Below are 144179 nucleotides of genomic sequence, written 5' to 3'. Positions count from 1 at the left end.
AACTAGAAGTTTTGCATAAATTAATATACTCTTCGTAAGCATGACGTGTCACAAATATTTGGTATTTTTTGCAAACCCAAAGTTTCGCAAGCAGACCCAAAGTTTAGCAAAACTTGTTGACCTGAAGTCCAAGTGAACCTCAAGTTTTTTGACCTGGAGTCATTTACACTGAGTACCCCTTGCAAACCTGAAGTTTTGTAAAATATAGAAATATAAATTATACATTATTTAAAGAACTATGTACGTAGGTTTGATTTTAGTAGTTTGATATTATATACTACTACGTACAATGTTTGAAGCTCAATCTGTTTTGCCCTCTGCGTAATAATTGTTCCCAGCTATGGGATGAAATCTTGTGCAGCAACATTTAGATGAGCTCAGTTGCTAGGATCTGGTGTGATGTACCCACATGAGCCCACTTTGATATGATTAGGTGTGGGTAAGCCTATCAAAATTTGGTGAGCTCACATGGACCTGGGTTACTACAGATTAAATTGGGCTAACCCGTTTCACTGGCACAAGCTTTTAAGGGTGAAAAACATATCTTTTAATGATTTGAATTATGAAATGAAGTCCAAATTGAATAGATTACATATAATTGCAAAGCTTGTTATATCAATTTTTATATATTTGACTATTAATATATGATTTTGGATAAAAAACATTTAAGTTATTATTTTCACATTAAGTTGTTGATCACTTTATTATGACTGTGATAATAATTTTATATTGTTTATTATACATCCATAACTTCGAGAATGAATATATTTATATTGTTTATTATACATTAATAACTTCTAGAATAAATATATGTTTATTTTATGACTCTAGATATTTTTATCATTTATATTTATTATAAACATTTTGAACCACACAAGGATTGAATTTGTTACCACTGATATTATGGACAAAATTGTGTGAGATATATATTTTGTAATTGGCTAATTTCGTTGTCAAAACAAGTCTGATCGAGTTGTAATTTTTCGGTTCACAATTGCAAAGATTGAAGATCGAATGCGGATTTGAAGAAGTTCAAGTGTTCATGATATACTACATTCCGAGATGATGAGAACAATGCTTTAGGAAGATTGAGAGGTAGCGAGAACACATTGGGAGAGTTTTGAAAGTTTTTGAGGAAGATTTTACATTCTGTATATTTCTTTAGGTTCCCAAAAGTACTGAATCAAGATCAGCAGAGTTGAAAAATTCAAGACTGGCCATCTTGAACCGGTTCCCAAAAGTACTGAACAGGTTCAAGAGTCGAAAAGAGCCTTCGAAATTGTTTCTGGCCTTCTTGAACCGGTTTAAGACTCCTGAAAGGTTATGGAAACTTACATTTCTTACTCTGTTTGATTCCTTTTTGGACTAGACTTCTTTCCAAGTATTATGCATGAAATTTTCTATATTTTCAGAGGGATTAGGACTTTATAAACTCTATATAAACCATGTCATACACATAGGTTTATTCATGGCTTTAGGGAAAATCAATTTTATATTTTGAGAAAGCCTTTTAGAGAGAGAAAATTCAGAAAATCAAATCTGATTGTTCTAAATTTATTTATGAGAGCATACACATATATTCATGAGTAATTTAGTAGTGTTGTTCTCTATCTCATCAGAATTGGAGCTATATTAAAGATTTAGATATTCTGTATAAAGAGCAGGAGTTAATTCTTCTACATCGAGTTCAGATCTTGAAGAACAGAACTAAAAGCGATCACACTTTGAAAGGGTTGGAGCATTCGAGAAGTGTTGTCTCATCTACCTGTTACTCTTCTACAAATATCAAGCATAAGCCTGAGGTCAAGTTGCTGTTGCACGGGGAGTCGCAAAGCTAGAGGATTATCAGCAATTGGTGTTTGGTAGAACGATAGAGTGTGAGCCAGAGTCAACGTTTGGTGTACTTTGTTTCAAACACAGTGGATCGGTTTACTTTGGATTGAATAGTCCACAAGATTTTTCCCATGCAAATAGTTGACGTATTTTATCAACTGAGGTTTCCTCGCTAAAAATCTTGGTGCAATCTCTCTAAACTTTTAGTTGCTTTACTTTACTGTATTTAAATTTGTAATTGTGGATGTTTAAATTAATCATATTGCTTAAGTAATTTAATCAATCACAAATTAGGCAAGTTGACCTAATAATCAGATTTAGGTCATTAAAGGAACTAATTATAATTAAAATCAACTAACTATTTCAGCACCCAACATAACTCTATTTTCACAATTTGGTATCAGAGCGGGTAATTTGATATACTGAGTTGATCATATTTGTTAATTAATTGTTGATTATTGCATCATGTCTGAAAATTCATCTGTTGATGTGTTATCTTTATCTCCTATTTTTTATTCTGTTACAAGCATGCAAATTGAGTAATCCAAGTTTAAAAAGGATTTTAAAAATTTGTTAGAGAAATTAAATCTTGCGGAACTTGATAGAGATATTTATAAGTTAGAAGTTTCTGTCTCTAATAAAAATTTGAGTTTTCTTCATAAGATTGATTTTTTGGAAAAAGGAACTTAAGTAGGTAAATTTGTTTAATAAATCACTGGAACTTAAAATTGATAATTTGAGTACTAAGTTTGTTAAATCAAAACAGTCTTTTCAGAAAGTTGATATTGACACTTGCAAAATTAATAAGTTGAAAGGAGTAGTTGAGAATGTTATGAGTAACAAAGATTTGGCATCAATTTCAAAAGATTTGTTTTTTCAAAAATCAAAAGATGTTTTTGTGAAAGTTGAACTCAAACCTTATGTTATTTCTAATTCTCCTAAACTTATTTCAACGTGTCATTTTTGTGGTAAAAAGGGGTATATCAAGTATAAGTGTCAGAAAAGAAAAATTGAACTAGGAAAGAATTTTAAAAATCTAGAGAGTTCAAATTTGAAGAAGAAGATGATTAGGACTATTGAGCCTTATGACACTTTGCCTAGAACAATAGGGAAATCATTCCATAATGAATCTAAACTTGTTTGGGTAAAGAAAGAGAATTTTAAATGCCCTGCTATGCACACAACACTTAGAGCACTTGGTCTATGTGGTTGGTACTTTGATAGTGGTTGCCCTAGGCACATGACAGGGGATAGAACATTGTTTACCACTTTTAAGGAATGTTCAGTTGGTACTATTACTTTTGGTGATGGTAATGCTTCTACTGTAAGTGGTAAAGGTAAGATTAAATTTCTAGGTATTGAGGAGTTAAAAAAATATTCTATATGTTAAAGGTTTAACTGCTAATCTATTGAGTATTAATCAAATATGTGATGAGGAGTTTCAAGTCAATTTTACTCAACAAGGGTGTTTTGTAACTAATGAAAAAGGTGAATGCATCTTAAAAGGAACTAGAATTTCTGATAATTGTTATGTTATGTTTTCAGATCCTTCACTAATGTGGTTTTCTGCAGTTACTGATGAGGCAGTTTTATGGCATAAAAGACTTGGACATGTGAATTTTAATGATTTAGAGAATTTGTCTAATAATGATCTTGTTCGAGGTTTACCTAAATTAAAGATGCCTTAGAATGAAATATGTGGTTCATGTCAATTAGGAAAACAAACTAGGGTCTCACATAAGAGACTTATTCATAAAGTCACTTCTCGACCTTTAGAATTGATTCATATGGATTTGATGGGTCGTATAACACCTGATAGCATTGGAGGAAAAAGATATATGCTTGTTATGGTTGATGATTTTTCTAGATTTACTTTTGCTGCATATTTGAGAAAAAATACTTTTGTGAATTTCAGGTCTATTTACCAACTTAATCAAAATGAGAAGGGATATCGAATTAATCGTATTAGAAGCGACAATGAAGGTGAATTCGAATCTAAGGAGTTTATTGAATATTGTGATAAGAATGGCATTAAACATAAATTTTCAGCACCTAAAATACCACGATAGAATGGTGTAATAGAAAGGAAAAATAGGGCAATTGTAGGTATGGGACGTACTATGCTTCATGAGAATAAATTTGCAAGTCACATTTCGGCTGAATCAGTACTTACCGCTTGTCATATCCTAAATAGAGTTTATCTTAGGCCTGGAACTACAAAAGACTTCATATGAATTGTGGTATGATAGAAAGCCCACTGTTAAATACTTTAGAGTCTTTAGAAGTAAATGTTATATCCTTAGAGATAGGGAACACTTGGGAAAATTTGACTCTAGAAGTGATGAAGGTGTGTTTTGGGCTTATTCACAAATAAGTCGGGCTTATAGGGTTTTTAATCTTAGAACCAAAGTGGTCATGGAGTCTATAAATGTTGTATTTGATGATACAAAATCTAAGATAACCTCTTCTCAACTTGATGAAAAAGAAACTAATTTTAAAATTGCAGGAGAAATGAAAAAACCTACAATTCATGAGGAAGAAAGAGTTGAGAATTTAGGTGGAGAAGGTGAAGAGGTTAAAGAAGATGAGGATGAAGAATTAGAGGTTAAAGAAGATGAGAATGAATTGATGTGTCTATTTTTCTCTCGCAATCGTACGATATCGTGTAGGATATAACTCTATGCAAAGAGGATGTCGAACCCACAGGGAGAAGAGATTTGTATTCCAGTTTTTAACTTCGTTTATGGTTTACAGGTAACTTGGTTGGAAAGTTTGTTGGTTGTCACGGTTTAACAAACTAGAATTAAAACAAAATATTAAATTATTAATCTAAATTAAATAATCAGATAGAGAGAGTCTTAGGGATTTGATTTCACCACAACCATCATATTATGGTTAATTATACCAACTCTGGGAACTTCACTATGATATTTTCAAAAAGAATTGAACTCAATAACATTCGTTTAATTCGGAATTAAAGAAAAATGTTTTACAAGATTAGCTAACTATAACCTATATGCGGTTAGCGTGGACTATTCGCGTACCTACTTTAACTACTTTGCGAATGAACCACCTTTCCTAAGTATAGATTAAGAAAACGTTCTTTTGTAAAATATGTTGGAATACCATTATATGACCTCTATTCTTGTGTCTGGCAAGGCTCCGCCAGATACTATACAACAAGGTAGGTTAAGAATAGAAAACAGACTATTACATTTAAGACAAGGTAGTAACAGCTTATAATCTATTAAAGCATAAAAAATCCACTTGAGTTGTCTCAAGCGCTCATAGTCATATAATCAAGAAAACATCATATATTAAAGTAAAACCCAGAGTTGAAACAATCAAACCATAATACAAAGTTGGGTTACATCAGTGCCCTAAGAAAGGATTTAGCTACTCATGACAAGGTTGGATGACATCTATGTTGAGTTCATCTCCATTTTCACGGATAGCACCTTTCTTCTCAGGATCTTCACTTCTAAGGTTGTAGAAACCTTAAAAGCCACCACACCTTCAGCCTTCTGAATAATCACCATAAAAGAGATTAAAATTTCAAACCTCTTCTATCAAGACTTACGCCTTCTTTTATAGAACAAAATATGTATTTGGTAAGCTTTTAGGTCTTCTGGCCCAACTGGGATGAGATACGACTGGTAAAGAGAGTAATTCCGCAGCTTTTAGTCTGACATGTCATGCAATGCTTGAGCTTCAGGAATGGACACTCGAGCTTTAAGGCTTATGCTCGAGCTTCAGGAACAAATGCTCGAGCTTCTCTGGATAGATACTCGAGCATCAATGAATGATGCTCGATCATCACATTGACACTTAGCCAATTTTCTTCAACTATTTTTCGAAGCGTCTTTTTCTTCAACACTTAGAATATTTTTGGGGTTAAACTCCTTTAACATTGCTTGATCCAAGCTTCATGGGCTCGAAAACTAGGTACCACACTTGAGCATCAGGGGCTCATTGCTCGAGCATCAATGAATGATGCTCGATCCTTTGTGGATAGTGCTCGATCATGGGGGTAATGCACGAGCCTGGAGCATAAACTTTTCATTTAAAATCAACTCATTAATTTTCGAAGCCTCATGCTCGAATTTCGGGGTTAAAGCTCGAGCACCTTTAGTTAAGGCTCGAACACCCTCAGTTAAGGCTCGAGCACCCTTGCAGTAAGGCTCGAGCATCAAGGTACTGATGCTCGAGCATTTGGCCTTGTTAACTTTTCTTCTTTTCTTTGTTGTAATGCTTGAACCTCAACACTTGGGCTCAAGCTCTAAGGCTTCATTTGCTTCAAACTTCACTAATTTAGCTTTCGGCTTGCTCTGAATGATCGGCAATGACTCTGTAAGCTTTGATATCATCATAAAGTCCTGGTTTTAACCATTTTTCTGAGAAAGTACCTACAAACATATATTAAACATAAATTAGTCTAACTATGGATAGAAGTATCACTTTAGGCGTTAACTTATATGTAATTAGGGGCTCGAATATGCATATATTCAGCGCTCATCACACCCCCAAACTTACATATTGCTAGTCCCTTAGCAATACAAAACTAAAAAATCGCTTTCGTGGGAATCACGGTTGCATTTAGCTTATGCAATAAGCCTTTAAACCCCTAGGTTACCCCTAGTGGACGAGTTGTAGTCTCGTAAGGGTTTCCAGTGAAGATACCCATAAACTTCAAATTAGTGCCTTAATTGCACAGCAAGCTCATTCAAGCCTGTTTTCAAGTCATATTATCCCCTGCAGTTCATTAATCAGTCAAATACAGCAAGCATACCAATCGTGTAATCGAAAAAACTGTAATTAAGCAACCATAGTCCACATATCATTTCAATCATCTATTCAACAATTTTAATCTCTAAAGATGCTTTTTGAAAGTGATCCTGTAATTCATCGCGTGGCTTACTATCCATACTTGCATTTATTCCTTGTCATTCTTTAATTCTCAAGCAGACTCTTCAAATTCCAACTCCCAAGGCATTTTAATTATTTTTTTTTTCAGGTATTCATTTTTTTAAAAAGGATACTTGTGCAATGTCCAGGTTTGTTAAGCTTTCTAAATTACCCTTGTAGCAAACTTTCAGCTAATGACTTCCAAACCAGATGGTCTTAAGGCATTAAATGTTAAAACACCCTTAAGGATTTAATTGTTCAAGTAATCTAAGCAACCTAAACCCCTTATATAATAAGCTTTCAGCCAATGACTCCCAGACCAGACGATCTTAGGACATTAAGTGTCAGAACACACCCCTAAGGACTTAATCACTTAAGCAATCTAAGTACAAACCTGAACTTGATCCTTTTCTACTTTTCTTTCTTTTTTTTCATCATATATTTTTTTTTATTTTTCATTCACATTGGTGAAGAATTTTTCTTTGTTGCATACATACCAATTTTTTTATATTTCTTTTTTTTTTTTATCTCTTTTATGCCTCGGTCATCAAAACTGTCAAATCTAACTGATCATCTTAGTCTAACTCAAAACAAAATAAGACTTCTAATTTCTACCCCACAGACTTCATGCAAGTGTGAATATTGTGCAAAGTGTAGCATCTCAGAGATCAGCATCATTAAACAACAATTATCCTAAAAGAGTGAACCACAGGCCACCAACTGATTTCAAAAAATTTTAAGGACTCATTTTCACAGTAATTTAGCATACAAACCATTTCTAACCAACTTCAGACTGCAAACAGAATATATAACCATCGACAGACTCAAACACATGTTTATATCAGCAAATCATATCCTTATGTTAGCAAAAATTTCCAGAATTTCAAAAATTTCAAAAATTCAAATTCAATTAGCCTTACCCCCAAATTTAGAATACACATTGTCCTCAACGTGTGAGAATAAAAGAGAGTTAGAAAGATATTACCAAATAAGCAGACCAGCAAAAATAGGACAAAATAAAGCATATGTGAGTAAAAATGAATTTCCAGCATCTCCTCCTTCAACATAGTGGTTCTTCAAAACCAGCCAAGGTTGCTGTTAGTCAAATCACCCCCAAACTTAATCTGTAGTATCTGGCAAAATCAATAAACTCCAACACACATCAAAGTATCAAGCATATGGAGTAAGCATAGAGCAATATCATAATGCACGAAAATATCAACACAAGGATACTATAATCAAAATGCATGCATATATATCTAAAATCAGTACAATGCTTTTAAATAAAAATACTTAGGGCAGCTATACATCATATAAAAAATAAATACAGCCAAAAAGAACTGCCCTAGTCAACAAAAATACAAAAAAGTCCTAAGAACTAATCCGTAGGTGGTGGTGGTGGTGGATCTGAAGAAGTAGCTGGAACGGACAGAGCGCGGTAAAATAGCTCCTCTAATATGCTCTGCTGCGCAGCCAGCATCTGCCGCAGCACCGTTTGACCATCCTGCAGCTTGGCCACCCTGGCCTGCAAAGCTCTAATCTCAGCCTGAGAAGAACTCTCAGGCTGGGCTGCAGGAGCGGGTCTCCTCCTCAGTGAAGTATGGCTATTAGAGAGTTCCAACTCCTCCAATGTAGCCTCATCATCATCATCGTCTTTCCTAACAATAACTGTAATGTAACCCTCGTCACCAAACTCCACAGTATCGCGGTGATGTGCCGGCATATGTCTCCATACCTTATACCATTCCTTCATTCCAAACTGTGGTGACTTATTACACGACTCATCTCAGTGACATATCACATAACCCTGTAGCTTTAACATCCTGGTAATCATATATGGAAAAGGCAGCGCATGTGTAGAAATATCCTTATATGGTCCAATCTCAGACCAAAACGCTAGTAGCTAACAAATAATCATCAAAAGGAATGAATACCAGTGTTCAAACTGAATAGCATAAAGTGCTTGGAGAAAATCAGTATTCCTAATAGTCTTATGTCCAAGAGGATAGACATTAGTAGAGATGATAGAATCTAGAATCCATAACCTCTTAGGAATTTTGGCTTTGGTAGTACTACTACGCTTTCTCCTAGGGAATCGACCATCACACCATTTTTGAATTAGACTTTTAGCAATTAGTACTCTAGGGAAAGGTGTGAAAACTAGGCAAATACGTCTTTCATCTATAACCTCGGGAAGCATATTATAACATTCTAGAGTTGCAGCAATAGCATCAGGATTAATAATCAATTCATGGCCATCAACCGTAGTCCTAAGCTCCCAAGGGTCATCCTCACTATAAATCATATTAAGATAAAACAAACAGACAAGATGAGGATAAACTACTTGAGTAATAGGGACCATAAGATGAAGAAGGTGCCTGTAGCTGAAAGATTTCATAGCCCATCTAGTGCGAGGATCCTTGATAAATGCCTGATAATCAAAGGTTGTTTCATAAGAAATTGGAATCTCTTTCCAAGCACCTGGCAAATCATCCTTACTCATCCTAGCACGCTTAGAAGGCATAGGACGAACCATCCCTATCTTCAATGAGTAATATCTTACACTAAAATCCCTACAATCACCGAAAATTCCCAAAATCGTGCAATCTGGAAACTAATGCTCGAGCATATGATACCGATGCTCGAGCCTCAACCAATGCTCGAGCCTTGAGCTGCGGATGCTCGAGCTTCACCTGGACTTCATCAAATAGAGTTTCAGAATTCAGTTCATAAATCAAGCACAAGTTGATCAAGAATAATGAATCGAAGATAAATGTGTAAAGAATCATGCATCCAAGTAGCAACTCATTCTTTCCTTTCTCGATCTAGAACTTAATGAATCCTTGGAAGAAATAATGGAAGGAAGAAGGACAAGAATTGTTACCTCTATGTATGTCTCCTGCAGATCCATGATGAGAGTATGAAATTTCACTAAACACAAATATGGAGAGAATGTGGAAGGATTTTATAAGGGACGTCCGTCCCTCTTCTGTTAGGAATCGGAGTCCTCAGTTTCCTGATTTTAACATTTTAGATCCTGATGCTCGAGCTTCAAGGGTATGAGCTCGAGCATACCGACATGTATCCTTACACATCACAATGATGGAAGGCTCGAGCTTTAGAAACTGATGCTCGAGCCTGTAGCTGTTGATGCTCGAGCAGTAACTTGTATGCTCGAGCATTGTGACAAATTTTTAGATTTTTGGATTTTTCAATTTTTATTTTCTTTTTTCATTTTATTCAAACCGAAACTATCCTAATACCAAAATAAAGACTAAAATAAACCTAAAACTTAGAAAAGAAAATAACTAAATCAAAATTTTAAAATAACAAAATTAAAATTAAAATTAACTACGGTACAACATACAAATACTAAGTTTAACGTCGATAGCTCGACAGCATGCTAAGTTTAACGTCAATAGCTCGACGAAAACTTGACTTCTCTAGTCCAAGTAAATAGGATCATGAAGTTCCACTGCCTCAATTGTGCCTCTCTGCACACTACCCTCTATGTAGGGTTTAAGTCTCTGTCCATTGACTTGGGACAACTGTCCAGTCTTACAATCTTGTATTTCTATTACACCATAAGGTGTAATAGAAATAACCATGTATGGACCTTCCCAACGTGACTTTAACTTTTCAGGAAAAAGTTTCAATCGTGTATTAAACAACCAAACTTTCTGCCCAGTCTCAAAAGTCTTACGCAAGATATGTTTGTCATGAAATGCCTTGGTCCTTGATTTATAAACTTTAGCACTCTCATAAGCATCATTACGTAATTCCTCAAGCTCAGTTAATTGTAGCTTCCTGTCAGAACCAGCAGATATAATATCAAAATTAAGCTTTAAGCTTTTTTATTGCCCAGAAAGCCCTGTGTTCTAACTCAACAGGAAGATGACACCCTTTACCATAGACTAAACGGTAAGGTGACATACCAATCAGAGTCTTATAAGCAGTACGGTAAGCCCACAAAGCATCAGTCAGTCTATAAGACCAATCTTTGCGATCTGGCTTAACCGTTTTCTCAAGAATTCTCTTAATTTCATGATTGGATACCTCTACTTGGCCACTTGTTTGGGGATGATAAGCAGAAGCGATTTTATGGGTGACGGAGTATCTTTTGACTAAGGTACGGAAATACCTATTACAAAAATGTGCACCACCATCACTAATGATAGCTCGTGGCATACCAAACCGACTAAAAATGTTCGTTTGAATGAACTTAACCACGACTCTGTGATCGGCGGTTTTAGTAGATACTGCTTCAACCCATTTAGATACATAGTCAACAGCCACAAGAATGTATTCATTTTTATTGGACAGAACAAAAGGACCTATGAAATCAATACCCCAAACATCAAAGACTTCAATGACAAAGATTGGAGTTAAGGGCATCATATTTCTTCTAAAAATTGATCCTAGCTGCTGATATCTAAGGCATGATTTACAAAATAAATATGCATCCTGAAAAAGTGAAAGCCGAAAGAAACCGCACTGAAGAATTTTACCTGCAGTTTTCTTTGCACTGAAATGACCTCTGCATGCCAAACTGTGACAAAAGGTCAGAATACTATGAAACTCACTCTCAGGAACACATATACGAATGATTTAATCAGCACAGTATTTAAATAGCTGAGGATCTTCCCAGTAATACATCCTTATTTGGGAAAAGAATCTATCTTTCTCATACTTTGACCAAGATAAGGGAATTTTGCCTATTGCGAGGTAATTCACAATATCAGCAAACCAAGACAAGTTCTTTTGAGAAACCTCAAACAGTTGCTCATCCGGAAAATAATCACAAACTAGAAGTGAAGTTGAAGTATCCTCAATCAGAATTCTAGAAAGATGGTCAACTACTACATTTTCTGACCCTTTCTTATCCCGGATTTCAGAATCAAACTCTTGAAGCAAGAGAATCCATCGAATCAAATGGGGCTTGGTTTCCTTTTGGAAGGGAGATGTTTTAAAGCAAAATGATTAGAATAAACTACAACTTTGGAACCTAATAGATATGATTTGAATTTATCTAAAGCAAAGACAACTGCAAGTAACTCTTTTTCAGTAGTAGTGTAGTTCAATTGTGCATCTGAAAGAGTTTTACTTGCATAGTAGATAACATGAGGAAGCTTATCCACTCGTTGTCCCAAGACAGCACCCATAGCATAATCAGATGCGTCACACATAATTTTAAATGGAAGAGCCCAATTAGGAGGATTCATGATAGGAGCTAAAGACAGAAGAGAGCGGAGCATTTGAAAAGCTTCTAAGCATGATTCATCAAAGATAAAAGGAGTGTCTTTTACAAGAAGATTACATAAAGGACGAGAAATCTTGCTGAAATCTTTAATGAAGCGTCGATAGAACCCAGCGTGCCCAGAAATAATCGCACTCCCCTTACGGAGGTAAGAGGATGCAATTTAGAAATCAAGTCTACTTTAGCTCTATTAACTTCAATTCCTCTCTTTGAAATGGCTCTAAAACAATACCCTCTTGAACCATAAAATGGCTCTTCTCCCAACTAAGAATAAAATTGGTTTCCCTACAACGCTGAAGCACTAAGGAAAGATTTTGAAAACAGTTTTCAAATGTGGATCTGAAAACAGAGAAGTCATCTATAAAGACTTCGAGAAACATTTCCACTATGTCCGAAAAGATAGACATCATACACCTCTGGAATGTTGTTGGCGCATTACATAATCCGAAAGGTATCCGTCTATATGCAAACGTATCGAATGGACAAGTGAAAGTAGTTTTCTCTTGATCCTTAGGATCAATGGCCGCCTGATTATAGCCAGAATATCCGTCTAAAAAGCAATAATAGCTCTGGCCAGCCAATCGCTCTAGAATTTGATCAATGAATGGAAGTGGAAAATGATCTTTTCCAGTATCGGAGTTGAGTTTCCGGTAATCAATACACACACGCCATCTAGTGGTGGTGCGCTATGAAACTAATTCTCCTTCAGAATTCTTAACTACTGTGATACCTGTCTTTTTAGGTACTACTTGAGTAAGACTCACCCACTTGCTATCTGAGATGGGGTAGATTATTCCCGCATCTAGCAACTTCACAACTTCCTTTAACACTACCTCCTTCATATTAGGATTCAATCTTCGTTGGAGTTCCCGAGATGTTCGGGCATCCTCTTCCAAATGAGTCTGATGCATGCAAATTGTGGGGTTAATTCCTTTTAGATCAGCCACACTCCACCCAGTAGCCTTTTTATTTTGATCAAGAACTTTTAAGAGACTACTTTCTTGGGAACTTGTAAGATTGGAAGCAATGATCACCAGGAGGGTGTCATTTAAACCCAAGAAAGCATACTTAAGCTTTTCTGGTAGTGGCTTAAGCTCAAGCTTAGGTGGAAACTCTAAAGAAGGAATAGGCGGAGTACCAGAGAGTGGTAGAAGAGCCTCTAACCTAGATTTCCATGGAGGAAAATCTATGACAGAAGTGGAGTCAAGTAAAGAACTCACTTCAGCTATTAAAGATTCAATATCAAAGTCTTCATAATTGAAGTGATTTAAACAAGCTTCTAAAGGATCCTTGGATAAAATAGTTGGGAGTGATTCCTCAACCAACTCATCAATAACATCAAGGAAGAAGCATTCACTATCATTGTGGGGATAATGAATAGCATTGAAGATATTTAATTTTACTTTCATATTTTCAAAAGATAAATCTTGGCTCATGTCCTACAGTTAATGCAAGCATTTGATGTGGCTAGAAAAGGTCACCTAAGAATGACTGGAATATACTTTTTCAAATTGTGGACCGGTTCTGTATCAAGAACTAGAAAATCAACCAAAAAATAGAACTTGTCCACTTTTATGAGTACATCTTCAACAATACCTCGTTGTTCTGACAGAATGGTCAACAAGCTGTAGGATAACCGACGTAGGTTTTAACTCTCCCAAACCTAACTTCTCATACACCGAGTAAGGAATAAGGTAAACACTTGCTCCAAGGTCAAGAAGTGCTCGCTCTATCACATTGTTTCCAATAATGCAAAAAATTGTAGGGGCACCAGGATCTTTAACCTTTAGAGGAGTGTTATACTTAAAAATAGCACTGACATGCTCAGTGAGACAAACTTTCTTAGGAACTTGGCTTTTGGATTTTCTTTTAAGAGTGCACAAGTCTTTTAGAAATTTGAAATAGGCTGGAATTTACTTTATAGCATCGAGCAGATGAAGATTGATTTTAACCTATTTAAAGACCTCTATCATATCTTGAATTTTTTCCCCTTGTTTACCAAAGTGGGAGAGTTCCTTGAGACATTCAGGATAAGGTGCTTTTGGCTTATAAGTTGTCTCAGAGGTAGGAGTAGATGAAGAAGTGACTCTACCTTCAACTCCTCTGATGGATTGTAGAATAGAACTTAAAGGAACATCATTGGGATGTGAATTATGAATGATAGGAATTATGGGAGTCCTAAACCTTTCTTTTTCCTCCTGTCCTTTCTCGACTTGGTTATCAACCACTCTACCACTCCTCAACGTAGTGATAGCCTGAACTTGCTCATGATGAATACTTGAGGAATTGGTTCCATCAATCATGTAAGTCTGCCCATTTGGGTTGGCTATTAGCTGACTAGACAGCTTTTCATCCTCTCTTCGAGATAGAGTACTTGTTAATTGCCCAACTTGTGCTTCTAGCTTTGCTATGGCTTGAGAATGAGAATTTAGAAGTTAGGTGTTAGCTTTAATTTCACCAAGAGCATTGAGTACTTGTTCCTCAAATGCTGAATTTCTAGGAGGAGGTAGAAGATTAAGAGCTTGAGTGGATTGATTCCTAAACTGAGGTGGACGGTAAATACCAGATTGATTAAAAGAATTATTTTGTGGCATAAGATTGGATGAATTTTGATACTGCCCCTGAGATTGGGAAACAGTGTTTCCTTGATTTGGATTACGCCGTGATAAATTTGGATGATCTCTCCAGCCAGGATTATATGTAGAAGAATATGGATTATAAGCTGGCATAGAGAATGCAGCATTCACTTACTCCTATGGGATCTCAGATGTTTGTCTCAATATAGGGCAAGCCTCAGCAAAATGATTTGAATTAACATAAATGAAACAAATTTCCTTTGGCAAAATAGTTTGTGGATTAGCAACAGGAGCAAAGCCAGATGATAGGATTTGATCAAACCTATGGTTCAAAGCTTCTATTTGAGCGACTAACTCATTAGATTTACCTCATAAAGTTTTTCAACCTTATGCATTCCAGGATTTGAGAGAATGCCATGATTTCTTTCCTCATTTGTGTGGTTTTACCTACAGTGTAATATTTCTTCAAGAACTCCTGTTGCAAAATATCCCATGTAGATATGGAATTTGTTGGAAGGGATTGTAACCAGGTTCTTGCTTTATCTTTAAGAGAGAATTGGAAAAGACACATTCTAAATGAATCGTTGGATAAAGTATTCAACTTGGTAGTTAAACACATCCAAGTGCTTATAGGAATCCTCTGTTGCATACCCATGGAAGGAAGGAAGCATTTGGATCATAGCAGGCTTGATCTCAAAATGGGTTGTATCAGCATTCGGAAAAACAAAGCATGAAGGAGAAGTATATGTGGTAGGAATGAAATGGTCCCTCAATTGTTGTTGTGGAAGAACAAGTGGAGCCCACTCTCCATTACCATTACCATTATTACCCGGTGCATTATGTCGTTCAGCCATAATTTCAGAGGAACTATCTATATTATTCAAGTGTTTTTTAAGCTTTCTCAACTGACTCAAAGTTCTCTCTATTTTAGGATCATGCACTAAAGGCATGATTGGTGTGGTGGAATGAATTGGAATGGAATGAGAATGGAGGTAGGAATGAAATGAGAATGGAATGGAATGAGAATACCGTTTGGTTGTAAACATGGAATGTGTAAAAATGGAATCTCATTCTCATTCCTATGTTTGGTAAGAAAGTTAGAATAGAATGAATTTATATTGTTTCTTTAAATTACATTTTATTATTAGTATAAAAAATTAACTAAAAAAATTAATTTGCAAAAATAAAAGGGAAAGAGATAATAGAGAGAGAAAAATAAACGAGATAGAGAAAGGGGGAACAAACAGCATATAGATACATATTATATATATATATATATTATATTTTATATAGTGTGTGTATGCGTGAATTATCTCTTTAAATTATTTTATTACTTTATTAATTCTTAGTGGGAATGGAATGGTCATTCCACCTCTCAAGAAGTGGAATGGGCATTCCACCTTTTTGATGAAATGCGCATTCCCTAGGAATGGCCATTTCACTTTAATGTGACACACCAAACAAAAGAATGGAAACAAATGCATTCCATTCCACCTTCATTTGATTCCATTCACTCACACCAAACATAGCCTAAAGGTATTAACCTAGTTTGATGAGTTAACAGGCACTGGTTCCACTAATCCCAACAGTAGCAAAAAGAAAATATTACAAGTAACAGAAAAATAATAAGAACTCACAAAAGGTTTAATAAACCGAAGCTTTTCTTCCTTAAGCGTCTATATCCTCACTGTTATTTTGTACCTGAAAAGAAAAAGAAGTAAGATGAGATATCAGAAAGTCTGAAGACTGGTAACCAAAACAACTAATTAAAAACTAAAACAAAAACTAATCTCCCTGGCAACGGCGCCAAAAATTGATGTGTCTATTTTTCTCTCGCAATCGTACGATATCGTGTAGGATATAACTCTATGCAAAGAGGATGTCGAACCCACAGGGAGAAGAGATTTGTATTCCAATTTTTAACTTCGTTTATGGTTTACACGTGACTTGGTTGGAAAGTTTGTTGGTTGTCATGGTTTAACAAACTAGAATTAAAACAAAATATTAAATTATTAATCTAAATTAAATAATCACAGAGAGAGAGTCTTAGGGCTTTGATTTTTTTTTTTCTTTTTTTTTCCTAAATGAAGGATGTTTTATAAATATCAACAATATAGTACAAAGGGTAAAAGTAAAGGCATGCTCTTACTTACAAAACAAACCTCAACCTACCATGGGATGCAACCCAAACTAAGAAACAAAAACAAAGCAAACAAAAACAGAGAGTTACAAAATATCTTGAAGTGTAATCCCCATTACATCAAGAACGTCCTACAAAATACACTTAGCAAGCTCCTTTGGCTCCCTACAGTTGTCATTATGTAATCTCTCATTCCTTTCCAACTAAATGAAATATAACACAGCAGTGAATAATATCCTTGCCATTTTGTTGCCCTTCTCTTGAAATTTTTGACTAAAAACCATCATAAGATTCTGAACCTCAGTAACTCTTTGTAAGTTCCAATCACAAATATCAGAGATATTAGCCCAAACATGCCAAGTAAAATTACAACCACTAAACAAATAATTTAACGATTCTATATTCTTATAACACAAATTGCATCTCGAAACAAGTGAGAAACCTCTCTTTTGCATAAACGAATGTGTGAGAATAGCATTCTATAGCACTAAAACTGAATGGGTAGACCATCTAGGTCTCCCCCCACTCCAACACAGCCCAGCCCAGCCCAGCCCAGCAAACTGGTTGATTAATTTCTCTACAAACCTCCCATGCTGACTTGAAGCTGAAATTATTTTTCCATCTAATTTGATCCTCACCCCCATAAATCTTTTGAGCATGAAAAACTTGTAATACCTCCTGTGAAGTATTCATCAAAATATCATCATTCCATTGTCCATCAAGAATGAACTCATTCAAATGACTCTTCTTATTCTTGCTTAATTGTCTCAGCAACCTATAATTAAATAATTCTCCCAAATATTTTCCTTCAACCCAGGGATCTAAAAACAAATGAATACTCTGACCATTACCAATTCTATACCGGCTATTGTCTTTAAGAATATCTCTAACAGCCGCAATGCTCTTCCAAATAGAGGAATAAGAATCCTTTATAATCACATTCCAAAAAGAAGCCTTACTCAAATAAATCTGCTTAAACCATGCAACCCAAATTCTGTCTTTGGAGAGTAAAAAATCCCATGCTAGGCTACATTTAGATGCCTTATCAATGTCCATAAGCCTTCTCAATCCCAGACCTCCTTCCTCTTTAGGAACAACCAGTTTCTTCCACCTCAACCTATGTAATTTCTTTGTATTTTCAACATGGCCCCAAATATAGTTTGACATTCTTCTCTCTATCAAATTAATGACCACAGTAGGCAATGTATAAATCGAAGCCCAATATTGAACGATAGGTAAAATTACAGCCCTACATAATTCCACTCTTCCAGACATAAAAATGTGCATACCATTCCAATGAGTAGTAATAACAATAACTTTTTCCACCAATGAAGTACAATCTCTACTTCTCAGCATTTTATCAGAAATGGGGAGGCCAAGATATGTAAATGGAAGTTTACCAACCTTACAACCAAGAGTTCTCACAATAGAGGATCTTCTTTTGACTGATCTAGTAAAAAACAATTCTGATTTCTCCTTACTAACAGCCAGACCTGTAGTTCTTTCAAACTTTACCAAAATCCTTTTCAAAGATAGAATTGTACCTATATTAGCTCTGACTACCACAAGTAAATCATCAGCAAAGAATTGATGAGTGATAGGAATACCAGCTTTCACTGTAGCCACTGAAGGAAACATTGAACCTCTCTGCACCTCAGCCTCTAACATACTAGAAAAATATTCTGTAACAAAAGTAAAAAGAAGAGGAGATAAGGGACAACCTTGTCTCAGACCTCTCTTTGATTGAAAATAACCATTAGGAGATCCATTCAGAATAACAGAAAACCACACAGCTGACAAGCAGTTCTGTATCCAATTAATCCATTTGCAACCAAAACCAAATAACTGCTTCAGATTTAATAAAAAAGACCACTGAACAGTATCATAGGCCTTCCTGAGATCAATTTTCCAAGCTAAAGTAGGCTTAGCATTCTTGGAACCAAACCCTCTTAGCAATTCATAAGCTATAATTAGATTATCTTGTATCCTCCTTTCTTTTATAAAAGCTGTTTGTTCTTTCCCCATAATCCTCCATAACACCTTAGCCAACCTGTTAGCAAGGATCTTTACTATCACCTTGTAAAATGTATTACATAAAGAAATAAGCCTGTAATCTTGAACTCTAAATGCATCTTTCTTTTTCTGAATTAATGTGATAAAAGTACTATTAATACCTCTCCCCATTTGTGGAAATTCAAAAAAATGAATAATAGCATCTGTAAACTCCTCCCCTACGATACCCCAAAACTGTTGGAAAAATCTTGCTGAGAAACCATATGGACCTGGAGCTCTATCTAGACCCATTGAGAACACAGTTAATCTAACTTCCTCCCTCATGACAGCTTCCTCCAGCATACAAACTTCCTCTGGTTCAAGAACCTTTTTGGTGAATCTAGCTTCTGGAGAATCAACAACAGGATGAACATTATCATAAGCTTGCTGAAAATACTCCACAAATTTATTTTTGATCACAGAAGGATCAGTAATTGACTCCCCATCCTCTTGAATATGTGTAATATTATTTTCATCCCTGTGTTACTTAATTTTCTACAAAAAAAACTTAGAACATTTATCTTGTTCTTTCACCCATCAAATTCTAGATTTCTATGCAAGAATAACAGATTCATTTGTAGTAGCAGCCTCCAATTTTGCCCTATCTTCATCCTCTTGCTTTATATAATCTTCGTTCATTGGATCATCAATCAACAATCTTTGAGTATCTGCTAGACTCTTCCTACAAGTAATAACCTCTTCGTACACTGATCCAAACTTTAGCTTATTCCACTGCTTCACTGCCTGTTTAGACAATTTTAACTTGTAAAGCACCCTCTTGATTGGATCTCCACTGGTCCTGGTTTTCCAAACATCTGCTATTATCTCTTTCACAGTAGGTTATAAATTCCAGACTGATAAAAATTTGAATGGCTTTGGACCATCTGCAAGTTTCAAAAGGAATTTAATACATAACCCCCAATGATCCGAGGTCATAGGAGGAGTTAAATCAATTTGAGAAGTTGGAAAACTTAGCTCCCAGGCCTCATTCATCAAACCCCTATCAATTCTAGCATAAATTCTTTTATGAGTAAATCTCTTATTGCACCAAGTATATAAACCATTAGTCACTGGAACATCAACAAGACACAATGTATCAATAGTTTGATCAAAATCAGCAAAAACCCTTGATGGATGAATTCTACCTCCCATCTTCTCAGAATTGGATCTTATAATGGTCCAATCCCCCAATAATAACCATGGGCCATTGATCAAATGACCAGAATCCACCAACTCCTTCCACAATTATTTTCTTTCAGTTTCTGTATTCTTAGCATACACAAAGGACACAAAAAACTTGGTGGAAGAACCTCTAACATCCACTTGCAACAGCATCATCTGAGCTTTAACCTCTAATATATACACTGCCAGCTTTAATGGATCCCATCCACACCAAATTCTACCCCCTGCATCAGCTGTATAATTGTTTACCCAACTCCAATTATTTCTAATCTTATCTTTTAATCTCTAAAATTTAGAACAAGTAACTCTAGTCTCAACCAATCCACATAAAGATAACAAGGAACCACTCAACCAGGCCTTAACTTCTTTCTGCATAACTTTCATGTCGAGTCCTCTAACATTCCACATCCTAATCATGGAGGATTTGCATTTGGTGGAAGAACACCACCTGCTAACATTCCTCTTGTAACTCTAACAGTGCTTGAAGTACTATCGACTTCTTTCTTCTTACTTTTCTTCTTCTATTTCTTTGATGAAACACTACCTTCTGAGGATATAGACACCATATCATCTCGATCATCCTCCACTATTCTTGCATTAACATCACATTGTTTATGACCCCTACCTTCATTAATAATTTCCACATACTATTCTTTATATAAACTTTTCATAATCTCTTGATCTTTAACAATATCTCTAGCTTCCTCTCTCTCACCCATATCCTTAAGCACCTGAAATGCATTTGGAGTATTGACATGAATTTGCACCTCTGGAGACGTGGATCTATTTCTTCCTTTTACTTTTCTCTGCACTATAAAACCCTCCAAATCCACTTGAGCCTCACCAGTAGATTTAGATGTCTCTGCACTAGAATTATTACTTACCTCTTTCCCCTTGTCTGTTTTTTTCACCACCCATTGCTCCTTTGGTTTACTGACCTTGGACTTATTCAAAGGGCACATATTCTCAGAGTGTTCCATTTTCTTACATAAGCCACATACTTGAGGCTTCCATTCATAATCCACCGTTGCTCTGCATTACAGACCATGTAGCCTAGTTTTGATAACTTCAGGAAACATTCCATCAACCTCCATCTCTGCTAGCACTCGAACATATAAACCTCTTTCACGGCACAATGTAATAGCATCTATATACAATGGTTTGGCAATATTTGAGACAATTTTGGATACCGATATCCCACTTCTAGCATGCACTGGGAGATCATAAACCTTCATCTATATTGGGACCGTGGCTAATATATCTCTTTCTAACTGAATGCTTTTATGCCATTTTTTCACAATAATGGCTCGGCCTTGAAAGGTATGAAATCTAGATAACACGTGTAAAAGATCATCCTTTGATGGTAATCGAACCTGGAAAAAGCCATCATTCATGGAAACAACCACTGCATCCTTATGCCAGTGTTTCTGCACATAAGCCTTGAAGTATGGGAAATAAGGCTTGCTACCCAATACATAACACACTACGGAATTTTCCCAGTACTTAAGTTCTTCAATGATATCTTTATCTTCGATCATAACACACTCTTGATTATAACACTCACTATAATAAGTCAATGGTGTAAAACTCTCAGAAGTAGAGTTCAGGAGAAAAGAGCTCCAAGAGGGGCGAGGGGGCAGGGAGACATTAACGGGTATGACACTACCCACGATAGAGGAGGGTTGTCCCTCCTCCATGGGAGTTATCGTCTTCCCCGGCAAAACCTAGGTAACCCTAGTTTCACTTCTAAGGTTGTAGAAATCCTAATAGCCACCACACCTTCAGCCTTCTGAATAATCACCGTAAAAGAGATTGAAATTTCAAACCTCTTCTATCAAGACTAACGCCTTCTTTTATAGAACAAAATATGTATTTGGTAGGCTTTTAGGTCTTCTGGCCCAACTGGGATGAGATACTACTGGTAAAGAGAGTAATCCTGCAGCTTTTAGTCTGACATGTCATGCAATGCTCGAGCTTCAGGAACGAACGCTCGAGCTTTAAGGCTTATGCTCGAGCTTCAGGAATAAATGCTCGAGCTTCTCTGGATAGATGCTCAAGCATCAGTGAATGGTGCTCGATCATCACATTGACACTTAGCCAATTTTCTTCAACTATTTTCCTAAGCATCTTTTTCTTTAACACTTAGAATATTTTTAGGGTTGAACTCTTTTAACATTGCTCAATCCAAGCTTCATGGGCTTGAGCACTGGGTACCATGCTGGAGCATCAGGGGCTCATTGCTCGAGCATCAATGGATGATGCTCGATCCTCTGTGGATAGTGCTCGATCATGGGGGTAATGCACGAGACCTGGAGTATAGCCTTTTCATTTAAAATCAACTCATTAATTTCTGACGCCTCGTGCTCGAGCTTCAGGATCAAGGCTCGAGCACCTTTAGTTAAGGCTCGAGCACCTTTAGTTAAAGCTTGAGCACCCTTACAGTAAGGCTCGAGCATCAAGGTACTGATGCTCGAACATTTGGCCTTGTTGACTTTTCTTCTTTTCTTTGTTGTAATGCTCGAACCTCAACACTTGGGCTCGAGCTCTAAGGCTTCAATTGCTTCAAGCTTCACTAATTTAGCTTTCGACTTGCTCTAAATGACCGGCAACGCCTCTGTAAGCTTTGATATCATCATAACGTCCTGATTTTAACCATCTTTCTGGGAAAGTACCTACAAACGTATATTAAACATAAATTAGTCTAACTATGGATAAAAGTATCACTTTAGGCCTTAACTTATACGTAATTAGGGGCTCGAATATGCATATATTCAGTGCTCATCATGAACCTATTGGAATTCTTGAACCATCATTAGATATTCCCACATCTAGCAGTTCTAGAGTTAAATCAAGTCATCTAGTTGACAATGTGATATGTCCATGGGATCAACATGGTACTAGGAGTACAGTTCGTGATGGTGTAGGACACTCATGCATTGTAGATGACATAGGACACTCATGTCACATGACTTAGTTTGAACCTAAAAATGTTGATGAAGCTCTTTAAAGTTCTGATTGGCATATGGCTATGTAAGAAGAATTGCTTCAATTTGTGAAGAATGATGTTTGCGAATTAGTGCCGTGACCTAATGTTAATATCATAGGTACCAAATAGATCTTTAAAAACAAACTTGATGAACATGATCTTGTGATAAGAAATAAAGCTAGATTGGTTGCAAAAGGATACACTCAAGTTGAAGGAATTGATTTTGATGATACTTTTGCACCTGTTGCTAAACTTGAGTCTATTCGACTTTGTTTTGCTCTTGCATGTCACTTTAAATTCAAATTGTTTCAAATGGATGTGAAAAGTGCTTTTCTAAATGGTATTTTACAGGAAGAAGTTTATGTGGCACAACCAAAAGGTTTCATTGATCCACATAATCCTGATTTTATGTTTCATCTTAAAAAGGTCCTTTATGGTTTAAAACAAGCACCTAAAGCATGGTATGAAAAGTTAACTTCTTATTTAATGCACAAGGGCTTCAGAAGAGGATGAGCGGTAAAGCATTGTTTATTTTCAGGAAAGGAAATCATTTTCTTGTTGCTCAATGTGATACCCCTCGATTCTAGAGCCACGGGTGATCAAGTCCGAGAACAGATCCAAGGGATACCAAACAATTAAAGTATATATACAAACACAAAATACAAAATAAGAAATAAGAATAAAATAATAATAATACGCTGAAAGAATTACTACCTCCGTCCTAAAAATAGTGTCATGTTTAGGGAACCGTGTCAGTTCAATTGTGAGAGTCACAGTTCTCTAAAAGTGACACTTTTTTATGGGACGAAGGGAGTATAAATTAAAAATCCTCAAAAATTAAATAATAAATTCCCAACTTCCCAATATTTGTAAAACTCGGGAATCCATCTAGTGGACCCCTATTCAATCCCAAACTGAAAAGTAAAACAACTAAAATAAAAATACAAAGCTAAACATGGAAAGCAATCCTACTTAGTCGGAGGAGTGAGTGTCTGTATTTGCTCGGCACGATCAAGCTCTAAGCCTGCAACTTGCAAACACCTGAAAAAAATAAGGCAGTGGGTCAGGCCCACATACAAGTCCTATCCCACTACAATCCATACAGAAACCCGATACACAGATACATCCTAGATAGCTCAACAATAATTATGTAGTCCGTACATATATACATCCACACTACGGGACTCTCACAGGACTATGAAGAGGGTCTCAACCTGAATAGAAGGCAACACGCAAAATGCACCTGAGTGGGCATGAGTACCTAAGCCTAATAGGGTATACCTCAACCAACATAGCCGGCTACGCATCCTACGGCATATACGCTCCCTAACCGTCGACTTTGACTCAAGCTCATATCGCGGTACCATAAAAATATATTTAAAATCTTATCATGTCCATCCATAAGAAATCCAGTTAGCCATTCAGCTTGTGCAGCTTCTTTGACTTAACATAGAAAACAAGTAATCCAGCTAGTCATTCAGCTTGTGCAGCTTCTTTGACTTAAATTTAAGTAGGATTTTATCTTTATAATCCGTTTCCTTATTCCAGAATAGGTAAGTTTTAGTATTTTGAAACTAAACCGTCCCTGGTATGCCACCATTCCATACAGATGCATACAATCCATATAAGTAGGATTTAACTTTTATAGTTAATCCAACTTATTCCAAAATAGGTAGGACTTAGTGTTTTGTAATACCCCTAGTTTTCAAAAGGATAAGATTGAAATTTAAATTTTGTTCTATGTGCAACTTTAATTTGATTTTATGGCTATGTGCTTATGTGTCAAATTGTTTAATTTGAGTAGTGGTTTATTTTAAATTACTTGTTTTAATTAAATGAATTGTTTTCTTTAATTAGGGTTATGTGAATTAAGTAATTGGTTAATTTTATTTTTATTTCCGTTAATTGAATTAATTTTCATTAATTGAATTAACTTAGTTTTTAATTGTTTAAGTGCTTTGTTAGTTTAGTTAAATAAGTTAATTGGGTTTAACTTATTAGTATTTTAATTGTAATATTAAAATAGGATTCTAGTCTTATATCTCAAGTCGACTAGAATTAGGTTTTATCGTGGAATAAGAATTGGTTTAGGGTTTCTTAGTGTATATATATATATACTGTTGTACTCTCAAAAGGGTTTAGAACCCTACACACGTATAGTTGATAGAGAGAAAACAGAAAGGAACAGAGCGAGATTGGGAGAAACAAACAGAGCCACTTTGGTGAGGGTTTGGCTGTGGCTTGAAGGACAGACGTAGGAGAAGGGAAGATGGAGCAAAAGGAGATTTAACAGTGTGTTGGATCGCCGAAAAAACTTAGAACGACGGCAACAGAGTTTTGAATCCAAAACTGTAAAGGCAAGTTATATTCTCTCTCTATCCCTTTGTCTTATGTTTTGTGCATACCTAGATGTCTCTAGGATTTTAATTGAATATTAATCGAATTTGGCATGCGTATTATATGTCCAATGGATTATCTATAGGTGTTTATGGTTGTCTGAAACAATTCTGGTTTGACTAGTGTTGGTCGTCTGTTTTAAGCTTACAGATTTGTACTGTTTTGATGGGTGATTTAATAAACAAGGGTTTAGGATGTTATTGAATATATATAAGATGGTTAAGATCAGTTTTGATTATCTATATATGTTTTAGTATTGTCTGTAATTATACCTACAAATTTGAAATCCAATTTTGTATTATCGTGTAATGAATCAGTAGGGGTTTTAAGTCACTGTAATAAATTCCAACTGTCAAACCAAACCATTGGAATGTTGCTGGATATTTATCAGACTTCTAAGTTCAGTTTTAAGGAAGAACAGAGGGGTAGGAAGAGGCTGAAAGTGAAGTAGAACGAAGTACGAAGCAAAGGAGAAGGCTCAAAGGAAGAAAGAGAAGGCTCTAGAATGTGGGAGCCTGCTCTCCCTTCATAGAGCCGGCTCCAAGGGGTTAGGGAGCCAGCTCTAAGGTTAAAAGAGCCTGCTCTGTGTTTTTAGAGCAGGCTCCTTTGGTTAGGTTACGTTTGGTTGCAATCTGGAGCTGTCCGGGCACTGTTTGGGCTATGTTTGAAGTTCTAAATTGTTTCAGGCACTGGACTAACAATTTTAAAAGTAATTTCAAGAGATCTTAGGCTCTCTAACTGCATAAGTTAGCCTATTATAGGAAGAGAATGATCAGTGTGAAATTTAGACAATTCACATACTGTTAACGGTTGGAAGGGAGGTAGTTGCTCAATTTTTAAATGGGCGATTTAAGGAATTATAACATGATTTTAATCCTGTTTTAAATGCACGTTAGGGTCATTTACTTAATAAATTTGATCTGTGCACACTCGGGAATATAATTGCTGAATTAATAAACCCTTTCTACAATTACATAGATTAAGGATAGGGAATTACTTGCTTGTTCTAATACGGCAATTTAATGAATTATAATATGTTTCTAATTATTGTTTTAGATGCATAGTAGAGTCCTTTATTTAACAGATTGAACCTATGCATGCTCTGGATTTTTATATTGCTGAAACATTAATTTTTCCTGCAATTACATGAGTAAAAGATTTGCTTTAAATTGCTGAATTATTAGATACACTATTCTACAATTAATTGGATGATGGTTTTCAACTGGATGATGGTTTTGGACTTAAATTGCTGAACTAAAATATAGGTTTTGTAATTTACATGGGAGTTAACCTGGACTTATTGAAGAATTAATTGCATATTTCTGTCAATTATAGGAATGGATTCTGGACTTTAAGTTGACGAACGATTAAGTTTTGTCTCATCAATTTCATGGATATTGTTATGGATATTTAGTTGATGAACTGTTCCAATTCTGTTTTATTAGCTACATGGATTTATGTGGATTGTGTTTGGTGTACTGATTGAGTTTATGCATCATTTACGATTCATATGCATGGTATGTACTGATATGGGACGGTGACATACCGAGGGACAGATTAGATCAAAACGCTAATTCCAACCCATTCATACATACGGAATGGATTAACTAAAACAGTTAAATCCTACATGGTTTCATGTCCTGTCAACTAAAACAATTAAACGACATATTGGATGGTTGTTTATATTTTCTGTTAATAGGAAGGATAGGGATTTAATTAAAACAATTAAATCTTAATTTTATGTCATGTCATGGCAACGAACAGTTGAGCGGCACTACATTGGTTTGGATGGAAATTTATATATATAAATTATGGTACCGCGATCTGAGCTTGAGTCTCATAGTCGACGGTTTGGGAACGTATATGCAGTAGGATGCGTAGCTAGCTATGTTGGTTGAGGTATACCCTGTTAGGCTTAGGTAGTCATGCCCACTTAGGTGCGTTTTGCATGTTGCCTTCTATTCAGGTTGAGACCCTCAACATAGTCTAGTGAGAGTCCTATAGTGTGGATATATATTTATCTATTACGGACTATATAGATATGGTTGAGACATCTAGGATGTATCTGCGTTCGGGTCTCTGTTTGAATTGTAGTTAGGATAGAATTTGTTCGTAGGCTTGACCCACTCTTATTTTTTAGGTAATGGACAGTTCCAGGTCTTAGAGCTTGTTCGTGCTGAGCAGAGACAGCTTCTCATTCTTCCGATTACGTAGGAGTTTCTTCAGGATTTGGCGTTAGAGTTCTTCAGTTGTTGCTTTTAGTGTTGGAGTTTATTAGGGGTCCACCAGATGGATTCCTAAGTTGTATTAGAAATGAAGAGTTGGATGTATCAGAATATTTCTTTATTTATAAAAAAAATTTCTGAGAGGTTTTAATATTTAGATTATCATTCTAATTTATTTTCAGGAGTTTTATTTATTCCTATTTTCTTAATTGTATTCTGTATTCGTTTATTACTAATTGGTTTGATATCCTCGAGTAGTCGGGCGTGGGCCTGGCCAACCCGCATCCGAAAATCCGGGGGTATTACAGTTGGTATCAGAGCACTCCAGGTTTTAGTGTCCGTATGAGTGTTTTCGTCATAAGACTTCCACGTTGCATCTCTTAAAAACTTAGAGCCATATTATGATTCATTGTACTCTATTTACAGTTCGTTAGGAGGAGTTGATGTCAATTGAATTCTGTAGAAATAGAATGGTTGACACTATGAGGAGGATGGGGTTCACGGCGAAAGCGATACAGACCCAAAGGCATAAAAGAGTACGTTGTCGAGTTCTTTGCCAGAAGCAGAACTTGGGATCGAAGGTAGTTTCGAGGTTGGCATTACTTAGGAAGTATACGCCAATAATAAATTAAGGTGTAGCTGTTAGGTCACCGTATAATGGAGCCAACACAACTTCGGTTGTTTTCAAAAAAGGAGACAAGCGAAAAGTAGGATTCTGAAGAAGATCCTAAGGGAGGAGATATCAGTATCTCCAAGAAAGGGGATATTGAAGCTTGAAGATGAAGGATCGCACGAGGGTGCTCTCATTCACCAGCAGTATAGTGAATGATACTGGTAGCATTGGTGTGAACCAATTTACATATGGATGAATTTTCGTATTGTGTCTTAAAGAGTTAATTGAAGAGTACTCTTTAGGAGTTTAGGAATCGGATGGAGTTCTTATCAGAACAAGGACGTGATTTTAGATCACATTCAGGAGAGTATGGGGATTAGGCTGTGACATTATAAGTTGCTTTGTAAAGCCGCGATAGACGGTTTGCATTCCGCGTATAAGGAGGATAAGGGTTAAGTCTTTGGGTATTTGCTTAGGCAAGCGATTGTACAATTAAGCTGTGGTTAAGGATATGTTTCAACGTTGGACGCTTACTAACGAAACTATAAAATGAACTTAAGTAAAAAATTTGGCAACTTGAGTTCAAATGAGGTTTTCTTCTCTAGAATGGAGGATGTCTTAATTAGAATCATATTTTAATTGTTTTGTTGTATTGTGTGTATCTACGTGTTTCATTTTTTTATGTAATTTTGGGTTGTAGTTTGTTATTATGTGTTTCATTTTTGTAATTGGTCCAGGAGTTGGAATATGGTTTAGTTGGGGGCACAAGCATGTGATCAGCCAACTATTGTTTTAATAACATGGAGTAATAACGCTATATGCGCTAGGATTTGTGGATATATAGCCATAGGATTTGGTAGAGATACGAACTTCTCACTAATCTATTGGACCTGGATATGCATCAATAGGGTATGCTACTTAGGAAGGGATAATTAACTACCAATACGAGTCAAATAATCTACAATGATTAGTTTGATATGCTTTATGCTAGGTAGGGATTCATTTTTACGACGCTATAAGAATGGTGGTTGTGAATGTTTTGGGGGATTCGTGAGGTTGTGGTAGGTAAAGATCACTGTAATGCCACTATGGTTCGGACGGAGGATTTTGGGCTGGTAGGTACTTATTGGAATGACGCCACGTAAGGATAATGGGATGACTAAATCTTCATCAGTCTATTCGTAATCACTACATGATTTTTTGAGGGTGTCATTTGAAACAGTTGCTAGGGTTGCACTTGGAGGAGGAACCAAAGTTTCTACACTATATAAAATGTGGGAAATTTTTTAAGGGTAGCTTTTGCAATAATTAGCTGTTACTCCGATACTAATGACTCTATGGAGGATGGGAAAGGTTTCATATTCAATTGAAATGAGACAGGGAGTTAACTGGACACTTACCTATATTAGAGAAGTAGGGTGTGTTAAGGACAGGAAGGTGAGACCAAACAACTATATAAGGAAGCGGTGCATGGTGTGTGTAAAAAGTCATAATGAGTTGACTTTCGATGCATGGAATTACCGGTTGATTTTATTATCTGTATGCTTATCATTATTATGATCGAGCTGGACCATTCGAGATTACTGGATCCTTGTAGACTTTTTCTATATTAAAATGGAAATGGTAGAGCATTTTCACGGGTTTGGTGGAGGGATTGCTGCGTTGTCACAAGGGTTAGGATTTTGGTGGGGATGTTGGTTAAGCTTATTTAATAAATCAGCTCAATTCTGGTCTATTTTGGATTGGTAGGATATCAGTTCATATGCGTAGAGGGGATTACAAGACGACTTAGATGCATCAAAATGGTGATTCACACTTTGCATTAAGTTCAGTCCGGTGGAAGGGAATAGGGAAGTGGACGTTCTCAACAACAGCTATGATATTGCAGAATTTGCGATTCTTTGTTGGGTTCGCAGTTGAAGTTTTAGCCTGTATAATAATGACACTGGCTATTATCACGAAAATTAAGGAAGACAACTATAAATATTGGGGTTGATATTCGTGGAGGTGTTACTTTAATCAACTCGAGCTTAAGGTACTGACGAAGGAGTAGTCATTTTGTTAGGGTTGTCAGAAAGAATGCAATTTCAAATCGGCACTTCTTCTCAATGCACTTGGACGATTATAAAGGTGCATCAGGACATCGACTGTCTGGTCACGTGAACCGGATGATGTAAGACAGGTTTAATTTGTCTATCTGGATTGGTTGTTTATTTAAAATTAATGTTATGCGTTTGATATGCATGCTCGGACTATGGGTGATTTAGTTCTTTGTTCAGTTTCAAATCGGTATATGATTAAATTAAGGCATGGTTGATTTACCAAAGTCTAACTAAATAGACTTAAGGTGGCATAGTTTATTTGCTAAAGACATGGTTGAATTGTCGGCATGGTTGATTTATCAAGTATAACTAAATATACTTAAGGCGGCATCGGTGATTTGCCACAAACATGGTTGAATTGTCAGCATGGTTGATTTGCAAAGGTTTAATACAATATACACAAAAAAAAAAAAAAAAGGGCATGGTTTATTTGCCAAAGTATAAATAACTATACTTAGGGAGGCATGGGTTAGTTGCCAAGTTATGACTCAATATATTCGTACTGATAGAGCTGAGTCCATACGAGAATGGAAATGAATTTTAAAAGAAATAATTCAGAGTTTCATAAATATCGAGGACGGAATTCCTTTTGTTAGAGGGGAAGAATGTAATACCCCTAGTTTTCAAAAGGATAAGATTGGAATTTAAATTTTGTTCTATGTGCAATTTTAATTTGATTTTATGACTATGTGCTTATGTGTCAAATTGTTTAATTTGAGTAGTAGTTTATTTTAAATTACTTGTTTTAATTAAATGAATTGTTTCTTTAATTAGGGTTATGTGAATTAAGTAATTGGTTAATTTGATTTTTATTTCCGTTAATTGAATTAACTTAGTTTTTAATTGTTTAAGTGCTTTGTTAGTTTAGTTAAATAAGTTAATTAGGTTTAACTTATTAGTGTTTTAATTGTAATATTAAACTAGGATTCTAGTCTTATATCTCACGCCGACTAGAATTAGGTTTTATCGTGGAATAGGATTTGGTTTAGGGTTTTTTGGTGTATATATATATATATACTGTTATACTCTCAAAAGGGTTTAGAACCCTATACACATATAATTGATAGAGAGAAAACAGAAAGGAACAGAGAGAGATTGGGATAAACAAACAGAGCCACTTTGGTAAGGGTTTGACTATGGCTTGAAGCATGGACGTAGGAGAAGGGAAGATGGAGCAATAGGAGATTTAACAGTGAGTTGGATCACCGGAAAAACTTAGAATGACGGCAATAGAGTTTTGAATCCAAAACTGTAAAGGCAAGTTCTATTATCTCTCTATCCCTTTGTCCTGTGTTCTGCGCATACCTAGATGTCTCTAGGATTTTAATTGAATATTAATCAAATTTGGCATGTGTATTATATATCCAATGGATTATCTGTAGGTGTTTATGGTTGTCTGAAACAATTCTGGTTTGACTGGTGTTGGTCGTCTGTTTTAAGCTTACAGATTTGTACTGTTTTGATGGGTGATTTAATTCATACAGTTATAAACAAGGGTTTAGGATGTTATTGAATATATATAAGATGGTTAAGATCAATTTTGATTATCTGTATATGTTTTAGTATTGTCTGTAATTATGCCTGCAAATTTGAGTTCCAATTTTGTGTTATCGTGTAATGAATCGGTAGGGGTTTTAAGTCACTATAATAAATTCCAACTGTCAAACCAAACCATTGGGATGCTGCTGGATTTTTATCAGACTACTAAGTTCAGTTTTGAGGAAAAACAGAGGGGTATAAAGAGGCTGAAAGTGAAGCAGATGAAGTAGAACAAAGAATGAAAAGGTTCAAAGGAATAAAGAGAAGGCTCCAGAATGTGGGAGCCTGCTCTCCCTTCATAGAGCCGGCTCCAAGGGGTTAGGGAGCCAACTCTAAGGTAAAAAAAGCCTGCTCTGTGTTTTTAGAGCAAGCTCCTTTGGTTAGGTTACGTTTGGTTGCAATCTGGAGCTGTCCGGGCACTGTTTGGGCTATGTTTGGAGTTCTAAATTATTTCAGGGACTGGACTAACAATTTTAAAAGTAAATTCAAGAGATCTTAGGCTCTATAACTGCATAAGTTAACCTATTATAGGAAGGGAATGATCAGTGTGAAATTTAGACAATTCACATACTGTTAACAGTTGGAAGGGAGGTAGTTGCTCAATTTTTAAATGGGCGATTTAAGGAATTATAACATGATTTTAATCTTGTTTTAAATGCACGTTAGGGTCATTTACTTAATAAATTTGATCTGTGCACACTCGGGAATATAATTGCTGAATTAATAAACCCTTTCTGCAATTACATAGATTAAGGATAGAAAATTACTTGCTTGTTCTAATACAGCAATTTAATGAATTATAACGTGTTTCTAATTATTGTTTTAGATGCACAGTAAAGTCCTTTATTTAACAGATTGGACCTGTGCATGCTCTGGATTTTTATATTGCTGAAACATTAATTTTTCCTGCAATTACATGGGTAAAAGATTTGTTTTAAATTGCTGAATTATTAGATACACTATTCTGCAATTAATTGGATGATGGTTTTCAACTAGATGATGGTTTTGGACTTAAATTGTTGAACTAAAATATAGGTTTTGTAATTTACATTGAGTTAACCTGGACTTAATTGAAGAATTAATTGCATATTTTCTGTCAATTATAGGAATGGATTCTGGACTTTAAGTTGACGAACGATTAAGTTTTGTCTCGTCAATTTCATGGATATTGTTATGGATATTTAGTTGATGAACTGTTCCAATTCTGTTTTATCAGCTACATGGATTTATGTGGATTGTGTTTGGTGTATTAATTGAGTTAATGCATCATTTACGGATCATATACATGGTATGTACCGGTATGGGACGGTGACATACGAAGGGACGGATTAGATCAAAACGCTAATTCCAACACATTCATACATATAGAATAGATTAACTAAAACAGTTAAATCCTACATGGTTTCATGTCCTGCCAACTAAAATAGTTGAATGACATATTGGATGGTTGTTGATATTTTCTGTTAATAGGAAGGATAGGGATTTAATTAAAACATTTAAATCTTAATTTTATGTCATGTCATGGCAACGAACAGTTGAGCGGCACTACATTGGTTTGGATGGGAATTTATATATATAAATTATGGTACCGCAATCTGAGCTTGAGTCTCATAGTTGACGGTTAGGGAGCGTATATGCAGTAGGATGCGTAGCTAGCTATGTTGGTTGAGGTATACTCTGTTAGGCTTAGGTAGTCATGCCCACTCAGGTGTATTTTGCATGTTGCCTTCTATTCAGGTTGAGACCCTCAGCATAGTCTAGTGAGTGTCATGTAGTGTGGATATATATGTATCTATTACGGACTGTGATGACGGCCGTTCCAATACGCCAAAATGAATGTAGTGAATGTGTGGTTCAAGAAAAGCCTTTTATGTCAAATTTAAATTTATAAAAACCACTACCAACACCACTACTAACGTAGCAAGAGTGAGTAGGGATAGTCCCAAGGGATTATACGTGTTGGAATTTCAATTTCGACTCTAGTGTACCAAATGAATGCAAAAGAGAGTTGGGTTGGTTGATTACTTCTAGAAAAGAATTAATTAAAATGCAATAAAAATAAAACTAAGTAGAGATAGGGATTTAAGATATGAGAAGAGAGGACTTAGGGTGTTGGAATCACCACTAAGCTCATGTAATTAACCACTTGCTTTCCATTATGGGGAATACATTGTTGTGAACAAAATTGGTTAGACTAGCAAAGGTAACTCAACAAGTGTATAATGTCTAAACAACATGTGAAGGCTATAATATATCTATTGGAAGAGGAATATATTGTCTAGACAACATGTGAAGAGAACAAAATATCAAATCAAGTCATTAAACCTTTCATTAAGCCCATAGTCCAAATAATTCACAAGGATGACTTAGTTAAACATGTATTGTCTAAACATCATGTGAGAGGCCACAATATATCTATTGGGAGAGGAATATATTGTCTAAACACATGTGAAAGATACAATATATCATAACAAGTCATTAATCCTTCATTAAGTTAAAAATTCCATTACACCACAATATTAGAGCACATGTTTCTTGCATTCAAAAACATGGAACATCAAAGAACAAGCATGAATTGTCTCCCCTATCTAACACTACACTACAACTACACTACTAACATAAAAATAAACTAAGGGAGAGGTACAATCCATCAAGGAATAAGTATGAACCATCAAAAGACATAACAAGAGCATTCCATTAAGCACTAATGTCTAGCCATCACTAGATTTTCAATCAATCACACATAGACATGCAATTAATATAGAAAAACTAGTGTAGAGATCAATTTCCCAAATAATCACACATAAAACAACATGTAATTAAAATAGAGAATCAATGGAAGAATTAACCCATATGAATCATGTGAGACATAATTCCTAATTTAATCACACATAGACATGTAAATAAACTAGAGAATTAATAGGAAGAATTAGACCATGAAAATCATAGAAATATACCAAGATTCATGAAATTCACAAGGCTAGAACACTAATCACAACAATATATATAAAAATCCCCAAAAATAGAAATACAAGAGTTTAGATTACACAAGACTTAGGGCTCATCCAAGCCCTAAGTGTAGATCTAGTCAATTATGGAGGAGGTGGATGTAGTCATGGAATCAAGCTCCAAACATGGCTCCATCTTCTTCTTCATCTTCTTCTTCTTCTTCTTTGAAGCTCTAGAGATGGAGAGATAGTGGATTTAGAGATGTGTTCTTGAGATGTGCCTCCACTTCTCTCTTTTCTTCTAACCCTAATCTCTAACTTTTCTAGAGAAATAAAAATTACAATGTAGAAAATAATATGATAAAAAGCCTAAAGAATCCCCTTTTACAAATGGGTTGCTTCCCTTTATATAGAAGGTCCTTTTCTTAGTCACTAAGTCTAGAATATATGCCCAAAAATATATAATCCCGCAACTTTTTGGTAGGTGAACTTTTGGGCGCGCACGGAAAAAGTGATAGCTTGCTGCCAGCATGTCCAGTTCGATCGATCCAACTTATTTTCGATCGATCCAACTTATTTTTCGGTCGATCCAACTTTTCAGCTTTTCTGTATCAGCTTCTTTTTGCTCCAAATCAGCCTCTTTTTGCTCCGGATCATCGCTAAGACTTAGTTTGACTCCAAAAAGGCCTTAAGAACTCATTTTTAGCCCATTTTAATATTATTGACCTGAAATAGACAAAAACACAAATAAGTACTAATACGGGTAAATAAGATAGATAAAGGTCCTAGAATACTCAAGCTTAAGGGGTTTAAATGTGTACTTTTCAGCGCTCATCACACCCCCAAACTTAAATATTACTAGTCCCTCGCAATGAACTACGAAGTAAGGAATGAAATGAACAACTAAACAACTATGAACTAGAAAGCAATAAAATGATAGCGCCACTTTCGTAGGGAACACGATTGCATTTAGCATATGCAACAAGCCTTTTAAACCCCTAGGTTACCCCTAGTGGACAAGTGAAGTCTCGTGAGGGTTTCCAGAAATGATACCCACAAACATTAAGCTCATTCTTTCAAAAGAGACACCAATATTACAAACAAGCATTGGGAGAAAACTACCTGAAGTATGCAATTTTTCAACCATTTCCGAGCAATCTCCCAAAATCTCAACATCAAACAAGCAAGCATGGTCTTCCACACATCAAGAAAATGATCATGAAAATCGAAACAAGTCTAGAATCCATGTGAGAGGTCCGGCATCAAATGTGTTGCTATCTTAGCCAATTAGAGAAGTAATCACATCCTTACCCTCAAACTAGCACACAAATCTAGTACCGATCATCAAGATAAGAGAGTGGACCTTTTATTAAAGCTTTATTCTTCTAGGTGCGCTTATTCTTTTCATTCTATTTTTTTATTATTATTTTTTTTTATTGAGGATCAAAGATGGAAATATTGTGCAATGTGTTGATCTCTTAAGCTTTCTAGAAGATTCATGTAGCGAGCGTTAGGTCAATGACTCCCAAACCAGATGGCTTTAGGGTATTAGGTGTTAAGACACCCCTACGGACTTACAAACTCAAATCAACTAGGTTACAAATCAAGACAACAACCATCTAATCATTTCCCACTTCTCGCCTTTTGGGAGAAGTCCTCACTTTTATTGCTTTTTGCAACTTCTTCTTCTTCTTCTTCTTCTTTTTTTTTTTTTTTTCAATTATTAACCTAGAGTTTGGGCCCTCCACCTTTAGGCGCGAGAAGTTCACTACTTAATGAGGCAAGAATCTCGGCTACTCAATGAAAAAGGGTTGTTATCCACCTTTATCAAGAATGAAAGCTTTCAATGCACTACTAGCCCAATTGAGATATAACCAATTCAATAATCAACAAAGCATGTACCCCAACAATGAATGCTAGTGTGCACCGATGCTAGTGTAGAATCCTAGAATGAATCTCAAAACAATCACAGAATCAAGATGATGTGGACCACAAATGCAAGCAAGATATCAATCAGTGGCTCTTTATGAAAGCCAGAGTGGTAGTTGTGCCATATTTGGGAGGAGTTTTTATTTGGGACAGGAGTTGTCCATGTTTTATTCCATCAGTGGCTCTTTATGGGCACCAAAAGAAGGAAGATCGTAAATATGGTTGCATCGAAATAATCTCTGCATTGCAAGTGAAAACAGGTTTGAAGATGGGAGACTCTACCTTTTTTGCAGCTATGATAGAGATCAAACCGGACCAGTTTGTTGAAGTTCCGGATTCTGTTGCTGAAATTCTAGAGGAATTTGCAGAAGTGATGCCACCAGAACTACCCAAGCAATTGCCCCCTCGACGTGCTGTTGATCATAAGATAGAGTTGGAGCCGGGTGCAAGGGCTCCTGCTCAGGCCCCATACCGGATGGCGCCTTCAGAACTGGCTGAACTGCGTAGACAGTTGGATGAGTTGCTGGAGTCTGGCTATATTCAACCATCCAAGGCACCGTATGGCGTGCCAGTGTTGTTCCAGAAGAAGCAGGATGGCTCAATGCGGATGTGTGTTGTCAAGGGCATCCTATTTTACTAAGCTGGATTTACGTGCAGGCTACTGGCAGGTGCGTATAGCAGAAGGAGATGAACCCAAAACTGCATGTGTAACTCGTTATGGGTCTTATGAATTTCTTGTAATGCCGTTTGGGCTAACTAATGCCCCGGCAACCTTCTGCAACTTAATGAATAATGTGTTTTATGACTACATCGATCGCTTTGTTGTTGTTTATTTGGATGACATTGTAGTCTATAGTGAGTCATTGAAAGATCACTTAAAACACTTGAGATTGGTTTTCTCAAAACCGAAGGAGTTTCAGTTATTTGTCAAAAAGGAGAAGTGTGAGTTTTGTCGCCAAGAAGTGATGTTTTTGGGGCATTGGATCAGTAAGGGCCATGTCAGAATGGATGAGAGAAAGGTGAAAGCCATCCTTGATTGGTCTGCACCTACCAAAGTGACAGAGTTGAGATCTTTTCTAGGGTTGGCAAATTACTACAGAAAGTTTATAAAGGGGTATTCCAAGAAGGTTAGTCCTTTAACGGACTTACTGAAGAAGGACAAACAGTGGGTTTGGTCTGAGGAGTGCCAGAATGCTTTTGAGATGCTTAAGCAGGCAGTGTCTACAGAACCGGTCTTGAGACTGCCTGACTTTGGTTTGCCATTTGAAGTGCATACTGATGCCTCTGATAGAGCAATTGGTGGGGTTCTAGTCCAAGAAGGACACCCATGTGCCTTTGAAAGCAGGAAGCTTAAGGATGCTGAACAGAGGTATACAACTCACGAGAAGGAGATGACTGCAGTGATACATTGTCTTGACGCATGGAAGCACTATCTGTTGGGTACTAAGTTTACAGTGGTGACTGATAATGTGGCCAATACCTACTTCAAGACACAGAAAAAGCTTACTCCAAAGCAAGCTCGTTGGCAAGAGTTTCTTGGGGAGTTCAATTTTGTGTGGGTTCACAGACCTGGAAAGCAGAATCAGGTTGCTGATGCCTTGAGTAGGAAAGAAGTGCAGGAGTATGTGGCGTCGTTGACAACGGTGTATACTGATTTCCTTGACAGAATCAAAGAGCAATCTCAGTCCGACAATGCCTATCAGAAACTAAAGCAACAGGTTACTGATGGTGAAGTCAGAAAGTACTGGATTGAAGATAATCTACTCTATGCCAGATGAGGTAGATTATATGTTCCTGTTGGAGGTTTGAGACGGGAACTAATGCGGGAAATGCATGATCCTCAGTGGGATGGACATCCAGGGGTGGATAGAATGCTGGCGTTGATATCCAGATCATATTACTGGCCCAAGATGGAGGATGACATAGAGTTATATGTCAAGACTTGCTTGGTCTGTCAGAAAGACAAGCATGAAAGGAAGAAGGAGGCAGGGCTACTGCAACCTTTGCCTATACCAGAGCGTCCATGGCAGTCAGTTTCAATGGACTTCATTTCTGGTTTTCCCAAGGTGGAAGGTATGAGATCTATTTTTGTGGTTGTAGATAGATTCTCTAAGTATGCAATTTTTATTGCTGCACCACATGCATGCCCAGCGGAAGTTGCTGCTGGTTTATTTCATAAGTTTGTGGTGAAATATTTTGACTTGCCCGAAGATATTGTTAGTGATCGTGACACCAGATTTACGGGAAGGTTCTGGACAGTGCTATTTGGCTTGATGGGTTCTGAACTGAAGTTCTCCACAGCAAACCATCCTCAGACTGACGGACAGACTGAGAGGATGAACCAATTATTGGAAGAATATCTGAGGCACTATGTCACTGCAAGTCAGAAAAATTGGCTGGAGTTGCTAGACACTGCACAATTCTCTTATAATTTGCACAGGTCTTCAGCAACTGGAATGAGTCCCTTTGAGTTGGCAACAGGGCAACAACCTCGCACACCACAGGAGGTGGCAGTGCAGAGGAAAGGTGGAAGATGCCCTACAGCATACCGATATGCCCGTTCCATGCAAGAGATGGTGGAGAAGGCACAGGACAGCCTTGCCAAGGCTGCGAGAAGGATGAAAAAGTATGCAGATAAAGGGAGAAGGCCATTAGACTTCCAAGTGGGAGACAAGGTTCTGTTGAAGTTGACTCCACAGATTTGGAAGAAGATAAGCAGCAAGACTGTTCACAGAGGGCTGATTCAGAAGTATGATGGTCCATTTGAAGTTGTGAAGAAAGTTGGGAATGTTGCTTACAGATTACAGTTACCTGAGAGACTGAAGGTCCATCCTACTTTTCATGTGAGTTTCCTCAAGCCTTTTCATGAGGACACTGCAGATACATCAAGACAGCAGGCTAAGAGAGCCCCACCTGTTATTCGGTTGCAGTTTAACAAGGAGGTGGAGAAGATTTTGTCTCACCGGACCCAGGGTCAGAGTAAGAAAAATCGCAGAACTGATTACTTGGTGCAATGGAAAGGATACAGCGAAGCAGAGGCTAGTTGGGAAAGAGATGTGACATTATGGCAGTTTGAGAAACAGGTAAAGGAGTACTTGGACAAGTCGACAAGGGCGTCGACTTCTTCTGGTGGGGGTGGTTTGTTAGCCCCTTGACGGTTGTCCAAGGGAAGACATGGGCATTTCAAGGCCATGCCATGTCTTAGGAATACTTTAGCTTTGATTAGACAGCCATGAGGGTGCTCAGTGGGTTGTCAGCGTGCACAAGATGCTCAGAGTGCACACAAGATGCTTAAAAGGATGCTCGGCGTGCACTGGGGGTGCCCAGTGGCACTTTCGTAAATATGGCGAAAAGTGAAACTTGGAGTTTTGACTCGGGATCTTTATGGGAGATACCTTGAGTCCATAGAAGCTGGTTGGCGTAGACGGCACTCAATTTGGATGTCGGGAAAGGTCTGAAAGGCCATTATGACTCCTCAAGCATGGGTGATGTTTACTCCTGTCAGAGTGCTGGATTTCCTTAAGACTATATTAGGGGGGGTCTGTTGAGCGCATCGGTTGGGCTATGGCATGGCTTGCTTAGAGGGCTTAGCCAACGTGCATGGGCACGTATTGCACCACTCCAAGATGGTTGCACAAGTGGGGAGCATCCAAGATATTGAAGGGCAAACAAGTGTGCACCGACACGCGCGCTGGGGTGCAGCGGCGAGCGTGCAGGTGGGCGCGCGGGTAGGCGTCCAACCTAGTGTGCGCGAGCGTCTAGCTCGGCGTGCACATGGGCGTCCAGGTGGGCGTATAGCCACGGGCGCATGAGGGTACAAACATGGCGCGTGAAGAAGGGCACTAGTGTGTGCGTTGGCGTGCATCCGAGCGTGCGCACGGGCGTGCATGGCTTGGCACGCCGTGCACTCAGAGACATATGTATATGGGTGCAGATTGGTGGACTTGGGCTAGGTTCACAAGGTTGACTCAGATGTGGCTAGAGCATGGATAACACAAAGTCATGGCTTGCGGTTACAAGAGGTGGTGGCTTAGTGGGCTGGATTGGTTGGGGGAAGTTACTAGCACTTCCCACTCATCATGGGAAGTGGGGGAGTGCTGAGTAACCTCCCAAACATGTGGCACAATTCTGAGAGGACCAACACACAGGCGGTTAAGGGTGGTTTCCTCCACCATGAAGAATCTAACTTCTTGTGGTTATGTGGCATGAGCAGAACATGCCAACAAGTCTAGCAGTTGGGCTTGTCAACTGCATCATAGTGCTGACTCATTTAGAGGGTGCCAGCACGACCCTAGGTGGATGGGGGTGTCATCCATCATCTTAGTGGGCAGTTATGGGCGGTTTTGAGAGTGGCCTATATAATGCTAAGGTGGGCTTTGTAGAGGGACAAAGAAGAGGGTGTGAGCCTTGGTTGTTCCTTGTACGAACTCATGTTCCTTTGTAATATGTTTAATATGAGCAAAGGTTGGGGCTTGTCCCTGTAAACTGTGTGTGCCTTCTTTATATTTCTATATTGTGTGTATTATGTTGTTGTGTTGGCTGAGACTTGGTGGCCCCAAGTGCCATCGCAGAGGCAAAAATTCGTGGTGTAATTTAGCCCTGTGACATCATCCATATTGATAATTGGTGCGGCATTGTCTTTCAAAGACTCATTTGGATTAATAAGAAACACTCTCTCTTCATCCCTCTTCTCCTCCTCATAAATTACCATTTCCTCACCTTCTAAGTAAGCTAAGGAGTCCATTAGAGAGTTTATTTCATTTTTAGAGCTTTTAAAGTCAAAACCACAATTTTTATACATTTCCAAAAGACACTCCTCAAGAGGGTCATTAGAGATAATAGAAGGAAGGCCCTCTTCAACAAGTTCCTCCTCCTTCTCTCCTACCTCAAGTGTGGTCAACATCTCCTCACTCTTTAGAGTAGCCATCTCCGAGATAAAATCATAATCAAAACAAGGAAAGTCCTCATTAATCATGTTATGTTCTATTGGATTAGCCACTAACTCACTTGCCACTTCCTCCTCTATACAAGATAAAGTGCTAGGCATTAGCTCACTTGTTTCATTCTCCTCACTCTCATCATCCTCTTCTATATACATTGAAGTTCTTGCCATTTTTTAATTTGCCTCTTCCTCCTCCTCTTGATGAGAAAGAGTACTTGCAATTTGCTCAACTTGTACTTCTAAGTTGGCTAAAGCTTGAGAATGAGAATTAATAAGTGAAGTGTGTGAAATATGCACATCAAGTAAAGCTAACACTTTTTCTTCAAATCCGGGTGAGTACTTAGAAGGTGGTGGGATTGATTCATCATAAAATAGTGGGGGAGGGCAATAGTCATAAGAAGGATTAAATGAGTGATCAAGTCCATAATAAGATGATGCATGAAATGAATTGGACTCAATCTCATAAGGATTAAAACATGATGGAGGAGCATAAGGTGAAGGGATGTAATTCCCCCCCAAACTTGGATCAAACAATTCCTCCATTCACAATTAAAACCCAAATGCAAGAAAAAATTGGCCTCAACAAGGGCCTATGCTTGGACAAAAATTTAGCAATAAAATGAGCCTCAACAAGGGCTATCACAAGCATGCAAAGAAGTGAAACAATTAAAATACAAGAGTGCCAAGAATTGCTCACAATGGTCTTTTAGCACTTCAACTCCAAATTTAGTTTTTAAGCTCCAACGATTGCTTTAAGTTCCAAAGTTCGCCTTCCTTGTAGTCAAGTACCTAATTAAACAAATAATAATGAGAATCAAGAGAAAAGAATATACAATGGAAAATAAAATAAAAATAGAAGCAATCTAATGAACACTATTGTCTAGTTTAATTCCAACAAAACTGTTAATCCCCGGCAACGGCGCCAAAATCTAACGACGGCCGTTCCAATACGCCAAAATGAATGTAGTGAATGTGTGGTTCAAGAAAAGCCTTTTATGTCAAATTTAAATTTATAAAAACCACTACCAACACCACTACTAACGTAGCAAGAGTGAGTAGGGATCGTCCCAAGGGATTATACGTGTTGGAATTTCAACTTTGACTCTAGTGTACCAAATGATTGCAAAAGAGAGTTGGGTTGGTTGATTACTTCTAGAAAAGAATTAATTAAAATGTAATAAAAATAAAACTAAGTAGAGATAGGGATTTAAGAGATGAGAAGAGAGGACTTAGGGTGTTGGAATCGCCACTAAGCTCATGTAATTAACCACTTGCTTTCCATTAATGGGGAATACATTGTTGTGAACAAAATTGGTTCGACTAGCAAAGGTGACTCAACAAGTGTATAATGTCTAAACAACATGTGAAGGCTACAATATATCTATTGGAAGAGGAATATATTGTCTAGACAACATGTGAAGAGAACTAAATATCAAATCAAGTCATTAAACCTTTCATTAAGCTCAGCTTTATTTTGCTCCAAATCAGCCTCTTTTTGCTCCGGATCATCGCTAAGACTTAGTTTGACTCCAAAAAGGCCTTAAGAACTCATTTTTAACCCATTTTAACATTATTGACCTGAAATAGACAAAAACACAAATAAGTACTAACACGGGTAAATAAGATAGATAAAGGTCCTAGAATACTCAAGCTTAAGGGGTTTAAATGTGTACTTTTTAGCGCTCATCAGACTGTATAGATATGATTAAGACATCTAGGATGTATCTGCGTTCGGGTCTCTATTTGAATTGTAGTTAGGATAGAACTTGTTCGTAGGCTTGACCCACTCTTATTTTTCAGGTAACGGACGGTTCCAGGTCTTAGAGCTTGTTCGTGTTGAGCAGAGATAGCTTCTCATTCTTCCAATTACGTAGGAGTTCCTTCGGGATTTGGCATTGCTTTCAGTGTTGGAGTTTATTAGGGATCCACCAGATGGATTCTCAAGTTGTATTAGAAATGGAAAGTTGGATGTATCAGAATATTTCTTTATTTATAAAATTTTATTCTGAGGTTTTAATATTTGGATTATCATTCTAATTTATTTTCAGCAGTTTTATTTATTCTTATTTTCTTAATTGTATTCTGTGTTCGTTTATTGCTAATTGGTCTGATATCCTCGGGTAATCGGGCGTGGGCCTAGCCAACCCGCATCCGGAAATCCGGGGGTATCACATGTTTTGAACTAATCCGTCTTTAAAACAGGTAAGTCTTAGTGTTTTGAACTAAGTCATCCCTAATATGCCACCGTCCCATACCGGTGCATATACATACATATAATTAGGACTTAACTTTTATAGTTAATCCAACTTATTCCAGAATAGGTAAGACTTAGTGTTTGAACTAATCCATATCTAGTATGCCACCGTCCCATACCGGTACACACAATCCTCCAAATAACATAATTGATAACACAGTAATAGGTATTCATCAACCATTCTCCAAGATATGTATAAATAAAGTTAAATACATATATGATGATATTAGGCATTCATTATAGGACCTAAAAATCATGTTCCAATCCTATAAATTGCTAAGGTACAACTAAGCAATTAAATCCTCCAAATAGTCCATGAATTGATACAATTTTACAACAAATTAACTATCAATTTAATCCAAACTAAGTATAGTTAATTTCAAGTAATTCCCTATACTTATAACTCTGTTTAGATATAATTTAACAATAAAAATGATCTATATAAGAATCTCCAAGTTCCAGTAGGTAAGATGATTAACAACCAAAGTGTAACATATAGGATTTTTCCTTAAATTCACACTATCCATTCCTTAATCCATTTATGAATTATTGTTTCCCTACATTTTTACAGGTCTATAACAATTATATCAATCATTCACAATAGTTTAAATGAAGTACAAGCACCCTGTACAGTCCAAACAGCGCCCTAAAACATTAAATACCTAATTCTGGGCGAGAGCAGGCTCTCACAAATTGAGAGCCTGCTCCATTAACTTGGGAGCCTGCTCTAAGAAGTTAGGAGCCTTCTCCATACACTTGGGAGCCTTCTCCATACACTTGAGAGTTGTATTCTTCAAAACTGCTCATCTTCTTCGCCTCCGGCGAAGTTCAGAGCCTCCTTATTGTTTTATTTAACTATCTAAGGTTCAATTTATGTCCCAGAATTAATTATATGCAAGTGTCATACATCATCGACATGAATTAAAACCAGTTTAAAAATCAACTAAAACATGATTAAAACAAGAACATGTATAAACTATTAAACCTTTTAATTCAATGCATTTCAATTCATATAAGATCAGTTTTAACGTTAATTAAATCCTAGAGACTACTTACGCATGCACAGAACACAAGTTTAACGGAAAGAGTTAGAATAGAGATTTGTCTTTAGGTTTCCATTCAAAACCTTAAACCTCCGTCTCTGAATTTTCTGACCACTTCCTAGAATGTCGTTCCACTCCTCCATTGCTCTTGATTTAACCCAGAAGCACTCCATCCCGTCCTCCTTGAACCTCTCTGTTTATCTCACAAGTTTTACTCTTAAGGCTCTCTGTATCTCGTCGCCTCCACTGTTATGTGTTTAGGGTTCTAAAACCCTTAGCAACCTCATACTCATATATATAGGCTTTGTCTTATGAAAATCTAATTCTAATATCAAACTACTAATTATGTCGGCTGACCTAAATCCCGTGCATTCAAAACTAAAACAAAACCCTAAATTACAATCGACGAGTTTAACTAATTAAAACAATTACGTCCATGAAAGAATAATAATAATATATTTAATGTAACTACAGAAAATCAAAATATAATTAAACAATTATTTAACTCAAATAAACACAATTACAGAAAACAATTCATTAATTAATTCAAATAAACATGCAAATACACAATTAAACAACTAAATCAATTAAACATAAAAACACATAGACACGTAAACAACTAAAAATGCCCAAGAAATCAAATTTAAATTCCAATTTTATCCTTTTGAAAACTAGGGGTATTACATTCTTCCCCCCTAACAAAAGGAATTCCGTCCTCGAAATTCATGAAACTCTAAATTAGTTGTACTTTAAAATTCATTTCCGTTTTCGTGTAGCACAGCCTCTTTATATGAGCTCCACCAAATTCCAACGCATCCAACAATACACAAGGTTCCTATATTTAAGAAGCACCATAAATGTACAACTCCTAGGTCGTATCTAACAACGATCCAATCTTACCCAATATTCAGTTAAGGGGAACGATCCCTATTCCTCCAAGTTCCATAAAATATACGCATAAAATTCCTATGCATCAAGCGCTAACTAGTCGGTAACGCTAAGCTGTAGGCTATTGCCTCAACTAATACACACAATCCGTGAAAAGTCAATCTAATACGTAAAAACTGACCTTCCCCCATACACACCTTGCTTCCTATATGGAAGACATCCCAAACAACCATTTCCGGATAGAAAACTTTAATGTACAAGTTCAACTATTTACAAAAATTCGACTGCTGCCTCCAAACCAAGGGCAATCCGCTCTAAAAGAGAGTATTTCTCTCCGATGTATCCTTAAATAAGGCAAGGTCTTATTATATAACCCTTGCTTCCATGTCAGACCAACAAGTGAGAGATCTACACTGCGTAATATCCAAAACCTCAAACGTTGTCACACTAACCTCCCTGTGCCAACAATAGCACAGATAATAACTGAAAAGCGAAGAAATACCTTCAATTACCCATGCAAACTGAGGATATATGTCCTAAGCATATCCTCCATGATCAAATATAATGTCTCGATCAACTCTCCCGTCTAGAGATGCGAAGCAAAGTTGTGGCTCCAACATCTGCAGAAAATTCCTTTGACATGACAACTTTTATCTACGATAATGAATAACCACATGTTATAACTCCATTATTAGTGCAATGTAGAACTGATATAAAACTCCAAAGTACACACTACTAGAATGAATGTCCACAAATGAACTTACTTTATCCACCATTTTTAATCCATATGGAATTAAAAGTCCAACCAATGTCAGTAATTTCTGCCAACCATCCACTCCCATTTTGATATAGGAAGTGACTAAAACCACCAATGATATCTGATTATCAATCGTCCACCTTCCTTACAGGAATTTTGCTGAGAGACAGTTATGTATTCGTCTCTACCCATTCCTGTTCCTCAAAACTAACATTAGATGTCGTGATGCAACTCATAACCATTTGACTGCACCATAAAATTTATGAATTCTACAGCTTAGTCACTCCGACCTTCTTAGCATCATTAAGACAAACTACTAATCCTCCTTCAGTACCCTAGGTTCGTCTGAGTAAGGTACTACCTCTTCGAGGGTCAGCTCCAATATTCTAAGTTGACCTCTTCAATTACCTTGGTAAGAACAAGTGTTATTTTACATATGCTAAAACTCAACTGATTGTGCAATAACCACCAAAGGTTCAATTACCGTAGCGGTTGATAAGATCATCCTCCTCCTTATTACTTTCACTAGACGAAACTTAATGCAAAGTGTGATTCACCACATCTATCCATCTAAGCCGTCTCGTGATCCATGTTATTCGTATGAACTGATATCTTACCAGTTCCAAAATAGATAAAATGAAGCTGATTTAATTTTATCAGTCAAGCAATATCCCAACCCTGACCCTTGTGTAGAATCAGTATTCCCTCAACTAAATCTATGAAAAAATGCTCTGTCATTTCCACTTCAGTATAGGAAATGACTGCAAGGATCTAGCGATCTCTGATGGTCCATCTGGATTATCTAATAGATATTAGACTTTGAGACAAAATCAATGTGTCCCCCCCCCCCCCTGCCTGTCCTCCAAACATCTGCTTCATTCCGTGAAGCATCATGTTCCCACCAGAATAAATAAAAAACTAAGAGTTGTGAACCTCAGTCCTTACATCCTCCTTCCAAATTGTCTACATAAAATACCATTAGTCTGATACCACCAGCTTTCATCTGCACCTATTATTTAATTTGGAGCATCGTCAAAAGTTAACTCTGCAACTAAATCCATACATTCTGATCCGTGATAAACTTACCAATTTAGAAAGTCAATCGGTAATTCTATTTATTAAAAGTCCACAAACTACAACTTTTCCACATACATCGCGCACCTCTTCTTTATTTAGATGTTCCGTCTCACCTCTATATCTTTGACATCCTACTTCTCTAACATAAGTAAATGTCTATTAGACTTCCTGTCTAACTTTAAAAATATATGAAATCTTTCCATCCTCAAAAAAGTCAGCAATTTCCTAGCAGCAACTATTTGTTGTGAACTGTGACCTAAAAAAAAAATTCCATATTATTTGTGCAAATGAAGAGACTTTGCTTCCTCCTCGATATGCAACCCCTGCAACTCCTTCCAATGACACGCCCTCATGAATAAAATTCTTGACTAAGAATAGACTGATGAATAGTTAGTCTGTTTACTATCCTCAGTCGATGTCATTCCAATAAGTACTTAAACCAGTACATAATCCTTTTGCTGACTTAGGAACAACTTTTGAAATTTCTAAGAAGATGTTCAGCAAAGTCAGTACCTCTAATAAATCATCGTGGCGTTATAGTATATCAAACCAATCGTACTAGATTATTTGACTTGTACTACTGGTTTAATTATCCCATCCTGAAAACATACCATAATTATGCATGTTTAGGTTCAATAGATTGGCTAAAATTATGTATATCTACTAAATCCTATGACCACATGCTCGCAATCCTAGCTGATGCGACCCGAGCGTGTGCACAAAATAATGTACAACACTTCAAGTTTGGAAATTAGTGTCAAGTGGGCATCATACTTTAAATTTATAAACCGCTTAACACCTATACTATGTAGTATGAGTGAGAAGGGATTGTCCCAAGGAATTATACTTGTTGGAATTTAACTTCAATTGATGAAAATACAATTAAACTAAACTAAGTAGAGATAGGGATTTAAGAGATATGAAGAGAGGACTTAGGGTGTTGGAATCACCACTAAACTCATGTAATTAACCACTTGCTTTCCATTAATGGGGAATACATTGTTGTGAACAAAATGCGACTACCAATTGCAATATTAAGCATGGACCATCTAATTTAAGCATGAATTGTCTTACCTAAACTAATTGTAGCACAACCCATCTAGTTTAAGCATGAGTAGCAACAATTGTAGCATACATCAATTTAGAGAATCATAGAATTTGCAATAATAAGTCATGGAATATCTAAGCAATCATAGATTGTCTACCTACCTACAAGCATGAATTAAATTGTAGAACAACCCATCAAGCATAAGTATAGACCATCTAATTAATTGACAAACCCATTCAATGAAAACCCATACTTAGCCATCACTAAATCCTTAATTAATCACACATAGACATGCAACCAACATAGAGAATCTAGTGTAGAGATCAATTCCCAAATAATCACACATAAGACAACATGTAATCAAATAGAGAATCAATAGAAAGAATTAATCCATATGAATCATGTAAGAAATAATTCCTAATTTAATCACGCATAGACATGTAAACAAACTAGAGAATTAATAGGAAGAATTAAGCCATAGAAATCATAGAAATATACCAAGATTCATGAAATTCACAAGGTTAGAACACTAATCACAACAATATATATAAATCCCCAAAAATAGAAATACAAGGGTTTAGATTACATAAGACTTAGGGCTCATCCAAGCCCTAAGTGTAGATCTAGCCAATCATGGAAGAGGTGGATGTGGTCATAGAATCAAACTCCAAATATGGCTCCATCTTCTTCTTCCTCTTCTTCTTTGAAGCTCTAGAGATGGAGAGATAGAGTGGTCTAGAGATGGATCTTGAGATGTGCCTCCACTTCTCTCTTTTCTTCTAACCCTAATCTTTAACTTTGCTAGAGAGAGAAATAAAAAATACAATGTAAAAAATAAAATGATAAAAAGCTTCTTTACAAATGGGTCTCTTCCCTTTATATAGAAGGTCCTTTTCTTAGTCATTAAGTCAAGAATATAGGCCCAAAAATATCTAATCCCGTACTGTGATAGGTGGACTTTTGGGCACGCACGGAATAAGACAGCTCGCTGCCAGCAATGTTCAATCGATCAGAGAAAAAGTTGGATCGATCATAGAAGTTAGATTGATCAGAGAAAAAGTTGGATCGATCCAACTTGGCAGTTTTTCAGTATTGGCCTCCTTTTGCTCCAAATCAGTCTCTTTTTGCTTCGGATCATCTCTAAAACTTAGTTTGACTCCAAAAAGGCCTTAAGAATCCATTTTTAGCCCATTTTAACATTATTGACCTGAAATAGACAAAAACACAAATAAGTATTAAAAATGGTAAATAAGATAGATAAAGGTCCTAGAACACTAAAGCTTAAGGGGTTTAAAAGTGTACTTTTCAGCGCTCATCACATGTAATACCCCTAATTTTAAAAAGGATATTTAATTTTAAAAAGGATATTCCTGGTATTTAATGGTATTTAATTTATTATTTAAGTGCATTTTATTTGATTATGTGTCATTATTTTTTTTATTAGGTGCTTAATTATTTCTTTTGTGGTAATTTAATTTATTTAAATGATATTTATTTTTAGTTATTTGATTAGAATTACTTGTTAGTGTTTTAATTATTTAATTGGCATTAATGGTTTAAGTGTAATTGGTTTAATTATTCTATGTGTGTCTTATTTTATGTGTCTCTTATTTGGTTTAATTGGGTTTACTAATTATTATTTTGTTCAATTAGATTATTTGTTAAGTATTTAATGGTGAATAGGGCAATTAGGTAAATACATCTAACTAGGGTTTTAATTACCGTATAAATTAGGGTTTTATATTATAGCCGTCGTAGGTTTCTACGTTAATTGGATGGGCCGGTTAGGATTGTGAGTTGGACTTAAATGAACCTAGGGTTTAGAAAAACTCTATAAGTATAAGGTAGACGTCTGTGTAGGGTTTTTTTTTAAAACAAAGCACACGTTTTGTGGAAGTGGAGAAGGAAAAACGCAGTTTTTTCCATTCTGCCCAGATTTCATCAAACATCCGATCCGCTTCGTCCGTGGTCCGATCGAGCTGAATTTTGGATGAGAGGTTCATGACTCAGTGATGCACAATCTGAATGGTGGAGATCAAAGTTTGACCTCGGGAACAGTGATTCGTACTCGTGAACAGTAACTGCGTCGCACAGGTTTTTTCCATTTTGCCCAGATTTCATCAAACATCCGATCCCGCTTTGTCCGTGGTCCGATCGAGCTGAATTTTGGAGGAGAGGTTCATGACTCAGTGACGCACAATCTGAATGGTGGAGATCAGAGTTTGACCTCGGGAATAGTGATACATACTCATGAACAGTAACTGGGTCGCACAGGTTTTTCCATTCTGCCTAGATTTGATCAAACATCCGATCCCGCTTCGTCGGTGGTCCGATCGAGCTGAATTTTGGAGGAAAGGTTCACGACTCAGTGATGCACAATCTGAATGGTGAAGATCAGAGTTTGACCTCGGGAACAGTGTTTCGTACCCTTAAACAGTAACCGGGTTTTGGAACTCGCCGGGATTTTTTAAGAAGACGACGTTGAAACTTTGAACAAAAGTTTCTGAGGCAAGATTCTATCCTTACTCTTTCCCTTAGGCTTCATACTCTTTGCACTCTTAAATGATTCTAGGATTAATGAAGATTAAACCAAACTAAAATGATATCTGTTTTGCTATGAAACTGGTAGTTACAATAGTGTTGTATGCTTGTTCAACATAGACTAAGCATGTTTGTGGATGCATTGTGGTTCTGTGGTTCACGTTTTTCCTTACCACTGCTAGTATAAATTATTGGAAGGATGGGTCTAGATGATAGCTATCTTAACTTCTGTAATAGCAACTGTTGGAACTTAAATACTAGGAGGATTTGAGTTTAACACTAGATCGGTTTTGTGGAACACTATAATTTGAACATGTCTACATACATACTGTGAATATTGTTTTGATGCTTACATTATCACAGTTAGTATCAACTGTGGAGGTTAGGATTTTGTGATACATACCCTACATATCTGTATGTCATTTGTAAGGTGTTAAATGAAAGTTTTAATTAATTCTGTTTTTATATCAGACTAAAGGGAACAACTTAAATTGGGTATGTATATGTTGTTGTTGTGACCCTGTTTATCAATACTTATTTTATCACTGCTAACATTGAATGTTGGATGTTGGAATTTAGTTGATATATACTTGATTTATTGGTATTATTGACTACTGGAGGATTGGAAAGTAGGCACCGGTATGGGACGGTGGCATACTAAGGATGGGCTTGGTTTTTAAAACAATACCATTACCCACCTACTTGGAATAAGGATGGGATTAACTAAAAGTTAAGTCCCGTGGATTTGTATTGTCATGGCAACTACTTATTGAGCTGTAATACCAGGGATTTTGGATGGATTTTATATATGTACTGTTATGGTGCCTCGGTATGAGTTTGAGCCTCAGGACTGATGGCTAGGGAGCGTATATGCATCGGGATGTGTAGCTGGCTACGATGGTTGGAGGTCTACCCTGTTTAGGTATAGGTACATATGCCCCCTTCGTGTGCGTTTTAGCATGTTACCTCTATTCAGGTTGAGACCGGCCTGTAGTCCAGTGAGAGTCCTTTAGTGTGACTATATATATATTTACGGACTATTAGCTATTGTTGAATTGTTTAGGCTGTACATGCGTATCGAGCCTCTGTTTGGATTGTAGTAGTATAGAACTTGCGCGTGGGCCTAACCCACTTCTATTTTTCAGGTACACGACAGTTCCAGGCTTAGACGTGTTCGTGCTGAGCAGAGGTCTCTATTCACTCTTCCGACAATGTAGGGCTCTCTCTATAGTTTTATTTCTGGACGTTTATTACAGTTGTTCTATCTTCCGTTTGGATGTTTAATAGGGGTCCACTAGAGATGGATTCCCAAGTTGTAAACTGATGGAGTTTTGGAGTTTGGGTTTGATGGATTTTAATAATTATAATATTTTGCGGATTCTATTTTTAGTTCCTTCCAGCTTTAATTTCATTTCTTAATTTATTTTGTATTCCGTGTTCATTATAAAATATTAATTGTTTGATATTCCCTCGGGTTTGGGCCTGGGCTTGATCAACCCGTGTCTCGGATCCGAGGGGTATCACATCACACCCCAAAACTTAAATATTGTTAATCCCTAGCAATGAACTACAAAGTAACGAAATGAAATAAATAACTAAACAACTATAACTAGAAAGCAATGAAATGATAGCCCCACTTTCGTAGGGAAAACGATTGCACTTAGCACATGCAATAAACCTTTTAAACCCCTAGGTTACCCCTAGTGGACGAGTGAAGTCTCGTGAGGGTTTCCAAAAATGATACCCACAAACATTAAGTTCATTCTTTCAAAAGAGGTACCAATATTGCAAACAAGCATTGGGAGAAAACTATCTCAAGTATGCAATTTTTCAACCCTTTCCAAGCAATCTCCCAAAATCTCAACATCAAGCAAGCAAATATGGTCCTCCACACATCAAGAAAATGATCATGCAAATCAAAACAACTCTAGAATCCTTTTGAGTGGACCGGTATCAAATATGTTGCTGTCTAAGTCAACTAAAGAATTAATCACATCCTTACCCTCAAACTAGCACACAAATCTAGTACCGATCATCAAGACAAAAAGTGGACCTTTTATTAAAGCTTCATTCATCTAGGTGTGCTTATTTTTTTCACTCAAATTTTTTTTTTTTTTTTTTTTTTTTTTAGGATCAAAGATGGAAGTATGGTGCAATGTGTTGATCTATTAAGCTTTCTAGCAATTCATGAGGTCAAGCGTTAGGTCAATGACTCCCAAACCAGACGACTTTAGGGCATTAAGTGTTCAAACACCCCTACGGACTTACAAGCTCAAATCAAGACAACCTACATCTAATCATTTCCCACTTCTCACCTTTTGGGAGAAGTCCTCACTTTTTATTGCTATTGCTTTTGCTTTTGTTTTTTTTTTTTTTTTTTTTTTTTCGTAAGCAAGTTCAATTATTAACCAAGAGTTTGGGCCCTCCACCTTTCGGCGCGAGAAGTTCAGCGCTTGATGAGGCTAGAATCCCGACTACTTAGTAAAAAGAGGTTGTTATCCACCTTTATCAAGAATGAAAGCTTTCAATGCACTACTAGCTCAATTGGGATATAACCAATTCAATAATCAACAAAACATATACCCCACAAATGAATGCTAGTGTGCGTCTGTGCTAATGTAGAAGACTAGAGTGAATCTCAAAATAATCACAAAATCAAGATGATGTGGACCACAAATGCAAGCAAGATATCAATCTTTCAAAAAAATTACTCATAAATGGTATCCACAAGGCATACAAGGAGTATTGAACTCTCAAGTCAAGTAATTTTTAAATTCTAAGCAATATAGTCCTCAAAAGATCAAAATCATCGCTAACATCAATCTCAATTCTCAATCATGCATTTAAAGCTCAACTTTAAGTAGAATGCAACAAGACACCTTACCCCCAAACTTAAACCACACATTGTCCTCAATGTGTAATGAGAACAATGGAAAAGATGGAAAGAGTATACCATGGTGGTGAAAACATGAAGCCCGGCAATGATCCAATTTGAAAGACGTCTCCCCCAAACTTGAAATCAACAACCTACTTGAATAACCAAACTGGCAAACTCACATCAAATATCAAATGGGATAAGATAAGTAAATCAAGCATTCTAAGGCAATATAGCACAAGATTAAAAAGAGATATGAGATCAAGCCCTAATTAAAGCATGAATACACACAAGGGCACAATAGTGAAACTTTTTTTTTTTTCATTTAATGAAAACAAGTATATACAAAATGTAAGAAAATCAAAGAATTAAAATACAATGAAAGAATATATACAATGCAAGAAATGAAAAACAATATGTACAATGCAAGTATATACAAAATTGTCTTACTTTTTGTTTTTCATTTTTCATTTTTTATTTTATTTTTTTTATGATGACATAACAAGTATGTACACACACAATAAAATGCAAAGAAATAAAGATGCAATAAATGAAAATGTAATGAAATAAAGATAACAATTTTTTATTTTATTTTTATTTTTTATGAAAGAATGTACAATGAAACAAAATGCAAGAAAAATAAAGAAATAAAAATGCAAATGAACATGAGCTATACAAAAGATAAAAGACACAATATATCATGTGGGTGCTAAATTTAACGTCTCTAGAAAGACGAAATGCTACATTGAAAAACTATTTTTTTTTTTTTTTTTTTTTTTTTTTTTTAGACAAAACAAATATGTACACAAACAAAAATAAAAAAGTAAGTAAATAAAAATGCAAAGAAGTAAAAATACAAGAAAATAAAGAATGCAAAGAAAGATTTTTTTTTTTTAAATTAAAATTTAAAAATTAAGAAAAATTAAAAACTAAAGTTAAACAAAATATTTTTGGATTTTTGGAAATAAGATAAAATGAAGCAAAATAAAATAGAATAAAAGAATTTTTTTTTTTTTTTTTTGAAAAATAAAATAAAATAAAATAACTAAAATAAACTAAATAAAATAAAAGAAATATTTTTGGGATTTTTGAAATATAAACAAAAATAAAAATAAAAGTAAAAGTAAAAATAAATTTAAAAAACATGCAGACATGTTCGATCGATCTTACAAAATGCTCAATCGATCTGACAGAGAGGTGAAATATGCAGGTTTTCTAGGTTCAGAAATTTTCTAAGTGCTGGAACATGAGATCGATCTAATGATGAAGTTGGATCGATCGAAGAACTTCAGATCGATCTAGGAATGTTTTCGATCAATCGAACATTTGTTCAAATGGAGATCCCGAGAGTTGACATTTTCAGGTTGGATACAGGCTCAAAAATTTTCTAAGTGTGGGAACTCAAGATCGATCGAACCTGGAGTTTGGATCGATCGAAGGTCTTCTGATCGATCTAACAAAGAATTGAGATCCCAAATTTTCCTTGGATCGATGTGACAGAGAATGATTTGGATGCAGGTTTGCTGCAGTTATGAAGTTTGATCGATCGAACTCTCATTTGAGATCGATCGAACTTATGAAAAATGCTCAATTTCAACATGAAAGTGCATGCAATCCTTATCACAGTTCCTAGCAATGTATGTGAACCCAAAGCCAATATCTAGACTTCGCAAGAAATGAAAAACAAAAAGAAATGAGGGAGGAATAGAGTTGTGAAACTCTACGAATACTAGTGTTTAACGTCTCTAGCAAGACGTTGGGTCAACTCACTAATCAAACGAATCAAAAACTAGATATGAAACATCCTTATTGACCCTTTTTTGCATTTTCTCATTTGATGCCTCACTTATGACAATGAAATCATCCTCTAAAAGAATGACTTGAAAAGAAATGAAAGAGTTGATTTCGTTCCTTTCATCCACGGTCTTGAAAACAAAATCAATCATGGTTAGCCTTGCCTCAATTTTGTGCTCTTGAAGTGTATTTAAAGAATCACTTCCTTTGTGAATTGGCAAGTCAATGTCTTTCAAAGACTCATTTGGAATATCAAGGAATACCTTCTCTTCATCTTTTTTCTCCTCCTCAAAAATCACCATCTCCTCACTTTCCAAGTAAGCTAAGGAGTCCATTAGAGAGTTTATTTCATTTTTGGAGCTTTCAAAGTCAAAACCACAATTTTTATACATTTCAAAAAGGCATTCCCCAAGAGGGTCATTGGAGATAATAGAAGGAAGGCCCTCTTCAACAAGTTCCTCCTCCTTCTCTCCTACCTCAAGTGTGGTCAACATCTCCTCACTCCCTAAAGTAGCCATGTCATAGATAAAATCATAATCAAAACAAGGAAAGTCTTCATTAATCATGTTATGCTTTATTGGATTAGCCACTAACTCACTTTCCACTTCCTCCTTTATACAAGATAGAGGGCTATGCATTAGTTCACTTGCTACTTCTTCCTCTTCACTCTCATCATCCTCATCTATATACATTGAAGTTCTTGCCATTTTTTCATTTGCCTCTTCCTCCTCCTCTTGACGAGAAAGAGTATTTGCAATTTGCTCAACTTGAGCTTCAAGCTTGGCTAAAGTTTGAGAATGAGAATTAATAAGTGGAGTTTGTGAAATATGCACATCAAGTAAAGCTAACACTTTTTCTTCAAATCCGGGTGAGTGCCTAGAAGGTGGTGGAATTAGTTCATTATAAAATGGTGGGGGAGGGTAATAGTCATAAGAAGGATTAAATGAGTGATCAAGTCCATAATAAGATGATGCATGAAATGAATTGGACTCAATCTCATAAGAATTAAAACATGATGGAGGAGCATAAGGTGGAGGGATGTAATTTCTCCCCAAACTTGGATCAAACAATTCCTCCATTCACAATTAAAACCCAAATACAACAAATAATGGCCTCAACAAGGGCCTATGCTTGGACAAAAATTTAAGCAATATAATGAGCCTAAACAAGGGCTATCACAAGCATGCAAAGAAGTGCACAATTGAAATACAAGAGTTCCAAGAATTGCTCATAACGGTCCATTAGCACTTCAACTCCAAATTTAGCTTTAACCTCCAATGATTGCTTCAAGTTCCAAAGTTCGCCTTCCTTGTAGTCAAGTACCTAATTGAACAAATAATAATGAGAGTAAGAGAAAAGAATATACAATTGAAAATAAAATAAAAATATAAGCAATCAAATGAACACTATTGTCTAGTTTAATTCCAACAAAACCGTTAATCCCCGACAATGGCGCCAAAATTATGATGCGACCCGAGCGTGTGCACAAAATAATGCACAACACTTTGAGTTTGGAAATTAGGGTCAAGTAGGCATCATACCTTAAATTTATAAATCGCTTAACACCTATACTATGTAGTATGAGTGAGAAGGGATCGTCCCAAGGGATTGTACGTGTTGGAATTTAACTTCAACTCTAGCGTATCACAAGATTGCAAAAGAGATTTGATGAGACAATTAAACTACTTCAATTGATGAAAATACAATTAAAATAAACTAAGTAGAGATAGGGATTTAAGAGATATGAAGAGAGGACTTAGGGTGTTGGAATCACCACTAAGCTCATGTAATTAACCACTTGCTTTCCATTAATGGAGAATACATTGTTGTGAACAAAATACGACTACCAATTGCAATATTAAGCATGGATCATCTAATTTAAGCATGAATTGTCTTACCTAAACTAATTGTAACACAACCCATCTAGTTTAAGCATGACCAATCTAGGTAGCAACAATTGTAGCACACATCAATCCAGAGAATCGTGGAATTTGCAATAATAAGCCATGGAATATCTAAGCAATCATAGATTGTCTACCTACCTACAAGCATGAATTAAATTGTAGAACAACCCATTAAGCATAAGTATAGACCATCTAATTAATTGACAAACCCATTCAATGAAAACCCATGCTTAGCCATCACTAAATCCTTAATTAATCACACACAGACATGCAACCAACATAGAGAATCTAGTGTAGAGATCAATTCCCAAATAATCACACATAAGACAACATGTAATCAAATAGATAATCAATAGAAAGAATTAATCCATATGAATCATGTAAGAAATAATTCCTAATTTAATCACACATAGACATGTAAACAAACTAGAGATTAATAGGAAGAATTAAACCATAGAAATCATAGAAATATACCAAGATTCATGAAATTCACAAGGTTAGAACACTAATCACAACAATATATATAAATCCCCAAAAATAGAAATACAAGGGTTTAGATTACACAAGACTTAGGGCTCATCCAAGCCCTAAGTGTAGATCTAGCCAATCATGGAAGAGGTGGATGTGGTCATAGAATCAAGCTCCAAATATGGCTCCATCTTCTTCTTCCTCTTCTTCTTCTTCTTCTTTAAAGTTCTAGAAATGGAGTAATAGAGGGGTCTAGAGATGGATCTTGAGATGTGCGTCCACTTCTCTCTTTTTTTCTAACCCTAATCTCTAACTTTATTAGAAAGAGAAATAAAAAATACAATGTAAAAAATAAAATGATAAAAAACTTCTTTACAAATGGGTCTCTTCCCTTTATATAGATGGTCCTTTTCTTAGTCATTAAGTCAGGAATATAGGCCCAAAAATATCTAATCACGTACTATATGATAGGTGGACTTTTGGGCGCACACGGAATAAGACAGCTCGCTGCCAGCAATGTTCGATCGATCAGAGAAAAAGTTGGATCGATCATAGAAGTTGGATCGATCTAACTTGGCAGTTTTTCAGCATTGGCCTCCTTTTGCTCCAAATCAGCCTCTTTTTGCTCCGGATCATCACTAAAACTTAGTTTGACTCCAAAAAGGCCTTAAGAATCCATTTTTAGCCTATTTTAACATTATTGACCTGAAATAGACAAAAACATAAATAAGGGCTAAAACGGGTAAATAAGATAGATAAAGGTCCTAGAACACTCAAGCTTGAGGGGTATAAAAGTGTACTTTTCAACGTTCATCACTAGCGTAAATAACGTTATTCCTCCAAAACCGTAGTTGGTTGATCACACACTTGTGTCCCCAACTAAACCACATTCCCAATCCCGAATAATTGACGAAAATGAAACACATAATATACATACAATTAAAACAAAATACAACCGTACTTAAAACATCGTTCTTTCTAGAAAAGAAAATCCTTTTTTTTAAAAACCAACCTTACCAGATTGATTCACAAATTCCTTTTATAGTTTCGTAGGTAATCATCCAACCTCGAAACATATGCTCTAACCATAGCTCAAAATAAAATCTATTTGCCTTAGCAAATTTCAAAGGCTTAACCCCCATCCTCCTTATACACGGAATGCAAACTGTTTAATGTAGCTTTATAAAGCAATTTAGAATGTCACAACCTAATCCCCATACTCTTCGGAACGTGATATAAAAGTATTGCTTCGTTCTGATAAGAACTCCATCTGATTCCTGAACCCTTGAAGAGTTCTTTTATCTACCTCTTTTAAAGGTAACACGAAAGTTTAACTATATATAGGTTGATCCACACCAACTCTACTAGTAACATTCACTATACTATTAGTGTATAAGATCACCCTCATGCGATCCTTCATCTTCAAGATTCAGTATCCTTTTCCGGATTACATTACAGCCCCTCCATTAGGATCCTCTTCAGACTCCTATTCCTCGTTTATCTCCTTTATAAGAACAATTGAAGTCGTGTGGATCTCATTATGCAGTGACCCAAAACACACTCCTAAACTCTTCATTGGCTTATACTTTTAAAAGTAGTGCTAACCGGAACTAAACCTTCGATTCCAAGTTCTACTTCTGACAAAAAACTCGATAACGTTCTCCTTTACTCCTTTGGGTTAGTATCGCTTTTGCCTTGGACCCTATCCTCCTCCTAGTGTCAACCATTCCATAACTATGAAATATAATTGACATCTGCTCCTCCTAACGAACCGTAAATAGAGTACAACGAATCCTAATATGGCTCTAAGTTTTAAGAGACGCAACGCGGAAGTCATATAACGAAAGATACTCCTAAGGACACCAGAACCTGGAGTGTTCTGACACTAACTATGATACCCCTCGATTCTAGAACCACGGGTGATCAAGTCCGAGCAAAGATCCGAGGGATACCAAACAATTAAAGTATATATACGAACACAGAATACAAAATAAGAAATAAGAATAAAATAATAATAATACGCTGAAAGAATTCTAAATTAAAAATCCTCAAAAATTAAATAATAAATTCCCAAATTCTCAATATCTGTACAACTCGGGAATCCATCTAGTGGACCCCAATTCAATCCTAAACGGAAAAGTAAAACAACTAAAATAAAAATACAAAGCTAAACATGGAAAGCAGTCCTACATAGTCGGAGGAGTAAGTGTCTATATCTGCTCGGCACGATCAAGCTCTAAGCCTGCAACTTGCAAACACCTGAAAAAAATAAAGAAGTGGGTCAGGCCCACATGTAAGTCCTATCCCATTACAATCCATACAGAAACCCAATACGCAAATACATCTTAGATAGCTCAACAATAACTATGTAGTCCGTATATATATACATCCACACTACGGGACTCTCACTGGACTATGAAGAGGGTCTTAACCTGAATAGAAGGCAACACGCAAAATGCACCTGAGTGGGCATGAGTACCTAAGCCTAACAGATTATACCTCAACCAACATAGCCAGCTACGCATCCTACGGCATATACGCTCCCTAACCGTCGACTCTGAGACTCAAGCTCATATCGCGGTACCATAAAAATATATTTAAAGTCCTATCCTGTCCATCCATAAGAAATCCAATTAGCCATTCAGTTTGTGCAACTTCTTTGACTTAACATAGATAACAAGTAATCCAGCTAGTCATTCAGCTTGTGCAGCTTCTTTGACTTAAATTTAAGTAGGATTTTATCTTTATAATCTGTTTCCTTATTCCAGAATAGGTAAGTTTTAGTATTTTGAAACTAAACCGTCCCTGGTATGCCACCGTCCAACACCGGTGCATACAATCCATATAAGTAGGACTTAACTTTTATAGTTAATCCAACTTATTCCAAAATAGGTAGGACTTAGTGTTTTGAACTAATCCGTCCCTAAAATAGGTAGGTCTTAGTGTTTTGAACTAAGCCATCCCTAATATGCCACCGACCCATACCGGTGCATATACATACATATAAGTAGGACTTAACTTTTATAGTTAATCCAACTTATTCCAGAATAGGTAGGACTTAGTGTTTGAACTAATCCATACCTAGTATGCCACCATCCCATACCGATGCATACAATCCTCCAAATAACATAATTGATAACACAGTAATAGGTATTCATTAACCATTCTCCAAGATATGTATAAATAAAGTTAAATATATATATATGATGATATTAGGCATTCATTATAAGACCTAAAAATCATGTTCCAATCCTGTAAATTGCTAATGTATAACTAAGCAATTATATCCTCCAAATAGTCCATGAATTGATACAATTTTACAACAAATTAAATATCAATTTAATCCAAACTAAGTATAGTTAATTTCAAATAATTCCCTATACTTATAACTCTGTTTAGATATAATTAAATAGTATAAAATGATTTATATAAGAATTTCCAAGTTCCAGTAGGTAAGATGATTAACAACCAAAGTGTAACATATAGGATTTTTCCCTAAATTCACACTGTCCATTCCTTAATCCATTTACGAATTATTGTTTCCTTACATTTTTACAGGTCTATAACAATTATATCCATCATTCACAGCAGTTTAAATGAAGTGCAAACACCCTGTACAGTCTAAACAACACCCTAAAACATTAAATACCTAATTCTTTGAGAGCCTGCTCCATTAACTTGGGAGCCTACTCTAAGAAGTTGGGAGCCTTCTCTATACACTTGGGAGCCTTCTCCATACACTTGGGAGCCTTCTCCATTTAATTGGGAGCCTTCTCCATACACTTAGGAGCCGTATTCTTCAAAATTGCTCATCTTCTTCGCCTCCAGCGAAGTTCAGAACCTCCATATTGTTTTATTTAACTATCTAGGGTTCAATTTATGTCCCAAAATTAATTATATGCAGGTGTCATACATCATCAACATGAATTAAAACCAGTTTGAAAATCAACTAAAACATGATTAAAACAAGAACATGTATAAACCATTAAACCTTGTAATTCAATGCATTTCAATTCACTACAACCATACTTATAAGATCAGTTTTAACGTTAATTAAAACCCTGGAGACTACCTAGGCATGCACAGAACACAGTTTTATGGAAAAGAATTAGAATAGAGACTTGCATTTAAGTTTCCGTTCAAAACCTTAAACCTCCATCTCTGAATTTTCTGACCACTTCCTAGACTGTCGTTTCACTCCTCTATTGCTCTTGGTTCAACCCAGAAGCACTCCGTCCTATCCTCCCTGAACTTATTTGTTTATCTCTCAAGTTTCACTCTCAAGGCTCTCTGTATCTCGTCGCCTCCACTGTTACGTGTTTAGGGTTCTAAAACCCTTGGCAACCTCATACTCATATATATAGGCTTTGTCTTATGAAAACCTAATTCTAATACCAAACTACTAATTATGTCAGCTGACCTAAATCCCGTGCATTCATAACTAAAACAAAACCCTAAATTACAATCGACGCATTTAACTAATTAAAACAATTACGTCCATGAAAGAATAATAATAATACAATTAATGTAACTACAGAAAATTAAAATACAATTAAACAATTAATTAACTCAAATAAACACAATTACAGAAAATAATTCATTAATTAATTCAAATAAACATGCAAATACACAATTAAACAATCAAATTTAAAATGCACAATTAAACAACTAAATCAATTAAACATAAAAACACATAGCCATGTAAACAACTAAAAATGCCCAAGAAATCAAATTTAAATTCTAATTTTATCCTTTTGAAAACTAGGGGTATTACACTCAAATATATGTGGATGATATTGTATTTGATGCTATATGTGATAACCTTGTTCATAATTTTTCTAAAGATATGAGTAATACTTTTGAAATGAGCATGGTTAGTGAACTGACTTTCTTTCTAGGTCTCCAAGTGAAACAATTTGATGATGGGATTCTCATATCTCAATCAAAATATCCAAAGGAGCTAGTTAAGAAATTTGGTATGAAAAATTCAAGGCATGTTTAAACTCTTATGAGTACTTCATCCAAATTGGATAGAGACTCTAATTTTAACAAGGTTGATCATTTCTTGTATAGGAGTATCATTGGTAGCTTGTTGCATTTGGCAGCAACTAGGCCAAATATTTCATTTAGTGTAGGTGTTTGTGCTAGGTATCGAGCTGATCCTAGAGAACAACACATTCTTGCAATCAAGCATATTATTCGTTATGTTAATAGTACATTGAATTATGGATTGTGTTATTTTTCTGAGTCTAACTCTGATATAGCAGACTATACTAATGCTAATTGGGCTGGTAACAAAGATGATAGAAAGAGTACTTCAGGTGTTTGTTTCTATGTTGGTACTAATCTTGTTTCATGATACAATAAGAAGCAAAATTACATATTTTTATCTTTTTATGAGGCTGAATACATTGCAGCTGAAAATTGTAGCACACAATTACTTTAGATGAAACAGATGCTTCTGGATTATGGAGTTGATCAAGGTAATATTGCTATCTTTTGTGATAATACTAGTACAATTAATATGTCAAAGAATCCAGTTTTGCATTCTATGACTAAGCATATTGACATTCGACATCACTTTTTTAGGGAACTTGTTGAACAAAAAGCCGTGTCATTGGAAAAAGTGCATACTGATCAAAATTTGGCTAATATTCTCACTACACCATTAGATGTTTCTAAGCTTTCTCATTTTAAGAAATCTATTGGTGTTTGTTGTCTTGATTAGATGCATTCCAAACACATAGTTTAGAAAGGATTTTCATGCATATCTTGAGAGTCTAGATTAAATTTTTAGGAAGTTAAGCAAACCATATTGATTGAGTATGTTGAACACAATGAGTTAAATGACATATGGATTATCTGTGGAAAGCATACAATGGCTATGAATGGATGAAATTGGTTTTGCTTACTTATTTTGTATAGTAAATAAATCATTGATAGTACATTTACTTGAGATGTCATTGTTTTGGTCAAAGATAATGCTGATATGATTGATCATTGTGTTGGGATTTAAAGTTGATTTATGTGTTTTAGGCCAAAAGAGTGAAAAGAAAAGAAAATTAAAAAACAACTTGGAATGAAAAAGTTTTTGAAGTAGAAAGAAAAATATTTGTTGTCTTAAAAGAAGGTGAGATGGAAAAGACTACCTTTAGGATTTATCCGAAAGCTACCTTGACTCGAAACAAATGGGAATAAGAGAAAGAGCTAGCTGCCCATAAATGTGAAAGCCGCCAATGTGCAAAAAGAAAAATGAAGCACAAAAAGAGAGAGAGAGAAAAAGAAAAAAAAAAAAATGTCTTTTGTATATGTTGATTGTTTGATTTCTAAGAATATATGATATCGTTAATTTATTATCTGAAATCTGAACAGTTGAGAGATCATATGTTTTTGGAACTTGGTGGTGATTTTACTACACTTACTAAGTTTGTGAAACTTAAAAAAATTGATCTTGGTTATTTCTGTTGATACATATAATATTGTGGAGCCTACATTCTCATTGGTTTTCATTTCAAGATTTATATAGTTGGTTACTTCCTACTTCTAGGATTTCTCTTCCTTGAGACCCTTGTTAATTTGTGACAAAAAGGGAGAGAGAGTTTAGAGTCTTATCATACAGGGGAAGAGATACTTTTTCATTAAGGGGGAGAATTTTTTGCATCGAGGGAAAGAACCATTGATCATTGCATGTTTAAATTGCGTTGATATTCAGGCATTATTAGCTTTGTTATTTTATACTTGTGTTTATTTTCTTGATTAAGCTTCACGGGTAGTTATGTTTGAGCTAATGTGCAGATTACAAGTTGCTACATGCGATGAAGCTTCATGAGGTTCAAGATACTTTCTGCGGTTTAATTTCTTTAACAATCATTGTAATTTACTTTCTTGCTTGGGTAGATTGCTAAATTTTTTTTAGGGTTTTGTCACAAAATTGCCAAATGGGGAGATTGTGAGATATATATTTTGTAATTATTTAATTTCGTTGTCAAAACAAATCCAATCGAGTTGTAATTTTTCGGTTCACAATTTCAAAGATTGAAGATCGGATACGGATTTGAAGAAGTTCAAGTGTTCATAATATACTTCATTCCGAGATGATGAGAACAATTGGTGCGTCGTATGAACCAAAGCATGCAATGAAGCGTGTAGTGTGGCCAAGTTTGAATTTATAGAATGCCACTACCACTACTAACTAAAATATATCAAGAGTGAGTAGGGATCATCCCAAGAGAAATGAGTCGTGCTTTGGAATCAATTGTTGGATTAGTAGGTCGAATGATCAAAATAGGGGTTTAATTTAATTAAACTAAGTCCAATTAAAAATAATGCAATTATCAATCTAGAAATTAGAGGGAAAATAAATGAGAGAGTGGTCTTGGGGCTTAGAGTTCACCACTAAGCTTCACTTCACCAAACACTAGCAATTGTAAATTAATAGGGACATTTAAGTTGTAAAATATATGTGTTTGTGTCACTAATTGAAAACTAAGCATGGATGGCAAATAAGCATAGATTGTCTAGTTAATCTGGTAAATAGCACAACCTATCAATGAGACCATAACCCATTCAATTAAACCACAATTAAAACATACACAATAATCTAGAGAAATGTACTCTTTGCATTCATAAGTATAGAACATCAAGAAACAAGAATGGATTGTCCACCTATCTAAAAAATTAAAGCAATTACACTATATCTAGGCTGGAGATATGAAAATTAAACTAATTAAACTAAAGGTGTGGTACAATCCATCAAGAAACAAGTGTGAACCATCAAATAAATTACAAGAATATTTAATTAAGCACTATGTTTTGTCCATCACTAGATTAACAACATCAATACACATAGACATGCATTAATTTCATTAAATCTAGAGAAAAGCACATGAACATGCATTCTAGTATACATAGACATATGAATAGAAATAAATGATCAATTGAAAGCATTAATCCATATATATCAAGTAAAAATCACAAGATCTATATTAAATCAAGATCAAAACATCCATTACAACTAAAATCCCTAAAAATATAGAAAAGCTAAGTTTAAGAAACAAGCCTAGAGGCTACCTCTAGCTCCAAGTGAAAGATTTAGCCACTCATTGTAGTGGTCATGGAACCCTCAAGGGCTAGCTTGGAGGTTGGCATCATCATCTTCATCCTTGTTTTCTTCCCAAAACCCTAGTTCTAAAGAGGAAAAATATCTACTCTATGAATATTACAAGATAAGATTGAAAGATGTTCAATTAATTTCATTACATTGCCCTTTGAGTAGGCACTAAATCAGAAATAACGCCTATGATTGGAGGAAATTCGTAGCTACTCAAGTTAGGTAGAAATCGGTGTGCTCGGGAATTAGACAGCACACTGCCAGCAGGCATTTCGATCGATCGAAGATTCTCGATCGATCAAACACTTAACTTTGATCGATCGAAGCTGACGTGGCATCAAAATAACTTCTGAGCCTTATCCACTTTGTTGAGCTGGCATCACCTCATTTTGATCGATTGTAGAACTCTTCGATTGATCAGGATTACCTTTAATCGATCGAAGCTCCTCTGGTGTATTTTCTTAGCTTCTTTCCAACTTTGCTCCTTAGCTTCAAAATTGGGCTAAATGGCTCTTGTTAGCCTGTTTGAACTTTATTAACTTGAAATAGATAATAACATAAATAAGTATCTAAGATATGAAAGTAAGATAGATGAATGGACTAAAATACCTTAGCTTAGGTGCTAAAATACGTCACATTTGATCACTCATCACACCCCCAAACTTAGATATTGCTAGTCCGTAGCAATGAACTACAAGGAAATGAAAGAAATGAACATCTAAGTAACTATGAACTAGAAAGTAATAAAAGGATAATGTCACTTTCGTAGGGAACACGATTGCATTTAACACATGTAACAATTCTTTTAAACCCCTAGGTTACCCTAGTGGATGAGAGAAGTCTCGTGAGGATTTCCAGAAATGATACCCACAAACATTGAGCTTTTTCTCATAAGAGAAGCACCAATATACAAAACAAGCATTGGGAAAAAATTACCTAAAGTATGCAATTTTTCAACCATTTCCAAGCAATCTCCCAAAATTTCAACATCAAGTAAGTAAACATGCTCCTCCACACATCAAGACAATGATCATGCAAATCAAAACAACTCTAGAATTCTTTTTAAGTGAATCGGCATCAAATATGTTGCTATCTAAGCCAACTACATAATTGATTACATCCTTACCCTCAAACTAGCACACAAATCTAGTACCGATCATCAAGACAAAGAATGGACCTTTTATTAAAGCTTTATTCATTTAGGTGCGTTTATTCTTTTCACTTGATTTATTTATTTATTTTTTCACTAACCCAGAGGATCAAAGATGGAAGCATGGTGCATTGTAGTGATCTATTAAGCTTTCCAGCGATCCATGAGGTCGGGCGTTAGGTCAATGACTCCCAAACCAGACGGCTTTAGGGTATTAGGCATTTAAACACCCCTAAAGACTTACAAGCTCAAATTGACTAAGCTATAAATCAAAACTACCACCATCTAACCATTTTCCACTTCTCACATTTTGGGAGAAGTCCTCACTTTTTTATTTGCTTTTGCAATTTTTTTATTTTTTAATTATTAACCTAGAGTTTGGGCTTTCCACTTTTCGGCGCGAGAAATTCAGTGCTTAATGAAGCTAGAATCTTGCTACTCAATGAAAATGGATTGTTATCCACTTTTGTCAAGATGAAAGCTTTCAATGTAATAACCCGGTCATTTTCCTTCATTTCCCTTTTCTCAGATTTTTAAGAATATATATATTTTTTTCCCGTTGATTTTTTCTTTTCTGAGTTCAGTTTCTCGTTACTTAGTGTCGTCTCGAGTGCTCGGGAATAGTTTCCGAGAATCTTTTCTTTGGATTGACAACTTCCTTTGAGGAACGAGTCATTTTCATATTTTCACTTTTTGAACACTTCACTTTTCGTCTTTTTCCCTATTTTGTCTTTTCCCCGTTTGTCACTTTGTTGGCATAGCCTCACTTTTTGTGTTCGGAGTTGGTTTTTGACTTCACGTATCTTCATTCTAAGTGGTTTCCACGAAATGCATATCTTTACTTTTGTAAAAAAATACTTTGGTTGCTCCCGGTATCTATAAGGGCATGGATGCATAGTTCTTCAGAAACATTTTCTTTTCTTAGAGTATTTTTCATAAATATTTTTTGAAGATATTTTATTTCAGGAATTTTTAAGAAAATATTTTTGGAAGATATTTTCATTCTGGATCATTAGTGTAGTTAACCCTTTTTGGATGGACCATTGTGTAATTAATGAAAGTTATTATAAAATGCCTCGTTTTGAGCCTGAATTCTCGTACAGGATTTATTTTCACTTTTTGTCGAGTCACGTACTCTTAAAATTTCCTTCTGGTCATTTTTTCCCAATTTTAGGGTTTCTGGCCCCAATTGCCGCCAAATTTGTTCGGGGCATATCTTTCTAGTCGGGACTCAGTTTTTGACGCTGTTTCTTCCGTTATTTATCTTTTCTTATTTTGGTTTCTTTTTGTTCAGTTTTGCCGTTTAAGTGCGTCTGCGCGAATTCCACTTTTCCGGACCTAGCGGGGCCCGTGCGGGGCACTTTTTAAGTTTTTCTATAAATAAGGGGTCTTAGAATGAAAAATCAGATTTTTCACTCTCTCTCTCCCCTCTCTTGGCTGGATTCCATGGCAGCTATGGCTGTCTCCTTTTCTCTCCTCTTTTGAGCCTCATCCCTTCAGTGAAAAGTCGTAGTGCCTTTATTTTTTTATATTTGTCTTGGCAACGCACATCTTTCCCCCTTATTAGAATCCATTTTTGGCATTTTTTGAGTTTAGATTTGAGGCCAAGTTAGGATTTTGGTGTGACCTCCTTGGTGTTTAATGATCATCGTGTTGTCCCCGACATAACCTAGGAGTATCGTCGAATTCGAAGCACTTTTCTTTCGATGGGGATTTGAGATTTCATCTCAAATGGAGGTAAGGGATGTTATAGTTTATACTTTTATTATCTTGCATGCTATTGATACTTATACAACTTGTATGTATGCTTTGTTCATAATCTAGAATTTAATTTAACTATTTTCTATATTTAAGATTAAAATATCATGATGGTGTACAACTTAGAATTAAATTGTGGTATGCTAGAAAATTAGGTTTTGGTATGTTTGTTAACATATATTAAATTTGGATTATTTGAAAAAGAATTGTAACTTTTATTTAATAATTTTCTTTTGTGAAAGTTTAATTCTCATGGTTGTACCTTGCATGGAATTAACTTCTGAAGTGCTATTAAATTAGTTCTTGGTATGTTCCTTAACATACTTTAATTTAAGAGCATTTGGATAATTTAAAAAATCTAGAGATTTTAATTAAAAAAATTAATTAAAATCTATTTTATGGCTCCATTAGCTTATTTAAGTTTTTGATGTGATATATGTGATGATTATGCTATGTCTTTTAACATATATTAATTTGAGGTTATTTGGAATTGATTTGGAATATAGAGAATTTAATTATTTTTATTTAATTAAATTCTATCGCATTGTTCCATGGATCTAATTATGTTTTAGAAGTTGTTTCTATGTTTCGATCATGGATTTAGACTTGTTGTGTATTTACTTGGTTATGCTTTAAGTATTGAGTAACATTGTTGTTAAATTTATATTCATGAGTTTATGTTTTCAATATTGAAATATATTGTTATAGCGTGTAATGAATCGCACACTGAAGATTTGACATGTGATGTTATTATAGCGTGTAACAAATCGCATTATGAAGATTTGACATTTGTCATCCTATAGTAGATGTGAACTTAGAGCATGTATTGTGTGGTTCCAACCTACTTGTGCATAGAATGTAGTTTCGTGCATTATTTAATTCGTATATAAGTTGTTAACTTATGTATTTTGGAGTCACTTGGGACATTGTTATAAAGACATGGCTAGAGTTTGGCTTTAGTATGGGAGGTATGAGTTATCCCTATTTTATAGTGTGTACTAAGGTGGTATTCCCAGCGGGTTAGTGCCCGGAATAATTGTTTAGGTCTTGACTTTATCCAGGATTTGATGTCTAAGTCTTTCACTATTTGTTTTCGCATTCAATTCTAAGTTAACAACCAATGTTTAATTGTGACTTGTGGTTTTGGTTATTAGCGATTTAATATTGTTAAGTACATTTATGTATTATGATTTTTAATGAATCATCGCAGGTTTTGATGTTGTTAAGTACATTCAGGCGTTATGATTTTCTAATGAATCATTACAAATTTGATGTTATTAAGTACATCTATGCTATAATGTTCAAATGTAGCTTAGAAATGATCCTATAGATTCATTTAGAACATAGACATTAGGTGGCATGATCCACTTTAGTTATTTTCACATTTTAGATTTCAAGTTGATAACTTTGAGAATCTATATCTTATTGCCCTGTATAACATGCTTCTATGTTATTTAAATTGCATGAATGATGTGATTTATGCTAGAAATGATCTAAGGTAACTTTGGATGCTCCCTGAGTCTCACCTTTGACATAAACGTTAGGTGGCATGACCTTTTTGAATTGCTTCACATTGATGTCATAATCTTGTACAACGTTAGATTCTTGCATGCTCATCTCCTACGAGTAGTTTTATGTTACTCACCCCAAAGTTACCAGGGATATTTTTCAAGTACAGGAATCAAGGTTGAGATTCTCATTATGCTTGGACGATTTGTGGACATGAAGGTTCCATTCTTGTAAAGGTTGGCTTGAAATGCCACTTGTAGCCTTATTTATCAAATGTGTATATTTGATTCTAAATTAGTAATGTGTGCCTAAGCACACTTTTTGATCCTCATTTTATGTATATGATAAAAGGCCAAGGGCCAAACAATATTTGAAATTCATGTATATTAAAAAATGTTGAAATTTGCCTTAAGGGAATATTATGAAAACTATGCGTTTTAATATATCATTTATGCACCAGAGTGTGCATTGTGTATGAAATTCATTATCTAGCATTCATTTAACATGTATAAGGTGTGGCCAAGGGCCAAACACCATTTCATTTTCATTTTTGCTCTTTAGTTTCATACAATTCATTTTTGGGTGAAAATAGAAAATCCGAACATTTAAGGGTTCATATCCAAATCGGGTGATGCAAAGTGTGCACTAGCACATCCATTAGCACTTATTTAGTATGCATGAAGTGTGGCCAATGACCAAATAGTCTTTTGATTGCATTTAGGTTCGGTTCTTGCATCTTTTGCCTTTAAAGGAAAATTTTCAAGCATTTAAGGTTTGATAGGTCATTTTTCTGTATCGGTGGTATTTTTAAGCCGTGGATCATTGTAGCGCATCCTAATAGGTAAGTTACGTCTGTGTGCATGATCGTTTCCCGGCAAAAACCTCTTCCTTGGTGAAATGAGCCTCATTTGGACTCATTTTGCATTTTTGTTGAAAAATCTAGTTTAACAGCGTTTTAGGATTTTCCTTCAGGAGATAAATTTCGGTCTTGACTCCGTCACATAGAAAATGTGATTTTAGGGGTAGTTTCTTCACGGCATATTTCCAGAAAACGTCATTTTGGTCTTAGAAATCCCAAATTCTTTTAAGTTTTCTGTTTCTGCATTTTTTTTTTCCAAGAAAAGCTGTTGCAGTATGCCCTCGGCCCAAAAGAGCCGACTCGGTTCTAAAAGAGCCGACTCTTTTTTCAACCGAGCTGACTCAGTTTACAAAGGAGCCGACTGGGTTCATCTGGGCATCATTTTTCTCATTTTGCATGCTCTCAGCCCAATCCAGCCGACTCAGTTCTTAAAGGAGCCAACTGGGTTCATCCACGCCTCATTTTTGTCATTTTTGGTGCTCTCGGCCTGAAGTGATATTAGGGAAAAATTAGGGTTTTCAAATTGTATTAAAAAAAGAAGAAGAAGAAGAAGAAGAAGAAGAAGAAGAAAAAAAGTAAGTTTTACCTGGGGAATCAATGGCAAACTGATAGCAAAACAAGATTAATTCTCTTTTAATTTTGTTGATGGAGTTTAGAGAAGAATCCGAATAGCAAAAGTGGATGTAAAGTGGAATGTATTGCTTTGCCTTTCTCTTATCTTTCAATATTATATGAGTCGAATGACTAAATCACCCCTCAATATGTGTACAAAATTTTTTTTGAAGGGAAGAGGGGGGGGAGGGGGAGTGGGGAATTTGAAAATTTTATAAAATTTATATATATTAAAAAAAAAAAAAAAAAAAAAATTCAGGGGTGGCATGCGCCCCCCTGGGCACTAGGTCCTCCGCTCCTGCATTTAATCTTTTGTTAACGGTTGGGTGACATCAGCTTTATGGTTACACCTAAATTGAATGATTAGGAGCATATATATATATATATATATATATATAAAGTGTTTTTGTTTTTTAAACTAACCCTTCTTTGATTTGTGATTTTGGATGTCTTAGAAAACTTTAAAGCCCCAAGCTTCAAAATAAATTTGAATAAAATCAGTTTAAGATTATTCATAAACCAATGTAATTTACGTAACTGAGTGGAATTTGTACTGAAATTAGAATCACATGATCTGATCATTACAATCAAATCGAGTTTCCATTTCCATATAATCAATCGGTTGACCCAATGCTGAGTACGTACACCTCATTGTAGGCCAGCTTGTCCACAGCATTGAATATTTTTCTGACTGCGACTCAGAATTGGGCTGTGTAGCTTCGACTTTTTCGAGTACCAAAAGGGTAAGTTGTACTCGTTGACGTATATATCAAGTTTTTACTTGCTGATATAGGAGCATATGATAATAATAAGGCTTCAAGTTGTGAATTGTACACGTGTCATCATTATATGGCGAGTTTACTCTTGGGGTCAATACGAGAGAGTTGCTGCTGTGAGTGCGTACTTTAATATTTTTTGAAAACTACAGGACAACGGTCCTATTCTTTTTTGCCTGCACAATTTTCTATGCCATTTTCAAATGGTACTCTCTCTAAAAACTCAAACTCACATTAAATTACCACTTCCCTCCTTGTATTTCATTTTAAAAAACATGCCTGATAAAAAGTAAGGAAACATTGGCGAGAGGGAAAGGAAGGAAACATTTTGGGAAGGAAGTAAGGGAAAATGATACTCTACTAACAAAAAGGACAATAAACTGCCGATAACTACTGCTGATACTTCTTGCCTCCTGTTTGTTAATGGAAAAAAATATGTTTCAATATGAATTAATAGAAAAAAACCGAATTTAATTGATTTAGTTAGAGTCAAAGGACTTAAAGTTTAGTAATATTTTCTAATCTGTAAAATAAAAAATTGATGGTTCAAGTCTGTATAACCACAAAAGTGAGTCAATTTTTTGTTAATGAAAAAAAAAATATTGATTTAGCTAGAAGAAAAAATAAAAACACTACAAATAATCGCAGTTGTGAACACTATCAAGTATAGTAGAATCGTGTGCACAATGTGATAGCTATGATTGTAATTAACAATCTCCCATTATACTTTTTTTTGTCTAAATTCTGTCACTTTAGAGAATGATAAAATTATTAATTGTGTTTTTGGTCTTTTTTTCTTTCTTTTTCTTATCAAATAACATATTCACAAATCACTTAAAACAGTATTGTATTAAACAGGTCAACCTAAACACCATAGATTTAATAATTATGTTAAAAATTTTCATGAATCATTTAATTATATGACTCGTTTAATAGATTATTTATTCCATCTAACCTGAATGAGTCATACGTGACAAGTTTATTAACTTAAACATAAAATGCAAATATAATGAAAAATTGAGTAATTGAAAGACTTTCATGAAAATGAGGATTATTGAGACAATACAATTACAAAATAGGCCAATACTCCCACTCAAATTGAATAGGATTAATATTGAATTTATTATATTGAAAGAAAAAAATCATTCTTTTTGAAACATTCTAAACAACCATTTTTAAGTTAATTTTTATTTTCTTTTCCCACTCAAATTTTGTTATGTTCCATTTTCCTTTCCCCTTCCCGTCCACCCACCCCTTCAATCTAAATCCACTCTAATTATTAGATTTTTAATTTTAAACACTATAATGATCACAGTTCCCACTACACCCCCCTCCACAATCATCACAGTTTTCACTTCTCTCTCTCTCTCCCTCCCTCTCATGCTCTGTGCACTCACTCACTGCACAGTGATCAAGTAGTAGGAACAACGAGAGAACCTTAACCAGAAAGCCAGTAATGGAAGTGGGTATGTCGATTTGGGGCTTCTCAGCAATCTTGGTAGCAATCCTTCTCAGCCCTCGTTCTCTTGCTCTCACTCAAGATGGTGCTAACTTCATCTCAAATTTTGTTCCCTTTTTTTTATTTATTTTTATTTTTTTCATTTCATGTTTTAACTACAATGTTCTGTGATTGATCTTTGTTTTTAGGTATCACATTGTTGGAAATCAAAAGCTCTTTGAATGACAGCGAAAACTCTCTCAGTAACTGGAGAGATTCTGATGAATCTCCATGCGAATGGACAGGTGTCTCTTGTTATCCCAATGACCAAAGAGTTCGTTCTATGTATGTCACACCTTAAATTTTTTTTTTTAATTTTCTTATAGTTTTTTGAATCATTCACTTTTTTCCCCCTATTTTTGGTTGCTGATTCTGAAACTATGTGTTTTGGTTTTGGGTTTTATCAGAAACTTGCCTTATATGCAATTTGAAGGGTTTATTTCTCCAAGCATTGGTAAACTCAGTAGATTACAGAGACTGTAAGTCCAATACCCCATTTATGTATTTGTCCCCATAAGCTAAGTTAGAGGAGAAACAATTTCTGATTTTGTTTGTGCCATTTTTTCTTTCCAAGCAGGGCACTTCACCAGAACAGCTTACATGGTTTTATTCCTAATGAAATTGCCAATTGTACTGAACTCAGAGCCTTGTAAGTGAAGATTCCCCCCTCTATCTCTCTCTCTCTTTCTCTCTCTCTCACACACACTCAGTTTAATATACCTTCCTGTTTCCCTTTTCGGTTATTAATATTCATCAGTACATTTTTGATATTTGGTTACAAACTTACAATACTATGTACAGATACTTGAGGTCTAATTATCTCCAAGGGGGTATACCATCAGCTATTGGAAATCTTTCTTTCCTCACCATAATGTAAGATTTCTATCTCGTGTCCCTCGGTCCTAATTAGTAGGATAACATAAATTTCGAATAAGCTTCCAATTGAGCTTGTATTTAGTGTCTGCGATTTCCTTATACTTTTCACTCCTAGTTTATTTTTTTATTACTTTTCATCCTATTTGTGGCCAATGACTGGAAATTGAATGTAGGGATTTATCAAGCAATTCACTAAAGGGTGCCATACCTTCCTCTCTTGGCCGTCTTACACGTCTCCGCTCGCTGTAAGTTCAAGTGAAGTTCTAGCAACCTTTTTATTTTTTATTTCTTAATTTTGATAGGTAGGTGAAGTTTGAGAAATATCATGTCTTGGTTGTTCATAAATTTGATTTCATGCGAATTGAAAAGTAATTTGGTGCTCTCTTGAAATGGTATAACTATGCAATTTATTTCAGGAATTTATCTACGAACTTTCTTTCTGGTGAAATCCCAGATGTTGGAGTCCTAAGCACCTTTGGAGACAAGTCGTGAGTTCCCTAATCATCATTTTGACTATGTCCATACTTGAAATTTTCATCCAATTGAAATATTAGCATATATAGGTCACTGTTTATGAAAATGGAGACAACTATATCCTGTAACCTTCTGATATTTGACTTCATTTCTGCTCCATTCATTATGATCTTTTCATGTTTAAATACTTTGAATTAATTATTATATAAATGATAACAATGTTAACAGTTGAACAGCCTACATTGTCTGACAATATGACATTACTATAAATTATAGTAGATTAGATGTACTATGCTGTTATACTTTAAATCTTTAAGAGGCTTTAGTCCAAGTGGCATCCCTTCCTCCACCTTCCACAAGGGAGTTTGAAGATTGAAGCATCATTAGGGGCAATAGCGGGCGTGGGCACGAGCATCTTGAGTTCATGGATGGAAATTTGTCCTCAAGCTTCAAGCTATATAGTATTTCAGTAGATTGGGTCTATATGTTGTAAGCTTGGCTTTCCCAATCTAAAAATCAATGAAATAGGTTGTCTACTCATCTTGCAAGTTTGGCCTTTTCATGTCTTAGTTAATAGCTATATTATAAAGTTGCAGCCTCTACATTTAAGCCCACACATTTCGTCTTTCCCTCCTCCCCCCAAAACCATGATATGGAAGCATAAATAGCAAGCAGAAGCATGAGGTCAAAGTCCTATGAATTTATTTGTTTATTTTTTCTAGGCAGGGTTTTTTTAGTAAAAAAGATCTATTCTATTATCCACGGCTAATGTCGAGTCAGATTCACATTATTGGCCTTGTAATATTTTGCATGTTTGACTCAAGTGATTATGAACTTTTGGTTGGTTCATGCTATTGGATTTCCTTCAAAAAATAGATTTTGGTTGGTTCATGTCCAAGATGTGTCAACCAAGTGTCCAAAGTAGTAAAAATTATGGACAAGACCATGAAGTGTTGGGCACGTGTCTAAGGGTGTCCATGAAATGTCAGTGTTCAACACGGTGTCGGACACCGACATGGCACGTTTGTAGAAGTGTCCGTGCTTCCTCGTTTATAACCTACTAATAAACATTGATATCGCAATATGTTTGCATTGTGGAGTTCTTTAGCATACTGATCATATCTAGACTGATCTAACTTGCACTGTGTCTTCAACTCAACTCAACAACTTTTTCCGTACTTCTTGGGCTTGGCTACATGAATCTTATTTTTCTATTCTTCTGTAAGGTCATAGCATCAGTCAAACAACTTGCACTCGGTCCTATACTCTCCTACTCACTTACATATTGTTGGATTACATGACTACCTGACCTTGATAAGGAATTTGTCAACAAACAACTCTAGAAGAAACCCATAATCTTGAATGATATAGGTTTGAGGGTAGCAGCCACGATCTGATTAATATAATTTTATTTTTGATAGCTGCCACGATCTGATTAATTTTATTTTATTTTTGATAAGTAAAGTACTATAGACCACACTCAGGAGGGGAGTGCATCCCAAAAAGCTACTCAAGGGCCAAATAGGGCCCCTAAACACTCAACGTATCCAAAAATCCACTATCTCTATAGATTTACAATATCTCCCCCGAAGCCAAAAAAAAATTGTGAAGAATGGAGAATTCAAGAACACTTATAGGGAATTCTTCTCCCTCAAGGATCTCCTATTCCTCTCCCTCCATGAAGACCACCACAAGCACAAGGGCACAAGCTTCCAAGCAACTCGAGCCTGAGCTCCCTCTACACCCTCCCACCCAAACAAGCCTCAAGCATTCCTTGTAGAGAGGGGCATAACCCACTGAACCATGAGGATGCCTAGAAGCATATCCACAATCTCTAACCATCAGACAATGTTGAAGAAGATGCTCCACTGACTCCAACATGAAACATTGGTTCACTTGGATCAACCCCATCCTCCTCAAGTTGTCCATCGCAAGGATCCGGCTCAACTGTTGTCCAAGCAAAAAAAAAAAAAAAAACACCTTCAAGGGGGGCCTCGGTGCGACACATGGCCTTCCATGGAAAAGGAAGAGTTTGTGCGCACACTAGTATGGAATAAAAGGACGCACTCCGAATATGCCTTGAAAATAGGGAACCCAAATCCACTCATCCATCCCCTTTCCCTGGACCCTCTGCCGATAAAGCACTGCTAGAAGATCAAAGATGTCCTCCAACTCCCAATCCTAGAAATGCTTCACAAACTTCACATTCCATGTCAGCCCATCACTGCCAGTCAGTCGGCAATCAAGGCATGCCTGTCTGTCACAATCCTGAAGATCCTTGGGTAGATGCAAGCTATAGAACAGTGCCCGCACCAAAGATCCTCATCAGATTGTAATTAACTAGTCAAGAACAAAAAAAATACGAAATTGTCAAGTTTGCTAGTCGACAGGCATATAAAATCAACTAAGAATAGATTCTCCAGATTTAGGCAGCTTTGAAGAGGTCCTTGAGTAATTCTTTTTTCTGCGGAACATTCACACGATGTAAATGCTGCAACATAGCTGCATCTTTCAATTTTTAGGTTATTAAAGATTAACAATTAATACACAAGGAGGAATGAAGGTGCATGCAGCTATTGACATTGTAACAAAATAGTTGTCACCTTGTTTAGACTTTTCTTCAGATAAGTATCAAAACTTGCTAAATTCTGCAAGATCTACAAATATTTTGAATTTACAGTCATATGGTGACTTTTCTTGATCACCATTACCTATTTAGATATATACATATATATCATATATATATTTTTCCTTTGACCTTATTCTGAAGGCTGCCTTGCTTATGCTTAGGTTTACTGGCAACTTAGATCTTTGTGGCCAACAAGTGCACAAGCCATGTCGAACCTCTCTAGGATTCCCTGCTGTGCTACCCCATGCCGAAAGTGATGAAGCTGCAGGCAAGTTGTGTATCAGATTCTTTTAGCGTTAAAATTGGAAGAGGAGATAATACAGCTGCTACTGTCTCCTTTCTACTCCTAGAAAATCATTTGACTGGATTTATAAGCGCTAATTTTGGAAGTTCATTTGTATGTTTGTCGCAGTACCTAAGAAGCGATCCTCCCATTATATCAAAGGAGTGCTCATTGGTGCAATGTCCACAATGGCTCTTGCACTTATCACGCTCCTTATTTTCCTCTGGATTTGGTTGCTCTCAAAGAAGGAAAGAGCTGCTAAAAAATACACTGAAGTCAAGAAACAAGTTCGTCAAGAAACAAGTATGCTAGATGTTTCTTATTATTATTATTATTTTTTTTTTTTTCCCTTTCTGAAAGGTCGTTTCTTGAAATTTATTCTGTTTGCAATTTTCTTCCAGTGCTTACAATTCTAATCATTCGGTAGGTACCAAGTTGATTACTTTCCATGGTGATCTTCCATATCCTTCATCTGAAATCATAGAAAAGCTCGAGTCTCTTGATGAGGAGGATGTTGTGGGGTCAGGAGGATTTGGTACTGTGTATAGGATGGTCATGAATGATTGTGGTACATTTGCTGTTAAAAGGATTGACCGTAGTCGTGAAGGTTCTGACAAAGTATTTGAGAGGGAGTTGGAGATCTTGGGTAGCATAAAACATATAAATCTAGTCAACCTGAGAGGCTATTGCAGGCTCCCTACTTCCAAGCTTCTTATCTATGATTATGTGGCCATGGGCAGCTTAGATGATTTCTTGCACGGTATTTTTCATCTCTTCATCTTGACAATTTGATCATTACTTGTTTTCTCCGTGGGAAAGCATCAAGGAATGGTAATACATGACATTATTGTCTATAATGTCATGTTTGTGACTAGATTATTTTTATGGCTGTAGTCATCTGCGTTTACTTTATGGTTCTAACTATTGCTTTATTATCTAGGCAATGAAATTAGTAGGAATCAGTTACTCAAGTTGTTTTACTTTGGGAAGATCAAAGTGCATTTTTGTGCAATTTGATCCCCCCACCCCCACCCACCCACCCACCCACACACACACAAATCCCCTAAATTTCATACCAATTTTCTGCTTTCAACTTATTTTGTTAGCGTGGCCTCTGTGGCTCTATCCATGTTCCAAAGATGTGCATTGTACTAATTTATTCATAAAAGAGTTAAGGAAGTTTGTGGTGTGAAAAATGGTGGTATTCATTTGCTGATTGATCCTTCTTAGGCATAAAACCTATTTTGAACATTACAAAACCCGATATTTTGGTAATCATGTTCCAGAAATTCATTTATACCAAATAATAACCCAAAATATAGCCGACCACGGAAGCCACCCATAGATTTCTAGCATCATGTTGACATTTTCTATATAAGTCCTAATCTATTTTTTATGATTTCTAGATTTTTCAGTATGTTCCTATAAAAGTCCTAACCCAAAATACATGCTTTCTCACTGGCTTACTGTCTGCTGTATTTTCCTAATATTCTTATAAAACGAGTCTTGGGCGTATCCACTACATACTATGTTGTTCTCAAACTACATAACTGCATAGAAGATGTCATGAATTCTGGCAAACCTAGTGCACGGCGCTCCGGCCATTGCGCGGTCTGGGGAAGATTTCATGAATTCTATTGAAAAATATGCTATTTTGTAAGAGTTGTGTGAGTATGCTTCTAAGACAAAATTAAGTGTTGAGGGTACTTTGATGTAGTAATACCTGCTGGTCTTGATATCTTCCCCGTTATATCTTTCAGAACATGGGGAAGAAGAAAAACCTTTGATATGGAATGCTCGTTTAAGGATAGCCCTTGGTGCTGCTCGGGGAGTGGCATATTTACACCATGACTGCAGTCCAAGGATAGTCCATCGCGATATAAAATCCAGCAACATACTACTTGATGAAAACCTAGAGCCTCATGTTTCAGATTTTGGCCTTGCAAAGCTTTTGGTTGATGAGGATGCTCATGTCACAACTGTGGTTGCTGGTACTTTTGGCTATTTGGCTCCAGGTATGTGCTGTGTGCTTCTTTTTCTCTTTCTTAATTGTTGTCATGATTGAAGGAGGAGAAAGGATGGTTATTCCACACTTTATCTTGAGAACTTTTGGTTGTTGATCCAATTCTTACTCGTGTTTTCTTTTTTCTCCTTTGCTTTTTTCTTTTGGGTTGAAAAGACTGCATAGTTCTTACTTGCAATATGCCAAAATCATCTGGCTGTAGGGTCTCTTCAGAGTCCTTCTCAAGTTTAATTTTCTTCGAGTCCCTTACAAGTTACAACCCAAAGTTCATTGATTGATAATTCAAACAATATGCTTTGGAGATGTTAAAGTGAACTGAAACTGTTCATAGCAAGATTAGAGTTTATAGCCTGAAAAGGAACTAGTTTAAAAAAATTACATTTCAAGCACTTTGATAATATTCTGGAGATAAATGAAGAATATATTTTAATATGCAACTGGAAAAGGATCTCTGACTCCTCAATTGTCTCATTCCAAAAATCTACTCAATTCAAGCATGGAAACTATTAGGGCACTTTTTAGGGGGTTGTTCCAAAATAATGCTATAATGATGCAGGCCTGGTTTCAGTGGTTACACTTTTGTAAGGTGATTTTTGCATGAGGATTATGGTCTGCTAATTTAATTTGCACTTGAAAGGTGGACGGGATATAATGCTCTGGTGGTCAATCAACAACACATAGAAAATGCATACCATCCTCAAGTTCCATAGGAAAGATCAAATAATCCTGAACCACACAATCTGACAGAATATTAATTGCTAAAATCAGAAAAAGTTTCTTTTTTTACAGCAATAGATTTCAAATAATCCCAAACCATAACATTTGAATCTTTTCTCAATTGAAGCCATGGAAGTTGGTTTCTTTGTTTACCACAATAGATTTCATTTAATTTGCCTAACTCCCTGACATGCACATAAATATTCAATTCGCCCTTTAGTAAAAGCTTTTTTAGCATATACCATACTTGCTCTCTCTGTCATGTATGCATTTTATCATTGTCGTTGCAAGTGTTTTTTATTGCAAGGGTAGAAATGGCTAATATCTTCATTATTTGATTCTTGAAAACAGAGTACCTACAAAGTGGAGTAGCCACTGAGAAGACAGATGTGTATAGCTTTGGAGTCCTCTTGTTAGAGCTTGTAACTGGAAAGAGGCCTACTGATCCTTGTTTTGTAAAAAGGGGCTTAAATGTTGTTGGCTGGGTATGCTTTCCAATTCATCCTTGTATATATATATATATATGTATATATATATATATATATACCTATGTGTATGTTATATAAGAGTTTTTACTATTGCAGTTGAACACACTACTGAAGGAGAACCGAATGGAAGACGTAGTAGATAAAAGGTGCACTGATGCAGACGCAGAAACAGTCGAAGCAGTTCTAGAAATAGCTGCGAGGTGCACCAATGCGAATCCAGATGACCGGCCATCAATGGATCAAGTGTTGCAGTTGTTAGAGCAAGAGGTCATGTCTCCGTGCCCAAGCGACTTCTACGAGTCTCATTCAGATTATTGTTGAGTTACATGAGCATCTGGGAACATGGCTCCTACCATTCTTCTCTGCTGTGTATTGGGGGTGTTATGAATGCCCCTTCTTTTGGGGACTGTAAATTCTTATGCTTCTGCAAATGATGATTGATTATTATTATGCACTTAAGGCTGAATGAATGCTTCAGGTAAATTTTCCTTTTCTTTTTGTCTTAAACTTCCTTTGATGCAAGTAATGCAGAAAATATATATCCTTATTTGTTGTTGGCTTTTTGAACTTTTTTTATTTTATTTGATTCTTCAGGGTTAGAAATGTTAGGAGTCCTAGTATATATTGCATAAAACTTTATTGCCTAAAAGTTGCTTGGCCCAATGATTTTTTTGATGTGACCAAAAGATGTGGTTTTGTACTCATAAGATACCACTGGAGTTTGGTCCTCTAGGCTGAATTAATGGTTTAGGTATTTTATAAATCCTTATTTGGAGCTTAAAAATTGGAGGAACAAGATTATAGGACAGGGGACTTTAATCCTGTGAAACAACTAAAATTTTAGTTGGAATGAGAAGGGAAAAATGAAAGAACTTTAAAAAGTGAGAAATTTAACCTTGTGGTTTATAAACACCATACACATAAAATGCCTAAAGCTCATATACAATATATTATTTAGAAGATTGGTTTTATTAATGGGGAGGATAAAGCTTTACTATTAAGCTTTAAATGCGTTGGCAAGCTTTAAAAAAAGCTAAATATTAAGGGCAAGCTGCAAATAATACTCTAAATAAATAAAAATGAAAAGGGTAAAGTACAGTTACCTTTCTAAGGTTTGGCAAAAGGACACTCAGATGAAACTTACCTGTCTTTTGGACAAAAACACTCCCTTAAGGTTCAAAAATGGACAAAGACATCCTTTTACAGGAAAAATTAATCAAATTACCCTTTGACAGTTTAGAAGACTTTTTTTAACTTCAATTTAATAAATTGAACCAATCTACCCTTATAAACAATTTATGCATAAAAAAAGTAACCAAAAAAAGAAAAAAATTTTATATTGTTCACTTTTTTTTTTTAAATGTCCTAACTTCTTAAAAATGTAAACGTTTAAAATGATTTTTTGATCTAATACATGTATTTCAAATTAATTATATATTGTTATTAATTCTTTTCTTTTTTTTTTTTTTTTTTAATTTTTAAATTAAGATACTTAATTCTTACATCTAAAAAAATTAAATCAATTTATTTTCCTTAAAAATAAAAAATATAGTATATATCAAATATTAAACAATATATTAAACAATATAATTTTATGCATCTTAAATTATATATCAAATATTATGCATTTTCTAACATAAAAAGAAAAAAAAAAATAATAATAATAAAGGGAAAAAAAATAATAAAACAAAGGGGAAAAAAAACAAAGGCATGCATAAAGTTAAGACGCATAAAGTTATACTGGTACTTATTTTCTTTTATGTTGGGAAATGCATAATATTTAATATATAATTTAAGATGCATAAAGTTATACTGGTACCATATTTTTTATTTTTAATGAAAAGAGATTTGTTTAATTTTTTAGATGAAAGAATTAAGCATCTTAATTTAAAAATAAAAAAGAAAAAGAAAAGAAGTAATAACAAAATATAATTTATTTGAAATATATGTATTGAATTAAAAAATCATTTTAGACGTCTACATTTTTAAAAAGTTGGGACATTTATAAAGTAAATAACTAAAAAAAAAAGAAAAAAAAAGTGAACAATATAAAATTTTTTTTTAACTTTTTTCTTTATGCATAAATTATTCATGAGGGTAGATTGGTCCAATTTATTAAATTGTAAAGTTAAAAAAGTTTTCTAAACGGTTAAAGGGTAATTTAGTAAAATTTTCATATAAAGGAGTATCTTTGTCCATTTTTGAACCTTCAGGGGCTGTTTTTGTCCAAAAAGCAGGTAAATTTTCTTTTTACTAAACCTCAGAAAATGTGACTGTACTTTACCCAAATAAAAAATAACCCTTCAACTATTTGACTTTGACAACATACCCCTTGATCAAAAGTTTGCCAATAAACACATTATTTTATTTTTTAAAATATTTATATATGTTGATTTTTAAAAAAATCACTACATCAAAGGACATCTAGTCTAATAATATAGCATCATCATCTTCGAAGAAGGGAGGATATGTTTGAGCGTGGGTGTTGGAAAAAAGTGTTTAAGTGAATATTTGAATGTGTTTCTTGCCTGATAAAAAAAATAATAATAAAAAATAAAAATGAATGATGTAGGAGAACAATAATTTTACATGAAATTAATGTCAAAGAAAATGGATTCTTTTAAATAAATTCTCAACTTATCACTCACCTATTGATGCATGAACAGGACGACCCCCAAGTTCAAAACTTAGTTGCATTCGTTGAAGTGATTAAACAATGATTGATCAGAGAAGTGTTTGGAGCCATCTTCCTCACCTAAGATGCTCTTTACACTTCAGATACTCTTCACCCTAGTTTTCAAAACGCATAGGAGATGTCTATCATTAAACCTCAAGTCAGTCTTGCCAAGGTAAACAATAAGAAAAAAGAAAAAAAGAAATAAACCAATAGGAAAATATATTCATAATGAATGCATTTCAGTGAAAATTACAAAATTACTACAAACGAATAGTTGTTTGAAAGAAAATATTCATAAGAATGCTTCCAAGTGAGCTCACGTACTCCATTATTGAATCAACAACATTTGAAGAATGTGAGATATAAATTTATAATGTTGGTAAATTTTGGAGTCAAAACTTGATGATCAAGTTATAATTTTGTTTATCTTGAGTCTCGATTTGTTGGAGTTGAAACGTAAGTGCCTCTTACCGTTGAATCCATTGAAAACATCATTTAAAATACGTGAGTGAGTGGGGATTACTTGTGAGTATATTTAAAGTTGGGTACGAGAATTTAGGTTAGAAATAGTATTCAACAAAGTCCAACTCATTGCATTTCATTTTTAGAATCGGTTGAACTTCCTCAATAAAATTAGCCCTTGGGATAAATATGCTTGAATGTGCGAAAAATCATATTTTGGTAACTTTTTAGTATCCTATATTTATCCAAAACTTGTAGGGCAGTCCCTACAGATTTTAAAAGTTATTTTTGTCTGTTGTAAGGACGCTATACTATATATATAATATCTTTCACAAACCCTAGGTGTGTGTAGAGAAATTGATTGTTTCAACTAAAAAAAAAACAACGGTTTTCATCTTTTACACATCATTGAAGCTTTTTGAGAGATTTCTTCAAAAAAATCCGAGCGTTTATTTTTTAGAGCACATACTTATACACGAGAGTGATTAGGGTGATGTTCTTCTACTGATCAACACAAAAACTTCAGAATCTACATCAGATTACAAGTTGATCAGAACAACATATTTTTACAAACCTTCACAAAATTATTATATTGAGGAAGCGGAGGTTTTGATCACACTTTGAAGGGGTTAAGACATTCGTGGAATGTTGGTTGATCTAAAACGACCCTTCTACAAAGACAAAAAGTAAGCCTGAAGGAAAATGAGGTTTCGATCACACTTTAAAGGGGTTAAGACATTTGTGGAGTGTTGGTTGACTTACCAACGACCTTCTACAAAGATAAAGAGTAAGCCTAAAGTCGAGTGCTATTGAATGGGGGAGTTATAAAGCCAGGGACAATCATCAATTGGTTTTTGGTAGAGCGAAAGGGTGTCACTTAAGTCATAGTCCATTGTAATTTGCTTTAACAATAGTGGATCGTTTCGCTTAGAACTGCGAAAGTCCTCGAGGTTTTTCCTAGATGATTGGTTGATTTATACCAATCATGATTTCTTCATTAAAAACCCGGTGTTATCTCTTAAACTTTAGTTTACTTGTTTTATTTTACTGTATTTATTTTTGTGGTTGTCGATATTTAATTGATCATAATTGTGGTAAATATAATCAATAACCGGGAAAGTTGATCTATTCACCCCCTCTAAGTCGTTTAGAGTGTTAATAACAACTTAATCAACATAAATTTCCGCACCATGCTACTCATATTTGATATCAGAGCGGTTTGCTCGACACATTGAGTAAATCATACGTTTTGATATTGTTGTGATATTTGTTCATCATATCTTTACTTGATTCCTCTGTTGATGTTTTGGTTGCTTCTCATGTTTTTAATTATGTCACAAGCATGCATGTTGTTTAAACCCCATTTTTCCCCTCCCCTTTCAAACCACCAACCTTACACACCTTGAGAAGGAATGACGTTTCTACATTCCAAAAAAAAAAAAAAAAAAACACGACATTTCCATATTCTGAGACCATTTCTCCGGCAAGGCCTGCCTACGATAAACAATTGAAAACAGACAATCAGACTGTCTGATTGGATATTGGACTTCACATTACACTTATGACATCACAAAACAACACAAAATATTTCAATTGACCATATCACACATTTCCTGGCACCTGAACACCAATTCCCTGAAAAGGGCAAAATTGGCAGTTTACACTACAACCTTGTGATTCGATTATCAAAAAGGAAAACAAACTTCACCATTGAGTCAAAAGCACCCAAAAACCATACGATACACCTCTCCTTGAGGTCTCCACCCTTATCCATCACACACTTTGACCAAAACCCTCGGAGGGGCCTGAGCGGTCAACCCCAAATTTGACTTTTAACACTAATGATCAAACTCACTCACAAACCTCACCATTGTGCTTAGAGGGTCCAGAAACCTAGAAAAGCAGTGTAATATTTCATACCTTCTAGCCCGGCTCCCCCTTGACCAAGTCTATACGATAGGAACCAATCAGTCAATTCCAAGGTTTGATTTTTCCTCCAAAAGGTCAAATGGACAAATGGACATCACCATTGAATTCATAGGGTCCAAAACCCTAGAAACCATTATAATATTGGCCATCTTTCGGTTCGGGGCCACTTTGACCTAATTTCCATCCCTAGGGGCAAAACAGGTAAAACTGCACTGCGCATGGATTTTTAGCAATTGCAAAAGGAAAAAATATGCCACATTAGAAGTATGAGGTCATCATGAAGTAAAAGATCCCAAGAAATGGCCTTAAATTCAAAAATGGCATGAAAATACAAATTTTGAAAATTTAAGGGCAAAAGAGGAAATGACTGAAGAAAAAAAATTGAAAAAGGACCCCGCGCCCGAATTTTTCATGCTCGGGTAATCTTTTTGAGTTCATTGCATTCCGTAATTATTATTTGGTATGTGTGTGTGTGTTTAGGTGATTAAATCATATTATGGTAGCATGTTTGTGGTGTAGGTTGCATGGAAGGGCATTTTAGGCAATGTGTTAGTTAAAGTGGGACCATGGTTGACCAAGGCATATGACTAAAGGAGTGAACCTTAGTTTTTCTGTATTTCCTCCTCTTTCCCAGCCGAGACTCCTCGCCCTCTCTAAAACCCACACAATCAAGCTTCGATTTCACCCATTTCCTTTTGGTTTTGATCTTTGCCATTGAAGGCAAAGTTGTAGAGCTCGACGAGAGCTTCTAATTGATCAGAGCAAAGTTCTATTTAGGTGACCTAGGATTTTTTGAAAATTTGGGGCTTTTGCATTAAAGGAGGTAGGGTTGTCTAATTGATGTATTCCTTAAGTTTTATAGCTAATTCTATCTTTTCCCCCTCTTTTGCATGTAAAATTGAGATGTTATTTGTGTAATTGATAATTAAGGTTTGCTTCATTTGAAGTTAATGTAAATTTTTGAGCCATGTTAGTTTATTTGTTGATTTTGTGGATAAATGTGGACTAAGTGATATATGATGAATGACATGATTGAAGTATACTAGATTTATTGACATACTATGTGATAACATGATAATTACTTAAACTAGGAAAAAAAAATGATAATTACTTGAGTTACCTTTCAATTGATGTGAAATTATCAATTAACTCTTTATTATAAGCATGAGTTTTCTTTAATGTTGAGAAAACATGTCGATATGAGAAATGGTTGCGGTTTTATGCATTCATCTACACAACATTGATGGTGTTCCATGAGCATATGAGTTGTGTGCGTTGAGGTGCATGTATGGGATTATGGAAAGTTAAAAATGTGGATTTGAGAAGTTTTGGGAAAAATGTTTTTCTTAAACCCGGTAGTTGGAGAGCTACCCCTTTGTCGGCGGTGCTAGTTAGTTAATAGGGACATGGGAGGTACCCGTGAGTAATTTAGCGACTTCGGGCCCCAAATGATAGTTGGGAGTTACCCTCTGCCAGGTACGACTAACAAATTCCTCAGGGCCTTCACACGTCGACTTGTTGGCCTTCACACGTTGACCAAGTCCTATGACTCCCCTCTTTCCTTTTCTTTTCCCACTTTGTCCATTTTTAACCAATTTAATGATACTATTGGACACCATATGAACTAGTACTGTGTATTAATTATATTTAGACCAAGAGAATGACTTTAGTGCCATTGGATGACCTCGGGTTCGGGTAGGACCCCCGGGTTTGGGTCATTATTTGTTTAGAAACACATCACACATTCCCATTTCCGATCAGCAATCAAAGTCCGAGTACCATTGGTACCCCTCACCAAATGACATAAACCCCATTTTTTTTTCTCCTCGCATCAACACCATGCACCCCTTTGTAATCTTCATGACTCCCCCTATAATAAAATACTTGTAGTCCATGGAATCTAATCAGCTTAAGGACATCAAATTACATTGCAATTTTGGTACGTAGGCAACGTCACCTAAAATGCGTTCCACTCCATCAAACATCATAATTTTTATCGTTCCCACAACATTAACAATATACGTATCACCATTGGGCATAGTCAAAGAAGTATTCTCAAGTACTTAAAAATGAATCAAAATATTCTTTTATGGAGTAAATGTGGTTTGTACAACCTGAATCTAATATCCAGTCGTGTCGAGTAAGAGTGTTACCTTGGGAGATTATGAGTACATCTCCAAAGTCTGAAGCACATATGATAGATGCATCATTTTTGCCATCATCTTCCTTTCCCTTTTCACAGGGATAGTCCTTTCTGTTGTGGCCTCGGCATCTATGGCCCTGCTTTCCCATTGATCTAGACCTGCTGTTCTTAAATCCATGGTCGTTCCTCTTATCATTAGATGAGAGAGTAGATTCCCCATCTTCAATGTTTCTAATGTGTCGTCGGACCAAAGCACAAAAGTTACAATTGAGGGTGTGTAGTGTGGCCAAGTTTGAATTTATAGAATGCCACTACCACTACTAACTAAAATATAGTAAGAGTGAGTAGGGATCGTCCCAAGGGAAATAAGTTGTGCTTTGGAATCAATTGTTGGATTAGTTGGTCGAATGGTTAAATAGGGGTTTGAGTTAATTAAACTAAGTCCAATTAAAAACAATGCGAGTAAATAGCAATCTAGAAATTAAAAGGAAAATAAATGAGAGAGAGAACTTGGGGCTTAGAGTTCACCACTAAGCTTCACTTCACCAAACACTAGTAATTGTAAATTAATGGGGACATTTAAGTTGTAAAATATGTGTGCGTATGTCTCTAATTGAAAACTAAGTATGGAAGACAAATAAGCATAGATTGTCTAGTCAATCTAGTGAATAGTACAATTTATCAAATGAGACCATAATCCATTCAATTAAACCACAATTAAAACACATACAATAGTCTAGAGAAATGTACTCTTTGCAGTTATAGTATAGAGCATCAAGGAACAAGAAGAGATTGTTCACCTATCTAAGAAATTAAAGCAATTATATTACATTTAGGCTAGAGACATGCAAATTAAACTAATTAAACTAAAGGTGTGGTACAATCCATCAAAAAACAAGTGTAAACCATCAAATAAATCACAAGAGTATTCAATTAAGCACTATGTTTTGACCATCACTAGATTAACAACATCAATACACATAGATATGCATTAAATTCATTAAATCTAGAGAAAAGCACATGAACATCCATTCTAGCATACATAGACATATGGATAGAAATAAATGATCAATTGAAAGTCTTAATCCATACAAATTAAGTAGAAATCACAAGATCTATATTTATTCATGATCAAAACATCCATTACAACTAAAATCCCTAAAAATATATAAAAGCTAGGTTTAGGAAGCAAGCCTAGGGGCTATCGCTAGCCCTAAGTGAAGGATTTAGCCACTCATTGTAGTGGTCATGGAACCCTCAAGGTCTAGCTTGGAGGTTGGCATCATCATTTTCATCCTTACTTTCTTCCCAAAACCCTAGTTCTAGAGAGGAAAAATATCTACTCTATGAATATTACAAGATAATATTGAAAGATGTTCAATTAATTCATTATATTGCCCTTCGAGTAGGCACCACGTTAGAAATATAACCTATGATTGGAGGAAATTCGCAACTACTCAAGTTAGGTAGAAATCGGCGTGTTCGGGAATTAAATAGCACACTACTAGCAGGCACTTTGATCGATCAAAGTTGATGTGGCTTGAAAATATCTTCTTTGGCTTTATTCACTTGGCTGAGCTGGCACCGCCTCATTTCGATTGATTGTAGAACTCTTCGATCAATCGGGATTCCCTTCAATCGATTGAAGCTCCTCTGGTGCATTTCCTTGGCTTCTTTCCAACTTTGTTCCTTAGCCCTAAAATTGGGCTAAATGGCTCTTGTTAGACTGTTTGAGCTTTATTAACCTGAAATAAGAAAAAACATAAATAAGTATTTAAAACATGAAAGTAAAATAGATGAATGGACTAAAATACCCTAGCATAGGTACTAAAATGCGTCACAATTAAGCACTCATCACACCCACAAACTTAGATATTGCTAGTCCCTAGTAATGAACTACAAGGAAAGGAAAGAAATAAACAACTATACAAGGAAAGGAAAGAAATAAACAACTATACAACTATGAACTAGAAAGCAATAAAAGGATAACGCCAATTTCGTAGCGAACACGATTGCATTTAGCATATGCAACAAGCCTTTTAAACCCCTATGTTAACCCTAATTGACGAGTGAAGTCTCGTGAGGTTTTCAAAAATGATACCCACAAGCATTGATCTCTTTCTCACTAAAGAAGCACCAATATATAAAACAAGTATTGGGAGAAAACTACCTCAAGTATGCAATTTTTCAACCATTTCCAAGCAATCTCCCAAAATCTCAACATCAAGCAAATAAGTATGGTCCTCCACACATCAAAAAAATGATCATGCAAATCAAAACAACTCTAAAATCCTTTTAAGTGAACCGGCATCGAATATGTTACTATCTAAGCCAACTAAAGAAATAATCACATCCTTACTCTTAAACTAGCACACAAATCTAGTACCGATCATCAAAATAAAAGTGAACCTTTTATTAATGCTTTATTCATCTAGGTGTGCTTATTCTTTTCACTCGATTTTTATTTATTTATTTATTTATTTTTAATAACCTAGAGGATCAAAGATGGAAGCATGGTGCAATGTGTTGATCTATTAAGCTTTCTAGCGATCCATGAGGTCGATCGTTAGGTTAATGACTCCCAAACTGGACGGCTTTAAGGCATTAGGTGTTTAAACACCCCTAAGGACTTACAAGCTTAAATCAACTAGGTTACAAATTAAAACAAACTCAATCTACTCATTTCCCATATCTCACCTTTTGGGAAAAGTCCTCAATTTTTTTTATTTATTATTATTTTTTTTTTCAATTATTAACCTAGAGTTTGGGCCCTTCACCTTTCGGCGCGAGAAATTCAGTGCTTGATGAGGCTAGAATCCCGGCTACTTAATGAAAAGGGATTGTTATCCACTTTTGTCAAGATGAAAACTTTCAATGCACTACTAGCTCAATTGGGATATAACCAAATTAATAGTCAACAAAGCATGTACCCCACAAATGAATGCTAGTGTGCACCTGTGCTAGTATAGAATCCTAGAGTGAATCTCAAAACAATCATAAAATGAAGATGATATGGACCACAAATGCAAGCAAGATATCAATCTTTCGAAAAATTTACTTCTAAATGGCATCCACAAAGCACACAAGGAGTATTGAACTCTCAAGTCAAGCAATTTTTTAAATTCTAAGTATCATGGTCCTCAGAAGATCAAAATCATAACCCAAGACTCTCACATTATATCACATGCATAGAAAGTAAGTGCGACATGTAAAATATGCTAACACACCCCAAACATAATCTGTGCATTATCCTCAATGTGCAAAGAAGTAATAGATAATGGAAAGAGTATACCAAATGGGTGAAGCAAAAGGGACCCGGCAACAGAAGCTTAGCTTTGGAAGGCGCACCCCCAAACTTAGATTCCGAAAACCTGTCTAAAAATGGTCACACTAACAACTGTCAAAGCATATGCATCAATGATATAAATGAGAGGTGAAATTGAGAATTGGGCAAAAAGCATGGCATCTAGCAATATAAAGCTCAGAATATCCAAAACTAGTAACAAAATCCCAAGAATCCATAGATAACAGATAAATCCAAAACCAAATATTCACAAGTAATGTGTAGTAAGTGCAATGCAAGAAATAATATCCAAAATATCTTAAAATATCCGAAAATATCCAAAACTAGTGCAAGTGTCAAGATAGTGTAAAAATATCTCAGTCATAACAGTGCAGATATCAGATAATGAGTAAGAGAGAGAGAGAGTGGTGGAATCAGGTGGTAGGATCAGGTGGTAAGATCATGGGTCATCATGTCAGCAATGTGTTGCAGCATGGTAGACATCTCTGTGCTGTGACGAGTGAGAGAAGTGGTAAGGTCTATTCGCAAAGCACCAAGCTCACGTCTGACCTTAGCTACCTCAGCTCTCAGCTTATCAGATCGCCGAACTAAATCATCGTGTCTCCTTACTAAGTCGTCATGTCTCCTCACCAGATCATTATGCCTCTTTGTGACATCCTCTTGCCACCCAGTCATATCAGTTCTAAAAGATATGAAGTCTATGTGCAGTTGAGCTACCTTTGATCTGTAGCTAGAATCAGTGCTGGTATGTGTTATTAGCTCGGTATGAGGGGCATGTGAAGGGCCAGTCTGCTGAGATGCAATAGGTACATCTGGCTGGAAGGTAAAAAATGAAGTGGTGATGTGACGTCTCTGTCTGGGGGGAGATCTATCTGCTGTATCATCCTCTGGAGCATCGTCTGCTGCGGCTGCCTATGCTGCTGCTCTCTGCTACTGCGCCTGCAGTCTCTTCATAACCCTGTTTGCCTTGTTCTTACTGCATGAATTAAAAGTCTTATTCCACCGGGTCAAATCATAAGCTCTCTTCGCTCTCTCGGCATCAGGCTCTGGAATTTCCTCGGGGTTAAACTGATACCCCTAGTCTAGAAGCAGCTGAGTAATTAAATGGCCAAAAGGTAAGGGCCATGTCTCTGTTCTAGTACTGTGTGTGTGATGCAAGTTCTTCCAGAACTTGTGCATGAGCTCCCAAATCAGTGCAGGAATAGAAATCCAGTACCCCTGGTTTAGACAATATAGGGCCTGAAAGATCCTCTCTCTCCGCTGAGTGCCATGGCCTGTCGGGAATGCATTAAGGTGCAACACTGAATTAAAGAACCAATACCGGGGATTAATCTCGATCCGGTCTACAAAGGTGTGCCCCTCAAATGCAGCATGTGGAGATAACATAGCCACCATGGTCGGTTTAGTGGGAAAAGGTGGAGCTATAGGGTATAGAGGCTCCTGAGAATCATCAGCTAACGGAGAAGTGTGGGGGCATCGAAAGGCAGCAGCTATAGCTGGGAGAGAAATACCGATCTCATGACAGTCAATGGTCGTGTGTAAAAGAAGTCTGTCATCCTAATCCATCCGGAGGCATTGGTAGAACAGAGCAACCAACCGGGGGTAGACGACTGTGTCTGCTGGAGTCATAATGGCATCAATGCCCCTCCTCATAAGCTCATCATAAGACCACTTGGTCTGATCCAAAGTAGAGAATAAGTCTCTATCAAATCTGTACTCGGGCTCCCGTGTCTTACTAGTGTAAGACTCAGTAGGGACCTCTCGGATAATAGCATGCTCAACGTCCATGGAAGATGGCTCAGACTGGACTGATGCCGAAGATGAAGAGGAAGGCTCTACAACTGGAGATGGAGGCTGTGGAGCTCGATGAACTCTTTTTCTAGTAAGAGTCTTTCTTTTATGTTGTATCTGTAAAAACATAAGTATAAATTAGTGCATAGGTATAAGATAAGGTAAGCAACTGATAAGAAAACACAAAACATGCCTGAATTAGATAGAAATGGCAAATAGACAAATAGGATCATGCTTGTGCAATAAGTGATTAAGAAAACTTCAAGATCATCATTCTACATGCTTCAACTAAACATGATAAATTAGATATGCAATGATGGCATAAAGGGCAGAAAAGTCACGTATGGAACATTCTGAGCAGAAATATAATCAACAGGACAAGTATAGGTTGTGATGTGCATAAATGATGCACATGCATTCACAAACCTAAAATTCAAAAAGATGCTGCAATGACATGACAAGTAGACCCTAGGATGACATCGTATCAATTCCTAAGCAAAAATGTCTACAAGTGCAACAATGAAAATCAAATAGAGCAAACAGGATAACATGGAGCATATAGTCATGGCAAACGTCAACCTAGGACTCAAGAAGCATGCATGTCATGTAATAAAGACTAAGTGAAATGCACGGCTACAAAACACTACAATCCATGGCATGTTATGATAGGCAAGTTCAAGAAAGAATCCTGGACATGGTATGCAACTAGATGACATATATCAAAATGATGCACAAATAACAACAATTCCAGACAAAGAAATACACTGTACTGCAATGCAATAAAATCAACATCCTATGCTCACTCATAGCTCGTGACCTCCTCTAATGCTTAAATAAAGCAGAGAATGGTCAAATACTGAGAGTACAAGAAGCTTACCATCTAAAAGACAAAATTTGGACTAGAAAGAACCTCGGTCATCAAGAATGGATCACAAGTGTATAAGATATCAAGCAAATGGCATTTAACAGATAAATATTAAGATCAAGTAAACATATTCCAAAACTCGGTCAGAAATTAATTCCAAGAAACTGAGAACATGCAAATGGATGGAAATCAATCAAATGGAACAAGCTTCAACTCAAACAAGGGCATTTTGGTCAACTTTGGAATTTCTCAACACTTTTGGGGAAAAATTGGAATTTTGAAAACTTTAGGGTCTAAACATTCAATTACATTGTAGAAAAACTTCATGACAAGAATCATGCAATGAATGAACATCTAAACAGGGAATCATGCAACTTGACTTCACATTTTTCTAGCAAAGTTCAAAAATTTCCCTTGTTAAACATTTGAAACCCAACAAATGTGATCACAAAGTATTTTAATAATGAAAGATCATTTTACCAAAACAATGCACTCAAAGCAATCAAAACTTTTCAAAGAGGTCCATTTGAAACATTTTTATGCGTTGAAGACAAGATTTAGCATTTTTAATTTCAAAATCACAAATTCAAGTCAAGTCATGCTTGCAGGTAATTAAGACAACTTAGAACACATCCATGCACTTCATATTCAAGAATAGCAAATAAGACAAGATGGAACTATGCTCGCAACAATTTAAATTTTTCAATGCCATTTAAGTACAAAATCAAATCAACATCTCAAATTTTTTTTATAAAAAAAACAATTTAAAATTTTCTTTCTTTTCAATCCAAAATCAACTTTAACATCCTTTTCAAATTCCAACTCAAGTCTCAAAATCGAACAACATGCCTTATTGGATTTTAACAAGGTTAAATTTTTTTATGAAAATCGGGCATGGTCTCCCCTAAAAAATGGACATCCGAAAAATTTTAAAACACATCAAATATCATGCATTTATCGTTCAAGACAATCAATCAACTTTACATTCAAATCAATCCCATCATTCTTCCAACAAGGGACACCGCCCACAACAATTCATAAAACCAATTCAATTTTTGCCCATTTGCCTTCTAACTAAATCAACACAAACCAATCTCCAAAATAGTCAAGTATGCTCATCACCATTCAATCACAATCAATATCCAAAATCCAAAGGTAAGTGCTCTAAAAATTTTATGTTTAACAAGTTTTGCATTTTTATTATTTTATTTGTTTTTGCTTTTTTTCAATTTTTTTTTTTGTTTTCCATTTTTATATCAAAGGGTATATACACAAAATAGCAAAATAACAATAAAAGCAAGACAAAATAGAAACAAAATAAAATACAAAAATGAAATTAACGAGAACAAAATATAAAATAAAGATAAAAATAAAAGAAAAAGATTTGGAGATTACCCGACCCAAGAGAGAAGAGGGAAAAGTGAAACAGAGAGATTTAGGAGTTTCTGGAAATTTTTTGGCTCGCCGGAGTTGGAGAGGACGACTGGAGACTCGCCGGAAAATTCAGACGCTCGTCGGAGCTTGGAACCGGATCTCCTTGGCCTAAATAGGTCGGAGATAAAGGATATGATGGAAAATAGAGAGGAAGGGAGAGAGAGATGCTGGGATTTGGCCTTGGGTCCAAAAATCCTTGTTGCCTAATTTAATGGAGGTGGCGGGAAGCTTGGGCCGGTCGGTTCTCTTGCCGGAAATGGAAGAGGGAGGTGGTTGGTGGGTTATGTGAGAGTGAGAGATTGGATGAGAGGTGGGTTATGTAAGAGTGAGAGATGAATAGGGGAGAGAGAAAGAGATGGGTTAGGGTTTGGGTGAGAGAGAAGATGAATAGGAAGAGAGAAAAAGAAAAGAAAAAGAAAAAGAAAAGAAATAAGGGAGAAGAGAGAGAAAGAAAGAAAATAAAAAAATATATATATATTAGGGTCTAAGGAGTTGAACGGCCAAAGGGATTTTCGAAAAATTCAAATGACGCATTTTCGATCGATTAAAGGACATCGATCGATAAAACCCTTAACTTCGATCGATCCAAAATGGATTTTGATCGATTGAATTGAACTTTGATCGATCAAAATAGAATTTGAAAGGTCCTCAACCCAGGTGATTCGATCGATCGAAGTGGGACTTCGATCTATCGAACTGGAGTTTGATCGATCGAAATCTCACTGGCAGTGTACAAAATGCAGGAAATGGCCCGTAAGTCGGATTTTTCAATTCAACTCATATATAGACGATGCAAAAACATATAAAAATAGAAATAAGGGAGGAATAGGGTTGTCAAACCCTACGGAATGCACTAGTCTTTAATGTCTCTAGCAAGACGCTGGGCTCTTTTAGCCCAGATTAATAATCTTGAAATGCATCCCCTCCTTGACGAGGTGAATGGTATTTTGAATCCCACCCAATAAATTGTTCCCCAAAGAACTTGTTGGATTTGATTCAAAGGAGATTGATGGTCCTTTGTCAATGCAACTCTTGGGCTTCCATGCCCTTTCAACATTTGTTTTTAAAACAACATCCTTTGAAATCATTTTAGAAGGTAAACATTTTGAACTTTCATTGCCAAGCAAAGACTCAACTTTTTAAAATTCATTTTCAATGCATTTTTCAACAACACAAACATCTTCATGCTTATCCATGGAATTGGGGATTGGATTGAATATGTTTAATTTCACCTTCATATGCCCAAATGAAATTTTCATTATCCCCGTCCTACAATTAATGTTGGCATTAGCGGTAACCAAGAAAGGACGACCAAGGATAACGGGAATTTGACTCTTGGGATTTAGAATCGGTTCCATGTCAATGACAACGAAATTGACTGGGAAAAAGAATTTATCAATTTTAATCAACATATCCTCAATAATAGCCAGGGGCTTTTTGATGGATCGGTCGGCTAGTTGCAAAACTACCGACGTTGGTTTTAAATATCCTAAGCCCAATTTAATATGAACTGAATATGGAAGAAGGTTAACACTCGCTCCTAAATCAAAAAGAGCCCGGTTAATCACATGATCACCAATGATGCAAGAAGTAGTGGGTGAACCAGGTTCCTCAAATTTTGAAAGAATGTTGTGTTGCAAAATGGAGCTCACTTGTTCGGTCAAAATAACTTTCTTTGATGCTTGGCTTTTGTTCTTCCTCTTTAGGGTGCAAAGATCCTTCAAAAATTTGGCATAAGTCGGAATTTGTCGAATTGCATCCAAGAGAGGAAGATTAATCTTCACTTGCCAAAACACATCAATTATTTCATTGGCTTTGGTCTTTTGCTTTAATTGGATCCTTTTAAAGCATCCGGAAATGGAGATTTTGGCTCAAAAACTTTTTTAAAATCATTTTTCAAAACATTGTCATCACAAGAATTTTTCAAATCATTTTTCAAAACTTTCTCAACAAAGGGGTCATGCACATGCAATGAAGGAGGAATAAAATATAAAAGGGGACGGGTGTCAACTTTTGGTTGCACCGGTTCACTCTCTTCATTGTGAATACCAATTTGATTGTCAATCACTCTTCCATTTCTCAAGGTGGTCACCGCATTTACATGTTCAAGAGTGGGACCTTTCGAAGAGGATTTGGTCTCCACAACAAATTATTGCTTTGGTGGTAGATTTAAAGGCATTTTCCTTTTCTCTCTAGCATTCAATGTGCTAGTTATTTACTTAACTTAGGTTTCTAGCTTTGCAATGGATTGGGAATGAGAATGAAGCAATTGGGTATTTGCTTCCAAAGTACCTAAAGCGGTCAACACTTTTTCCTTAAAAGTGGGACTCCTAGAATTTCCTTGAGAATAAGATGATTGATTAGGAAAATGAGAATTTGAAAATTGGTTTCCATGTGATGATTAAAAAGATGATCTAGAACCTTGGGAACCTTGGCTTTGCATTGTGGGCAAAATATACTTACCTTGAAAACCACCTTGGGGAGGGTTTGACCCTTCCCCTTGGCTTTTCCAAGAGAAGTTCGGATGGTTCTTCCACCCGGGATTATAATGTGTGCCATAGGGATTATTCCCTTGATTAACAAATGCGGCATTCACTTGTTCATGGTGCTCATTTTACACATGTCTATGGGGGACATTTGGAAGGAGAATGTAAAACATTAGAACAAGTCATACATGATTCATTAGATGGATGATGAACATGATTAGGGGAGGAAGACACTTGATTCACCGAATTTTGGTTAATAAAAAATTGATTAAACCTTTGAGATAAAGACTTGACTTCGGCGGCTAGGTCATTGGAATTGTCAACTTAATATAAGCCAACATTCTTCCTTCCACCTAAATTTCTACCATTTTTAGATGACAAAGATCGATGTATTGAATTCTCATTCATGCTCTCATATAGTTGCCAAACATCATTTTCATGCTTATCAAGATAAGAACCACCCATAGATACATCAACCATACCCTTGTAATTATCTGGCAAACTTTCAAAGAAGCATTGAACTAATTGCCATTTAGGAATGTCATGATGTAGACACTTCCTAAGCAAGTCATTAAATCTTTCCCATGCCTCATGAAACATCTCCCCATCCCCTTGAGAAAATTCACATATAGAAGTTCTGATAACATTGGTCTTTGAAACCGGATAGTACTTTTTCAAGAAATCTTGTTGTATTTCTGCCCAAGAAGTTATCGAAAAAGGTCTAAGATTGTTGAACCAATATTTTACCTTATCTTTAAGGGTTAAAGGGAGGAGTTTTAATTACAAAACATCTTCCGGCATGTCCGTGTATTTTACGGTTGAACATACTTCAAGAAACTCATCTAAATGCTTGTAAGGTTCTTCACTTGGAAGTCCATGATAGTTAGGAAGCATTTGGATTGTTCTCATAATTATGTGCTCTAAAAGGAGGAAGTTGAATGCATGTTGGTGCATTATACTCATTTGGCACATAATGATCTCTTAAAGCAAGAGGAGGATTCATAATTGGAGGCTCAACATAAACGCTATGATTAACTTGAGCAATGGGAGGTGGGGGTGGAACAAAAATTGGTCAAGGCATTCCCAATGGAACTTGGTCTTGTTGTTATGGAATGAAAGGTCTTGACATGCCCAATGGTACTTGAATATTGTCATGATGCACATTAGGGTGGTGGATACCTTATTGGTCGATGTGACCAAGGTCTTCCACATGGTCCTCATTAATGTCCTTCATTGATGAAATGGAGTGATGAGAGCTAACCCTTCCCCTAGGATTATGAACAATGGATTCAAGATGAAAATTAAGTGGGACAAGAGTAGGATTTAACAACTTACGATCATGTATGCACAAATAGAACAAAAACAAACAAGTAACAATCATTTCTACTCCACAACAAATCAATTAACAAACCTCCACATATAATGTTCCCAGACTCCCATGCTTGAACAATATGCAAGAAAAATAAATTGCCTCCACGCGAGCTCACGATCTATCAAAGAAATTAAAAACTTGCCTCCAAACGGGCTCATGATTTAACTAGAGAGAGAGTTAGAAAAGCTCATAAAGGGTCCTTATGCAACTTCAAATGATTTTTCAATTTTAGCTTTATTTGCCTTACTTTGCTTTGCAATTTTTAATTTTTATTTTTGAGCTTTTTGTGCTCTTGTTTAGCTTTGCTTGGCTTCTTGCTTCTTTGCTTTAGAGTCCTTTTGCTTTACTTCTATTGGCTCAATGCACCTAGCCAATAAAAAACAAACACAATAAGTAACCAAAATAAAACAAAATAAAAACATGATCAAAAGGGTACTAATTCCTAATTGTTTCCAAAATACGGCGTTGCCTAATCCCCGGCAACGGCGCCAAAACTTGGTGTGTCATCGGATCAAAGCACAAAAGTTGCAATTGAGGGTGTGTAGTGTGGCCAAGTTTGAATTTATAGAATGCCACTACCACTACTAACTAAAATATAGTAAGGGTGAGTAGGGATCGTCCCAAGGGAAATGAGTTGTGCTTTGGAATCAATTGTTGGATTAGTAGGTCGAATGATCAAAGAGGGGTTTGAGTTAATTAAACTAAGTCTAATTAAAAACAATGTGAGTAAATAGCAATCTAGAAATTAGAGGGAAAATAAATGAGAGAGAGAACTTGGGACTTAGAGTTCACCATTAAGCTTCACTTCACCAAACACTAACAATTGTAAATTAATGGAGACATTTTAGTTATAAAATATGTGTGTGTGTGTCTCTAATTGAAAACTAAGCATGGAAGGCAAATAAGTATAGATTTTCTAATCAATCTAGTGAATAGCACAACCTATCAAATGAGACCATAACCTATTCAATTAAACCACAATTAGAACACACACAATAGTGGTCTAGAGAAATGTACTCTTTGCATTCATAGTATGGAACATCAAGGAACAAGAATAGATTGTCTACCTATCTAAGAAATTAAAACAATTACACTATATCTAGGCTAGAGACATGCAAATTAAACTAATTAAACTAAATGTGTGGTACAATTCATCAAGAAACAAGTGTGAACCATCAAATAAATCACAAGAGTATTCAATTAAGCACTATGTTTTGACCATCACTAGATTAACAACATCAATACACATAGACATGCATTAATTTCATTAAATCTAGAGAAAAGCACATGGACATCCATTCTAGCATACATAGACATATGGATAGAAATAAATGATCAATTGAAAGCATTAATTTATACAAATCAAGTAGAAATCACAAGATCTATATTTATTTATGATCAAAACATCTATTACAACTAAAATCCCCAAAAATATACAAAAGCTAGGTTTATAAAGCAAGCCTAGGGGCTATCTCTAGCCTGAAGTGAATGATTTAGCCACTCATTGTAGTGGTTATGGAACCCTCAAGGGTTAGCTTAGAGGTTGGCATCATCATCTTCATCCTTACTTTCTTCCCAAAACCCTAGTTCTAGAGAGGAAAAATATCTACTATATGAATATTACAAGATAAAATTGAAAGATGTTCAATTAATTCATTACATTGCCCTTTGAGTAGGCACCAAGTAAAAAATATAGCATATGATTGGAGGAAATTCGCAGCTACTCAAGTTAGGTAGAAATCGACGCTCTTGGGAATTAGACAGCACACTGCCAACAGACACTTCGATCTATTGAAGATTCTTGATCGATCAAATACTCAGCTTCGATCAATCGAAGCTAACGTGGCTTGAAAATATCTTCTTTGGCCTTATCCACTTGGTTGAGCTGACACCGCCTCATTTCGACCGATTGTAGAATTCTACGATCGATCGAAGCTCCTCTGGTGCATTTCCTTGGCTTCTTTCCAACTTTGCTCCTTAGCTCTAAAATTGGACTAAATGGCTCTTGTTAGCCTGTTTGAACTTTATTAACCTGAAATAGGCAAAAATACAAATAAGTATCTAAGACATGAAAATAAGATAGATGAATGGACTAAAATACCCTAACTTAGGTGCTAAAAATGCGTCACATTTGAGCACTCATCAGTTTCTTTTGCACATGGTTGTCATAAGTGCCCAAGACATCCAATACCAAAGTTATAATGAAAAATCTAGATCAAGAATTTTGTATCAAACAATGTGTGTAATCCTATAGCTCTGATACCACTTATTGGGAAATAAAGCAATAACCCACGCAGCAAACAACTATATAATTCACAGAACCAGATCACACGCAGGAGTTTTACCTGGTTCACCTAAAATCATTGCTACGTCCACTAAAACAAGATTTTTGGTAGATTGTAAAATGTACAAGGATTGAAGATTACAACCAGAGATATCACTCAACACCCTCAACCCTTCACTTACCCCAATCACTCACAAGGAAAACCTAATCTTTCCACACAACATATGTCTTTTTATATATAGTACTAAAATTAATCCTTTCGTTTAGGATTTCAAACAAACAATGAATGTTATCCACTCCCTTAAGCCTATCAGTTATAGCTCATCGTGGGTGGACCCTAACAAGCTACGTACCCAAAAAAAAAAAAAAAAAAAAAAAAAAAAAAAAAAAACTATATAAAAGCTGCACTACTAACCCTAACCCTGTGATAAGGAACTGTGCTCTTTGTCTATCTCTCCCCGACTCTCTATTAGGTGACTAGAAAATGACATAAATGTGCTCAAATAAGCTAGATGGAGAACTAGCCATAATCACCGACGGCATAAGTGGCATCAGTAAGGAAACGACGCAACTTTTTGCCAATCATGGCACACGTGCAGTTGTGATCTCCAACATCCAGGACAAGTGAGGCCAGTGTGTGGCAGAGTACATTGGCCCAAAATGCACCTACGTTTATTGAGATGTTGCTGATGATAACAAAGTCAAAGACATGGTGGAATCAACGGTCTAGATTCATGGCTAGCTCGACATCATGTTTAGCAACGCAGGCATCTTAAGCCCCTCCGATCAAATGCTTTTGGATCTCAAATTCTAGAAAATTGACCGCCTCTTTGCCATCAACGTGCACGGCATGGCCGCCTACGTGAAACATGTGGCGTGTGTAATGGTGGAGTGAGGCATGAGGGGCAGCATTGTGTGCAGGGCAAGTGTGGCGGGTATTAAAGGTGGGAAGAACATACCAATTACTGCATGTCGAAGTAAGCGGTGATTAGGCTGGTCCAGTCAGCGAGCCAGCAGCTCGGGGAACATGGGATCAGGGTAAATAGTGTGTCGCCGTTTGCTGTGGCAATACCGTTATTGTGCGAGATGCATGAGAAGAATGTGGAAGAGGTGGAGAAGATTTATGAGCCCTTTATGAGCTTGAAAGGGATTGTTTTGAAAGTGAAACATGTTGTAGATGTTTTGTTGTTCCTTGGCTCTGATGACTCCCCCAAGGTTGTTAAAATCAGGATTTTAAGTAAAATCGTTTTGGATTCCGTAGAATCAGAATCGTAGAATCAAATCGTAAATCGTAAGATTTTACCAAAATGTAAAAAAATAATTAAAACTAGTTACATAAACAATAATATGTGTAAAATATAGCAATAATAAGGCCAAAATACTAAAATAATAATAACAATAATAATTCTAAAGTCTGAATATATTATAAAATAAAAATCAGAATGGAAAAATAATTCCAACCAAAGTGTGATGGCCATTCCTTCATAGCCAGGTGAGCCTCCAATCGTGTCCCTTTACAAGATGCTTTCTTATTTTGTATCCCAACCATCAAAAAAAGGAACCAGCTAACAAAAAAAGGGTCTCAAACAAAAAATCAAGTAGAATTGATAGAATCGCATAGAATCGCGCGATTCTACGATTCTATGTACGATTTCATCGATTCTACCCTCGATTCTACCAATTGAACGATTTTGTTAAGTTTTGGATCGATTTTGGATTTTGAATCATAGAATCGTGCGATTTTACGACTCAAAATCGGGATTTTGACAACCATGGACTCCTCATTTGTCTCTGGGTACGACCTGGTCATGGATGGTGGATTCACTTCTTGACTATCACCTTTTGATATTCAAAATGGGTAGTTGATTAGTTATTAAGAATAAGAACAATGTCGCTTATACCAATTAGGGTTTCACTTGCTGTTTATTTTGTCATTATTTAGTTGTTGAAGTATTCACTTTAAAACGAATTTCTTAAAAACTAAGCTCATTTTAAATGTGTTGCACATGATTTTAAAACTCAGAAAAATATAGCCATTGCTTCTTTGAAAAACAAAAAAGAAAATGAGATAAATATGAATATCGTTCGGTTGCTTCTTTAGAGGGGAAAAAAAAGAGAGAAAGAAAGAAAGAAAAGAAAAGAAAAGAAAAGGAAATAGTCCGATTCACATAAACATATAAATAAAAATTCCCATTCATACTGAAAAGAAAACACTCTTATTCATAATCTTATTCAACCTCGAGATCATATCATCTAGACAAAATGACTACAGGCGGCAAAATATTGATGTGTATATATAGGAAATAAGAAATTAACCAATGGCCTAGCGGTATTAGGCCCTTACTTTTTAGAGGAAGGTCAGAGGTTCAAGCCTTTGTAGAAGCATGTATGTATGAGTAAACTAAGAAAAAAAGAAAGAAAGAAAGAAAGAAATTGGTGGCTTTCTCGGTGATGGCACAAAACAATGCAAAAAACTTTGAGTTTGGAAATTAGTGTCAAGTGGGCACCATAATTTAAATTTATAAACCACTTAACACCTATACTATGTAGTATGAGTGAGAAGGGATCATCTCAAGGGATTGAGTTATCGTACTAGCTTGAGGAATTACAATTAGGGTTAGTAGATTGAGTGATCAAACAAATAGTTGGTTGGTTGATTAAACTAGAGAGCAAATTAAACTAAATAATTGAATGCAATAAAGAGTAAGTAAGAGAGAGAGATCTTGGGGTTTAGAGGTCACCACCAAACAATACTTTTATACACCCTTAACAAGTGACTGATGAGGGAAATGTGTGTTGCAATATTGATGTGTGTGTGTGTTTGGTTGATTCAATTAGCAAGGATGACCAATTAAGTATATATTGTCTAAGCAACATGTGAAAAGCACAATATATCTAACAATTAAGTATATATTGTCTAAGTAGCATGTGAAAAGCACAATATATCTAGCAAATCATTAATCCTTTCATTAAGCTCACAAGCCAAATACACTACAAGGTTATAGACATATGCTACTTGCATTCAAAAGTATGGAACATCAAATAACAAGCATGGATTGTCCTCCCATCTAACAACTATACTACCACTACACTACAATTAAGCTAATGACATGAAATTAAATTAATTAAACTAAGGGAGAGGCACAATCCATCAAGCAATGAGCATGAACAATCAAGAAAACTACAAGAGCATTCCATTAAGCATTATGTTTTGACAATCTCTAGATCTATGGTATTAATACACATAGATATGTATCAATAACACAAGAAATAGAGACAAACATATGAACATCTATTCTAGCATACATAGACATATGGATAAAATGAAATGATCAATTGGAAATATTAAACCACATAAATCATTGAATAAACAAGATCTATATATATATAAGTGCCAAAACATGTATTACAACACTAATCCCTCAATAATACACAAAATCAAGATTTAGAAAGCATGCTTGGGGCTAACTCTAGCCCCAAGAGGATGGCTAGCCACTCATGGCAATGCTTCTCCAACCCTCAAGGGCAAGCTCCATAGAAGAAATCTACTCCTTGGTTGATGAAGAGCTCCCAAGCTTGTGTCTCTAGCCTTCTCCTCCTTTCTTCCTCCCTAAGAATAGCCTTTATTGTGATAGATGGATCCCTTTCAAAAAGTGTATCATATTCTATATATAGGCAGGTCAAGTTACACACAAAATGAGCTGGGGTTGTGCACAAAATATTCCCCAATGATTGGATAAAGGACAACTTTTGTGAGCTGGAAATTAAACTTTTTCGCACTAGAGGAAGTTCGATCGATCGAACATTGGATTTGGATCGATCGAACATAGTTGAGATCTATCGAACTGAAGTTGGATCGATCCTCAATGGTGGCGCCTTTTTGGATAAACACAAATCTGAGATATTTCGAAGATATTTTTGTGAAAAGGACAAAAGTGGTTGGTAGGGTGGTACAACTGGATAACATCAATCATTTGGATAAGGACAAGGTAGTTCGATCGATCGAAGAATGATGTTGGATTGATCGAACTTTTGAGATCTCTGAAAATGTCATCATGGCTTAGATCCATCTTGAAGTGCTGAGATCGATCATATTGGATCGATCGAACTTTGATCTAAGATCGATCGAAGATGTTGAATTCCACCTTTTGCTTCCACTTGACTCATTTCTTTGATTCATACCAGAATTGCTTCATTTCTGCTCTTATTTGGCTGAGTTAGTTTATTTTCGGGATAAGTGCCTAAAAATGAAAATAACACGAAATCAATCTAAAACGGTAAAGTAAGATAGATAAATATACTAGAATACCTAAGCTTAAGGGGTTTAATACGCACTTTTCAGCGCTCATCAGAAATTATGAATATAATCTTTATTATCCAGAGTTATAATGACCATTACATTTCTTTTACATATATATATATATATATATATATATATATATATATATATATAATTTTATCTTAAAAACAATTTAGACTTTAACTTCACATAAATGCCTGTTGATCATACCATTAATATTTATTTTAAACTATGGACGGATAAGAATTTACCAATTCTAATATTGTAATTGGTAAAGTTCGTAGTATAAAACTCACTCTTGTAATTTAATGATTATATGCTTAGTGAGTGAGATAGAAATATAATAGGTTAGATGATTTAAGTGTGAAGATAAATTTGTTTGAAGAAAGCAACATCGAAAGGGTAATAAGGTCCAAGATCTTCAACAAAAGGCAAATCAGTCAAAGAACTACTACAAAGGGCAATTTAGTCAAAGTTCTTCTTCAAATGGCAAAATGGTTCAAGAATTACTATAAGGGTAGAATAGTCCAGAATTCTGCCTCAAAGGGCAAAGTAGTCCAAGAACCATCACAAGGGCAAAATAGTCTAGAGTTCTACTATGAGGGGCAGAATAGTCAGAATATCAACTTCTAAGGGTGATTATTTAATTTTTCCAAGTAAGAGCTTCTAATGTAAGAGTCAGACTTGAATTTCATCTATCACCATTTAGGTTCATGAGTACATATTATTCATTATCATATGCTATTAGGTGAATAGTGTAATTCATATGGTATTTTATTTTATTTTATATATATATATATATATTTCCCTAAAATATTTAGAAGGTAAATATTGCGTAACATCAGTTTTGCTAAGAATATAATTAATATTTTTCATATTGATATTTTAGCCTATTCTTAAGTATCAAGGAAATATTTTCTAAAAGATTGCATTCATAATATTTTGTTAAGTTCTAAGTTACCTTAGACATTATATATAAGTATGTATCAAGAAAATATATTTCCAGACTCTTCTGACACGTTTTACAATGATTAAAACATGTGCTAAATTATTTTATGTCGTTCACAAGTCAAGGAAGTAAAAAATAACAAGATGTAATTGTCTCGATCCCATCACTTCTCGATTTATCGACAACTTCACAACTTCGATCGATAGACTACGCCAAGGGCATTGAACGAACTTATACATGCTCGATCGATCGAAGGTTTCATCAGTAAGATTGATAGAAACATTTTAAGTATAAAAATTAATTTCCATATTGAGTTTACTCGATCTTTTTTTAATATTTTAATATGTCAAGATTAAAATATTTTTTTAGAAGAAAAGATACGTATACATGATATATTCTTCTAGAATTATATTTTCTTATATTATATTTTATTTTCAATTGTTATATAATATACGACTTGGAAAACAAGTCTACTTATAGATCAAGATATTTGAGTAGGGAATAAGTATCGTTCTCTATATATACAAGGTCTAAAAGGACAGACCGTGTGCCACAAGTGCCAAACATTAAGTCTATACAACCCTAGAGTGCTTAACCCCGCCAAAAACATTATTTTCTTGATTATTATTATTTTTTATCTACGAATGTTCTCTGTGAGAATTCTACTTGTGTATATCCATATGAGAGTTTGTGTGAGAGATATTTCTTATGTGAGTTGAGGGCGCGCACCACACTTGATATATATCCTACACTATGTATCATGTGATTTTGTTTTTGCATCATTCATACATATCATATACTCTGCATTAGACATGTTGATTATGTTGTATTCATTGTGTTGATAATATTATTATGGTATGAGCTGAAAGTTTAACATCAACGCAAGGCCAAGAAGTGCTACTATCAAAGCTAAATAAAACCGAAACAAAGTGGTGGTCAGATTGGTTGATGCAACGAGTCCGAGGTGAAGAATTTATGCATGGGGGATTGATGTGGATAAATGGGATCATGTAGCAGTTAGATGGATTGGCTGATGGATAGTTGGAGATTTTTTGAAGTGTTGTAATAAGGGGTTGGATGGAGTAAGCAACTGCAACGTGAACGAGCATTGATGGTTTGGTATCTTGCTGAGTCTAGAGTTTAGCTGGTGTTCATAGTGATTGAACTGGACTAGTTGTAATCTCTTTCTTCATAGTGATTTTCTTGGCGGTGCCAAGTTTTGAGGTTTTTTTATTTACCGTTGGGGTAGATTTTTCCTCGTATATCCAGTGTGCAAGTCTTTATCTCTATTACTTTACTGTACATATTAATTGCTTATATATATTGCTATGTTAATGATGTATTCTTAAAGGTTTACCATGATGAAATCATGGCATGCATGTGCTTAAAGAGATAAAAACAATTAAACTATATTTAACATATCACTAATTGGTTGGTTTGAATCAACTAGGGGCTAGTTGAGAATTTATTTATTTATTTAATAAATGAGATAGTTTATTTATTTATTTAGTTAAATAAATATAGTTTGTTTATTTAATTCTAATTTAATTATATGATTAAGGGCCATACACTTAATTGATCGCTGAATACAAAACAATAAATTCACCAATCAATATTTAAATTAATATATCTGTGATATATTATCTTCCGCATTAAAAAGAGAATAAAAGAATTGAGTGAATTTATATTAAAGTCATAACATAAACAAAAATGTGGGAACCGACCCATTCACCACCCCCTTCTAGGTCATATCTCAAGGTCCTACTCGTTGCGTTCTTAATTGTGACTGGTTACAGTCTCAGTTGAGACCTCTTCACTCCTAAGCCAAACCGATAAATATCATTGGGTGGCATCAGGTTATCCACCTATAGATAGCATGGACACTTCCTCTTTTCCTAGGGTATGTAAACAAATTATAATAGACATTAGTTGACGTAGCGAAAAGGTGTGTATCATTCATAAGAAATATGGTTACTTTGAATTCAAAAAGTAAGGTAACTTGAATCACAAAGTCGAAGAAATTTAACAAAAAAATACGATATTGTATTGATAATTGAAATGAATGCTCCGCCATACATTTATTTATAATAATAATAAAAAAACTAATCTACAAAAGAAACCTTAAAACATAATAAGAAAACTAGAAGTATAAGGAAACTGCTCAAAATTTAACTTTTTCCAAAAATTATAAAAATAAAGTTAAAAACCTAAATACTAAAAACCAAAAAGAAAAGTAATTCGAATCCGTTTAGTCTTCTAATGAAAATTTCAAAATATTCAAAATTGAGAAAACGCAATTCCTGAACTCTAAACGATTGAATTCGGTCGAAAGGCACCATACCTCAGCAGATCATTTTTGCGAGTTAGGTAATTTTCAATAAGATTAGGGTCTTTTTAGCTCAAAACAAACTAGTTTAAAAAATAATAATAATAAAAAAATAAAAAAACCTGATTAGTGTGCCCGTTTGACCCATTCACGGTCCAAACATTCTCCAAAGCTATCAGCAAGTTTTACATTATTAGTGCTTGAAAAGTTGATAGCATCAACAATCGAAAGGTAGTAGATTTTGAGCATAAAAACAACGGGACGCGGCAAAAGTTGCTGCAATCTTTAGGAAATTATTTTATATAAAAGGGAAAATTACATATAAATGGAGTCAAAGTTCCATATTTACTTAGAGGCTGAGTCAAAGTTCCATATTTCTCTAAAATGGATTACTGAGGTGGCACATGGTTTTTTACTGTTTAGAAATTGTGGTGCCTAAAATACCCTTCCGCGAAGGTACTACTTTTTCTTCGAAGGTACTACTTTTTTGAACTGAAGGTACTACTTTTTGGCGTCCCGGTACCATGTTTTTTAAACACCCGCGAAGGTACTACTTTTTCTCCGAAGGTATTACTTTTTTGAACTGAAAGTACTACTTTTTTGCACTGAAGGTACTACTTTTTTGTTAGGGAAGGGCATTTTAGGCACCACAATGTTTTAAACAGTAAAAAACCATGTGCCAACTCAGCAATCCATTTTAGAGAAATATGGAACTTTGACTCAGTTTCTAAGTAAATATGAAACTTTGACTCCATGTATATGTAATTTTCCCTATATAAAATTAATTTTCTGCGTATATGTTGACTACAACTTTTCTCTTTCTTCAACCATAAAATTGCTCTCTTAGTTATAACCTCCTTTCAAAGTTGTCTTATTAACCATGTATGTGTTTGGTAAGAAAAATACACGTGAATTATATTTATAAACAAAGAACTAGCACAAAGGTTACACTGTTGTACTTACCAAAAAAAAAAAAAAAAAGAGGTTACACTGTTGACCCTATCATGAACTAGTGGTCTCTCTCTCTTTTGGTTGACTCAGAGATGATGGAAATGGCAATGAAGAAACTAGAGGGCAAAGTAGCCATAATCACCGGCGGAGCGAGCGGCATCGGTGAGGAAACGGCCCGTCTTTTTGCTGATCACGGTGCACGCGCGGTTGTGATCGCCGACATCCAAGACGAACGAGGCCAGCATGTGGTGGAGTCCATTGGCCCAAAATGCACCTACGTCCACTGCGATGTAAGGTATGAAGACCAAGTCAAGGACATGGTGGAATCAACGGTCCAGATTCACGGTCAGCTCGACATCATGTTTAGCAACGCAGGCATCATCAGTCCCTCTGAACAGACCGTTATCGATCTTGACTTATCGGAATTCGACCGCCTCTTTGCAGTCAATGTGCGCGGCATGGCTGCCTGTGTGAAGCACGCGGCGCGTGTAATGGTGGAGCGGCGCGTGCGGGGCAGTATTGTGTGCACGGCGAGCGTGGCTGGTAGTAGAGGTCAGAAGAAACGGACAGATTACTGCATGTCAAAGCACGCGGTGGTTGGGCTGGTCCGGTCAGCAAGCCGGCAGCTTGGGGAGCACGGAATAAAAGTGAACAGTGTGTCGCCGGGTGGGGTGGGGACACCCCTGACGTGCAAGATTTACCAGAAGGAGGTGGAAGAGGTAGAGAAGATTTATGAACCTCATTCGAGCTTGAAAGGGATTACACTGAAAGTGAAACATGTTGCTGAAGCAGTGTTGTTCCTTGCCTCCAATGACTCCGCATTCATCTCCGGGCACGACCTCATCGTCGACGGCGTTCAAGTGGGTGGGTAATTGGTTACTTCGTAGATCATATGGGTCTTAGTCTCACATTATATTTGTATCACCGTGTATTTTTTCTTCGTATTTTGCATTATTTATTCGAGTGAAGTTACCCGATTATAAGTTGTTGATATAATAAATCTACAACTTATTCGATGTTGGTAATTTTTCATTAATTTAAGGTATTATTGTCACTTTTAATTGTACTACTACCGTTCTTTCAAATTAAGTTTCCATTTATTTATTTTATAATAATTATTTTATTTAAAAAATTAATATATTACTTTTAAAAATAACCTACTCCCTCTGTCTCATATTAGTTGTCCGCATAAAAAACTGACTCACAATTTTTGTAAATTAAAATTATCCAAATAGACATCTAATATGGGATATAGGTAGTATATATTATATAAGTTTAACAAATGAATATGACTAAAAATTATCTCAAATGACTCAAAAATAAAAGGTAATAATGAATCAAAATTTTTTGATTGGACAATTATTATAGGATGGAGGTAGTATTACAGAGATTGATACCGCTAGATCACTGATCCGTTAATAGAATCAGAATAAATTTGAAAATTCATTTATCCGCTACCAGCCTACTGATACTAATAACTATTACTCATTCTTGAATAGGTAGGTATTGTAATAAATTAAAGACATGGATACAAAATTTTAACAATTTAAGGGATCATTTGTCATGGTGTATTCTTGATTTGAGAAAGACCTTTTTATACCTTCAATATTTAGTTTTTTTTGTTTTTTCAACCAATTATATCGGTCACATAATAAAAATAATTTATTATGCTAGTGAGTAATTTTTATTTTTTTTATTTTTTATTTGTGTGTAAGGTTGTGCCACGACATAAATGAAAAAGTATACATCCTATCAGACCAAATGTGGTGTGGAGCATATAAGCATGTGTGTCCTACACCAACTTTCTATTAATTCTTATGTGCTAAGGAGTCAGCACTGGGACCACATTCCATGCCAAGCCAAGAATGTTGTGCCAAATCATGTTTGAACCAAAATGAATAACCAGTCTTATAATCCTGCTACATCATGCACGTTTTCTCACCGTTTGAAGAAATTTAGTGAGATTTGCCAAGGACCAACCAAACCCAATCTTGAGTTCAATCATCAATAGTTTGGCTTAAATTGATCGACAAAGTTAAAGAAATTTCAGTTGTGAACAAATTATAGTTGTTGCTTCTAAAACAAGCTTTGATGTCCATTGCCTTTTTTTTCCTGAACGTTATTGTTCTTCCATTTGTCTTTTTTTTTTTTAGTTAAAGTTCTTCCATTTGTCTTGGTTTAAAGTAAATCCATTATTTTTAATGACAGGAGAACTTTGTTTAAACTTTCATTATATTATGTTTTAACATTTTTATAATTATTTTTGCTCCTGAAATAGAAACCTATGTTGTGAGTTGCACAATACGGATGTGGTGTGAAAGTTGTGAGATATAAATTTGTAATTTTGGTTTTACTTTGAGTCTCGATATCGAAAGTAGAATAACAAATGCACGCATAATTCGATTCGATGAAAATATCAATTAGAAAAGATATATGAATGAGATATTTAGTGTTTGGTAGGGAAAGACTTGAGAAAATTGGGTATTATTGAAAAATTTGAAGTCTGCAAAAGTACAACAGGTTGCATTTTTTGTCCAACATGTTAAACTTTTACCGAATGTGTTTTAGAGGAATTTTTTAACCAGTTGTACTTTCCTGAATGTGCGGGATTTCAATTTTTTGTAACGTTTTTACTTACTGGTTTGCACCAAAACTCTCAGTGAAATCCTTGTACGATTTTAAAACATATTTCCATATATTTTGAGAACTCTCGTGTTTATATAAACCTCTCAAAACTCCAACCCTAATATGTTTCAATTAAGAAAAACATAGATTAAATTTTAAATCATTGTTGGAGCTTTAGGAAAGAGAGATTTTAGAGAAATCTGATTTTATATTTTTGAAATACACATGAGTAATTTAGGGTGATGTTCTTAATCTGATCTGATCAATACCAAAAATTCAAAGGTACATACCATTCAGAAGTTAGGTTTAATCTTCAATTACGAATTCAAATCAAGTTAAAAGGAGGTTTCAATTGAGTTACGAAAGGAACAAAGTTTTCATAGAGTGTTCGTGTTCTATCAACAACCCTTTTACAAGGATTAAGGGAGTGAGCCTGAAACTTAGATCATTTGAACAGGAGAGTGACAAAGCTAGAGATAAGTTCAATAATTAGTTTTTGGTGGAGCGGAGTGAGTGTGAGTTTGAGTCAAAATCTACTGTACTTTGCTTTGAAATAGTAAATTGTTTCACTTGAGGCTATGTGGTTTTTTCCTGACTTGGTTGGTTCAATAGGGTTTCCGTGCTAAAAATTGTCATCTTTCATACTCTATCTACTTGCACTTTAGTTTTGCTTTGCTTTGTGGGTTGTTGTTTTAGTTTTATATGATAAAATTAAAGTAATATAAAAATTAGATAAAGAAACGAGTAAAATCTTTTCACCTCTCTCTAAGCTATTTTAACATCAAAATTCCTCATCCATTCTGTATAGTACAACTCATACAATTTTAATCTCAGATGAAGGACCTATGTCTACTGCAATGTTGCTAATTAATACCAAGTAAAAGACATGGTGAAATCAACGGTCTAGATTCACAGCCATCTCGAAATCATGTTCAACAATGCATGCATCATTAGCCCCTCCAATTAGATGCTTCTCGATCAAGACTTCTCCAAATTTGATCGCCTCTTCACTGTCAACGTGCGCAGCATGGCCGCCTAGCGAGCATGAAAGGAAGTAAAGGTGGTCCGAAGCGAACCAAGTACTACATGTCAAAGCACCCAATGATTGGGTTGGATTAGTCAACGAACCGGCAACTAGGGGAGCATGGGATTAGGGTGAACATCGTGTTGCTGTACGCGGTAGCACGAAATTTCCAAAGGAAAAATTTCTGAGAAATATAATTTTTAGTAGGCAAATTCGGTGCAAAAACTTGGATTGTTTGAGTTTTAGTTTTCACTTATTTTGTGTCTGAATCGTCCGAGATGAATAACAAGTGCATGAATACCATTCATTTGATGAAAACATCATTTAGACCAAGTATGTGTGTGAGGGCACAATACATAACAAGTTTAGTTTGATTAGGACATCAAAAAATATGTTTTAAGGAGGTTGGTTTTTTTTTTTTTTTTTTTGGGTTAAACTGCATTTAACCCCCTTTGACTTTCACCATTTTTCAATAAATCTCCTTTTATTTTTATTTTTTTGTCAAAAAAAAACCCCCTCAACTAACCCCCAAAACCTCCTCAACTAACGGACAGGGGTTTCTTTTTGAATTTTTGCCAAAACTACCCCCACCAACCAAGTCGGGAGTTTTATGCAATTTGTCCAATTATGTGAATTTAGTTAAAAGATTATATATTTTTTTCTTTCCTCAATAATAATATAAGAACTGACGTTTTTTGTTATATGCATTACCATATTGTTAATAATAAAATATTAAATAAATGAAATTAAAAAGTAAAATTCATAATTAGGAGTTCGACTACATGTAATTTATTTACCATATCTAGCATAGTTAAATTCTGTAATATCCTTTTTTTCGTATTTGTTTATATTAAAAAGAATAAAAATAAAAGCCTACTATATTTTTATGCCATTCAATTATTTTTTCTAATTAAAATTCATTTTTTTTGATCTATTTTTTTTTTGATCAAATGTCTATCTCATATACTTATAAATATATATATGTTGAAAAATAAACTTAATTTTAGTATTTAATTAATCATTTTAAGTATTTGTCTTACATAGTATATGTGGGCATTTAGCATGTTAGTGGGTAGTAAATTATCTTAATGAGAATTAGTATATGAGAGTTAGTGTGATGGTGAAGGTTATGTAAAACCAAGGGTCATGAGAGTTAAGACTAAATAGTTATGTTAGTGAGAATTATACCTATTAAATATCATGTTAGTGGGAATAGTGAGTGTAATTGGGCATTGAAATGTAATTGGTTACATATATCTTAGAGCCTATATAAACTCATGTACTATATCTATTTTAAGTGAGTAGAAAAATAAGATGAATTAATAGCAGTGAAATAATTTTCCAAGTATTCCTCCATATCCTCTTCTCTTCCTAAATATTATAGTGTTGTGTGTATGTATCTAGGCCATTATTTCCAACAAAGTGGTAGCAGAGAAAAAGACAACAAAGTGGTAACAGAGCCAAGGTTTCATGTTCAGAGCCTAGACAATCCTGAAGGCCCGACGAAGTTGATCTTAGAAGGTTCAACATTTTTAGAAAAAAACATGTTTCTTCTTGATGATGATGAAAAGGGGAAAATGTATTTTCTTAGTGAGAAGATGATGTTCTCTAATTACAAGAGAATGAAAATCATCATGACTTCATACCTCAAAGCATGTGATTTGTGAGATATTGTTGGAGAAGATCCAAAGAGTGGCATGTCCAACAAGTTTCGTGAAAAGAAAGAAGAAAATGCATTGGTAGTGTTGCAAAAGACAATACATCAAGAAATTTGGGAGTATTTTGGAGAGTCCAAAACTTCAAGTTGTGTTTGGAAGATGCTCGAGACCATCGTTTCCAATCATAGAGGTGAATCACTACCCATGGAGTATTGGGTACAATGCTTTGAGGATGATAAGTTTAAGAAGGGTGATTATGAAAGTCTTGAGGAGAAATTTGTGAAAAATGAAGAGGCGTACAATATAAATGGAGTTGAAGAAATTGAAGATTCAAAAGTTGAATGCCAAAGTGAAATGGTGAATAAGGAAGAGATAAAGAAAGATGTTGAAGAAGATATTGAAAAAGTAGAGGAGATTGAAGTGGAAAGAGAAATTAAAGAAGAAGAAAGTATTAAAGAAAAAACAAAAGTTGATGAAATTGGTGAGTTAACAGTTTCAGGTATGGTTACAAATTTCACCTTGAAAGAAGTTATATTTGACTTATTTGATGAAATTATTATTTCTTCATATTCATCAAATAATGCTTATTTTGTGGAGAATGATGAACTTCTCTTAAAGAAAATTGTTCCAATTAATTATGAGATTGAAGCTAAAGGTGAGAAGAATTTTTTGAATTATTTTTTACAAGATAGTTCGAAGAATTTGGTAACTGACATATGTTGGGTGAATATGGAGTTATTTTTTGATTATTCTAAAGAAAAAGCACATAAGATGTTCAAGAAGTTTCAATAATTCAAGAAGAGAGAAAACGAATGGTGCGCCCATGTGAAGAAGATAAATGTTGATCATAAGAGGGCATTATTCAAACATTTGAAGAAGTTTCACAAGCCCTACACATCAATGGAAATGGCCAAGAAGATTGAAGCTATTGAAGGAGGTGGAATTGAAGATCAACCATCGAACCTTTGATCAAGCTCCCAAGATTAATAAGAAGGTTTTTCAACTTACAAAATCAAATTTAAAGGGGAGTGTTGAAAAATAAACTTGATTTTAGTATTTAATTAATCATTTAAGTATTTGTCTTAGATAGTGTATGTAGGCATTTAGCATGTTAGTGGATAATAAATTATCTTAATGAGAATTAGTATATGATGGTGAAGGTTATGTAAAACCAAGGGTCATGAGAATTAAGACTAAATGGTTATATTAGTGAGAGTTATACCTACTAAATATCATATTAGTCAGGATAGTGGGTGTAATTGGGCATTGAAATGTAATTGGTTACATATGTCTCAGAGCTTATATAAACTCATATACTATACCTATTTTAAGTGAGTATAAAAATAAGATGAATTAGTAGCAGTGAAATAATTTTCCAAGTATTCCTCCAGATCCTCTTCTCTTCCTAAATATTATAGTGTTGTGTGTATGTATCTAAGCCACTATTTCTGTGACGACACTGGATTTTTCAACCCAATGTGTCCTGTGATGACCCAAAGTGAATCTAAAATGCGGAAGCAAAACGAAAACAAGTCCATAGAGATGTACGTTATCCCTAGGACACAAGAATGAACTTTCAAAGAGTTTTGAGGCTCAACGGAAACAAAACAAGGACAAGGGTATCAAAACCCTACCAAAAGAAGGACCAAGGGTAAAATGGTCATTTTACCCTAAGAGGAAGGAATTTGACTTCCAACAAGTCAAATGAAATGAAAAACATCTAAAAACATCATTTGGTAACTTTGCATGAAGTCCCAAGGCCAAAGGAAGAGAAATCCCGAAAGAACCCTATCCCAGTTCGAACCAAAACTGACGCCCTCTCACTAAAACATGGATATCTTGAGCTAGGAGAGGAATCTAAAACTAAAATTAATACCATTGGAAAGTTTATTTCGACGCGGTCAATTTAGACATAAGAACAGACCAATTCGAAGTTGAAACGAAGAAGTTACGTCAAATCGAAGTTGGAAGGCCAAAGCTGAACCTGCAAAACAACTCTGGAGGACTTGAACAGGTTCAACATTCTTGAACCAGTTCAACATGGATAGAACATCCATGCTGGACCAAAAAATTCACCTTGAACCCATTTAACATTCTTGAATCGGTTCAACTGCACCAGATCAGTAAAAATGCAGCAGAAATAGTAGAAAAGCAGAAAAATGAGTTTGCAATGCGGTTTTCGAGTTCAAGATGACATTTTTTGAAAAAATTTCATGACGAAACTCCCCCTAAAATCACATTTTCTATTTTTCAGAGTTGAGAACGGAATTTATTTTCTAAAGGAAATCCCCAGAATGCCCTTAAGCCGAATTATACAAGAAAAATGTGAAATGAGTCCATAGGAGGCTCACTTCACCAATGAAAGAGTTTTTCTCAACAACGATCATGTACGCAAATGTAAATAGTGATTTTGAGCGCGCGGGAATGGTCTGCGGCTCCCAGAAATGGCCAAGTCAAAATTCGACCCCCTCGACGGCCAAAAAGGCGAAAATGAACTTGAAATGAAAATTTTGAAAATCAAAATTGTAAAATGGAGTCAAATGACCGTTTGGCCCTTGGCCACACTTCATACATGATTAATGTGACCCTATGAAAGAATGAAAATGGAATTCCCACACCCGATGCAAACATGGTGAAATAATAACTTGGCATTTTTCAATATTTTCATAATATTTCATGAAGTCAAAATTTACATTGGATACAAAATACATGTCATTGGCCTCAAGTCTCATCTCATACATGTCAAATACAATACAAGAGATGTAATTATGTACACATTACATATATGGAATCAAATATACACATTTTGACATAAAGGGCTATAAGTAACATTTCAAGCCAACCTTTACAAAAATTAAAACCTTTAAGTCTACATTCATCCAAGCAATAATGAACATCACGAACCAAGTCTTCGTTCCTGAACAAAACCCCAGTAACTGCGGGGTGAGTAAACAAGTTTACTCGTAGAGAATAAGCATGCATAAACTCAATTTCTTTATAGATTTTTACATTAACTTGAAACAATACAAAATGGTCATGGCACCTAACGTCTATGTTAAGGTGAGACTCAGGGAGTATCCTAAGCTACCTTAGAGTATAAATCAACAAGAATCATGAAATATAGACATATATGAAACGAATTAAGGTTGAGATAATCCAAAGAACATGATAAGAAGGATACTTGAATATAGATCAACGTGAATTGCATTATCAATACAATTAAGCAAGGTTTGGAATAATCCATATAACACGATGAGAAGAATACCCGGATGTAAATTAACAAGAATTACATTATCAATGCAATTAACATGATTGGGACATTCCAATTAACAGGACAAGAGTTATACATGAAACTAAGAACAATACATAATATCTATGCAATTAAACAAGGATGAAATATTCCTTAAAACATGAAAAGGCAAGTATACGAGACACGAGTATACTAAATGGAGTCTAGATACAAGAAGCAAGTGTACAGTTTCAAGTATGCTGAATATGGTCTAAATACACGAAGTAAGCATAATGTCTATGAATTAAACAAGGTAGGAAATACTCCATATATCACGACAAGGTTCTTAGATCTTCAAGAGATAACACTTGAAATCTAAGGGTTTAGAGATTTTGCATGTTGATATAAATCATTACATGTGGTCCATTCCACTTAGAATCTAAGTCAAGTTACATGTATTGGATCATTCCTAAGTCACGATAGCATAAAGTAACATGAAATGAGATAACTAAGAAAATTAACAAGATTGAAACAATTCAATTAAAACGACAAGGATAAGGTGTGAAATCAAGGATAATGCATAATATCTATGCAATTAAACAAGAATGGAATATTCTATATAACATAACAAGTTTAATATATGATATCAAGAATAAGGCATAATATCTATGCAAGTAAATAAGATTGGAACATTCCAATTAACACGATAAGAGTTATACATGAAATCAAGAACCAGGCATAATATCTATGCAAGTAAACAAGATTGGAACATTCCAATTAACACGAAAGGGTCTTAAATCTTCAAGGAATACAACACTTGAAATTTAAGGAGTGAAATCACGGATGAAGCATAAAATCTATGCAATTTACAAGATTGGAGCATTTTACATAACACGACAAGTTTTAAATCTTCAAAGAGTAGCAACTTGAAATTTAAAGAGTGAAATCAACCAATGTGATACTCGAATATCGCCCGGATTAAAACCGTACTCTTGGGATCACTTTTGGGCTACTAACCCATGGGTACCTTCCCCTAGTGCGCACTATAGTATAGGGAGCTCTCTATCTCCCGTATTAGAACCAAGTCCTAGCTATGTCAATTATTGATTGATATCCCAAGTTCCAAAATCAACAAGTTGTGCAAGTCAAGATAGTATCAAGATACAAGAAATGCATTAACCACGTTTCATGCACAACCAAGATTTTGGAACACACAAGTCATGCCCTAAGTTCTCAACTATGATGGCATGTGAAATGTCAAGTAATCATAGTGTGCATCTATATAGTCTTCAACCAAGATATATAGCACATTTAATCCATGGATGTAAATATACCACAAGTATAAGATTAATGATCTAATTGTTTACTAAACAACACATGAGTAATCAAACCATTCCAAGATAAGGGTGCAAGTTCATTAACTACATTAATAAAGCTAAGTTGCAACAAGTCATGATACATGATAAAAAGGTAAAAGTCCCATGAAATACAAGTCTAATTCATTAGAACACTAAGTAGGAATTAATTAGCATAATTAATTGATTTTTCTAGAAATCAAAGTTGTCCAAAAAATCTCAAAATAACATATATGAATGTCCATTCTATGGTGATTGCAAATATCACATCAATTTCACAAAGTGAGCAAGATATAATCATGTGGAATTTAATTAATCTAAATTAATTAAATCTCTAGATTTCAAAAGTTGTCCAAATTATTCCAAATAAATATATAACAAAGATTAAGTCATGGCCATGCCATATATCAAGTCCAAAATGGAATACAAGTAAAACACAATTAACTAGAATTTAAATCAAATTAAATTCATTAAATCTCTAGATTTGAAAACTCATTCAAATAGCTCCAAATAATTATATAACAAAGATCAAGTCAAGGCCATGCCATATATCAAGTCTAAAATGAATTATATGCAAGCTATGATACATCATTAATTTCTCAAATTAACAAGAGACATGCATACAACTTGTATTTCATACAAAAACAAGTAAAACCACATGGAAAAATAAATTATAACACTCCCTACCTCACAAGAGGATTGTTCCTCTTGAATCCAAGGCTAGCAAGCACAAAATGGTAAACCCTTCTAGGGTTATGTAGAGGAGAGTGAGAGGAACAAAAAGTATTCCCAAGGTAAAGCTTGGAAATCAATGGAAGGCTCTCAAAAATCAAAGTCAAAGCTTAAGGCTTTAAGCTTCATCCATGGAGGCTAAGGTTTTCTTGTGAAGGATGATGAAAATTGTGAAGGAGATGAAATATGAGTGGAGGATTTAGAAGTCCTCCATTCACTAGGTGAACTAACACCATGGTCAACACACACACACACAAACACACACATGCAAGACCACATTTGGAGCCTACACTTGTCACCAATCTATGGCTTCTTCTTAGGCTTAATCTTAAGCCTACACTTGTCAACCATCGAAGCCAACAAGTGCACCAATTCTAGGCCAACAAATGGGTGAATCTGCACCTTCCACATGTCATCATCCAAGGCATCTAAGTGCCCCCACACAAATGTCAACAAGTGGACCAATGAGAGTGTAACACTTGTCACACTTTTCGGAAATTGCAAAAGGTCCTTTTTGAAAATATCTTCCTAATTAAATTACAAAATGGTCCCTAAGACGAAAAATAATTACTTTAAGTAATGACACAAGTAACCCTAAAAACAAGAAAGTTTTCAAAGAAAGTGTGCATCCACACCCCTAAGGAAGAAAGTGCACAAATGTCATGCATTTCTAGGAAAGTAAAAATACACATGGCATGAAATTTAAATATTATGGATGCATGCAAAATTGGAATCAAATCCGAACACGAAAAGTGAGGTTGTGCCAACAAAGTGACATATGGGAAAAAAACAAAAAATGAATAGTGTCCGAAAAGTGAAAATGCGGAAATGACTCGGTCCTCAAAGGAAGTTGTCAATCCAAACGAAAGAGTCTAAGAAACCATTTCCAAGTACTTAAGATGATACCTAGTGACGAGAAACAAAACTCGAAAAAGAAAATTAAACAGAAAAAAATTTATCAGTAAAATTTAAGAAAAAGGAAAGGGAGGAAAATGACAATTTCAAATAACGTGGTATCAGAGAATATATATATATACATACACACACATTATCTAAAACCAAAAATATGATATAAATAATATAATAATGTTATATTTAATATATAATATTAGTAAACATATAAGATTTGAACTAGTTGCACTCATAAATATAAATTTTACTTTTATAATTATTTTTTTGTTAGTAGGGTGGGGGGGGGGGGGGGGGGGTGTTTGGCCAAAAAAAAAAAATAGCAAAGGTGGTTTACTACAAAACTATGAAAGTGAGGGGTTAAATGCATTTTACCCTTTTATTTTTTTGTTAGTTCAACAAGTCCAAATACTCTTAGGATGTCACGTGCAAAGTCAAATGGGTTGTTAAATTAACTACGGGTTGGAAGTTCTCGAAATTTGCAATATTTTGTAAAAGTCCAATGTGTTGGTAAATTATGAACAAGTTGAAAAGCTTTGGGAGTTATGCACTTTTGCCTACCTACAGAGTCTAGTGGGTTGCAAAATTACGAACTAGCTGGACTTATCATGACATGTGCAGAACTCTATATTTTGTGATCAAATTTTGATTCCTTTTCCCATGAACCTTGTTGGGCGTCCAAAAAGATTTGAAAACACCTTTTTCCTAGTCTTACTTGGACTCTCTTCTCTATAAAATTATTTTATGCTTTAGCTCAATACATGTTAGTGAACACATTCTTAATTGTATTCAATTATTGTTCACATCTCTTTACATATGTACATAAATACTTGATTTACAAGTAAAGCTAGCTATAATATAATCCGATTGAATAAGGGATTGATACAAAGAAGGAAGTAAATATGACTTGTAAAGGAATCAAAATATCTTGGTGATAAAGAAAAGATCCCTAGTCAGTAGTGATTGGGATTTGTGACGACCTTAGATTTTTCAACCTAGTGTGTCCCGTGATGACCCGAAGTGGATCTAGAATGCGAAAGCAAAACGATAACAAGTCCATAGAGATGTACATTATGCCTAGGACACAAGAATGACCTTTTAAAGAGTTTTGAGTCTCAATGGAAGCAAAACGAAGATAAGGGTATCAAAACCCTACCGAAAGAAGGACACAGGGTAAAATGGTTATTTTACCCTAAGAGGAAGGAATTTGACTTCCAACAAGTCAAATAAGATATAAAAAAAAAAAACATCCAAAAACATCATTTGGTAACTTCACATGAAGTCCCAAGGTCAAAGGAAGTGAAATCGCAGAAGAACCCTATCCCGGTTTAAACCAAATCCGACACCTTCTCACAAAAATAAGGATATCTTGAGCTAGGAGAAGAATTTGAATCTAAAATTAGTACCATTGGAAAGCTTATTTCGACATGGTCAATTTAGACTTAAGAACAGACCAATTCAGAGTTAAAACGAAGAAGTTACGTCAGTTCAATGTTGGAATACCAAAGCTGAACCTGCAAAACAGTTCTGCAAGACTTGAACCGGTTCAACCTCCTTGAACTAGTTCAACAGGGGCAGTACACCCATGCTGGACTAAAATTGACATCGTGAACCAGTTCAACCTTCTTGAACCGGTTTAACTTGACCAGAATTGAACAAATGCAGCAGAAACAGTGTAATTGCAGAAAAATGAGTTTGGAACACAATTTTCGAGACCAAGATGACATTTTTTGGAAATGAGTCCATAGGAGGCTCATTTCACTAACAAAAAAGTTTTTTTTATGAAAACGATCATGCATGTAAACGTAAATAGTGATTTTGAGCACGCGGGAACGGTCCGCGGCTCCCTGAAATGGCGGAATCAAAATCCGACCCCCCAATGGCCAAAAAGGTAACAATGCACTTGAAATGGAAAATGTGAAAACCAAAATTATGAAATGGTTTCAAATGACCATTTGGCCCTTGTCCACACTTCATACATGATTAATGAAACCCTATGAAGGAATGAAAATAGAATTTCCACACCCGATGCACCCATGGTGAAACATTAACTTAACATTTTTTAATATTTCATGAAATCAAAAGTTACATAGGATACAAAATACATGCCATTGGCCTCCGGCCTCATCTCATATATGTTAAATACATTACAAAAGGTGTACTTATGTACACATTACATAAATGGAATCAAATATACACATTTTGACAAATAAGACTACAAGTGGCATTTCAAGCTAACCTTTACAAGAATTAAAACCTTCAAGTTTACAATCATCCAAGCAATGATGAACACCACGAACCAAGTCTTCGTATCTAAACAAAACCCCCAATAACTTCGGGATGAGTAAACAAGTTTACTCGTAGGGAATGAGCATGTATATACTCGATTTCTTTATAGATTTTACATTAACTTGAAACAATTCAAAAGGATCATGTCACCTAATGTCTATGTCAAGGTGAGACTTAGGGAGCATCCGAAGCTACCTTAGAGTATAAATCAATAAGAATCATGATATATAGACATATATGAAACGAATCAAGGTTGGGATAATCCAAAGAGCATGTTAAGAATGATACTTTAATATAGATCAACGTGAATTGCACTATCAATACAATTAAGAAAGGTTTGTAATAATCCATACAACACAATGAGAAGAATACCCGGATGTAAATTAACAAGAATTACATTATCAATGCAATTAACATGATTGGGACATTCCAATTAATATGACAAGAGTTATACATGAAATCAAGAACAAGGCATAATATCTATGCAATCAAACAAGGATGTAATATTCCATAAAACACGGAAAGGAAAGTATACGAGACACGAGTATACTAAATGGAATCTAGATACAAGAAGCAAGTGTACAGTTTTAAGTATGCTGAATGAGGTCCAAATACACGAAGTAAGCATAATGTCTATGCAATTAAATAAGGTAGGAAATACTCTATATATCACGACAAGGTTCTTAGACCTTCAAGAGATAACACTTGAAATCTAAGGGTTTAGAGATTTTGCATGTTGATCTAAATCATTACATGTGGTCCATGCCACCTAGAATCTAAGTCAAGTTATATGTATAGGATCATTCCTAAGTCACGATAGCATAAAGTAACATGAAACGAGATAACTAAGAAAATTAACAAGATTGAAACAATTAAATTAACACGACAAGGACAAGGCGTGAAATCAAGGATAATGCATAATATTTATGCAATTCAACAAGAATGGAACATTCCACACAACACGACAAGTTTAATACATGAAATCAAGAACAAAGCATAATATCTATGCATGTAAACAAGATTGGGACATTCCAATTAACACGAAAATGTCATAAATCTTCAAGGAATACAACATTTGAAATTTAAGGAGTGAAATCACGAAAGAAGCATAAATCTATGCAATTAACAAGATTGGAGCATTTCACATAACACGACAAGGTTTAAATCTTCAAGGAATAGCAACTTGAAATTTAAACAGTGAAATCAACCAATGTGGATACTCGGATATCGCCCGGATTAAAACCGCACTCTTGGGATCACTTTAGGGCTACTAACCCATGGGTACCTTCCCCTAGTGCGCACTATAGTGTAGGGAGCTCTTTATCTCCCGTACTAGAACCAATTCCTAACCATATCAATTCTTGATTGATATCCCATGTTCCAAAATCAACAAGTCGTGAAAAACAAGATACAATATATATATTCAATGCACTTAGCCAAGTATCATACACAACCAGTCATGGAGGTCACACGAGGTATGCCCTAGGCATTCAAGCTACGATGGCACATCGAATGTCATATAAGTAAATGTGCATGCCAACAAGTCAATTCATAACTTCAATTCGAAGAATACTACCATGTGATCATATAGTAAGTCCCAAATCATAATTTTGACGAGAGTTCAATGTCAAAGCATACTTAACTCAATGGATACATAAAAAAGGAAATTTAATCAACTCAAAGGATTAGATTCTTAAGACTATGAGGCAACTCTGAATATTCCAAGAATAAGATATGTCAAGGATCATGTCTAAAACAAGTTTAATATCAAGTTACAAGTTCATTTCATACAAGATACATCATTGTGAATCAAATTCCATACAAAGGAGATGATTTAATATAAGTCTCAAAATTTATCTGATTATTCTCTATTTGATAAACGTGAAAGAACTTGTCAAGAAAATCATGAATACCAAGTTAGAAACTTAATCAAGTCCATGGAACCAATGTTGTAAATATACCACTAGTATAAGATCTATGATTTAATTATTTATTTAACATGAACAATTAAACCATTCCAAGGTAAGGGTGTAAGTTCATTAACCAAATTAATGAAGCTAATATACAATAAGTCATGATATATGATAAAAAGACAAAAGCCCCATGAAATAGAACGTCCAAATCATTAGAACACTAAGTAGAAATTAATTAACCTAATTAATTAATTTATCTAAAAATCAAAGTTCTCCAAAATTTCTCAAAATAATATATGTGAATGTCCATTCCATGGTGATTGCAAATATCACATCAATTTCACAAGGTGAGCAAGATAACATCATGTGGAATTTAATTAATTTAAATTAATTAAATCTCTAGATTTCAAAAGTTGTTCAAATGATTCCAAATAAATATACAACAAGGATTAAGTCATGACCATGACATATATCAAGTCAAAAATGGACTACAAGTAAGGTACAATTAAGTAGAATTTAAATCAATTTAAATTCATTAAATCTCTAGATTTGAAAACTCATTCAAATGACTCCAAATAATTATATAACAAAGATCAAGTCAAGGCCATACCATATATCAAGTCAAAAGTGAGTTATATGTAAGCTATGATACATCACTAATTTCTCAAATTAACAAGAGATATGTATACAACTTGTATTTCATACAAAAGTAAGTAAAACTACTTAGAAAATAAATTATAACACCCCATACCTCATTAGAGAAGAGTCTCTCTAGAATCCAAGGCAAATCAACACAAAATGGCAAACCCTTCAAGGGTTATGAAGAGGAGAATGAGAGGAACAAAAAGTATTCCCAAGGTAAAGCTTGGAAATCAATGGAAGGCTCTAAAAAATCAAGGTCAAAGATTAAGGCTCTAAGCTTCATCCATGGAGGCTAGGGTTCTAATATAAAGAATAATATAAAATGTGAGGGAGACAAAATGTGAGTGGAAGATTTAGAAGTCTTCCACTCACTAGGTAAACTAACACTATGGTCAACATACACACACATATGCAAGACCACATTTGGAGCCTACATTTGTCACAAATCAATTGCTCATTCCTAGGCTTAATCTTAAGTCTACACTTGTCAACCATCTAACCCAACAAGTGCACCAATCCTAGGCCAACAAGTGGGTGAATCTCCACCTTCCACATTTCATCATCCAAGGCATCAAAGTGTTTCAACACAAATGTCAACAAGTGGACCAATGAGAGTGTGACATTTGTCACACTTTCTGAAAATTGCAAAAAGGTCATTTTTGAAAATATCTTTCAAATTAAATTGCAAAATGGTCCCTAAGACGAAAAATAATTACTTTAAGTAATCACATAAGTAACCCCAAAAATAAGAAAGTTTCCATAGAAAGTGTGCATCCACACCCTTAAGGAAGAAAGTGAACAAATGGCATGCATTTCTAGGAAAGTAAAAATACACATGGCATGAAATTTAAATATCATAGATGCATGCAAAACTGGAATCAAATTCGAATATGAAAAGTGAGGTTGTGCCAACAAAGTGACAAGTGGAAAAAAGACGAAAAGTGAATAGTGTCAAAAAACGAAAATGTGAAAATGATTCGGTCCTTAAAGGAAGTTGTCAATCCAAACAAAAGAGTCTTGGAAACCATTTCCAGGTACTCGAGATGACACCCAGTGACTAGAAACAAAACTCGGAAAAGAAAATTAAACGGAAAAAAATTATTTGTAAAATTTGAGAAAAGGGAAAGGGAGGAAAATGACCGGGTCATTACAACCTACCCTCCTTAAAGGAATTTCGTCCCCGAAATTAGGAACATACCGGAACAAACAGAATAAGAACCGAACACAAGGTCAAACCAAAGGACAACACATGAAGCACTGAAGGACAACTCCAGAAGTCTCAAGATCAACTGAAGGAACGTGAAACCATGAACCGAGACAACACCTCATACGAATCGACATGTTACCTCAATGTCAACCACCAAGAGAATCCCAAGACAACGAAACGTTGAAACACGACAAAAGAAGAGAGTGACAAGATAGTACGAATAACAACCAGAACTCGCCCATACTTACTCATCAGTAAGGTAGCATGATAGTATAAGGCACTAGTTCATAACATGGCCCGACTAGGTCAACTCAAAAAAACCCATTAATATGGATGACATTAATATTGGAAATGATCATTGCCAAAAGCACCACGGAAACTAGGCATCTGCGAGAGTTGGGGTAGCTAATCCCAAAACTCTGACAACAATGTCATAGGCACCGCTACGCTTAAGGCCTTAGATCTACAATGCAAGTAGAACCAGCAGCTCCTACATTGTAAAACACCCTTGACACTCCCCGACCACATCGTGAAGCCATGAAGGAAAAGAAAAATGAAACGGTGCCTCCCTAGCGCACATCTCACTCCACCAGACAAGGATTGCGATTCTATGCTCACATGAGCCCTACTCGCATCAACCGTCAAACCAAGGTCTCGAAACATCTAACCAAGAAAACAGACAAGAAGGTTCCCGACATGGGTCCTTACAGGATGAATTTCTCATATCCAAGGAAGAAACTCGTGAAACAAGAATGCATCCAAGGGATACGACAGACCCAAAGAGACAATGTCAAAACCAGTCATGAAAGTAAACAATTAGCATGCAACATAGTAACGAACTACCTACTCACACAAGTAGTAAAAATCACGTAAGACATTTTAGTGTATACAGGAAGAGAACGTAAACCATGATGATATGCTGCATATAATCATGTCAAGATGAACAAGTGTATACAATGTACTTAGGCAGATAAACATATACCACATGTTAAAACAACAAGCAGGTACTATGTGTTAAGGTAAACAAGCATATATCACATGCTAAGACAGTCAAGGTAAACTCTTAAACAAGTTGCCATATAAGCAAACAAACATGTTATCATACCAGGATATGTTATCAAGAAGAAAGTAAGACATGGTACGATAATACACGTGAATGAAAAACGTAAGGTATGTCGACATATGTCGCATACGGTCATGCTAACATAAGCACGCAAACATGATATCACACCAGAACAAGATACCAACCCAGACTATATTATCAGGAAGCATATATACACATAAAGCATGCTTAACAAATAATAGATGTCTCAAAACACCCGAGCATGTGAACATGTTATCACACAAGACATGTTGTCAATCAAGACATGTTATCAAGATACAAATGACATATCAAAGAAAAACAACGTGAGCATAATATGAACCCAAAACCTATCGTCCAAGGTAATCGAACTCAGACGCTCTGATACCACCTGTGACGACCCTGGATTTTTCAACCCAGTGTGTCCTATGACGACTCGAAGCGGATCAAGAATGCGAAAGCAAAACGAAAATAAATCCATAGAGATGTTCGTATCCCTAGGACACAAGAATGGCCTTTCAAAGAGTTTCAAGGCTCAATGGAAGCAAAACGAAGATAAGGGTATCAAAACCCTACTGAAAGAAGAACCAAGGGTAAAATGGTCATTTTACCCTAAGAGGAAGGAATTTGACTTCCAACAAGTCAAATAAGATCAAAAACATCCATACACATCTTTTGGTAACTTCACATGAAGTCCCAAGGCCAAAGAAAGTGAATTCCCAGAAGAACCCTATCCCGGTTCAAAACAAATCCGACTCCCTCTCATAAAAACAAGGATATCTTGAGCTCAGAGAAGAATCTGAATCTAAAATTGGTACCATTGGAAAGCTTATTTTGACACGGTCAATTTAGACTGAAGAAAGGACCAATTCGGAGTTAAAACGAAGAAGTTACATCAGTTCAAAGTTAGAAGACCAAAGCTGAACCTGCAAAATAGGTCTGCAAGACTTGAACAGGTTCAACCTCCTTGAACCGGTTCAACATGGGTAGTACACCCATGCTGGACCAAAATTGACATCTTGAACTAGTTTAACCTTCTTGAACCGGTTCAACTTGACCAGAATTGAACAAATGCAGCAGAAACAGTGTAATTGTAGAAAAATGAGTTTGGAACGCGGTTTTCGAGACCAAGATGACACTTTTCGGTAAAATATTGTGAAGAAACTCCTCCTAAAACCACGTTTTCTATGTGACAAAGTCGATAATGGAATTTATTTCCCAAAGAAAATCCCCAAAATGCCCATGAGCAAGATTTTTCAACAAAAATGTGATATGAGTCCATAGGAGGCTCATTTCAGTAACAAAAGAGTTTTTCATGAAATCGATTATGCACGCAAACGTAAATAGTGATTTTGAGCGTGCGGTAACGGTCCGCAACTCCCGAAAATGGCCGAGTCAAAATCTGACCCCTCAACGGCCAAAAAGGCAAAAATGAACTTGAAATGGAAAATGTGAGAACCAAAATTATGAAATGGTTTCAAATGACCGTTTGGCCCTTGGCCACACTTCATACATAATTAATAAGACACTATGAAGGAATGAAAATAGAATTCCCATACCCGATGCACCCATGGTGAAACATTAATTTAACATTTTTTAATATTTTATGAAATCAAAGGTTACATAGAATACAAAATACATGTCATTGGCCTCCAGCCTCATCTCATACATGTTAAATAAATTACAAAAGGTGTACTTATGTACACATTACATAAATGGAATCAAATATACACATTTTGACAAATAAGGCTACAAGTGGCATTTCAAGCCAACCTTTACAAGAATTAAAACCTTCAAGTCTACAATCATCCAAGCAATGATTAACATCACGAACCAAGTCTTCATACCTGAACAAAACCCCCAGTAACTTCAGCGTGAGTAAACAAGGTAACTTCGGCGTAAGTAAACAAGTTTACTCGTAGGGAATGAGCATGCATAGACTCGATTTCTTTATAGATTTTTACATTAACTTGAAACAATTCAAAAGGATCATGCCACCTGACATCTATGTCAAGGTGAGACTCAAGGAGCATCCTAAGCTCCCTTAGAGTTTAAATCAACAAGAATCATGATATATAGACATATATGAAACGAATCAAGATTGGTATAATCCAAATAGCATGTTAAGAATGATACTTGAATATAGATCACCGTGAATTGCACTATCAATACATTTAAACAAGGTTTGGAATAATCCATACAACACGATGAGAAGAATACCCGAATGTAAATTAACAAGAATTAAATTATCAATGCAATTAGCATGATTGGGACATTCCAATTAACACGACAAGAGTTATACATGAAATCAAGAATAAGACATAATATCTATGTAATCAAACAAGGATGGAATATTTCATAAAATACGAAAAAGAAAGTATATGAGACACGAGTATACTAAATGGAATCTAGATACAAGAAGCGAGTGTACAGTTTTAAGTATGCTGAATGAGGTCCAAATACACGAATTAAGTATAATGTCTATACAATTAAACAAGGTAGGAAATACTCCATATATCACGATAAGGTTTTTAGATCTTTAAGAGATAACACTTGAAATCTACAAGTTTAGAGATTTTGCATGTTAATATAAATCATTACATGTGGTCCATGCCATTTAGAATCTAAGTCAAGTTACATGTATAGAATTATTCATAAGTCACGATAGTATAAAATAACATGAAATGAGATAACTAAAAAAATTAACAAGATTGAAACAATTCAATTAACACGGCAATGAAATCAAGGATAATGCATAATATCTATACAATTAAACAAGAATGGAACATTCCACACAACACGATAAGTTTAATACATGAAATCAAGAACAAGGCATAATATCTAGGCAAATAAACAAGATTGGAACATTCCAATTAACACGAAAAGGTCTTAAATCTTTAAGGAATACAACACTTGAAATTTAAGGAGTGAAATAATGAAAGAAGCATAAAATCTATGCAATTAACAAGATTAGAGCATTTCACGCGACACGATAAGGTTTAAATCCTCAAGGAATAGCAATTTAAAATTTAAGGAGTGAAATCAACCAATGTGGATACTCAGATATCGCCTAGATTAAAACCATACTCTTGGGATCACTTTAGGGCTACTAACCCATGGGTACCTTCCCCTAGTGCGCACTATAGTGTAGGGAGATCTCTATCCTCCGTATTAAAACCAAGTCCTAGCCATATCAATTCTTGATTGATATCCCAAGTTTCAAAATCAACAAGTCGTGAAAATCAAGATACAATATATATATTCAATGCACTTAGCCAAGTACCATGCACAACCAGTCATGGAGGTCACACGGCCCTAGGCATTCAAGCTACGATGGCACATCAAATGTCATATAAGTAAATGTGCATGCCAACAAGTCAATTCATAACTTCAACTCGAAGAATACTACCATGTGATCATATAACAAGTCCCAAATCATAATTTTGACGAGAGTTCAATGTCAAAGCATACTTAACTCAATGGATGCATAAAAAGGGAAATTTAATCAACTCAAAGGATTAGATTCTTAAGACTGCGAGGCAACTCTGAATATTCCAAGAATAAGATATGTCAAGGATCATGTCAAGAACAAGTGTAATATCAAGTTACAAGTTCATTTCATACAAGATACAACCATGTGAATCAAATTTCATACAAAAGAGATGATTTAATATAAGTCTCAAAACTTATCCGATTATTCTCTATTTGATACACGTGAAAGAACTTGTCAAGGAAATCATGAATACCAAGTTAGAAACTTAATGAAATCCATGGAACCAATATTGTAAATATACCATTAGTATAAGATCAATGATTTAATTATTTATTTAACAACTCATGAACAATTAAACCATTCCAAGGTAAGGGTGCAAGTTCATTAACCACATTAATGAAGCCAAGATACAATAAGTCATGATACATGATAAAAAGACAAAAGCCCCATGAAATAGATGTCCAATTTATTAGAACACTAAGTAGAAATTAATTAACCTAATTAATTAATTTCTTTAGAAATCAAAGTTGTCCAAAATTTCTCAAAATAATATATGTGAATGTCTATTCCAGGTGATTGCAAATATCACATTAATTTCACAAGGTGAGCAAGATAACATCATGTGGAATTTAATTAATTTAAATTATTTAAATCTGTAGATTTGAAAAGTTGTTCAAATGATCGCAAATAAATATATAATAAGGATTAAGTCATGGCCATGCCATATATCAAGTCAAAAATGGACTACAAGCAAGGTACAATTAAGTAGAATTTAAATCAATTTAAATTCATTAAATCTCTAGATTTGAAAACTTATTCAAATGGCTCCAAATAATTATATAACAAAGATCAAGTCAAGGTCATACCATATATCAAGTCAAAAATAAGTTATATGCAAGCTCTGATACATCACTAATTTCTCAAATTAACAAGAGACATGCATACAACTTGTATTTCATTCAAAAACAAGTAAAACTACTTGAAAAATAAATTATAACACCTCCTATCTCACTAAATAAGAGTCACTCTAGAATCCAAAGCAAATCAACACAAAATGGCAAACCCTTTAAGGGTTATGAAGAGGAGAGTGAGAGGAACAAAAAATATTCCCAAGGTAAAGCTTGGAAATTAATGGAAGGCTTTCAAAAATCAATGTCAAAGCTTAAGGCTCTAAGCTTCATCTATGGAGGCTAGGGTTCTAATGTAAAGAATAATTTAAAATGTGAGGGAGATGAAATGTGAGTGGATGATTTAGAAGTCTTCCATTCCCTAGGTAAACTAACACTATGGTCAACGCACACACACACACACATGCAAGACCACATTTGGAGCCTACATTTGTCACAAATCAATGGCTCCTTCCTAGGCTTAATTTTAAGCGTACACTTGTTAACCATCTAACCCAACTAGTGCACCTGTCCTAGGCCAACAAGTGGGTGAATCTCCACCCTCCACATGTCTTCATCCAAGGCATCAAAGTGTTTCAACACAAATGTCAACAAGTGGACCAATGAGAGTGTGACAGTTGTCACACTTTCCAAAAACTCCAAAAAGGTCCTTTTTAAAAATATCTTCTAAATTAAGTTACAAAATAGTCCCTAAGACGAAAAATAATTACTTTAAGTAATTACACAAGTAACCCCAAAAACAAGAAAGTTTCCAAAGAAAGTGTGCATCTATACCTCTAAGGAAGAAAGTGAACAAATGGCATGCATTTCTAGGAAAGTAAAAATACACATGGCATGAAATTTAAATATCGTGGATGCATGCAAAATTGGAATCAAATCCGAACATGAAAAGTGAGGTTATTCCAACAAAGTGACAAATGGGAAAAAGACGAAAAGTGAATAGTGTCAAAAAACGAAAATGTGGAAATGACTCGGTCCTTAAAGGAAGTTGTCAATCCAAACGAAAGAGTCTTAGAAACCATTTCCAAGCACTCGAGATAACACCCAGTGACGAGAAACAGAACTCGGAATAGAAAATTAAACGGAAAAAATTTATCTGTAAAATTTGAGAAAAAGGAAAGGGAGAAAAGTGACCGGGTCATTACAAGATTCTTGCCTAATACTCCCCCGTAAACTGGACGTCGATCGAGAGACCAGTTTGGGTGCAAGAAAATAAAATTGATGCTTCGAAAGGCCTTTTGTGAAGATGTTTATTAGTTGATCTTGAGAGGGAACAAACTAAACAAGGTGATTGCCACTTGCAACAAGTTCGGGCACAAAATGTTAATCTAGTTTAGTGTGTTTTGTGCGTGCGTGAAACACAGGATTAATGACCGTATAAGTTGCACTAAGATTATTACAATAGAGAGTGGTGGGAGTAGAGATTGTAATACCGAGATCTTGAAAAAGATATCGAATCTAAACAATTTCAGCACATAAATAAGCAAAAGCATGATATTCTGACTCTGCACTGGACCTAGAAACAGTAGGTTATTTCTTGGCACACCATGAAATTAAATTAAGACCTAAGAAAATGTAATATCTAGTAATAGATCGACGTTTTTCGGGACAACCTACCCAATCAGCATCAAAGAAGGCAAGGAGATCAATAACACCTAGTGAGCGTTGAAAGGAAATCTCGTGCCCAATAGACCTTTTTAAGTAGAGAAGAATACGCTTTATAGCAGCCAAATGTGGTTCTCGTGGGTGATTCATAATGTAATGTTTCTGATTTTCGTCATTTTTCATTTTCAAGGATTTTCCTGATTTTTTAGAGTCATTTTCGTCTTGCCTCGTTTTGCGTGTCGAATAACGTGGGGTGTGTCGGGTATATTTAAAAGTTAGTTGGGGTATTTCCTTGAGTTCAGGACTCTTGGAAATACATTGGTTGTCATTTCAGCATTTTTTCGTTTTTTAAGCTGGAAAGTCCCAAGTGGAACTCCCTACTGGAGTCGTTGAGTACGAGAACTGTGTTACGAGTTCATTACATTTCATGCATTATTATTTGATATATAAGTATGTGGATGAATGTTTATTTGTGGTTGGTTAGTGTATATATATATTATATAAAAGTTATGTTATTAAGATTTTTTTGTGACCGTGGGACCCGCTTCTATTATAAGTCATTACAATGACTTAGTGGCCAATACCAGATCACATTCTTTCCCCTCTCTCGTCAGTTTCTCTTTCCCCTTTATTTCATCATTTTTCTTTTCTTTTATGCCACAAATTTCTCCTCCATTTTTTGGCCAATCGGTCTAGTTTCCAGTCTTGGTTCCTTGACGAAAAATATCGTTCTTTATCACATAGTCAAAGGATCTAATTTTTGAAGGATCGGTGATTATTTTACAAAATTTTGAAATTTTTAGATCTAAGACTTCGGAGAGGGTTTTGGGCTACTTCGAGTCGGATTACGGAGCCGAGCCTTTGGAACAGTACACTCTTCTCATCGTCGGCTATGTTTCCAAAGAACATTTTTCCGTTCCGCCTCCGTTGATCGGCATTGACCGCATTGACTTTTCCGGCCGGGGATGCATTTTGTCTACTTTTAAGGTATGGGTGTTCTAATACCCATTTCTCTGAGCTTAGTGAATTAATCTCCTTTAATTGTTGTATAAGCATGTTTATTTTGTGTTAAATCCTTGATATGTAATTCATATGTTATATATATGATGTCTATAGTGTAAATATGAGCATGCTTATGTGTTAAATGCTATGTTGTGATGATGATGTATATCTAAAATGATGACTTTGTGTACTTTCTATGTTGGATGAGTTATATGAAAGCAAGATGTGTTTTTATTCTAGAATTTCTATGAAAGCATGTTGTATTCTTATAGTTGATTACGAATTATAGAAAATAGATATACATTATCACAGTTTAGTATGGCATGAAGCATTCATGCATTCATTAGGAAAGAAAAAGGGAAATGTGTTTTTGAAAGCAAATGAAATTGTTTTGGGAAAATATTTTAAAAATGTTTGCGAATACCTAGACGCCTAGGAGTTGCCTAGTGTTCCATGGCGTTAGTGTGGTCTAGAGGGGATTAGGGAGAAACCTTAGCGTGGTTGAGCTACCTAGGCCGTTTAACGATGTATTGGAGTAGCCACGTGGTCGGGGATAGTTAGCCAATCTTCCTCTCATAACGCCATGGAGTTGCAATGAATCAGATTGCACTAACGGTTTGGAAAGGTGAAACGGAATTGTTTCGAAAAATGGAGAGCGACATTGGCATATCATTGCATTAAATTGGCATGCATTGTATACATATGGTTGGATGACCTGTTTTGTAGTTGATGATATTGTTGTCGTTGTTATGTTTTTCCCTCGATTAACATTATCCCGTTTACTCTTACCCTATGCTTTATGTAGATTCATGGGTTCATTAAGAGGTGTGTCTTAAACACCTCTTACTGATCGGCTAGCTCACCCCATCATATTATTACATTTTCTAGGTAACGGGAAGGAAATGGCGGGCGTCGCTTCTCCACAAGTTTAAATAGGTTAGTGAACTGTTTTGACATCTTTTGTATTTATGATCTTCTTCTTCTTCTTTTTATTATTTTTTTATAAGCCTTGGGATGGCACACATATTATGTATCGACCTTAGAATTGACGATAGTGCTCTTAGACAACCTCGGGTTCGGGTAAGGACCCGGTTAGCGATTCGAATTCTCGGGTTCGGGTCTTTACACATAAACTGAGCTGCATGATTCATAGGGAAAGAAGTTTCTGGTCGTGTAAGGCTGAGAAATTGTAATGCCCCAACCAAATGACAATACTCAGAAGGATCCGACAAAGAAGCCCTATCAGAAGTAGACATATGCATATGAGCAGAGATTGGCATAGTGCATGGTTTACAATAAATGATATTACTACGATGAAGTAAGTCCAATGTGTATCGGGTTTGCGATAGATGCAAATGATCAGGATGACGCAATACTTAAACAACCAAAAAATAATGTAAAGGGCCAAGATCCTTGATTTCAAACTCCTTGGCTAACCTTCGCAGAAATGAAGAAATTAGAAGTGGAGAGTTGCCGGCTAAAATGATGTCATCAATGTATAATAAGATAATCATCACCATATAAGATTTATGATACATAAACATTGAAGAATCTGCCTGACTTTGAATGAAACCATAAGCAAGGAGAAACGAACTAATTTCTTGGAACCAGGCATGGGGTGCTTGTTTGAAACCATAGATGGCTTTATGTAACTTACAAACATGATTAGGATGAGTCGGATTAACAAAATCAGGAGGTTGAAACATGTAGTCTTCTTCAGAGAGTGACCTATGAAGAAAATCATTTTTAACGTCTAGTTAATGAATAGACTAGCCAGAGTTCACAGCAATACTCAAGACTATTCAAAATTGTCGTAGGCTTAACCACTGGACTAAACATCTCATCATAATCGAGACCAAGTTGTTGATGAAATCCTTTAGCAACCAAGCGAGCTTTATAACGCTCAATGCGACCATCAAAGTGGCATTTAATTTTAAAAACACATTACCAACCAACAGGAGTGTGAGAAGAAGGTGGGACTAAAGAACATGTACCTTTCTTTAAGAAAACATTAAATTCATCAGTCATTTCCTGATGCCACTCAGGAAAGCAAGCTGCATTAGTATAATGTGTGGGCTCAATGTATGCAGTGTGGAGAAGAGACGCAAATGCCTATAGTAATGGGTGTTTAGTGGTGACCATGCTGTGAATAATAATTTCTTTTCGAGTACTATCACGAAGCCTTGTAACCACAGGATGTTAAGAAATAGTTGGTAGAGCTAAAGTCGATAAATGCTCAGTTGGAGAAGGGGATACAGAGACCATATTAGAGGATGGTGGATCAATAGAAGTAGGTGTATGTGATGTGGCAGAGTCTAGGGCTGGATCCATGAGTGCAGAAAGTGTATTTGGTGTAGTAGGTGATAGCAAAGTGGAGGATGACTATGGAGAGAGAACCAGAACAAAGATAGTGTCATTCTCTGAAAGCTGGGACGGAGAAAACACACTTAGTGGTGCAGTGGCATATGGAAATCTGGACTCATCAAATTGCACATGTCTAGAAATGTACGTATAGTCTTCCAGTGTGAGAATCAAGACAACGATATCCCTTGTGGTGCGTACTGTAGCCTAAAAATACACATTCAAAAAAATGAGCTTGTAATTTGTTAGTAGTATATTTACCAAGAAAGGGATAACAAGCACAGGCAAAAGAACGAAGTTCACCATAATTGAGTGGTGAACCAAATAAAGCCTCATAAGGTGATGACCAACCAACGCAAAACCAAGTGGGTAACGATTAATAAGATAGACTGTAGTAGCTATGGCTTCAACCCACAAATTAAAAGGCATGTACGAAGCAAAAAGTAATGTAAGACCCATTTCTGAAATATGGTGGTGTTTTCGCTCTGCAACACCATTTTGTTATGGGGAGTGAGGACATGAAAGTCTATGGCGAATTCCCTTTTGCACATACAAAGTATGGAAGTTTGTGTTATCAAATTCTTTTCCACCATCACTTTGAAATTTTTTTATACACAGCGACAATTGATTTGCAATAAACGCAAGAAATGAGGTAAAGTGAGTGAAAACATCTAACTTATGATGCATAGAAAAAATCCATGTGTAACGAGTAAGGTCATTTATAAACAACAAATAATAACGGAAACCAGAAACAGAAGTAATAGGAGACATCCATACATCCGAATGAACTAAAGAAAATGGTGCAGGAGTATGTGATTTATTAATAGTACAAGAAAATCTAGTAAACTTTCCTAATGCACGATGTTGACAAAAACTAATGCGATAAATATTAAAAGATGATCCTAGACTTTTATTAGAACTTAAAAATTGCAAAATCTTTGACGATGGATGTCTGAGATGATGATGCCATAGGGAAGAAGGAACACAAGAAGTAGATAAAGAATGGTGATAAGCCAAATCTTGTTTAATAGGGTAGAGACCATGCTCACATGGGCCAGAAAAAGGACAGAACCAATACGTAAATCACGAATAATATATCCCCACGAAAGAAAAAGAAAACTAACAGAATTATCACGGGTAAATTGAGCAACTGATCAACAACAAATATTTGGTCATCGAAGGAACATAAAGTACGTTAGAAAGACGAAAATGTGAAGAACCAGATTGAAGTGAAAGGTTACCAGAGTGCGCAATAGGAAGTGAATCACCATTGCCTAAAACAACATGATCATTACCACCGTAGTTGGATCTATAAATGATGTGACGAGCGTCACTCGTCATATGATTTGTGGCGCAAGTATTAGAATACCAGTTGGGATCCACAGGTTGAGTAGTTGCATTCCAGCAAAGGCAGAGGCGAGATCATCATTAAATTGAGAAGTGCAGGAGGAAGGGTGCTGCCCAAGATGCGTATTATGGTTATTGCCATAACTATAACCACCACGACCATAATTGTTGCGACCTCGATTGTTTCTAGCAAAATCAGGACGCCCATATCCACCACAATTATTATCATAACTGTAAGTGTATCGACCAAAATTGCCACGCCCGTATCCACCACGAGTATTATCATAAGTGCAATTGTTGTGATTGTTGGAATAATCAGAACGTCCTCCACGAGAATTAAAATTTCGGCCTCCATGGGTGTTGGAAATAAAAGAAGTGGGTATGGTGTTTTCAGAACTGGGATGTGATGCAATTCGAGATTCAAAATAGAGAAGATGAGCACGAAGATCTGAAAATTTAGGAAAAGGAGAATAATAATTTTCAGCATATCATATTCAGAGCCGAGACCATAGAGAATAAAAGTAACGAGGTCATTATTGGAGACTATTTCATTAGTGGTTGCGAGGGTGTGAGAGAGGGATTTGGCATGTTGTAGGTATATATTTAATGTCGGATTTAATGAAAGATTTAAAGGTGAACAAATTCTTAATTGTATTCGATGATTGTTTATATCTCTTTAAACATGTATTTTTATATACATCAATACTTGATTTACAAGTAAAGCTATTCGTGATATAATCCCATTGAATAAGGGATTGTTACAAAGAAGGAAGTAAATATGACTTGTAAAGGAATCTAAATATCTTGGTGATAAAGAAAAGTACCCTAGTCGGTAATGACTTGGGATTCTTGCCTAATAGTTAGAAAGACATTATTTTTCATATACGAAGCTTTTAAGAGAGTGTTCGGGAGAAAATTCATTGTTTTTCTTTATTTGAGGGCACACACGAGAGTGATATTAGCTAGGATGATATTTGAACTTTTACTCATTAATGGCGTGCTGGGCTTCTAAAGTTTATCTTGGTTGATCAGAGCTACATTGTTTTCTTTATCTTTGTGATTGCAAGGACGGTGATTCGATCACTATGAAAAAAAGAAGAGTGTTAGCGGAACATTCATATTCTTTTTGCAACTTGTTCTCAATAATTGAGGAGTAGAAGTGAAATATGCAAGAACTGGACCAGGAGTCAAGCACGTGTTAGCCTAAGGTGTTCAACAACTAGTTATTGGTAGAGTGGAGTTAGCTTGAGGAATAAGAGTGAAATCTGCAAGAACTGGACGAGGAGTTGAGCACATGAGTAAGACTAAGGTGTTCAACTACTAGTTCTTGGCAGAGTGCAGTTAGCGTGAGACTCGAACCAAGTTTGTTCTGGACAAAGTGAAGTGAATGCGAGAATGAGACAGAGTTTTTGTAACTTTGTTTCGAAATAGTGGATTGTTTCCCTAGAAACGGCCAATCTCATTAACTTCTAATTTTCACGTAAAATTTTTTGGTGTCATCTCTAACTATATTTACTTTCCTATATTATACTTATTGGTTTGTGTAATTGATTTAGTTTTAATTGGGTATAATTAAAATTATTAAACAATCAATCAAATGGGCAAGCTAGACATATTTACCCCATCTAGGTATTTCATATGAGATCAACCTTTTTACAACTACTCAACTCATCAGCTTCTAAGCAAGATAATGAGACGCTACACAAGTAGTTACAATCTTTAGAAAACGATATCTTTGTTTTGATTTTACTTTTCGCTCATACCTGAATAGAGGCTCGAATCCCCCACCTACCCTTAGGGTGAGAGATGCTTATACCAGGGAAGCACTAACACGACAAGAGTGTATGTCGTACTTATGTTGGACCCGTGTCCCACACCTAGCAAAGGTGAGGCGCTGGATATATTTTTTTTTCTTTTCAGAACGGACATGCCGAACGACACGGGGTGACAATCTCTAGGACACGTGCAAATCTTGTATGTGCCTTTTATTTATTTATTTGTGTTTTAATCAAATTGCAATTGGACCCTTATGCATTTTATTTGAAAAATAAAATAAAATATCTAGTGACTTTTATTTAAATAGCTGATGGATAGAGGGGAGTTTGAGGAACATTTGATTTTTTATATATAATAAAATTATATCATTACCTTATTAAAGTATCCTTCCGTGTCTGTGTTCAATTTTTTTAAGATTTGACGCCATTCATGTCGTATGGTACATTTGTCTTCGTGCTTCCTAGTTTATTGAACATGTGGTTGTGCAACCTTTCTCTTTGTTCAACCGATAAGATGCTGTTTGTCTATTAACTATGTATCTTCTTTTAGTCATTACCTCCTTTCCAAAAGTTTATCTTATTAACTAAACATGTTTGGTAGGAAAAATACAATTCTAGTTGTTTGTTTGTGTTAAGAAAAATAAAATAAATAAAGAAATACCAAACACGAAGGCTACATTTGTTTGCATGGCGGAAATGTCTATGAATAAACTAGAGGGCAAAGTAGCCATAATTACCGGCGGAGCGAGCGGCATCGGCGAGGAAACGGCTCGTCTTTTTGCTGCTCAGGGCGCTCGTGCGGTTGTGATCGCCGATATCCAAGACGAGCGAGGCCGGCGTGTAGCCGAGTCCATCGGCCCAAACTGCAGCTACATCCACTGCGACGTTGCAGACGAACACCAAGTCAAAGACATGGTGGAATCAACGGTCAAGATTCACGGCCAGCTCGACATCATGTTCAGCAACGCAGGCATCATCAGTCCCTCCGATCAGAAGCTTCTCGATCTCGACTTCTCCGAATTCGACCGCCTCTTCGCCGTGAACGTGCGCGGCATGGCTGCCTGCGTGAAGCAGGCGGCGCGTGTAATGGTGCAGCGGCGCGTGAGGGGAAGCATCGTGTGCACGGCGAGCGTGGCGGGTAGTAAAGGTGGGCCTAAGCGGACGGATTACTACATGTCTAAGCACGCCGTGATTGGGCTGGTCCGGTCAGCTAGCCGGCAGCTGGGGGAGCACGGAATTAGGGTGAACAGTGTGTCACCCTACGCGGTGGCGACGCCGTTCATGTGCAGGGCGTACCAGAAGGAGGAGGAGGAGATGGAGAAGCTTTTTGAGCCTTTAACGTGCTTGAAAGGGACTGTACTGAAAGCGAAACACGTAGCTGATGCTGTGTTGTTCCTTGCCTCCGATGACTCCGCATTCATCTCCGGGCACGACCTCGTCGTCGACGGCGTTCAAGACTCCGCATTCATCCCCGAGCACAACCTCATCCGGGACGGCGTTCAAATTGGTGGGTAGTCGGTTAAAAATAATTGCAATGTCACTCCTGACTGCACAAGTGTAATTACGTGTTTAATAAATCAAATGAGTGAAAACTTATTTGATGGTAGAAAATTTTCATTTAAAGAATCGTTGTCTTGTTTAATTGTAATAGATCATCAAAAGGCTTGTCTCCATCTTTTAAGAGGAGAGGAGAGAAGGAATTCGAGCCTAGAGC

At 35.5% G+C, this 144179-nt stretch overlaps 4 protein-coding genes and 1 non-coding gene across 5 annotated transcripts; all 5 read left to right on the top strand.

Moving 5' to 3' along the window:
* The first annotated feature begins 74271 nt into the window (after positions 1–74271).
* Positions 74272–82632, top strand: LOC132286302 (LRR receptor-like serine/threonine-protein kinase FEI 2). Its single transcript, XM_059788618.1, has 13 exons — positions 74272–74593; positions 74697–74832; positions 74955–75026; positions 75125–75196; positions 75349–75420; positions 75597–75668; positions 75840–75911; positions 78688–78794; positions 78939–79112; positions 79237–79569; positions 80570–80824; positions 81901–82034; positions 82134–82632. Exons 1-13 carry the CDS (start codon positions 74506–74508, stop codon positions 82356–82358), a joined length of 1812 nt encoding a protein of 603 aa, XP_059644601.1. The 5' UTR covers positions 74272–74505; the 3' UTR covers positions 82359–82632.
* Positions 82633–99666: 17034 nt separating this feature from the next.
* On the top strand, positions 99667–99775 carry LOC132287438 (small nucleolar RNA R71). Its single transcript, XR_009473024.1, has one exon. It is a non-coding gene; the product is annotated as a small nucleolar RNA R71 (small nucleolar RNA).
* Positions 99776–103277: 3502 nt separating this feature from the next.
* On the top strand, positions 103278–104059 carry LOC132281060 (short-chain dehydrogenase reductase 4-like). The gene is made up of 2 exons (XM_059782796.1): positions 103278–103408; positions 103777–104059. Exons 1-2 carry the CDS (start codon positions 103278–103280, stop codon positions 104057–104059), a joined length of 414 nt encoding a protein of 137 aa, XP_059638779.1.
* A 7247-nt stretch (positions 104060–111306) lies between these two features.
* LOC132284654 ((+)-cis,trans-nepetalactol synthase NEPS1-like) lies at positions 111307–112379 on the top strand. The gene has a single exon (XM_059786778.1). The coding sequence runs from the start codon at positions 111403–111405 to the stop codon at positions 112180–112182; it is 780 nt and encodes a 259-aa protein (XP_059642761.1). The 5' UTR covers positions 111307–111402; the 3' UTR covers positions 112183–112379.
* Positions 112380–142979: 30600 nt separating this feature from the next.
* On the top strand, positions 142980–144091 carry LOC132286286 ((-)-isopiperitenol/(-)-carveol dehydrogenase, mitochondrial-like). The gene has a single exon (XM_059788594.1). It carries the CDS (start codon positions 143153–143155, stop codon positions 143978–143980), a length of 828 nt encoding a protein of 275 aa, XP_059644577.1. The 5' UTR covers positions 142980–143152; the 3' UTR covers positions 143981–144091.
* The last annotated feature ends 88 nt before the right edge of the window (positions 144092–144179 follow it).

The sequence above is a fragment of the Cornus florida genome, unplaced genomic scaffold (genome assembly GCF_030987335.1).
Source record: "Cornus florida cultivar Cherokee Brave unplaced genomic scaffold, ASM3098733v1 CherokeeBrave_3.0.0_Hap2_Chr11, whole genome shotgun sequence".
NCBI lineage: Eukaryota > Viridiplantae > Streptophyta > Magnoliopsida > Cornales > Cornaceae > Cornus > Cornus florida.
This window is presented reverse-complemented; position numbering and strand designations above follow the sequence as displayed.

Excerpts from the sequence above, each read along its gene's own strand:
- LOC132286302 (XM_059788618.1), top strand. The coding sequence starts at position 74,506 with ATGGAAGTGGGTATGTCGATTTGGGGCTTCTCAGCAATCTTGGTAGCA. Across the intron at positions 75,421-75,596 it reads CTTTCTTTCCTCACCATAAT|GGATTTATCAAGCAATTCAC; the intron begins GTAAGATTTCTA and ends AATTGAATGTAG. Across the intron at positions 80,825-81,900 it reads TTTTGGCTATTTGGCTCCAG|AGTACCTACAAAGTGGAGTA; the intron begins GTATGTGCTGTG and ends TCTTGAAAACAG.
- LOC132281060 (XM_059782796.1), top strand. The coding sequence starts at position 103,278 with ATGTGCTCAAATAAGCTAGATGGAGAACTAGCCATAATCACCGACGGC. Across the intron at positions 103,409-103,776 it reads ATCTCCAACATCCAGGACAA|GCTGGTCCAGTCAGCGAGCC; the intron begins GTGAGGCCAGTG and ends AGCGGTGATTAG.
- LOC132284654 (XM_059786778.1), top strand. The coding sequence starts at position 111,403 with ATGATGGAAATGGCAATGAAGAAACTAGAGGGCAAAGTAGCCATAATC.
- LOC132286286 (XM_059788594.1), top strand. The coding sequence starts at position 143,153 with ATGGCGGAAATGTCTATGAATAAACTAGAGGGCAAAGTAGCCATAATT.